Here is a 104260-nt window from a genome sequence, read left to right on the forward strand (position 1 = left end):
CCTAAGAGCATCTGCAAGACCTCCTACTGACTCAGCTCTTGTAGGAAAATATTTGTATAGTTCATTTCTTGCCCAGATTTCTCTTTTTGTAGGTATTCAATTGTTTCGGGCTCATGCACGTAAGTATAGAGTTCCATCTCTTTTTTTTTTTTTTTTTTTTGTTACAATTGTCCATCAGTCTACTCATTCTGTTGGTTCAGCTCTTTACTCAGTGATTCAGAGGCAGGTTGAAAATTGCGGGGAATCAGGAGCTGATTCACTAATAGTGTGGATTTCTCAACCCTTAAGGCAGGAAGGTAGGTACAGAGCAAGGGCTGGTAATAATTTTGAATGTCCAGTTTGAATCTGCTGTCTTATAAGCCACTAATCAGAAGGCTGAGTTGGCTCCAGAAAACTATGAAATCAAATGTTAAGTTTTAGATCACTCACTATTTTTTGGATAGCTTTGGACTTTCTATTTGATTAAAAACCTCTCTCCTTTATTTTTACTGTTACGTTCAGCCCTGGTCTGTTCTTTGCAATACCTTTCTGCAATTAATCTCCTCTTCTAAATTGGCTGAAACCTGTTAAATATGTTAAGCACATTAAACACATCTTTCTTTGAATGGGCTATATGCATATACAAACAAAGGAAAAGCACTATCATCTAAACTACTTTTCAGATGTTTTTGATTTTTCAAAGTATTTGAGCTCTGGGGTAACTTAACTGCATAGGATTTTCTGCATTTTCTTTTTCTTTTTTTAATTTCTGTTTACTTCTGATATCAGGAATTATTCTGAATTTGAAAAAAAGTCTTCACGATTCACTCATGCATTGCAACTGCCTTAGCATTTTGGAGCACAGGCCGATACAACTCTGTTCCCCAGGCTTCGTCTCTTTAAAGCTCAACTATTTAGAAGTACAGGTCCACACAAGACACGCCTCTTCTGTAACAGTCAGGCTTCTTTTTGAAACTTATACATCTCCAGATTTCAGGAATGGCAATTTCAATAGTTACTGTGTCATAAATAAGCAGAATTAAGTCTGGAACTGGAAAGCAACATGTTATTCAAACAACATGCCAACCTGTCTTACATTGGTCCTCAGCTACATCTACACAGCTCTGCTAGATTGCTCCTGAGAACGATCCCAGAAAGGATCTTGAGCTGGAGCACTTTGTCTGCATCCACATTACAAGCCCTTCAGCCATTTCTTCAGTGTCCTTTTTGCCACAACGCCTGTCACAAAAGCTGTTGCCACATCTCTGGAAAGACTCTTCCAGCATTCTTGCACCCTTGATTTGTTGGCACAGTTACACTCTGGGATCAAACACACAGCCCTGTACACTGGCTCTGGGTGACCTGGGCCGTTATCCACCACCGAGCTATAGAAAAAAGGATTTGCGGGGAGAGGAGAGGGGAGCACAGGCTGGAGAGGTAAAAATCAAGTCAAGATTTGGGTGAGCATGTCCATAGCTGGGAAGAAGGAGGTCTGGGGAGGTGGGTAGAGCTTGGCTGAAAGCGTGAAGGAGAGGAGGGAGGCTGTCAGGATGCAGTTTTACCCAGTTCTAAAGAAATTTCGTGCCCCACTGAAAGCACGGACTGCTCTGTGCTATTTCTGCTGTGAGCGCCTGGATCAGGCTGCCCTAGGCACCCACCTGGCTCAGAGCGGGGTGTGCGGAGCAACACCCCAACGTCCCCCTGCCGCATGCCAGCACCAGCACCGGGCAGCGGGAGAGAAGGAGGGAAGGACGGAGAAGGTGTGAAACCAAGGGGCAGAAGCAGACTGCACGTGGGAGGGACAGAGATGCTGGGAGGGAAGTTTTGTGTGTGGCTCATGACCCTGCCACGTGTCCGCAGCAGCTGGCTGCAGGGGCAGCAGCAGGGCGGCCGTTCAGAGGGTGTCCCTCCGCTGAGGTCTGCTCACGACAGGGTGCCCCAGGGCCTGGGCTGCATGGAGAGTGGGGGCATCTGGTCTCGAGGGCGCTGCAGAGGTAAATCACTGCACTGCTATCCTAGCCGCACTCGGAGCAGCTGCTCACGAGCCTGCAGTTTGCGGTGGAGGGGACTGGCCCCAGTGGAGGAGCCAGCAAGCCCTGCTCATGCCAGAAATCACAATTACGCGTGCACTGCTTGCACTTGTTCCCTTACACAGGTTTATCCTTAGAGGTAGCAAGAGGAAGCCTCTAAGCAGACTCCAGAATACGAATTTGTGGAAGCTGCGTGCACTGTGGACCTGACCATCATGCTTATTGCCAGAATACTTGCAGTATAACCAATCTGTGCTTTTCAAGGCCATTCTCAAGGAGTGCTTTAGTGTTGTTTTTGCCTGTCTGAGTAGAACATGCTTTTGCCATTAACTGCTTAGTGGCAGAAAAGTATTCCTTATTCTCACCAAGGATATTTCATTAGGAATTTTAGGTATCTCTTAGGAGTAAATAATTTTCATATGTAGTATTTAACTTCTGGTCTGGAAGGTATCATTCCGAATCAGTTTCATTTTGTGTTACAGAAAATACACAAAATACTCATAATTATTTTGCAATTCCTAATACTTTAAACCTGAATTTATTATATACTTTACAAATGTTAATATATATTCACTAACTCTTTCTCTCTGTAAGTTAGGTAAATGTACTGTGATATTTACTTTAATCAAAAGGAGATATCTGGGCTCAAATTTCCAGAAGCCCATACTGAATTTGCCTAATACCTAGAGTGCTAGCCACTACAGTATTAGCTGAAGCCAATAAGAGCTGATGGAATTTAGCACCTTTACATATTTTGGCTACTCAGAATGAGTGGGCACTTTTAAAAACATTGATTTTCTCTGTCTGCGGATCTGAGGTCGTAAGGTATTGTGATTAAAGCAGAAAAAAAGAATTAGAAAATTTCAGAAATATTGGAAGAACTCTTCAATGAGTGAAAACAATCACGACAATCCTATAATGTCACTCTTCAGTCAAACCCTATAATTTAACTAATTTAAAATGCAAGTATGTAAACACAGATTCCCATTTTGCATTATAATCCAGCTGGGATGATCTAAGATGAGCAAACTAGGGTAAAATAGATGGAAATTATATTAGATTCATTAAAAAGGTAATGTAATTCATCTATTAATCTGATACTCAACTTTTAGCAATGGAAAGCAAAGGAAAAGCATCTATAATTGACGTTTTATTTTGTGTGTACATTTTTATTTCTTTTGCTTGTTTTTTTAACTAGAGATAGATAATTTTATTATGCACCAAGCACATACGTATCAGGAACAATGGATAGTTTCAGGAACGAAAATAATATATTTGTCTTTGTGGTTTAGGTAGAAGAGATTTTGAGCCTGTCAGTCATTTTGTGTTGAAGAAAAAAATCAGACATGAAAGGAAAAGGGAAGAAATGTGAGAGAAATCAGCAAAGCAGGGTCAGAAAAACTGAGGTTTGTCAGCCAGATACAAAATGGCTCTAATGGATGTTTCTATGGCAACTAAAAATGAATGACTATGATGAGAAACTCCTCTAGGTTTTTTCCATCAGGGACATCGACATTGCTGTGTGTTGGCATACACTCCCAGTGATATTCTCTGCCCCAAATTTGAACATATAAGGATTAAGTATTACCATTTTATAACTCTGTAGACTTGACCTGCAACAGCTTTTAAGGGCAGGGGCTGGTCCCTGACAGAGTTTTAGCCACTCTGACCTGAGCAGCAAACCAGAGTCCTGACCCATTTCTTTTCTGAACCAAAGCCCCTGGTGTGGATCCCTCTCCTAAATACATCAAGGCCAGTTTGGTAGTTTTTAACTCCTTGGAATTGCATTCATTTTTGTTAAGATCAGAGTGGTGGTCTGGCTTGAAACTGCCGTGGTAAAAAGAATAAAGTCAACGTGAGGCCGCGTGAGCCTTTGTGCGACCAGATGGGAGAAGGGGGCTGTGCAGAGAGGGCATGGGCTGCTGGGCCGGGGACGGGCAGGGTGACCGCTTTCAGAGGCAATTCTAGTTTATGCCAGTTTAAAACAACTGTGAAACTATGACCTTGTGTAGCACCTTAGTCTGCCTTTTCGTTCACTAACGGGGTTTTTTTGAGAAGTTCTGGTGTTACACCTAGAGGAAAATAACCAGCTCTGTTCAGCTGTGTGTGCTATAAATTTATTGAACAAAGGACTTTCAGAGAAGAGCAGCTCCAAACACTGAAGTGTTTTCATGTAGTCCTATTAAAATGCCCAGTATCAAGCTGAACTGACTTATATGGAACAAAATTCTTACAAATCCCAGTCTGGGACACAATTAAGTTGCATCAGACTTTATATTAGATGACCTTTCAGTGAACTATAATATGTGTTTCTTTAAGATTTGTTTTCCATTGCTCAATAAAAATTCCAACAGGGGAATCATTCACAATGCAAGCAAAAAGGAGAAGGGCATACAATACAGTTGACTGAAAAGAGGTAATTAACCAGCCATAAATCTCCTCTATCTTTGCAGTGCGAATGTCAGCTGCAAAATGATCCCAGAAATCAGCAGAAAGAACAGGCTGTTTTAAAGAAGTAGGTGGTGAAATAAGGAAAGCGATCGAGCTCCGTCAGTCTGTGGCACAAAGCAGGATAGTCTCATGTATTGAGCTCAATGTTCAGTGATGCAACCAGGTGCATTTTAGTTGTGAATCCTCCTGACTTTACTTGTTAGCATGCACAAAGGTTTTTAGGAAGATATGAAATGCTATCTGACTATAGGTTAAGTGCAGTAGTGGATGTTGTCTGGAGTCTGAGTAGAAATTAGAGAGTACAAAGGTTCACTCACTCTTCAGGATGAAGCTTCTTTCTTTGCGTTTAGGCAACTAAAGCCTGACACAGATGTGATGTTAGCACTTTTTTCTTCATGGTGGTATGTGATGTAATTACATATTTGCATCAATGTAGAGGGTCGCTGGAACATACCTACTTTTGGGCTAATAAGCATGTAGAAGAATGAGTTGATCGTATCTCATTAACTGCTCTGCAGGGCTGTTCAGACTACAGCAGCACAATGAGCACATGGGCTACAAACTGTGTAGGGTGTTGATTGTCCCTGTCCTAAGAGCTGTTGATGTCCCAAACCAGACACCAACGTGCCAGGTCTGCGAAAGGCTCTCTGGAGGCAGTGCTGCAACTGTCTCCACGTTGCTCGAGTGAGGGGAATCCTCTCCAGCTAGCGTCAGTCCTTCCATCCTGTCGCAAATGTCTGCAGTGTGGCTAGGTTTTCACCCTCAAGTCCGTCTTTGAGATCTCAGTCAGTATGTACTGCCAATGTCTCCAGTGCTTCTGTAATACTTTACTTATGCTCATTGCATTTTGGAAGAATATATATGGAAAGGTACTAGTGTGTGTCTCTGCTCCAACAGATGTGCAAAAAATTCTACTTTGTAGCATCTTTTTGGGGGGGTTTAAGGTTAGCAGAGAACATTTTTCATAGAGCACAGAATGGAAACCCCCCTGTTGCAGTGGCTCAGAGGCGCAGTTCATCTAGTGGGGTTTCGTCGTCACCAGCAGCTGCTCAGAAGTTCCAAAACAAGCTGCGAAAACTCCAAATCTGGCATATATGGGAAAACCAGACAGCAGGAAATTTTCCTTCTTACTTCAGTATTTAAAGACTGGCTTTTTTGGCCATCCTGATCTCTGAAGCAAGAGTTACATGCTTTGAAAAAGTCTTCATGACAGTTCATAGGTTTACCTGGTTTCCTAATAGTGCAGTCGAACTGTGTTACTGTAACTCTGGATGTTCCTTCTCTTTATATTCATGTCTGACATTATTTTGAATCCTCCTAAACTCATAGCTTGATTTGATTACAACCACAGTGGGAAATAATTGGAAAATAAGATCAGAACAGAGAAATTTTATAATATATCTGGACTAATAATAATATATTTGTAGCTATTACTACAGTAGATGGCACTATAACTTAAGTTGAATGACCAAATGGATTGAATTGGGATCTTACAAATCTCTGGATCAATAGGATTCTTTGTGTGACTTTAAAGAACATTTCAATAAAGTAAGGATCAGGCCTTTGGCATGCATCTATGTTGTGGTCAAATTCCAAATTTAGATTTTTCAGGCCAAATTATTTGTTTAGGAAAACTATGAATCACGCATTTACATAATACTTTTTCCATCTGTTTGCATTTCTCCACTTCAGAGACTTTTTTTCCCCTCTTCATATTTCTTCTGAAAACACATACATCTCATTTTCTTCATTAAATTTTTTACCTGACTCTTTTCCCCAAAATACTGGAGTACCCCAAAATAATTTGCTTTTTCTAATCTCATAATATTCCAGGGGTTAAGACAATAACATTGTTCTCATTTCAAAATAGAAAGCTGAGGAACAGACAGACCAAATGACTTCCCTTCATTTACACAGCAACTGTGTTAGAATGGAGACTTACATTATATATAAAATAAATGTATGTTTCAGATATATATACAATACATTCTTCTTATATGTATCCTATTTAAACAAAATATGCCACACTCCTCTACACAGATATTTACATTGTTCTGGTGTTTTGAAAAATAAGGGCTTGGTCTGAAATGAATCGTGCTATTAAATCCAATAAACTTTGGAAAGGGCCCTAGATACTGGAGATCTGAAATAAAGAGATTTGTTTTAGACAAATATAAGACCTGTTACAAAACCTCTTTCCTGTGTATTGAAAAAAATCGCAGAGCTGCAAATAAATTAATCCTCTGAGTTGATATTGTATTTCAAAGACAAATTGGATCTCTCCAGGAAGTTTTGAATCTTGAATGTCTCCAAGGAAGTAATTCCACACATAAGCATAAGAGATGCAAACCTTCCCATGTGTGCTGTTTTATTGTCCAGTGTGTACTGAAATACAGCTGTGGCAACTACCACATTCCATGAGGGTCATAACTTTCTTCGAGATAATTTTGGACATGTATGGACTTTTGTTTCAGCAGTAATATGCAGCCAAATTAAAACCAGAACTTGAGGTGTCAAGCGTTGGATTGTGTTCAAGAAGAATACTAGTGTAATTCACAACTTCTGACATAGAAAATGTCACATTCAAAAGAAAATGAAGGAAAACACCCTGTCATTTCATCTTGCAAGCCAAAAAATTGCTTTTCTTTCTAGATCTGCCTAGACTAGAAATATTTGCACCTTTATTACATCATTGGCTTTAATAGGAAAGCAGTGCAAAAAGAACTCTGGTGTTTTTATTATATTTCACTGGCATGCATATGACTGTGTTCAGCAGGCCAGTTATGCTGCTGGTAGCACTTGCTATAATGCAAGGACATATTTTTCTAGTATAAAAATAGGATTTAAAGAGAATTTAAAGAGCTGAATCTGAAAGTCAGGGAGAAAAAGGGTACTGCTGCTTTAGGAACGTAATTAATTTGGTACAGAGCTCACAAAGCCCTTCCACAAAAGGGCTAAACTGTGATTCAACTGTATGCCAGAGTACTAGAGTAACTAGGCTGGAAAATGAAAATAGAGAAAGCACTTTTATGCAAACAACAAAGACCATCAGAAGTGTTATTCATAATGCACATTTTTCATAAGATTGAATTTTTTCTTACCTTGACACATAAACAATCATATAGGAAACCTCAAAAGAGCAACTCTTCAAGACATAACTTGAAACAGTAAACAGCTAGACCTGGGTAAGATAAATAATCAAAACAATGAACCTAAAGACATAAATACAAACTGCAGGCAGGTTTTTCTATTCCAAAAAGAGCAGTTAATAAGTACTATTTTAAAACAGAAATTTACAGAGCAAAGTTTGAAGGAAATTATATCCATTATAAAATGCAGTGCAGGTAGCTCATCTGTAGTTTCACAGATGCCTTCTTCCTATGGAACCTGTCGTAAAAACAAACATAATGAGGGTATTCATATAGCTCATGTTTAAGGCCTTTATATGATCACTGGAGAGAAGCTTCTGCGTTAGGTTCCCTGAGTCAGTCTGCAGAGGAGCCTGCAAGGGACACCTGAACTACATGCCTTAATTCAAACGTGAATGTCCTTTTCAGGCTGTCGCAGTTTTACAATGTATTTTGCTTAAACATTACATACTATTCTAATCACTTGTTTATTGAAGGTTACAATTGCATCATTAACCTACAAATGTGAAGTGAAAGGGTTGGAATCCTTCGGTCCAGGGTACTGCTTTAAGGAAAGTGTCTCTGAAAAGTTTATGATTTGATATAAGCCAATTATAAATCTAAGCGGAAGAATAGTCTTGAAAATATGTTTTCATAAAAGTAATTATATTAATAGTTTTATGAGAAGAAAGCTTCCTTTTATCTGCCCACAGGTTTGCCGCAGAGGTATTACATCTACTGCTTGAATTCTACTTTGCCAGATTTATCCATTAAATCATCCATTTCTTCCACAGGTACTGTGAAGTTATAAAAATGCTTGAAAAAAATATTCAGTAACAGTTCTGTATCAGTAGGCAATGTAGCCACTCTGATTTTGATCCACTGAACAATCTGGGATACTCCCACTAACAACCCTTACTTTGTGGGAAGCTTCATTTTAATGTGCTTTTACAGTTTTTCGAATACATTATTTGTACGTATCTTTTCTGCCCCCTCAAAATTTGCACTGCAATTCGCTTCCTGAAAAAGAAACTATTTTATCAGAAAGACAGCACCTATCCATGATCTTCAGTAGCTTCTTTTCAAGTTCTTCAGCTTTCTCAACATCCGTGGCTAGAAATTTAATACTTTATACTTCTTTTGCAGGAATGTAACACCCACACAAAATTGGTATTAAATTGAGGACTCATGATTTGAAATGTTGACTGAAAAACTGAAATTGTATTTTTTAGCCTGTAGGTGCTCTGACTCAGTTTTAAGTGACAATAGGTGATTTTTTTCACCTATATAATCAGGGAAATGTAGCCCATAGATCAAAATGAAAATGGTTATGTTTTGTATTATGGAAAGCAAACAAATTTTCTCATTCAGTCAAAGCTGTTTCTTTATCTAGAATTTTTCTTTTTAAGTAAAAGTAATTATAAATGTTTTATATTATGGTTAGCACACTTACCAGGAACAGTAAGTTTATAATAATTATCTGATTTCACCTATTGCCTGATATGTGACCATATTGACTGTGACTGACATGCAAGTTACTGGTGGGTTTTGTTTGTTTTTCTTTAATTTTTAAGGGAAATTCAACACTGAAGTCCTCAGAAAATGACTGTTTTCTTGCAGGCATATTGATACTGCACCTATTATGAAGAATTTAGCAAGCACATGACCACAAGCTGGATGAAACACACTCGTTTAACACTGCACATGAACAGCTTAAGAACTCAACGGCAGCAGAGTGAAGGCTTCAGTATGACACTTCCATTTGAAGACAGCAGGAACAGTCAATCACGTGGCTTCTCGCGCTTGTAATTTTTGGTGCCATGCCAAAATGATCAGAGCTGTCCCCTGATTTTTTTCCAGCTTCAAAGGAATCTCCTGAATCCTCAGCAACCTCTTTAGCCCTAATTGAAAACACCTCATGTCTGTTTTTTAAAAGGAAGGAAAATGTCAAAATATTTATCTTAGAGACAAATTATAGGACAAATGGTGCCCTGTGTATAATTTGCTGGGACAACATGATACTTGGTCGGGAAAAGAGGCGATTATGTAAAACAAATCTTTGACTTACACAGTTCTCTGGACTGAGGTAAAATCTTCTAGTAAATGAACACTTCTTTTAGCTTTATTCTTTTAGTTCTATTTTATGCCTTATCATTTTAATACCCTTGTAAGAATAGGGGTGAGCTTTTAATTACTATTAGTGGCTCAAAATATGCTAAGCCCAGGATAGGCACATAGAAAGGCAAAAGCCTTCTCCCTGTGAGTTATCTAGGGAAGCAAATACAATTGTTTGGGCAATTTAGCAGCAGCATTTCTAACTCCTACAAACACCAGGAAGCAAACGGGCTTCTTGCTGAGATGACAGGCACAAATGGTTGATTAAATCTAGCAGAGGAATAAAAGGTCTGCTTTTGCAGGAGGTAGCTGATGCCTCTCCCCGTTACAGCAGAGTGCCTGAGTGTCTTAAATGAGCTCTTGTTATGTTCACGCTCACAAGGAGAATGCTTAATGTGCATAATCTCTCTGATCACTGCTCAGTCCCTAAGTTTAATTTTTTCTGCAAAGGTTGCTGCTAGGACTCTTGAGAGAGAGCCCAAAAAAGGGTGTGAACTCTGAGAAGCTGTAAACTGAGAGGGGGGCAAAAATCTCAGCCTTGTAGGGCTGTGGAAAGTGACAAAAGAAGGAGGAAAGATGAACTGGAGAACAGAGGGGAGGAGGATAGCAAAAATGTCCCAGGCAGCATGAAACTTCTTCTGCAAGGGAGTCAGTGGGAGCTGCATGCTAGCAGTGTGCAAAGCTGGCAACAGGGACACTCAGGACAGCAATGAACTCTATGCGGCTGAGAAAAGACATCCCCAGATGTTGTCTCTTCTCTCTCACATTCATAGTTCTTCTGTCTGTTCTCATTTATCTCTCTCTTCAGTTTACATCCTCCACTTTTACCTTCCATGTGTAGGCAGGTACACCCCTACACTAAAAGCGTCCTTATGCATATGTAGTGTGAACTGATAATTCAGGCTGGAAGGGACCTCAGGAGGCCTTCAGCTCAACTTCCTGCTCAAAACAGGGCCAGCTGCAAGGTCAGACCAGGTTGCTCAGGACTTTATCCAGACAGGTTTTGAAAGTCTCCAAGGATGGAGACCGCACAACCTCACTGGACAACTCCATTGTGAAAAATGTGTGTATGCATACTGGTTTATGCCAGTGAGCCATATCGTTCTTCAGGAAGATATGCAGGAAGAAATACGCATATGGGGATTTCACACTGATGCTTCAAAATATTCCTACCAGTACTCCTGAATTACCTTTTTAACCAAGATATATGTGAGTAAGTGTATATATTTGTGGAAGGCCAGAGAGAATGCAGAGGACTGCTGATGAAGCAGGCAGCCTTGGCTGACACCCAAACGGGATTAATACCATAGTCTAGAATTTATATGTTCAGGTGGCTATTTTGTGATTCATAATACAAGAAACAAACCTGTGCCTCCAACTAACTTCTAATGGAAGGAAGTCCTGCCTACAAAGCCATCACAGCAATATATACTAATCTATATATGCAATGGACATTTCAAGGAGAGGAGAACACTGAACAATTCTTACTCCCTAGAGCTGGGAAGTGATGTGACTCTCAGCCCTTCAAAACACTAGAGACAGAACCAAATGAATCATTAAATTAGTTTAAAATAGAGATTTTAAAAATAGTGAATGTTCTTTTTTGTTGATGTACTGGTTTTAAATCTAAATAGTTCACATTTTCTGACTACAAGGGCCTGAAATCTATTGAAAAATACAACTATTTTAAAGGCAAACAAATAACAACTGAGTCCATTATATAAGCCCATAACCCTATGAGCTTGGCTTTATATTGATGAACACTTTGAAGTACCACACACCATTTGCTGAAGTCCCTGGCTTTAATCATCTGTTATCCATAATACTGGTCTGGGCCCTTTGCACCGCAAAAAAGCCTGGCTGTAAGTAAGAGTCAGGCCCATTACATTTCAGTCCAACTGGATCAACACTTTCTACAGTAGGATGCTAATTAAAAAAAGCTAAGGCCTGAGTTTCTGTTTTGTACTAACAGAAATTGCAGCTGGAGAGAAAAGAAAGCTGATGTAGCTTTAAACCACCACTTTGAACTCCTGATCCTACTCTATAGATCATCCCTCTTTCCTAAATAATGTAGAGAGCCTCGCATGAGAGGACAGATGGGTCTGGTGTAGCCCGTCTTCCCTGCGCTACCCCGCTCGCCTTGGTGGTTCCCTGACTTCAGTGCTGTGTGCAACAACTGTATTTTTAACATGCTGTTCTCTATTCTGTTCCTGCAATGCCCTTTGCGCTCTGCCTTGCTGGGGTTACTGGAAGACAGTTGTACAGCTGTTATCCTTGGTGCTCGCCTGCACTCCAGAAGCCACCCCAGTTAGAGAGTGTTAAGACTCTTTTAAAATGCTTCTCACTTTTTTCAGGGCTTAAAGGTTTTAGTGTACAATGAAAATCTTGTTGTGAGGGTGGTAAACCAAGTCCTAGCATCCTTACTCAGATATGATTTAAATTTTACTCAGTCAAAACTCCCACTGACTTCACTAACTCTTTTGAGATTTGGCCCTATCATATTAGCACATTGCAATCAGCTATAAAAGCAGTAACAGAACTAAATCCCAAAGAGAAACAACAAAGTAGCATACATTATTTCCATCCAAGTAAAAAGATCTTCCGGGATTTTCTTTTCTGGCCAAATCTTAAAGCTAAACACATTACTCATCTGTGCACGGGTCTGTTTGCTTTTCAAGCCAAAACTCACCAGAAAAACAGGAAATAATAAGATTGTGATATACAAAACTAGATTGCTCTGCTCTGTTAATTTGTGAAAGCCACAGAATGTGTTTTCCATTAGCTTTCAAGTACGGGGTGAAATGTTTAGCACATCTATTTATCCATCCATCCACCCATCCACCCATACATCCATCCATGTTATTTTTTCTGAGCAGAGCAAAAGTTCAGCACAACATTTTAAGCCTTATTCTTCCATTCTTCTGGTATTTCTTAGATGCTTTTGTTTTGAATAAGCAACTGACATCAAATTTAGATTGTGTTTTGCTCTTACTGGCCTGTGAAGGGGAAGTAAAACAGTGCCAAGACCATGGTATGTAAAAGCGCAATTCTGCTGGTACCAGTCTGTATGGCTGAGCCTGTGCAGCTGCACCATACTGTCCCCAGAGCAAGCAAAAGCTCACAAAAGTCATTGGAAAAAGCCCACTGATTTACAGGCGCACTGCGTTATTCCCTAAAGAGCAGCAGTCACCCTTCAGTTACCTGCTCCTGAACTTGCAACCTCTCACCAAAGCTCCATGCAATAACCAACTCCTGTGCCTCTACTTTTTGATCATATTTTCAGAATGGTATGAACTGATTTGGTGACTGATGAATTTTGAGTCTTAAATAGGTTTTAAGATTATGTACATGACATAGAAGGGTTTTTAATATTTTGGTGGCTACAGTTTTCATAGACAGACACATTTAAACTTTGGAAATGGTGGCAGCTTTGGCATCCTGTGCTGAAAATGGAACTCCAAAAATTTAACATAGCTCTTTTTTCTTTGTAGACTCCACGTATGTATATGTGACTGTAACATATATATGTGGAAAATAATGATCATCACAGAGTCTCAATACACCCAGACTCTTCAATTTTTAACAATTAATTTTTCAAGAAATACACTTTTTTTTTCACTTACAGAGCTATATTCATTGTGCTTGTAATGATTCTGTAGGAGAAATCAGATATCCCATTTACTTGTAAATATATTAATACTAAATAAAGAACCCAGAAAACTCTAGTTGAAGTCTCCTTCTTAATTTATGAAACCTTTGGACAATATTAAGCCCTGTTAATGTGTAAAAATGTTACTGGTCATACTGATATAATAGCATCTGAATAGACAAGAATATATTTAAGTTAAAACTTCAGTATGACTCAAACACATACACAGTCATTTTGGAATAAAAGTGATAGCATCAGTAGAATACCTTTATTCAGATGCATACTTTGTCTTATACTGAGTTTGACCAGGTAGATAAGCCTTCAGTGGCAATACAAGGCCTTTTTTGTCTCTGTAGTCTGATCCTATAATCTTTGGACAACACAATTTTCAGTGATTAAATTTTAAGAATCTTCTGTGCAATTAAGACTGGGTCAGACAAATGGTGAATACTGATCTAGTGGTCAAATGGTTTATAAGCTTCGCAAAATTTTTCCAGTCAGTCCTTGTCTTCTCCCTACATTCCCTCCAAAGTTCATATGTTATAAAAGAAAGGTGAAATTATATATAGAGATGATAGGGTAAAACACAAGTCTTCGTATCCTTTGTCAGCTTACCAAATTGTTACCACTACACTTGAGGAAACCACAACAATATGAGTTCACTGTTGGTAGCTTAGTGTTTCCAACAAACAAAGAGGAGATGGGAATTACAGTTAACATGCAAATGAGGTGACTGTTGCTGGCAGTCCTTATAAAGCCAGATGAAGGACCCTGGGGATGCTGAATGTGTGTTCAAACAAATTTTGTGAACATTCAGTAGAGAATACAAAGATGAGGACATTGAAATAATGTATTAGCAACTTTTTCTCTACAAAAAGCGATTTAAAGAAAAAGCAAAAGCCATAATGAACTTCAGAACTTCTGCTAAGGATGACAGTAACCATACAGCTATGACTGCAATTGGATGAAGCCAGGAAATGTCATGACAGGGGAGAGTGAATGCATAACATTAGAAGGTCTTTATGGGATGGGGAGGAGGGTCTATGGTCCTTTATCCCCCCTGATAAGGCTGATCATGGCATACATGCAAGGTATCCTTGTGTCTCTCAGGTAACCTCAAGGATTTTTAAACAAGCACACTCAGCAGCAAAGTCAAAATAGGTTCAAAATTGTGACTCATTTCTATGGCAGGAACATAGTCCATGAATGGTAACTAAGAGGGGTTCAAATGCACTATTGTACTTTGCGCTGGATTTTTCAAATCTGTAACCTCACATATTGGTGATTACATCTGCTCCTAAGGCTGAAAGACCAGATCTTGTAAATGACTTTGGTACCCAAAGTGAATCATAAACACCTGCATCCAAAATTGCTACCCTTCAAACCAGAGCTCAGATACGACCTAACCTGGGAGGCATCTATCTTCCTTGGCTTCTCAAAGGTCCTCAGAGTTCAGCCTCTGGACATGTGCAGAAGCACTTCAGTTTTGACAGGTCTTGGCAAACTGGCTTCTACTTCATGCATGTACCTAATCAGAAACTGGAAACCAAGAGTTTCTCTGCTGAAGTATGTCTGGAGGACTGCTCCAGAGGTTCTCAAAGCCTCTCTCTCATGCACCAGCAGGAACAGTCCAGGGGCTACTGATTTCATTTAAATCATGGTGTGGCTGGCGTGGTACTGTCACTGCTTTCTCACAGAGCTGCCCCAGTGTTGCGGTTCTTCTTCTGCCTCTCCTTTGCCTGGGAGCATTCATAACTCCTATTCCACATCTCTCGCCTTTTCGGAGCCTGGCTTAACCACTAATCTGAGAGTTACTCCACCTTCCAGTTTAAGCTGTGCCCCATGAAGAAATGAATTAACAATTTCTGAGGCCAGAGGGAATACCCAGACAGAGCCTGGCTTTGTGGCTGCAGCCCTCACTCTGGTGGGCAGGATATTTCTGGTCCCTTCACAGTAAATGAGCAATGCAGGAGCCATCATAAGGCCAGTATGGGAAGGGAACCTGCCCTGCAGGTTACCCCTGTGATGCTGGAGAGGGACCAGTTCCCACCAGCTGCTGTTTCTCCAGCCAGTGTCTGAGACTTGCCACTGGCAGCAGCAGGACAGCTGGGGGAAGCTGGGAGAAGCAGAGCAAGGAGGACATCGGGGTGGAGGCAACCAGGTACAGCAGCAACTGGAAGCAACCCAACATGGAAAGGCATAGCTGAGGGGCAAGTGAGACCAACTTCGTGCCCATACCCCGCTCCTTGCAGCCTCCCTTGGTGCAGGTAGCAGTGCGGACAGATGATCTGGCTGGGGGAAGGACATCAGAGGGCTTTCTGTTCAAGGGAGGCAGCATCAGTGTGAGACACTTATTATGGCACTGAATAAAAGAGAAAAGTCTATTCTGGGAAGAGATGCTGGTGCTGAGATGACTGTCCTGCCACTTGGACAGTGCTCACCCCTTCCTTGACATTTTTACTGCCCCCTGTGCATCGCCCACACTACTACGAACCAAGCACTTGAATGGTGAGCACAACTCTGCAAGCAGATTCACGCTCTGAGGGCATGTGCCTTCACTAGGGACGTGTTACACTGGCTGCATGATTTATCATTTGCCAGACTGAATACCCTCATCAGCAGCCTTGTGTTGCCAGTGAGATGTTATGTGCTGGGGGAGTGGGAGGGTTCAGCAAAATCCTCCTTCCCCATTCTTCACGAGCAGGCAGCCTGTTTCCTTCGCCCATGCAAAGTAAACATTCACCTACCAGGGGAGAAATCTAATGGCTGGCCCAAATTGTAAACTTCTGCAGCAAAAGGCACAAACAATTAAGTCCAGTGAGTGGTTCTTTATTATAGGCTTTTGTCTCCAGGTTCATGCATGGGAGGTCTGGATTCATGCGGTGAGTGAAGCTGAGCAAATGGACACAGAAAAAGAGGGATAAAATCAAAGGGAGGGTGGAGCGGAAGAAACCATGGGAGTGGAAGAACAAGTGGGCAGAAAGAAGGGAGGAGTGGAGGGGAGATAGGAAGGGTACAGGCAGTTGAAGGATGGGAACAGGCTAATGGGAGATTATACAAATGGCATAAATAATCTTGTGCCGATCTTTTCTTCCACTCTGTTGACTGCTGGAGCTATCACTTGGCATTTTTCCACGGTCTTACTGAGAGTAGAAGTAACTCTCATGTTTCTAGTGTGCAGAAGTTGAGCTATTAAAAGTTAAAACTAGAAACCAGTAGCTTTTGGAAGGGGTGCAGCTCCTGACTGATCTGGAAATAGAGCTGGACTGGAAACTTCATTAAAACCTTTAAGTCCTTGCCACCTGGCAGGTTTCCTACTTTTTTAAGGGATGATTGTAGTCCAATAATATGCTTTGCTAAACTGTGGGAAATGATTCCTTTTCCACGTGGCATCCCCAAAAGAATTATTTTCACTGAGTTGCATTTTCCTCTCTCCTAATCAATTTGAGATGTGTAAATGTAAGTATATGATATTTGCAACCAGAGTTGTGGAGATTTTTTTAGACTAAGCACACTATCTACCAGACATCGAAGCATTTCTGCAAGGAACAGGAGGACACATTTTAAGGGTTTGTTTTGCCTTATGGGCTGCAGGATTTGGCTAGTTCAGTTGTACAGAGGATACATTTTTCTTTAAGACTTTTCTGGATCTGGGCGGGGATCTCTTGTACTTCATCTTCCACCACAAATATCCCCCTTGAGGTTCATTCATCTGTCCCCATAGTGTTGCCAGGAAGAAGCAACTGAAGTAGCAACTAACAGTATTGTTGGACACTGCGATTTTGATTTCCAAAGTGACTACAGTAATTCTTTTCAGCTGGGCCTCCGCGTCCTCGTTGGCAGCCATCTTGAGGGGATGACTCGCTGCTCTTCTTGTCTGTCAGCACAGTCCGCTCTCATCAGATGCCTTCCTGAGGGTATTGTAAAAAGTTTTGAGTCACCCGCTGTTTTATTTTGGAAGGTCTAGACAGAAGTCCTGGAGGGAAGTGGATATCCAGAGACTTCTGGCCCTGACAGAGTTTGTTCCCCTGGGCTATGCGTCAACTCCAGAGTCCCACCAGCTGCACTCCCCAGGGCAAGTCGGACAGAAGGTGGCTTTATTTTGCTTTTTCTGCCAAGTGTAGCAGCAGCCTAGCTTTTACTATCTGAGTTTATAAATTCCTATAAATTATCAATTGGGGGGGTCTCTTTGCCACAGTTTTACTAATGAATCACCAGTGTCGGGCATTACAGAAGCAAAATTACTTGCTGGCAAATAGCAGCCCGTCAACAACATCATCCTGACTATATCCACAACACTATCGTATATTAGAAAAAGCCATGTACATACATTATAGGGAGATGACCTAGCAGTCAGGGTCTGGAAGAGATACAAGACCTTTAAATAAAAACAAGGAACATTAGTTCACTGTTTTCTGAGCACACCCAGAACGTGCATGGCAAAGCTCCCGTACAAACAAAAACAAGATAAGCCCACCCAGGCACTGCTGGTAAGATGCATCAGAAACAGCCTTGACAGTCTTTGGGCGCTGGATTTACCTCAGTGACTTCAGAATGAACTGCTTTGGAAACCAAAAAGATGTGTAATCACAAAAGCACAATTCATAGTTAGTGATTCATGGCATATTTTCAAATGACAGCAGAAAAATTATCATGTTAGAAAGGTTAAGATCATTTATGTTTTTTTCATCAAGTTGGTTCATCCGAGGTTGCCTTTTATCTGTATCTCATTAAAAAGAGTAAATAACCTATGGTCGTTACTGGATAATGTTGCATGGGTAGATCTTCCTGTAACTCCAACATCAACACGTGGAACTGCTATAATCCAGACCATGTCACGTGCCCTGGAACTGTTCTCTAAACAAAAATAAGCCCTCACTTTGTCTTTGGTTTTTAAACATGATTACAAATCTCATATCCTTTCTTTGTTGAAATGCTGCTCAGCTTTGCAGTAAGACTAGAAACCTTGTCAATTTATCAACCCTCCTTTATTTCCAAAGCAACGCAAGGATCGGTGCAGTCCATGCCTGCTGTCAGAACTTCTCAGACTCAAAATGCGCCAACATAAATGATATCGTATGTTCTTCATAGCTGTGAATTGTGTGCTTTATGACAACAAGATAGAAAAGGAAGATTTATCAGTAGAAGGTTGCCAGACGCTGTCAAGAGAATAGACACGGTCTCTAGCTCTGCACTAGGCTGAGGACTTGTTCCTTACCAAGCCAATAAAGTCCTGGCACTGTAGCAAACACTGCATGTGTGTTTGGAGGTTTGAGAGGGAAACAATGAATAATAAAATGCCCTAACTGAATTGGGATAGAGTTAACTCTGAAAGTCACAACACAGTTTCTTTGCAGATGTTCAAATTAAAGCACATCTCATTAAAAAAACAAACAAACAAACAAACAAAAAAAGCCTTGGGCATTCAAATTATCTGTTAAAAATGTTTTTTATAACTTGTGGAGATAGTGAGTTTCAGAAGGCCATTTCCCCCGTTTTTCCTCCATGATGATAATGAAGAAATAAACTACAAACTCTTGACTTTCAAGGTAACAGCTATGTTACAACCAGTGAAGTAATCTCAATGGTCTGATTGCTAGGAGTAGTGAAATGAAAGGAGATGAGTTCTGTTCCTGTGCTGACCAGGCTGATGTCTCCCACCAAACACCAAAAACCTTTTGAGAGGATGAAGCAAATCTGCTCCTCCTTCTACCCAGAGTAAAAGGCACAAGAGAGGAACCATGGGAGAGACTAGCAGCAAAAATGAGAAAAGCAGTATCGGTCTGGAAAAAGATGACTGAGTAAAAGAAAACCTCCAGAGAAAGGAATGATTTAAAATCTATATATAGTGTCTTTGATAATGTGACTCCCCAGTACCATTCTTTAGGAAAAATAGCACTAAAGGGAAGTGGCAAGGTAAAAGGGAATGCCAGAATGCACAACCCTTCACGCAGCCCTAGGAGATACTGCAGTAAAACCCCTGTGGGACCCTATGGGAAGCAATGTGCAGCTGATGCTTTGGACTCCTGGGGGGGGAGATAACGCTCCAGCAGCGCTTCACTACTTCTGCTACGGGAAACCCCAAAGGATGTGCAAAGAGGGGGAATGAAGTCCAGGGCCTCCACCCTCTCCAACACCACCTAGGGAGGCCCATCGCTGACCTTCCTGGTGGAAGTAAGGGGTGAACAGGTAACAAAGATGCTGGAGGCTGATGGATATTGATATATCCATCAGTATAATAAAGAAGCCTGGATACAAGATACCTATTCTGATGAGAAAAATGGATGGAGAAGTATATACATCGGCTACACAGTCAGTGGTAGGAAGAAAAAAAACAGAGGAAGTTTAAAATGAGAAACTAAGTGTTGTCAGTACTGAAGTAGTTAAGGGTTGAGAGAACTATGGGCTAAGCATGTGTATTTCAGAGGGGGAGAATGAATTATAAAATATTCTAGTTGGCTTTGAAAGCCAGAAGCCAAATGTATAATGTATATTTTTAACTGATGTGTTAAAGCCAATTTTTTTGATCATGTAAAGGCTGTTGATTTAAGTTAACCTATAAAGTTTATCTTTTGCTATAAAGAAGAGATGGAACCAATGAATAAAATACACAAACTGAAGACTGATAAACAGATCACCACAAACTCCTATGAGGGAGAGGTTGCTTAGTTTTGTTTTAACTGTTTTTGTTCTGTTTTCACTTTCATATATGTGCAAATGAAAAGGAAAGATATATTATTGTTATCAGATTTATTGCCAAAGCTGAAGTTAAAAACAAGAGAAAAATATGAACAAACTGAGATAATACGGAGAAATGGATCCAACTTAACCATGTCTCTATCTCCAAACACGTTAAACTGTTTCTCTCCATGAGGATAGATGCACCTCCTTTATTAACAGGAATTGTGACTAACAGATCACTAATACATGAATGCAATGTCTGTGCATATAACAGAGTACATATAGGTAGATGTGACTATGTCTGTAAAATATTGAGCACTATAAGAAGACAAGGTGAATCAGTTAAGTATAGAAACGATTACTATGATAAAATGTACTTTAAAAGATTGCATAGCATCAAGTGTAGTTTTGCAGTATTGAAATTAGAAAAAACTCACTTGTGCCAGGTTCTGTCAGGGATATTTTTTAAAGGTTATGTATAAATCAATGGGAGGAAAATATATGATTGAAAACAGAGGTTTTTCAGTTGTGGATATATACTGATAGTTAAAACACTCTAGATGTGTACAATATGCAAACATGCCAATTTTATGAAAAGGGGTTTTTGTTATAAAAAATCTGACCAGGTAATGCTAGAAATGTACAACAGTCTTAAAAGAAAAAGATGTTGACACTGGAATCAATAATCCCAAATCCACTGGCTCGCTCAGGATATGGTAGCCCAGAATATTTTCTGTTTTAACCTTGCCTAAATTAGGGCTATCTATCAATGAAGGTGAATCAGAGCAGAGAAAACTTTCCGGACAGTTTTACTAGCCAGATATTGTTAGCCAGAACTGCAGATCAGCCTGTGTAGAATATCTGTAAAGATCTGCATCTACAGCCATTAGATAATTGCTTATATTTTGACTTAATCACATGTGACTTGATTAGAAACAGGGCTCAGTTGTTTATGTGGGATCCAGCTGTGTTTATGTAATTTTCACACATGCACACTTCACCGGAAAACTTTTTAGTGTATAAGGTGACCAACAATACGTGTATTTGTAATGTAATTGCCATGAAAGGACATGATTACGAGTACCTGACACTCATAGCAATGACTGTCAAACTCCATCATGTAAAATAAATTGTTTGATAACTTTAAACTTGTGTCTTTAGATACATGCTAAATTACTGAAGTACATGCTCAAACCTACCTTTACCCGATTGGTTGGCTGGGTAGCTTTCCAGAGATTACAGAAACTACAGTGCCTTGGAATAAGAAGGAGATTACTCATATTGCACTCATGGTGGGAATTGCTCCTATGGTGGCCTCCCACAGCTACAGGCATTTCAATTGGGGCTTTGCCTTTTACAGTGGACATTTTAATTGTTATAGTGATTTTGTTAACTGCACAAATTGTTTTGGTTATAAAATCGAATGCTTAGCAAAATGAATAATGGCAATACACCAAAGCAATGAATTACAGACCATCTGCAGACCTGTAAAGGTCATCATGAGGACCAGGTAGGGAAGAGCAGATGACTCCTAGCCTTCCTGAACCTTTGCTCAGTCCTAATTAGGAGCCTTTAGCCACATGAGTGTTTGCAATATCCTTGCTGGACTTGTGAGTGATAGCCTGCAGTTTGCAGGCTATCAAAAGGGGGATATTTGGTTGCCCATAATAAAACTATGTATGTAACATTAGAAATAATGTCTGCTGTAGGGCTGCTGACAGTGAACCATATTTCACAGGCTGGCCCTGCGGTGGAATCAAAGAGCACTTCTCTGAGTATCTGTGCTTTTCTGGGTGAAAAGTTTGTGATGTAGCAGGACGGATTTTGTAATAATTTGCCTTCAACTGAAGAAAGAGATTCTGGGGCCAAATTCTTGTGTACCAGAATGGAAAGGGCATGCTGGTAGGAGATGGCATTACAAAGCATATAGTCAGAGAAAGGGAAACAAAACTGCAGTGTCCTAGACCTCAGAACAGCCCAGTTACCATCAGCGAAAGGACAAGATTGGCTCGGGGTGATGTGCATCCCAGAAAGGCAGCACAACAGCCCTACTGTAGCTTTCTCCTATGAATAGAGAGAACTAGCACAGTAACAGTCAGTACCAGAAGGCAATAGTGCTGTGCTAGTGGCTTAAGGACAATATTGAATCCTTCAGAGCACACAAAAACGCCACTGCAAAGCAGGCTGACAGAAAAGACTGCTGGAGAAGAGTAATGGAGCCTGACTTGTGCATTTTCTCAGGAAACTTGTCCAGAAAACTATCTAGAGAGTCCTCCTCATCAAAAAGCTATGCAATACCTAATGTCAGACTTCGTGGCAGCCCCATGAGCTGTCACAGACGGAGATGATCATCTATTGACACAGGAGCACTACTGTGTGACTCTTCACTCGCTAAATTTATTACAGAGAACTCTTCACAGCTTAGCTTGCAGGAGCCTGCTCTCCCCAAATTAGCCTCAGCAATCATCATCATGTAACAGGGGAACTAGCAGTCCATTTCCCAATGAAACTGAAGGATCACCTCAGTCTTCTGTGTCAGGGCCTGATTCTATACTCCAGTGCAAACAGTCTTCCCAGGAAATTGTAACAATTTAAATGGGTAAAATACTCCTGAATAAACTACTGTTGGTGCATTTTAAATCTCCTGCCTGCTTTTTTTCTTTCTTTCTTATCATTTTTTTTTCTTTCTAACTTACAATAGTATCAGTGGAGCTATAATATTTACCATGGGATAAACTGCAAAGTGTCTGTAAGACAAGACTAAATTGAATATATGGTGATTTAGGCAAAATAGCAGCATTTTCAGCACTGTATAATATGCTTACCTTCTTCTTCTGTGTTTGCTTACAGCCTGTAACTACAGATTCACATTATACTTTTTGCATTTTTTAATTTGGTGTCTAATTTTCCCGTAACATTGAGCAGATCATTTTGAAATGCCCATAAAACATACATTTTTAAACAAACAGGGCACCAAATTGGATTCAGTCTTTGTGTACATGTACAAATCGAAAGAGCCAAAGGTGCAACAGGTTGCTGCAAACTCCATTCTGTGCCCTGGAGCAATCTTACCCTAGAAGGATAAGCCGTTTACTTGATGTTTCAATGTAAAACCTTTCCTGACTGGAATGAAGTGATAGCATCCCTCTGTGATAGATGGAGAGGTTTGTTACAGGAAATTTTAGTGAAAGACTTCTGTTCTGCCTTTACTATTTTTAAAATCACCCTGCACTGAATGCATTTGAGAGCCCTTCTCAATTTACTTCGTCCGCAGCCTGAGAGCTCTAACTAGAGATGAAATGAAGGTTCTGATTTCTGACTCTTATCAAAGTATGAAGTGTTGGGTTGTCCTTTTTACAAAGAACAGGATGACTCAGTACAGTGAGGTCTGAGATTGGATTTAGCCCTAAGGTCTGGATTCTATGACTTTCCAAAAAATTCATTGTTTTCACCATGGATTTTAATTCCTTAATGCTTCAGTTTCAAATACATTTGAATATTTTTATTTAATGTCCAGATAACAGCATTTCTCTGTATGTCTCCCATTTATCATTCCTTATATTCTAGTATTTAATATGACATCTTTCTTTCTAATCCCTTTATCTTGTTGTTTATGAAACTCGTGTTTAATTTTAAACTATATATTTTTAGACTTAATTCAACCATTATGTAAGCAGATATATCTCCCAGGAAGTTGAAGACACTTGTGTCTATTTACACAAAACTGAATTTAGCCCGCTGTTTTCTTTGTGAATAAGGAACAAAGACAAGCAAAGAGCTTAGGTAATCAAACCATGTCATTAGTCATGCAGAAGTCAGCAGAACCCTTTCTTTACTTACATTACATAAATACGCTGAAGCCTTCACATCCAAGAATTGCTTAGCAACTCCAATTTTTCATTTTTTTTGGTAAGACTCCTGAGTGCTCAGATTCTTTGCTGGAAAAATGCTACTGAATCAGAACCTGAGATCCTTAGATTACCAAACTGATTACTATCTCCGGTCTCTCACTAATCAGAACTGTCTGTTCAAACTCCAGGTATGGATGGAAGCATAAAAAAGGTGGAAATAGTTGGATTTTGAAGGGCTGGGAGACATGCGCGCACCATGCTCAGAAAATATTCTGTGTATTGTCAGTGAACACCTCCAGGTCAAATGTTCTTCCCTCATTTTTACAAATAATTATGCTTTTAATTGAACCTATCTGCTCTCTCCCTGTTTCGTTTAGATATTTTTTGTAATTTCCTAAAACCTGTTATCACCCTCCCTTTAATAGCTCCTTCTGACTCTTTTCCTCCACTTTTCTCTCTGTCACAGAGGTAATCAAAATTGTCTGAAGCCCCAAGTACACCTTGGCAAGTCCCATCAAGTTAAGGAATGATGGATTAAAATACGAATGTCTTCTAATGTTATCCATGCCTAAAAATCCAGTCTATACAACTTCAACATTTGAGTGATACTTTTTATATTAGTTAAAGTAACATGAAAGGCTAGGAAAAAGCATGCTAATTTTAAATCCCCAAAGCACCACGGCTAATAAACACTGGAAAAGCACATATTCTCTTTAAGGATCAGCCTCATGTAACAAAGGTCATTTTTCTTTTTAACCATCCTCCTTTAGGTTGTGACTGGACATTAACACACACAAGGAAATGCTGTGATCATTACTGAATAAGCAGTTTAAAAAGGCTTTATAAGCAGTTTTGCAACTGTTAAGAATATTTAAGCTTATATGCCATGCTCATTTATCCACTTTAATTATCTGTATAGTTGTGTAATTGCTTTTATATTTTATGAACAAATATGTTAACATAAATGTTTATATATGTTAACAAGAAAAATGTCCAACAAAAGTAAACAATGAGAATGAAGACATCAGATTTGTAAGAACTCAAGTGCTGCAGTATAAAATAGCATGCAACTACTTTCAAACTAGATGTTAGAGTTGAAGTTAGCAGATGGTATGACATGAAAAATCAGTGTGATCTATTAGGTCGGCAAGCTGTGGTTCTGAAAAATCCCATTATCATTTTTGATTCTCCTTGAAAACCTTACATAGAGTGGAAATTGTATTCTTGTATTTTCCTAATTTCCTAAGCATTTTCCAAAGCAATAAAAAACACAAAGCATTTATTATGCCTTACTGCACTGTCAGAGTCCTACTAGTGGGGTAATAGTAGCTAAAATAAATGTGACAGAGCCTAAAGTCACTAATAGCTTGAGAGATTGTGGCCAGTGATGACATGAAGGCACACTGATATTAAAGAGAAGAGAATGGGCTGATCAGTGAACTGTTAGACCAGCTTGGCTTGCTGTAACCTAGACTACTTGTTATATATTTCTGAGTAGGCCATCATTTTTCCCCCAGTGTTAACAGCGAAAAAGAAAAAAAAATGTTTGCAGCCTTTGAGATCTTAAGAGTGCCTTTACAACCTGCTGGGTACCTTGTGATACTTGGTAATCAGACTGATGGGTGAAAAAAGGTCTGTTGAATACAACAGATTATTACTTAGTTTACCTTATTTTTGTCTTCACAGTGCTGTCTTTACAGGTTGTTTATTAGGCTTGTAGCAAATATGATGGATGCTAGTCATGTTACTGACGAGATTAGCAGTTCCTAAAGACTTGTGCAATAATTCACTTGAGTGAATTACATAACATAAATAAGATAAATGCAAGTAGGAGGAAACAAGCAAATGAACTAATGTCATGCACCCTGACCCTGGAAAAAAAGAGCACTTAAACACATAAGTGTTGTCCAGATTTAGCTAACATGACAGGCAAGACTTATATTCATTTCAGGGATACAGAAGTTCAACTTAGTTGAATTCCTCAAGCATCCAATTAAATAAAATACTGTGACTAGAAATGTAAGCACAGAACTTGGATAAGTCTGATGACCTTGAAAGTGAGAGGGTGTTTCTGATGCTAGTGTCCACACAGATAAGAAGTCACGGGGATACCTTTGAGGCAGATGAGCACTTTCAGCACACTTATTTCAGACCTTCCTGAAGTTTTTCTTTGTCATCTTCACTCAGAGGTAGGCAGTTTCTCCTCTATATCCAGAAAATGGCTAAAAATCAGTCATTAATACAAAAATGTATAATAAAATATTAGCTTATTTGTAATATATTAGCTTATTTTAGATAAGTCAAAGCAAATTGGACTTATACATGTTCTTGGTAAGTTTTGTGAGTCTCGTTAAGTAAAGAAAATTAAACTGGAAGAAGCAGCTCCCTGGGATGAATCAGACTGGAAAAGCAGCAGCTTGGTGCGTAGACAGCATGAGAAGTCAAGTTTGGTAGGGATAGGTTGTGTGACTCTCCGTGAGCACCCTCCTTGAGGCCCACAACAGGGCCCCGAGGTTTCTAAATCTCTGCTGGCACCAAATATCTTTGAAAGTCATTGGCAATATGTGTGTCCTGCTCCAGATTTACCTGTTGACACAGGGGATAATAACCCATTACTGATCACATTAACTCAATAGGCAGAAAGCAAACATAGCCTTGTTCATGCACCATATAGCTGATGACATATTACAGGACTGAATACCTGTTGTTTCTGTCTATTTTTGATTTTCCATAGGGGAGGTTAGATAAGAAGCCTCTTCACTATAAGAGTGTTATTAAACCCACGAAACTAAGCATCCCTGCATCCTTCTCCTGGCCCCTTGGTGTGTATTGCCCTGTGACAGGCTTACTTAAATGACACTTGAATTGGTGTTGTAAATAAGGGTCACAGCTGAGTCTAGTGTCCTAGTCTTATTTGCAGCTGAAGCTGGAAGGGACTGAGACCATGGTGCACAGGAAGAAAATGAAGAGTTATATGTTTAAGGTTGCAAATGCTGTCCAGTTAACTGGATTGTATCTCTGCCTCTACTGGGTGTTGCGACTTTGTAAAACCAGGCTTCTCAGATGTGGTGTGTTCCTTATTTTTAGGGGATGCTGGTTTGATATGGAGGGGTCAAATTTGCAGAAGTGTCTAGTATCTATAACTGTGCTGAAGTCAGTGAGAGCTGTATTTTAAGCATAAAAACAGTGATATAGTGCTAAATACCCTCAAAAATTAGGTTGCTGGTATTTCAAATTGGCTCCTAAGAATGATGAAAACTTTTGGTCCTATTTTTTCTGTGCTCCAGTGCCTCATCTGTAAAATTAGAGAGGCTTATGAATATATATTTAAGCGTGTGAAGTATTCAAATTCTGTTTTTATAAACACCAGAGAAAAACCTGAGGAAATGAACAACTTGGGCCTCCAAACAGGGTTTGAAATGCCTTTTTGTGGTTAAAATAGTGATTTACTGAAATGTACCAGTACCATGAAAATGAAATTTGTTTTAAACTTCCTCCTGAATACAAGACAGGAGAATTACAATTCTTTTTAGAGCAAGTCAGTTGCAAATATGGGTTATATGCAAAGTTGGTCAGAAGCGAGCTCTCTGTCTATATGAACTTTAGTTGGACATAAATACAAATGCAGGGACTATGTATTGTTTAATGGAGATGCCAGCAGAAGCAGGACAGAAGCTAACAGCTGAAGAATTTATGCTAGTGTCGCTTAGAAATGTAAGCAAAGAAACTGCTTCTTGTTTGACTCCTACTGAGTTCGGCAAAATATAACTTCATGACTGTCCATTCTTTGTAAATAAAAGGGATCGTATTAACAAAATGCTTGATCTCAACACTAGTCTCCCTTTTTAAAAGGAACACCCACAAGACCTCAAACGCTGACTGATCTCTCAGATGAAAAAAGGCCACCCTCTGAACAATGAATATAAACCAAAATACTAAGTGCTCATCAAGTCTGACTATTCATTGTGTACTCTGACTGAAATAGGGGTCCTAGGTACAGAAAAGAAAAAAAAGAGTTCATATAGTAAATATCATAATAAGGACACACAAAGTAGCAGAGTAAATGTTGCACCAGCAATCTTTATTCTGTCATTCCTTAACTTCTGAATGCTGGATTTTGCAACTCTACTAATATTTTTTCAATGCTATATTCAGTGTATATGTCAAAATATCAGGAAAAGGATGATGGCATAAACAGATCAACACCCTGTCAATTCTCCTGAGACACCTCAATCCCATATGTAGTAAGAAATTTTACATAAACCTCTATGAACACAAATTAATGATACTTCAAAGGGAATAACTAAAATATTGTATTCAAAACTATTCCTTTGTACTTCTAACCATATTAAAATTAGAATCATGTCTGAGATCTGCAAAACAGGGTAGTGAAGGTAATCAAAAATCTTTTATTAAAATTAGTTAAATTCAGAATTGATCAAAATATTTTTCCATAAATTCTATTTTGTTAAAGAAAAAAATGTTTAATGGAAATATATCTGTTTTCATGACACTTTTCTGTGGACATTTTTTGAGGACATTCCTGGGCACAGAGAGAGAGAGAGAGAAAGAGAGAGAGAGGGACACTGGCAGTCCAACCCTAACTGAAAACCTGAGGGTTCCTTTAATCCCCAAACAGCTCCTTTGTGGATATGTTTGAAAGGTTTTATTTTCAGTGCTGTTCAAAACAAAACAACACATTAAAACCTCAAGAATTGTTTCAAAATGGGCTTGTCTTCTGGTCAGCTTGAATAAAAACCATTGCCTTGCTTTGAAAGTCTCTACTAAGTCATTTGACAGTCTCGGAAATGACAGATCTATGCTGTGAGAACATTTCTGCATTCATCCCTGAGGTCTGCCCTTCCCACTGGCCTGAGACTCCAGTCCCTCTGGTTTCAAGCTCATTCAGACACTGGAAGTGCCCGGTGGCATCGTGGCACGTAGTAAAACCCTGGTATACTGTTGATCTCAGTATACACAGACCATATAACATGGTGGTGGTGATCTGCCAGCAGCCAAAAGCAAAGACCATTTACCAAAACCTCCCTTTTCTGTGGAAGGTCCAGCGCAGTGTAAGATGCATTTCCTAGCTCAGCATCGGTTAGTTTATACACATGAACCAGTATTCTTACCATGTTTCTGATACATGCATCATTGCCTTGTTTTAGGACTGTTTTGACTTTTAGGAAACTTTTTGAGCTAACTATGGCTACTTACATGTTCAACTAAAGTCAACTGAAATACAAGTACCAGGTATTTAACCCTATTGACATTATTCAGCAATTAAATCAATACAGCTTTTCTGCAAGCGGCACAGTTTTCATTTTACTTTCCCATAGTCTTTGCAGAATGTCAAACGATAGTAGGCCCTAATTCTCCATGACCCCGTGCCTTCTGTCATCATTTCCATCAGTACCAAATGTATTGAAAATGCTACTTCATCACTTTTGCACACACTTTGATTACTTATATCTGTAAATGACGACACAGGGCAATGCAGGACTGAGTCTAGAGAATCTAGACTCTTGAACAGAGCAGAAGGAGAAATCAATTACACTTCTTTAGTTCTGTGAAGAGAGTGAAGTAAGGATTTTTTCCATGTAAATTGGATCTGATAAGAGTATAAACACAGGAAGAAAAAGATCTTCAAACAAATATAAGCAGCAATATCATATTTAAAACAGATTTAATACACATATGGGGCAGGGGAAAGTTCATGAAATCACTATTGGCCTAGCAACTCACTAAAATTTTGCTTTAAAATAAGATAGAAGGAATTCATGATGACAAAAATAAGGAGTAAATAATGCCAACTCAGATTCTCCTTTGAGTTTGGTCCATTATTTAAAATGATTAGAGGCAAAATAAAGACAAGTATTTTCTTCAGTTCACATGAGAACTTGCTAACATTCCAGTCTTATAAAATGTTTATCTGCCACCATGAGGCTAAGAACTGTTCTCTAAGTCTGCAAGCCAGCAATCACATTAGACTTGTATTGAAATACACTTACAAATGTGATTGCCACTTTGAAATAATACCAAATGCTGGAGCACAACAGACATGATGGAATAATCTATGTTCAAAGAAAGCAGTTACAGGAAGTGGCAACTTCTGAATGATCAAATATGCAAATCCATGGCAATCTACTGGCAATTTTTGTAATATACAGTGCAAATTTGAGTATTAGCCCACAGCAAGAAAGCTTTAAGGGCCAAATAATTCCCTGAACAGTCCAATCTTTGATCAAAAATAGAGAGTTCTTCATGCAGCTGGGCTTGCACAGGAGCAGTTTGGGAAAGCCACAGAAGTTTATCAGTGTGTAATGGTAAGGGCAGGCTGAGGATCCATAATCATCCATTAAAAAAACAGTAAAAATACATACAATTTGAAAAATGCAACAGTCTTACACCAGTGGAAAGCCAGACACTGGGCAGAATGGTTCCCTCATGGGAAGAGATTTGTGGGCCATGTGAGCGCAAGCAGGCTTCAGCCATCACTGACTAACTTGAATTGTTAGTAAATCTTTAAGAGCACATCTTTGACTCTTCAGCCCTTACACATCCTCCCAAGCTAACTTTCCCAAGTCAGACTTGCCTACGAATCACGTTTCTCACTATGTGCTAGTGGAAATGGGAGTCTTCTCCTCCCTGTTCTCCTGAAGTCCTGCTGACCTATGCTGCACACAGTCAGATGATTCAGACTGTGTCCTGAGAAGTGGACTTGTGCACTAAAGGTTAAGCCAGTTTAATGCAGAGGTTCATTTGCAAGAAACAGGTGGATAGTAAAATGCTTTGGGCTTCCACACATGCTCATAATCAGAGGTGGTAAGGGAAATTTAGGTGTTAGGATATCATGGACTGTCATCCAACAGAAATACAACTTTTTAATACTCACTACCATAAGTAAGATTGTTGACATTTCTTTGCTCTAAAATATCTTTTTATGAGCTATGAAAAATAATTAAAACTAAGTGAAAAACAATGGACTACAGACATGCTTTCAGTTATGCAGTCCATCAAGCTTTGCAACGCATGCAACACTCAATCTTACCATCTATTGCGGAGATATGAAAAGCTCTCTTGAAATGAAGGCATCCTTTAAGTTATCTTAATTTTGTGACCTCCTTACCATAGGTTTTTTGGGGAAATATTTTTTTTTCTAGTGTATTTTCAGGCTTCCTGTGTGGGCGACTGCCAAAAAGTATTAGTAATGCAATTGAGATGAGGATGCTGGACCTTAAACATTTGAAAAACTCATTCCCAGTGGAGAATTTCATATGATATTTATACAGTTATATACTAACATGATAAAAATGAAGAAATCTGACCCCCAAGGTTTGTCTTGTTCTGAAGCTGGGACTGAAAATTGTTCCAATCTGAGGCTTGCTCAGATATGTTTGATTGCTGATGAGCATGCTTAAGGCTGCTGTAATGCACGTTGGTTTGAAACATCCATTCCAGTGATGCACCAGGAATGCAGGAAACCCAGCCAGGCCTCTGCTTGAACCATCTTTTCTAAGTATGGGTTTGACTGTGCAGGAAAATGTCACCCTTAGGGAAGCACTGTAGTAGCAAAGTGATTCCTCTTACACAATGTGGGTTAAGTACAAAGCACTCTAAGACAAGGAATTACTTAAAAGTCTTTTAAAATAAGTAACATTAGAAGAAGCTTAATCAAAGAAAGGTTCAATGAACGAGACAAAATTAAAGCTAGCTTGGTCTTTCTCACTTCGTATCAAAGCTTGACTATTTTTGTAGTTTTCTAATCATTCCTTGAAACATGAATTAGAAAAAAAATTCTCAGATGGTAACAACAAGTTTTTTCATCCTGATTTTTGATTTTCTGGTAGGATTATTTATGACCTCCAATAAGTGGCCTTCAAAGGTTGAGGACTGGGAGATTCTTTTTTGCAGGTTTTGTCTTGTTAAAGGCTATTCCTTAGCCAGCCTCCATATCCACCATGGGAGTAGCTTTTCTCTCTGGACTTGCATACATTTGTGAATATAAGTTATTATTTCCAGTGCTCATTTGTGCAGCCTGAGTTTGTAAGTGCTAATTGCATCAAGATGACCTTAATAAATTTGCTGTCATGACAGTTTGCCTTGGAAGGCTCATTTGGCTGAAGGAACTGTTGAAATGTTATCACTTTCCATTATAATAAGCAACAGTACTGGAGTAGGACTAAGCCTGGCAGAAATTTCTATTTTTGAAATAGCATTATCTTTCTATAATTTGTATTTAATTGACATTTACAAAAGTGCTTGACAAATGCTAATTAATCTGCAGTTAAATTCAGCATTATTATCCCCATACCACTAGTGGGAAAGAAAAGTTATAGGATGTCACATCTGGCCTGTCTCTAAGGAATGAGTCATCACCAGAACTGCGGCACAGCACAGGAATCTCTGTCTTCTGAGCACAGCTGATTCTTCTGAAGAAACTCTCTGGTGACCTGTAGTATCACATAGCTACTTCCCTCTTGCCAGCAGTTCACCATAAATGTCCCCTCTAAGTTGCAGTTGCATGATGAGTGCCGGCTGATCTAAGGTACACTCTTGCCAAAAAGCACATTCTCACCCTCCTTGGGCCATCTAGGCCTTCTGCTCCCTCAGCCAGAGCCAGTGCTTGTATGGGCTACATGGTCAGCTCAATCAGGGAGCTGAGCCAGGTGAAAATGAAGAACCTTGGGTTTTTGGGGATTTGTGTGTGTGTGTGTGTGTGTGTGTGCTTGGTTAGCTTCCAGATGTACCAGTTCCCTGATCCAACTGACCAGATGTGTTGGGTGCTCACACTGGCAGAAGGGAGGCAGCAGGGTTGGGTGCAGGGCTGCCTCTGTCAGGCACAGCTCAGTTTTAGATTGGTTTAAGCTGGCCATGAAATCATACCCTCATCTCTAGAAAAACGGAGTCTCACAGAGCCATACAGTTTCATAAATGACAGTCTAACCATTATATAGCAAGTACAGCTTAACCCAAGAAAATACTTGCCAACTGCTTTCAGTGAGGTCAAGCAAGCTGCATATTTGCTTACTGCATTGCTAAACATTCGTTTTTAAACAGCTGATTGGAAAATTCAGAGACATTTTATATCTGAAAAGCTCCTTCTCTATTTCTCTCTCAAAAGAAAAAGTTTAGTTCATAACATCACTCTAGAGCAATATGCACTTTTCACTAATAGATTTCAGTGTATACTGTTTACTTGCTTGTCTGTTTAAAGGCCCATTATGCATAAATCAATGCAGAGAAATGAGGATTTTTTTTATTACACAACTAAGTTTTCCAAAAATGCCTTAATTTCTTGTTCAGGAAATGGCACCATTGTTTACTTGAAACAGATATATTGATTAAGTGGCCTGGAGGAATTCTTATTTAAAGAGAGAGACTAGCCATCATTGTCACTAAGAGTGTTGCATTGTTCTTGACAATGGCAATTGTTTTTAAGAAGATATTTTGATCAGAAGATAATTAGCAAAAAGGACAAAAAAACTATTCCAAAAATTGACAACTTTTCCAAATGTTGGAAGCTCAAATTTCTCCAGTTTTGGGGACAAATTTCAGATTACTCAGAAGTATTGCTTAATATCCACAAGAAATCAGCTATGAAGAATCTCAGTAATTTCCATGGTATTAACTGAAATGCATTTCACAGACAAATTAGGACAACTGACAGGATGCCATGTCAACATCCCAAATTCCTCAAATTCAATTATCCTGGGATCAAATTGACAGGGTGTTAGTGAGAAGAAAGACCACTCTCAGTCGCTTTCACCGTGAAACCTCCGTTGATCCTCTCAGTTGCTTTTCTCCAACAACCGTCTCCACAACCCTTCCACCTTCTAGCCCCTTCTCTCCAGCCTCCAGTCCTCCCACTGCAGTCTCAACACTCCCATGGTCATCACTTACCCTTCCTATTTCCCATGTACTTCCCTGAAATCCATCAGTCCCCAAACCACTGAAATTCCCACCAAACCTGCCTGGATTTTCCCATTCTTAGTCCTCTGCCCTACAAACCAGGAATGCATCATGCCACTGATGCAAAATTAAGTTCTGGCATTCCAGGAGTAAAGACAAAATAATTTATCTTCAATTAAATTTAATTTTGTGTGTATTACTGAAAGGGCATTTATAAGCAAATTTAAGAGAGAAAAATAAAGATTAAAACATTTTCCAATTGTATTACAATATCCAACACACAACACTCAAAACCCTTGAACTAGTTCATGTTCCTGTGCTTTTGGTATCTAAATACAAACAAATGCTTCAACCCACTGCAGAGCAGAACTGACCTTTTCCACCACAACACATGGCAATGTGTTGTTATGCAGTAGCTCAAAATCTCTACTGTATGCAGATTTTGCTGTTTGCAAGACTGGATAAGCGAGAGGTTTGTCAGGCAGCTAGTTGCAGTTCCAGATTCTCCAGCTAATTCAGTGCTTGTCTGGACAACTCTAAACTATACCAGCTGCTAATAGTCCCCCTTGGGACATCTTCTAATTGTAGATTACCAGACTCAGCAGGGCATCCCTTTTTTCTCCTGGGGTAATCCTTGTATTGGGATGGAGGGGAGGAGACTTAAAAACCAAATATGTAAGCCTCAGCTGAGAATTGCCTGCATGGTACAGACAACTAATAAGCTGGTGAATGCTGAACCATTTCTGCCACTTTTGTGCCCTTTCAGGCAGAGACTCTAACTTTCACCATACTAAGAAACAGCCTGTTAGCTCATCACTGTGGATAGCATACACCAGAATGTCTTCACTGCATTTTATTCAGGTGATTGGTATCTGGGTTTATGCAGATGTGAAGTCTCATCAGATTCATGTGTCTGTGTCATTACTTGTGCTAAACTCACTTATCTGGTCCTTCTTACTTGAGAAAGCCTTTATCTCAAGTCTTTCCCACACGAGACTGCCAGATTCTTAGTGTTCATATAGATGCAAAGAGTTTGAAGTTGTGGTCTGTAAGCCTAGAACATTATTTCACGTGAGAAAGCTTTAATAGTAGAGATGATCCTTTGAAAATTGAACTCCTATTAGTGATATCTTTGTATTTCTCACCAAAAACAATATGAAGCTTCAACTATCATGTGGGAAGTTCATTTTTGTTACAAACCTTTGCAGAAGTCCTATATGAAAAATAACAAAATACAGGGTAAGATTTCAAATCCCACGATTGACTTTGTGAATAGCTCTCCAAAATCACAAAACTTCCAGAAAATCTCTTTATTGCTGAGACCTAGTTTAAGTGTACATCCATAAAGTGTCAGTCTTATGGTGCTAACTGTTGGGTGAAGATTTTTCATACCTGTTGCTTGTGATCAGATTTTCTTAACCTGTCAGTAGAGGGCAACACAGCTACTCACTTCATTACACTACTTTGATGCACTCCCCCACACTCTCCGCTGAAGTCCACAGGTGAAGATTTCACATCACATTTTGTATTTGCTTCCCACGAAACCCATGCTCAAGTGTCAGCTTTTATAGCTGTGGATGTATTAGACAGTTTTAAATGGAACATCCTGAATGTTACTGGAAGGAGAACAATTAACTTTGTTTACAGCAATAGGACTTCTATTTATCCTGCTTCATTATATGGGTCATTGTCCATTGCAGTGCTGAGAATGATACAGAAAACAGTTTCAGTCTTAATATCTTAATATCTTAAATTTAGTCCCTGATTCTGAATGACTGATGTCAATGGGAGATTTACCACTGACTTATTTTTATGCAAGATTTGGTCTTAAGTACTGACTTTAACCCTCAGCTGCATATACTGACTTTCTGAAAAGGGATTCGGGAATAACAGGTATCTCTGAGTTTTGTATTGTCATGTTACAATGTAAACTGAAAGAAGTTTGTTAGATTCTGTTTCATGTAACTCAAATAATGCCAAACAGGTTGACTTGTCTTAACTTGCAAGTACCTGGCACAGAAACAATCTATCATTTTGAAGTGTTTTTGTCATTCCTAAATACAGTCATGGTCTCATTTCATCTTGACTATGATGGATGCACTGAAGGGTGGTGTAATTTCAGAAGGACATAAGGCTGTATGATTGCCTATTTTCAAGGGTGATTTGGGGTATTTCACTGAGAGTAAGTTTTTAGAGCCTCTTGTCATTTTACCATGCTGCCAACACTACCCTCCTCTGGCTTAGAGTCATAGTTCTCTGATTTCTTATGATTATCATGGGACAGTTTCCAAGTATGTGCATGTTGCATTACTAGCTGAATATATTTTCTTCCCTGCTAACTCAAATGGTATCTCCAGATCATCTTTCAAGGAACCTATAGAAAAAATACATATATTCAAGTCTCACAAATTCAAATGTGTAGCTCACATACTTGACTCCTACCTTCTGTTTCTCTGCAAGACTTCTCTCCAAGTGCAAATGCAAGTAACTGTAGCCAACTAATAACATTTTTTATAAAGAAGGTATTAAACATCCATATTTAGATATTACAAGAATTTTCTTTGGTGATGGGTAAGAATGGGTCACATCAATTTATGAGAAAGACAATATGGCAGAGTCAGAGTAGGAGAGAGAGAGGCTGTGGGGCTGTCCTTTCCCCAAGAGTGCCACGATGGAAGGAACATTATTCAGCAGCATCCTAATATTATGGATGTCTGTTCAACTGAGTAGCCTTATACATTGGATATATATCCATATATATATATCCTTATCATATCTAATATGTCACATATGATATGGAAGTCCCTCCCATGAACTAAGAATACTTGAGAGGTCTGAAGGTAGATATCTTACCTCCATTTTTAGATGTACACATTTTGATACATGGGATACTATAGCTATTTGCATTAAAACAAAATTTGATTTTTTTCTTAAAGCTTTGGGGGAAAAATTGTGATAACTTTTTGCTTTACGATAACTTTTTATTTAATACAGAGTCTTCTCTTAGGAATGTATAAATTGTTATTTTAGATTGGCTCATACATTCATTTGCTTTGATATCCTTTATCTGATGTTGAGAAACTTCAGAAGATGATACAGGAAATCCTGCCACAGTTAATCATGAAAAATGCCACCTTACTTTCTCAGAAGACTTCTTCAGAACCTACAAGCCCTTCTATTCAAACATTCAAATCTATCTCCATCATATTTTAAAAGAAATGTTGGTGCTATTCTACTTTTTGTTGTTCAAGCCCAACTTCACTGACTTTCTTCTCTTAGCCCTTTTCAATCTTAAACTTACAAAAGTCAATAAAAGGTGATGAAAAAAGTCTTAGTAATGAATCCGAAGAATAGGATATCCTCAAGGCAATGTGGTTAGTGCAAAAACAAGAAAAGCATTTAATGCCGTAGATACAATCCAGGCCTTTCAATAAATGAATTCAAGCCTGTTAAAAATTCATCTAAAAATGCTCCGTGGGGATTTTGTCAGACTTGGGCAGCTAAATTCTCACCAGAGTGTCTCCACGCGGAGCACGTTTTGTCTCCGAGCAAAGAGGCTTTAAAAAAAGACTGCATTGTTTTTTGAAGAACCTTCCCTGTGAATCGAAACCATCACCAAAAGTCAAAATGGGAACTTTTGCTTCTTGTTTTCTGTGTTGTTTTTTTTTTTTCAGGTACCCCTTCCTCCTCCTCCACCCACGCCATCACCTGACGCAGAGAAAAAATGAGGCAAAACCAGCACGAATTCGGCAAACGTGGCAGCGCCGCCGCGGCCACACCGTGCCCCCCTCCCCTCCGCCCCCGGGAGCAGGGCGGCCGGCGGGGACCGGCGGGGGCCGGCTGCGCCACGGAGCCGCCGCACGCTGAAGCGCTTCATCGCCGCCCTGCGCGGAGGGGCCCGCGGGGCGGGGCGGTGGCGGGGAAAGGGGGGTCGCCCACGAGGGGCCCCGCGGGAGGGCGGCGCCGCCGCCGCGCTGACAGGACTCGCGCAGGTGAGAGCCGTTGGCGGCAGCCGGGGCGGGGGCGGGGCGGCGGCCGGGGCGGGGCGGGGCGGGGAGGCCCTCCCCCTCCGCCTGCCCGGGGCGGGCCGGGGGCACCCGAGTGGAGGAGGCCCGCGTCACTCAGCGGCGGGGCGGGGCGAGGCCGGCCGGGGGATGGCGGCCCCCGCCCGGCGCCGCCGCTCCAGTCGTGGAGCGCGGCGGCACCATGCGGGCGGCTCTCGGGGTAGGGGCGGCCGTTAGGGGGGAGGCGGGGCGGCACCTGCTCCCGCTCGCGGCGGCGGCGGGCTGAGCGGCGGGGAGGGGGGTGGTCGCTGACCCGCTGCTCCTTGTTCGCAGGACGTGGCGGGCGCCCTCTGCCTGGTCTGCCTGGCGGCCGCGCTGGACTTCAGGTACCACCACGCCGAGGAGCTGGAGGCGTTTCTGAAGGGGGTCCACGCCGCCTACCCGTCCTTCACCCACCTGCGCAGCATCGGGCGCTCAGTGGCAGGTAGCGGGCCGGGAGCGAGCGCCGGCTTCCTGGTCTGGACGGGGGTGGATTAGGGTAGCGCTGCCCCCCCGCGCCCCAGGAGAGAGCCGGGGGTGCCCTGAGCTTCGCTCGGGCCGCCGGGGTCCCGCGGCTGCCGCGCTGCTTGCCGCTCGCCCAGGCTTCCCCTCCTTGCGCCTTGGCGAGGAGCTCTGGTGTCACCCAGCAAGTCGCATCTAGGGCGCAAGTTCTCCCAGCGCCTGTTTCGGGAACCGGGAAAACTACTGGGTGGCGGTCCCGGCAACAGGACTGACTTTAAAGAGTTTTAAAATGCTGGATGATGCTCAATTTGCTGAGCGCCCGTGCTAGGTGGGGCTGTGATAGCAATGTGTGTTTTATAACTTGTGGGTATGTTGAAAATATGTCTTTTTGGGGGGGCTCTATTATTACAGCAAATCTGGACTGATTAGAAAAAGGTTTCCAAGTTCCATAACAAAATTGGGTCTTATGTTTTTAAATGAGGAATGGGACTTCAGTCTCAAACCCTACGGGAAAATATACCTCAATCAATAATCACCTTTCTGGCACTATGCAGTTGTTTTAATTAATCTCTCTGTTTGGTACATCCCTAAAATAATCTTTAAAAAATGAGCTTTTTCCTTTTGTTTAAAGAGATTGGAAAGTTTAATATTTATTAGCACTTGCATACTTTAATATACATCTGTCTAGTTTTGAAGAAAAAATAGATTTCAGTTCAGAAGAGAATTAGATTGCTTTGATATGAGGTATAAAACTAGATTGAGAAGTTCACTTCATTTGTTAGAAACATCATCGGTTCCTCTAATCCCATTTCATCTAATTTAATAAGAGTGAGGACAGTTGTATCATCTATAATGAAATTCATGCTTGTACTGTAAAAAATCTACCTCCTCCTCAGTGGAGAGTATCATGAAGAAGACTAGTAGTCTCTTTTCATTACTTCCTTCTTGTATTATTCTGTATGCGCTTTTTTTTTTTATTTAATGCAGTTGTACTTGTCTGGGACATAACTTTTAGTTGAAAAGAGTCTGTTCTGTTTCAGTTAGGTATCACACAGCTGTCATCTTGCTATGTATGTGTGCTCTTGTCTCTATGCATGTCTGCACTCACTTTAAAGAAAGTCTCATTATGTGAAGATTCAAACTAAACAAGGAATCTTAATTTTTTAAGTTACGTTCTTCTTGGTTTTATTGAAGGCAGAATCATATTGGGTTATGTTATTCATCCACATAAGAGAAGGCTACTCCTTTTGATTCTCTTAAGTACAAACTATTAGTTATCCCATATATTTCTGCCTTGAGGGGACTTAGTTGACTTTTTTTTTTTTAATGATAGGGCTAAGTTCTGTCTTCTCTGACATAAACTTTGCTGGCTTATCTTTGTGAACCTAAGGCAAAATTTTCGTCCAACCTGAGAGGCTGAAATTTTGGCTTGTACCTGTCTAGGCATCTGGAAGTGGATAACATAGTGTTGAACATGTCAGAGTTCCATTAGCTTGAAAACAAAAACGGAAAAAGCATCATCTCTTGATTGTGAATGAGCAGTGCCTTGAAACTTTATTCAGATTTTGGTGTACTACCTTCTGCTGTGCTTAACTGTGTGAGAAAATGTACTTATTTATGATGAGAAACAGAAATGAGTTTACATTGATCTCAGTTTTTAAATATTTAATGTAGTAAGTTGTCTTTTGAGCCATCGACATTCCTGATATGATAATCGTTGATAATAGAACTTCATGAATTTGAGTGGTGCTTTCCACAGATTAATTATGGAGGACTTATTTCTATAAAGTCAGTACACATAATTTTACTGTTACCATCAACATTGTTCTTATGTTATTCTTAAATCTGAGTTTTACTCTTATTTTATCCAAGAATCTAGAATGATATGCTGCCATCTAGATTTGGATTATAAATAATGTGAAATGTGGGCTTTGTTGTTGTTGGCTTGTGTATACCTGGAGTTCTTGCAAGGGTATAGGACCTGCTCTTATCAGCCTAAATGTGGAGGGCAATAGGGATCTATGTATCACCACTTCAGGAAGTGATTGCATGTGTGTGTCTTTAGGACAGATATCTAAAAGCTGCCATTCTGCAGGTCAGAAGCTTCACATGCTCCAAGTAGATCATAAAATAATTTAGGTCTGGAGGTCATCTAGTTCAAGCTCCTGTTCAAAGCAGGGCTAACTTCAAAGTTAATTTTGTTGCTCAGGACTTTCTCCACTCAAGTCTTCAATATCTGCAAGAATGGAGGTTCCACAGCATCTCTGTTTACCTCGTCCAGGGCTCAACTGTACCTTCACTGGGGAGTTTTTTTTTCCTTATATCCAGTCAGAATTTTTCTTGCTGCAAGCTGTGACCTGTCTCTTCACTGTGCACCTCTAAGAAGAGTCCAGATCCATCCTCTCTATAATCTCCCTTTTGATAATGGAAAGTTGCAGCTGAATCATCCTCTGGGCTAAATAAACCCACCTACCCCAGCCTCTCCTCAAGTGTCATATGCTTCAACCTCCTCCTCATCTCAGTGGCCCTCTGCTGGACTTTCTCCAGTGTATTGATGTGTCTCTTGTACTGAGGAGCCCAAAACTGGACACAGTTCTACAGATGTAGCTTCACTAGTGATGAGTAGAGGGGAATAATCACTTCTCTCAACCTGCTGGCTTATGTTCTTGTTGATGCAGCTCAGCATACATATTGCCTTCTCTGCTGCAAGAGTACACTGCTGACTCACATTCAGCTTGTCCATCTGAACCCTCAGCAGAGCTGCAAACTAGCCAGTCAGTCCTCAGCCTGTGGAAGGATGGGGTTATTTTCTTGGGTTGATAATCCCAGTATGGGGTTATTCTGTCCCAGGTATAGGACTTTCCATTTGCCTATGTCAAACTTCATGAGGTTTCTGTTGGGCAATTCCTACAGCTTGTCTAGGTTCCTCTGAATGGCAGCGCTGTCCCTGATGAGGATGTGGAACAGTATCAGCCCCACTCTTGACCCTTGAGGAATGTTGCTAATCTGCTGTCAGTTGGATTTTGAGTCCTTGACTGCCAATTGCTCAGTCAAACAGTCTAGCCGGTTTCTCACCTTGCTGTAGTCTGCCAGTTCAATTCATGTGTTACCAATTTGTTAACAAAGATACTGAAAGATACTGTGGAAAATAGTGCTGAAAGCCTTGCTAAGCTCAAGGTTGAAGTCATCTGCTACTCTCCTTTCAGCTGCTGAGGCAGTCAGTTCTGCATAAAAGGTAATCCGTCAAGTGTGATTGGCCATTCATAAGTCTGAGGTGAGATTTGCAAAGTCTGTTTGTTTGACATGTGTACTATAGCAGCAATGTACACAATGGAACCAGTGCCAAGGGTCTCACTGGAAAACAAACTAAGAGATGCCCAATTGGTTATATCATGATTTACATCACTGTATGGAAATTCACAATTCCTCTGTCAGATTACTGGGAAGAGTGAGTTCTAGATGGGCAACTGCCTATTCAGGCTCCAGATCTGTATACTCGTAAGCTGTGTTATTTGTGCACCTCACCTGCCAAACTATCATCATGAAACAAGGGGAGAGGGGATTCTATGAAAGATGTAGCCTGCTGAATGACAAAGCAAAGTGTTATCTGTTTGGTCTAATTTAGCAAATAAGTGCAAAACCCTCAAGAGTGAGTGAGTGCATATATGTTTGTGACAGACCATACTACCTGATGCAGTCTATAAGCAGGTGGGTAGTCTGGCAATTTTCCTAATGCTAAGAGAATAGCAGTGCTTCAATTGCTTCTGACAGGGAATGCAAACAGGATGACAGAACTTCTTGAGCAGTGGCATCAAAGGTAGTAAATAAATCCTCAGTAACTGGCAGGAATATTTGGCTCACACAGGCAGATCGTCAGACACTGTGTTCTGGGCTGTCTCCATGCATGACTAATGCTGGACTTCTCTCCACAAGTTGGAAAAAATATATATCCCCTGAAACTTGGTGTTGGCAGAACTGACTCTGCTCACAGGTTAGTTGATAACCTTGGGGAAAAAAGCAAGGCTAACAGCAGGTGATTCTCATAAATGTTTTCTGTGTGAAAAATCCATGTATTATGTGATTAAATTCTAAAAAAATACAGGTTCCTCCCTTCCCAGAGAGACCCAGCCATACAGCTATGAAGGGCATAGCCAAAAGAAACCTTCCTTAGCTCAAAAGGTTCTTTAAGGCCAGAATGCTGAGATACATTTGATAGCCCAGGAAGTACCTTGGTGCTTTTATATTGTTTCATATCTGTTGTTGCATAAGCTAGTAAAAGAACTTTGGCTGGAGCTCTTCTCTAATCTGCGCAGTACCCAATGCTGTAGATGTATTGCAACGTACAAAGTGAAGAAGAAAACACAAATGGTGTTTTGCTGTGCTCAGCCTTTTCTTAAGGCATAAACTCTTACGGTGAGAATTCAAGTGTATCTTGTTGCTGTGCAAAAGCATAGCCTGGCAAAGTAAGGACCTAATCTTTGACTAGGGCTTCTGAGTGTTACTCTGGTATAAATGCCAAAGTGTTTTATAGTAATATCTATACTAACAGTACATGTAGTAACAGCCATGTTGACTTTCATAAATACATTATAAAACAATTTCTTCATTCAAACCAAGTCTGTAGCTGAATCTGACTTTGTTCTTGGCCCAGAAGAACATCTTCTGTCTACGTACTGGTAATGCTAATTGCCTCACTAAACGGAGGGCTTGTGGAGAGATTAAATGCCAGCTCTACGTGTGCTATATCCTGCTGTGCATTATAAGTGTATAACTGCGCTGAGGAAAGGCAGGCTAAACCACTCTTGCAACAGAATACCCTCTTCACTTCAGAATAGTTGCCCTGAAATACTATTAGCATTGAAGTATTAGCAACCACTAGTAAAACTAACAGCTGGAACTCTGTGATGCAACTGAGGGTTGATGGTCCTCCCATGCAGAAGTAATCAGAAGAAGGCTGGACAAGAGCAGGGTACACTGTGTAATAAAACAGAGATACAGAGTTATGTCAATACAGAAAGTGGTTTTAGAGAACCTTGCCTGTCTAATGCTACCCCAGTGGAAAAACACAAACTGGCTCCTTAGTTAGTAAAGGTTGCCGTGTACGCCATCAGAAAGAAAATATTTCAGTAAGTGTATGATCTGAGGTTTTCATCATCAAAGATGCCATACTGTTAAACTTGAAAATAAATAAATAATAGGTAGACTTCATGACTTTATTAGGAGGGCAAAGGCAAGCAACCCTGAAACAGCTGGGTGACTTCTGTAGTAGAGCCACACTGTTTAAAAACTCCATAAAAAGTTTTTAAAAAACAAACAAAAAAAACCCTCCATACAAACCACATAAAGATACACTGTGGATTTAGGATAAAGTGATAACATGCTAATTATAGCTTGTTTTAGATCTCTTTTCCAGAGGCCAGTCTGCATTTTTAGAATTCCAGTCTAATTGGAAGAATTGTAAACATCTTAAGCCAGTTCCCACTCACTGGGCAGAGAAAGTTACATATGGTTAAAGTTCCTCTGTTTTTACCTGGTGGAGAGCTTCAAAGATGACTTAATAGGTTAACATTTCTTTGGTAGATTTGATCACTGGGGAAGCAAAAGACAAAACAGAACAGAAACTGATTCAATTTTGTTGTGGCTTCATCAGAAATTTTAAGAAATAGTTTCCTGCAACAGAGCTGTCCTGAAAACTTTTTCAGATGAGAACTATGTAGTTTAATCATCCTATTCTGCTAGTTCCTATTCAGTTGCTCTTTTGGTTGCCCATTAACTGGCACATTCCATCCATTAATCTTAAGCACTTTACTAACTTTGACTCGTCCTCCAAGTATTTACTTAGCAGTATTCTGCTACCCCTGCTCTATAAAGAGGGGCGTTGAAACATGCAGTTATTTTTATTTTTAAGTTCATGCGGGATCTCCACGTGTCTATGTGCATAGATGATACTACATACTACAGGGAAGGTGTACGCTGTAAGGCTCCCAGAGGGCTGGGTTTCTCAGTGGCCCAGACTAGAGATGCCTGTTGGAGCACATTGTGTCTCCTTCCCTGCCCATGTTCATGGATTTCCTCCTCGGAGAGCTGAAGGGAATGGCGCATGCCCAGGTCTCCATCTGATAAGCAGCTGTGACTCTGCCAAAGGGTGCACCAGGGATCAGGACTCTGCAGTGTGCTGGGAAGTGCACCTGCCTCACAGTATAGTTAATAGAGAACCCAGATGTTTAACCTGGCCCTAACATATTCTGCACAAATGTCAGTGGGAGTTGTGCCCAAGATATGCCAGGAATTATAAATCTCCTGACTGTTCTGATACAGCATGATCGCTAAATGGGCTACTTTTAAGCATTTAGGGGAGGCTGTTGAACGGAGAAGTGCTGATTTCAGGTTCTTTTCACTCCAGTGAAAGTCTTTATCTAACAATGAAAGACCAGGGTACAGTATTTGTCTAGTCTATATATTAATACTGTGTATGTGGCTGACTGATCATGTCTAATTAGGAAAAATAGAAACTTGTTTTCAGCCATTTCTTGTGATAGAGTAAAAGAGAAGCCTGGGTTACTACCATGGACAGTAAAATGCAGTGTAAATATCATGGAATTTACACCAAAAACACTTTAGATGCTGGATGCTTTTACTGTGTCTTTACTGTTGAAGAAAATTTTGGAGCTTTACTGCTGAAGAAAACCAAATTGAAATGTGTATCCATAAAATGTTTGTACGATACTGAAATAATTCTTGTCAAGTTAGTTTCTGGGGTCCTGGCATGTACAAAAATAGAATGAGAAGGTTATATCTAGTCCAATATACTCTGAGGTAAGTTTCTCACTGTCACCCATTACAAAATGTTTACGCAAACTAAATGTGAGTACAAGTGTATCTAAAGAGAAGAAAAAGATAAAGGTGATAAAGATGACTTTATTTTCAAGACAAAAAGAGGAGTCCTCTAGAGGGAAATCTGTGGGGAATGTGATGTCTGTAAAGAGAATATTGTAATTCCTTTTTTTTCCCTTAGAGTTGTAGTGTAAAGGTATGCTTGTGCACAAGAGAGAATTACCTTCAGTTTGTTTCATCTGAGTGCTGCAGATGGCTTTTCTCCTGTCTCCAGTCTTTGACAATGTCTCTGCTTCGTGTATCTCTTTTGTCCCCCAGCCCATGTGTTTCTGTGAAACACAAGTTCATCAGGCAAGCACGGCATGTGTAGATAATACAAGCATTGAGATTTTCAATGTTTGTTTTTAGAAGTCAGTATGAATGAGACATTTCCCGCTCGAAAGGGCCCATTTAGCATGCTAAATCAATTGGCTTAGGCCCAGAGTTTCATTAAAAACTGGGGTGTTCTAAAATTTATTATGCTAGTTAAACTTTTACCTGTGCTTGCCTGCTTCTTTCCCAGTTCTTTTCACTCTTTCCCTGCCACTTTTTCTTTTCTATATCTTCCTTAATAACTATCTTTGTTCTGGTTTTTGTCAGTACTTGTGGTGTGTAAATTTGGGTTAACAAGATTCTAGATAGACTTATATGTTCATTTTATTATTGAAAGGGTGTTTAGGTTCATAGCTGGGCTTGACATTAACAGCCTTGTAAACTCTATTTGCAGTGTTTTCTGTGAGTCACTATGGTGGCAAGGGAGAAAGAACAGAGGAGGAGGGCAGGCTGCTTCAGGGCTTAACTCTAGGCTAAACCATGATTTTAAAAACAAGAAAGTATTAGCCCATAGTTTTAAAATTCTTCAGCTCCCAAGTGAGCTTTGCTCTAAACCATGTACTCAAGTAGAACTTACCTTTACTACATCAGTTTTAACTTTTAAATACATTTCTCTTAACTGAAGCTAGACAAGTCCTTAATTGTTGAAATATACTTTCAAATTTCTTCTGACTATATCATGTAGCAATTTAGTTATCAGAATTAGTTTAACTATGAATACTGTGTATATCTATTTATAGGAAAAAAGCACAGTACTTCTACCTTTTTTTATTAGTAGTTTGACTATTATAATGTGACAAAGGTAGTTTGTATGCAGTCAGTCTTTGATAGTCAAGTACTAAGATTTTGTCTGATGATAACATGATTTTACATTGCTTTCTTGTTAATGGTCTGTCAGAATGCCTACCCTTTCTCACTATGCAAATAACTTATAAAGAGTGTGTAGCTTGGTCAGCGTCAGATGTCTGCCTGACAGAAGGATGAGCCATTTACAAAGTTACTTTTAGAGATGCAGTCTCTTGCAGTGAAAGTAAAATAATTTGTTTAAATCTTCCCTTCCTTCTGCTTGTTGTGAATTGGCCAGTCATCTTTGTCTGTCTTTCTGTGCTACTTCCTACACCTAAAAAAAGTGTGTGGGTGTGTGCATGTTCTTGTAGTTTTCCTTTATGCACACGCGTGCGCACACACAAAACTTAAGGACAGTTCTTGCAGAAAATCTTGTAGAAAGGTTTTTCTCTGAAATTTACCACATCCGAGATTTACTTCCCAACCAAAAAAACCCCAAACCTTTTCAATAAACTTCATTGTTACACTGACATATTAACTTAAAAATTGCAAATTCTGTGCTGTCAGCTGAAAAATAAAATGCAGCTTTTTTTTTTTATTAAATTGGTTATGCCTTGTGTCATGCAAGCCCTTTACATTTGAATAAGCCCAACATTTTGAATCAGACGGTTATTGGAAAAGAAGCAGTACTTTTGCAGCTAGGATTTGGTGGTTACAGGTTTTTTATATATATGAGAAAGCAAGAACTTTTTAAAGTTGCATCAAGGGTGTATCATTCTCCTTATGTAGTATTGGTTGGGGACATTTTAGCAGAAAGCATTTGGATGTTACCCAGAGGTGAAATCTCTAGGTCGTTATTTGTGCAAAAGTGTTTTTGAAATGAATGCAAAATATCTGCTAAATATAATTTCATTTTTGCTTCTCTTTTAAGAGATTAAGATTGGAGAGTGGTGAGCAAAGAAACTTGCATATGAGAAGTTCTGTGTTGCAACATGCCCATTGGCAATGGAAGAACATAGATTATCCTGTAGACTAGGTAATGGTTTTATCCAGAATGCCACTGTAGGAAAGTACTTTAAGTTAAACTGGCACTTAAAAAAGGCCTGCTTTCTGAATAACGAGACCAGCCAGATGCCTCTTTCATGCTTTCTTTAATGATCTGCTCTATAGGGTGGAGGAATCCCACTTGCTCCGAGTAGCCTTGCAGCCTCTGAGCTCACAACCTAAATTACAACTACCATGTTGTCATGGTGGAGATGTATGGGAGAGCAGGAGCATGCTGTAGTATTTCTAGAAAAATCATTCTACATGGTTTCCGTGTTTAAAAAAAAGATGATAACTATAGCTATACAGTAATCAGGAAGGCAGATGATGCCCACAGACTGTATTTTGGGTATAGGGGGTGGAATATAGTTTACTTCAAGGTCTCTTTTACCTAGAAAGCATATCTGACTTGGAAGCTGACAACATTTAGAGACAGAGCAAGGACTGGAGGGAAGTATCACACATGCTTGTGATGTTGTTCTTCTCTTCCCTAAATCTTGGCTGTTGACCAATGTCTGAGACAGGATGTTTGACCAAATGGTCCTTATTATGATCTCTGAGAAGGAAGAAGGAACCTTTCTTAGCAGCATAGTCCAAACACTTCAACTTATATAAAAACTGTTATCTGCTACTGGAATCTATATGTTGTAACTTAGAACTGGAAAGATCTGATCTGTTTAGAAATAGTCCACTATTCCTATGACACCATTTATCTAAAAATAACATTGTGGGAGAAATCTCCTTCTGCCTCCTCTCTAGTCCTTGCTTTGTAGTTCTTTACAAGTATGCATGTGTTTATCAAGCTTGCCTTGCTCTCTTCAGAGCAGTAAAGATTTTAAACTTACAGCCATCCTATTTTTCCTCAGCAAGATTTTGCAGCTCTCCATATTTGTTTAGAAGTAGACAGAAGTGACAATTGGATGTCATAATTCACACGAGTGAACTTAAATGAAATTTGTTCATTTAACAATGGTGGGAAGCTTGTGTAACTTAGTATTAGCGAGTGCAACTGGTGGGTTCAATTGATTTGTGTCTATCTCCATATCTTTTAATTGGTGTTGGTAGAGTACATATGTAGGAGATGTAAAAACAAATAAAAAAAAAAAAAGAGGAACACAGAACTCAGGACACTAAGTATGCTGTACAATGGACAAAGAAGTTGCTTGTTTTTCCGCTCACTTCTTGTAGGCTTCCACTTCTCAGAGCATTGTAAATAAATTTCTAGCTGTGTAAATAAATATGATCTTGAAACATGGCTTGTGATCCTTTGTATTGTTACTGGCAGTTTAACTCAAATTTATGGTCTGCTGCTCTCAAGGAGCAAATTAAACTTGTACTCCCACTTCAAACTACTTCTTATATGTAACTCAATGTTGATGTAAGCTGGTCCTAAATAAGCGTTCCCTTCCTCAGATTGCTGATTTTCAGATACTATAGAGTAGCACAGGGAGAGAATGAGATTCTCCTATAAAGAAAAAAGAAAACATATCTGTTAGTTAAGAGGCAGTCAAGGGTCTTCAGCCTTCAAATTAGTTCTCTTTATTAGTTTGTCAAAACCTACATTTATTGGTCTTAGAGGCCCTGTAGCATGACCCAATTTGCCTAGAAATAGGGGGAAATCTGGTGAATGTTGGTATTACTAGTCAGCGGTGTAACATGTTGTACTTGCAGGCCAATGTTATTTATTTTAAACACATTTTAGTCACAAATTTACTTAAAAAGAAATAAAACTGCTATTCTGTGCCTGTGTTTTAAAACAGAAGGTCAATCTGTCTGCATTTTCCCCTTTGTTGAGAGGAGCAGTGACAAGACAGTAACACATCTCCCCACCCCACTCCAGGTGATGAGGCTTTTAAGTAGAAAAGTAGTCTCTACTAGCTTTCTGATCCCTAGTCAAACCATTACAGGTGAAGAGCGATGCACCTTGCATCCCTGCAGGAGGGCCTGTCTGCCTGGGTCTTCTGGCCGTAGATCCCTGGAGCTACTGATGTTGTTGATTCTCAAGATTGCCCAATTAAAGCTTTATTGTGTGTAGTTAGGGTATGGCATATTGTGTTCAGCTAGCTTGGCAAGTACAAATGGACACCTACTCATAATGCATGTTATATATTTTTAGTTGGTAGGCAAGATGTGACTTCTTACCCTAGCGTATTGGTTCCTTAGAAAGTCATTCTAATCCAAGTTTTGCTAGAGAAGAGAGATCTAATTTTTTGTGAGTGAAAGTTGGCTTTGTACATGATTGCTAGTTCTGATTTCTGAACTTTTTATAAATTAGGCAATTATTGGAGTTGGAAACAATAATACATGGAGCAGAACATAGCTCTCTTCCCCTCCCAGCTGAGAGGCTACCCTCCCCATGAACTGCTCCACTTCTGGCACTGTAATTCTTACAATCTATGCAGTGGCTCAGATGTGACAGAAAGGTTAGAGGTTGTTTCTGAGCAGATGGTGCTGTAGTTTGGTGTCTAGGGCCTACTTAGTCAATAATTTTATTGTTATGGAAAAGGTCAGTGGCAGTAGGAGTTATTTAATGAAATGATTGTAGCTGCTGTATATCATGCTGAGCTCACAGTGGGTTTAGGACAGTTGAGTTACATTTTTCTCTTTGCTCCTAGCCAGTGTCTTCCAGGAGCCTGAAGCCTGCTGAATCCCAGGGAACTCACAGAAGGCCACATGGTCTGCGCCTGGCAATGTTAAGCAAGGAAAGCTTGAGCAGATCTCAAAAAGTAACATTTATCCTAAAGCTAAAATAAAAGCAAGCTCTGCTCTCAAAAACTGGTCCTACTGTGTCAGTTCAAAAGTCCAGTCTAGTCTTTTTCCAAGAACAGCCAGAGAAAAGTCTAGGAACAGGTGCAGAGTGATACTTCCACAGTATGTACTTCTAGCAGTCAGCAACGTGGATGTTTCTGACAAAAGGTATTTCCTAATAATGGTGGAACTAAAGTAGGTTAAAGTACAAAGCTTGCTTTGATGCACACTTGCATTAGGCTGATCTCAAAACCCAAGAGGAGACAAAGGACACCAGCAGGAGTTTCTTGATGAGACAAAGGTCTAAGTTATTCCATTTGTTGTAGCTGGTCACACTGCTTGGATTTTAGTTCCTGTAGTACTTGTTAGACAGGTTGCCTTTCCTAAAAGACTGTCACTAGTATTTCTAAGGAGACATTTTGTTATCTATTTTGAGAGAGAATCTAGAAGCAGCTGGTCAAACTAAGACAGCTTATTAACTAAACCAGAAACAGATGATGATGATATGTATTGGATTTTTTAAAAAAAATTAATTGATCTTCCTTTTTTTTTTTTTTCTTCCCTCCAGCCAGCTAAACAAGGCTGTTCGCTGTCTGAATTTGTAGGACACTGCTTGCCAGTTTTGAGATATGTATTGTTATGGGCTTCCCGTTCTTATTGCGGACATAAGGTTTTGGATCTGCCAAGGATGTTCATAGGACATGCATAGCAAGTCTCTTGACAAGGCACTTCAACGCGCTGAAATCCTCAAAGTGTATAAGCATTTCCTGAGACACATAGGAGCAATAACCTGTAGTCTCCTCCTGGTTTTCTACTCCCTCTCTTCCCTTCGAGTGCAAAGAATAGTTTTGGCCTCCTCTGCCTGTGGTGGCAAAAGGGTAGGCCAAATAAAACAGCTGGGTTTGGATAAACTGCATTTATAAACAACCATTGCCCCTTCTCACCCCAGGCTTGCAATGGATGATTATCCGGTTGTACTACTGTGAATGGGTAGTATTTTTCTTGTATGTGTACAATAGTTTTTTTTGTAATCTGGTAGGTGCATGCCAATTTCACACATTTCTCAAAAAAGAAAATAAAACATGTATTTTTAGAATGATGTTTAAAAATACAGTGCTAATTAATAGAAGCAAGAGTTGGTGAAGAGGAAAAATAGTCTGTTTGGTTTCTGGGAGTGAATATGAATCCAGTTAGCGTAAACAGCAGGGAAAGCCTGTTCAGACTAATTCTATATGTCTGTGGTGTTCTCTTCCTCTCAGTGACAACACTGAATAAGGCTAGCGTATACTACTTTAAAAATGGTATTCCTTTCTGTTTTTTTTGTTTAGATTTTTTATTTATTACTGGGTTTTCTTTGTTTTGTGTTCAAATAAACTATAAAATCCTATTGTAGAGATTGTGCTCTGCGTTGGCAGTTTTTCATGCTTGTGTATGAGTGTGCTCAGCTCGATGATGAGAACTGGAATGGTATTAGTGATGAGTCACATATGCATAGAAACAGGTTGTCATTCTCATAAAATACAAATCCTGTGGAAGTGTCTGAAGCGACTGTGGACTTCCCAAGCAACCAAAGATTTGTAAACCTTTAGAAAGTATAAGCAAGCATATGAACTGTGAACTGTTTTGACTCTCTTTCCTCCTCAAATGCTTTGGTTACAAATAAACAGTGCCTAGTTTTTAAGAGTCATTGCTCATTCCCATGGTTCTGCTCATCAGGTACTGACTCTAAATTGGATTGGCTGATATAACTTCTGAAAGTAGATAGGTGCTTATTAAATAATGAAATTGTTACTTTTGTTTGTTTGAGAGAGAGACGGCCTTAAACCATTGCCTGTAAGCAGGGATACATGGAAGGAAAGCAGAAATGTAAAGATAAGCAGTGGACCTGGTGTAGTAACTGTCTCAGTGCATCTGTTGCTGAAACATCTGGGTCTTTTGTACCTCAAGAAATAGCACAGATTGACAGAGACAGGGCTGTATTAACATTCAGGAGGTTGGCAAATGCAAATACAGAGCATAGGATAGTCCTAACACTTTAAAATAAAATTTTAAAATGCTGCCCAGATACTGTACCGTTTAGTCTCTTTTGCTATTATCCTTAAACAAGCTTTTGTTTTCTTATCAGTGATTTTAACTTCTTCCAGTAACTTATCAAGAACAGCATGGTTAGAGTAGTTTTTGCTAAGGTTTTGTGAGGTATGATCTCTTCTGCAGTCTCTCCATTAAGCAGGATGCTTAGGAAAATAAAACAAATAGTAAGACCTTTACCACTGCCCCAAATAAATGTTACCTATTTTTTTTGTTTTGGTTATTGTAGGCCTGTAATCTAGTGTTACATTAGGCTCTTCTGGTTTTGTTCTGCTTACCTATGTGCCATGCTGAATATCGTCAGATATGTCTGGTTAACATATGTGACTAATCTGTCTTTTTTTTAATCCTTCGGAATACCTTGGTGACTTTCTTGTATTAAAGTGTCCTAGCTCCTCTTGGGATACCGTGTTATTCATTACTAATGCTAATCCAGTCTGAGTCTGTAGATAATCCTTTCTGTCTCAGTAGACCATGAGAATATGATATACTCTCAGCAAAGCATAAACTTGCACAGAAGAGTCTGATGTACTACAGTTGTTCATACAGATATTTATCTGATCCCACTTTCAGATACTTACGTTATTCTAGTAAGCTATACCTCTAGAGTGTGTTTTCTGAGCAGAGACAGCTGCCTTTTTTGCTGATAATTTGTAAAGTTATGAAGGATACTCTTGTATTGCCTACTGTAATCTGGAAGGTGCTTTACTCAACAGTCTGGTTCAATTAAGCTCACGTATTTGGTCACGTCTGCAAGGCTACTTCTGCAGTGCTCTTCTGATCAATCGTTCTGCTTAAACCTTTCCAGGTACATAAATAACACGTTGGTAACTCTCAAATTCTGCTAGAATTGGAATCAAGCTGGGTGGTGCTGTTGGACAATCCTCTTGCAGGAGCCAAGTCCCGAAATAGCTTTAGATTTGCCAGCTTGAATTGGTGATGGTAAATCAGAGTACCACAGGGCAAGCATACTGCTGGTGCTCGCTTTAGCAAAAGGGAGGTGCTCCTCAAGTCTTTCATTAGCTAGAGCAGCGTTTTGTCAGAAGACAGTGTGTTGCCCTACTGTTATGGAGAAACTAACCCCTTGTTGTCTCGTTGAAATTTGCACGTACAATACTAAACTAGATAGGTATTTAATGTCTTGGTATTTCCATCGCCCTTTTCAGAAATACCTCAAGAGTGTGTGTACACAGGAGGCAACTGTAGTTCTCTGTTTTGGCTAAGAATTATACACATTGGCAGTACCAAGCTCTGCAGTAAATTCAAGTACAGATTACAAAGCTTAAAAGCCAAAGAATAGTTTATGTTAGCACAGAAGCCTGTTTGCCATGAATGTAATATAAAAGGTAAAAGTGATAAAACAGGATTGATTTCTTGATCTTCCTTCCTGCAAGATACATAACTTTGTGTAATAATAAGCATACTTTGACTCACAGGCTCCAAAAGGAAGTGTCAGAGGTGCTTTCTGGAGAGTATCCTGACATAGTTCTGCAATGAAAATAAAACTGTAAAGATCCCTTAGTATCTTTCATGGTAACAACTAACCTAGGTTTAAACTAGTGTTACAGGAAGCTGATAAGGATGTAGTATCCCAAGACATAGCAGAGTAGGTTGCCAAATACAGTTATGGAAAGGTTTCCAATGTTAATATGCCTAGTTTAAATGTATGAAAGACTGCCTGAGAGATTGTGTGGGAACTGTGGCATATCTACAGAGGAATTTATCAGTGACTCTCATGTCATCCTGTCTCCCCACAATATTTTGTATAAGTAACACAGATGCTAGTTATTTGCATTGTTTCTCTTTCTTCTGTCAAGCCAAAATTATGCAGTGGTTGGTTTTGCCGTGGAAGCTATTACAAAAATTAGCTGGCATGTTTTTCATTGCTGTTACTCGATGTTCTCACCATACAATCTAGGCTCATGCTCTTCTGCTTATACCGGAACTGAGCTTGATTGATACAAACTATGCCTAAGGACATACCGCCTATGTTCGCATTAATCAAAACCTTGTTTGTCTTGTCCACCTGCTTATTTTGCACAGCTTTGATTGTAAGCTTTGGGGGACAGAGACATACACTTGAAAAGCTTGTGCAGTGCATGATGGGATGAAGTCCTGATAGGGCAGGTTGTCAGTGCTGCTGAAATATCAGTAGTCAATAACAATCTGAATGGTGATACCGCTTTGAAGTTGTTTGTACTCTGTATTTAACTCTTCTGTCGTCTTTCGTTACTACTAAGATGGCCTTCCCTAAAGCTTGGGGCCGTGTCTTTGAGTCATTTCAAACTACCCTGATAATTTGCTGCTATAGAGCCTGTAGAGTTTGTTACCAAACATGAGATAAAACTTACTAATTTTCGCTCTCATTTGAGAAAGAGGTTATATAATACAAAGTGGAGTAAGTTGTTGTGGCTTACATCAAAACTCAAGAATATTATTTGAGGTCCTTATCTTACTGGTATAATGACTGGTATCATGTTGGGGGGGTTTTTTTTTTTTTTTCTAATCTGGCTTTGTACTTTTTATAGGCAACACAGATGGATCCAAGTAGATTCATATCTGAGGCCTGGATTTAGGGAACTAAAAATTCAGCTTTCTAACCACAATCGGAACAGGTTCTGTGTGAGCTATGTCCAATGGTGGACTGTTGAAATGGCTATTCATTCAGAGCTGGAGCAAGAGTAAATGATGCTTGAATCTTCCATTCTAATGGAAGAGCCAGTCTTTCTTTCTCTTCTTTGCTCTGTGTTTTTCTGGGTTGAGACATCCCCAACATGAGGGACATTACTGCAATTCCTAGCCATGAAGTCAGTGTGCAGCATATGGCCAGCACAGGAGAACTGTAGTGAGTGTATTGCTTCTCCTGAGCAGAAGTGGACCTCCAGGCAAACTTAAATGAGCAGCCCTAGTCTGAGGAGTACTGACAGCAGGTCTGGCACATTGCGCAATAGTCTTGCTTCATTTTTTACCCATAAAACGCATCAAAGATAAGAAAATTTTTATCCTAAATGAAACTGTAAAGCACAAAGTTAGAAAGAGTAAATTTCATAGCAAAAGAAACCAGGGAGGGTAATCCAGACTGCAGGATTTATAGATGACTGGATTTCTTTCCTGTTAGATCCAAAGATCAGTTTCACTTCTTCAGTTTAACTTCTGGTTTTGGTAGATCTGGTTAGAATACTGGTAATCTGCTATGAACTGTGGCAATGCTAGTAAACGTAAAAATCTGGTCACTCTACTGGAAGCTGTGTGATCTGGCTCTGTTCCAGTACTAACTTTAAGTCCCATTACTTGTCCTGAGACACACAGCTGCAAACACAGGTCTGTCTTGATTGCTTGAAATACAATTTGCTGATTAGCTGGAGTCAGTTCTGGTTTGGCAGTGAGAAATGACTTCTCGGTATACATTCAGTTGATTCAAAGCTTGGGAGGAGGCTTAGCTGTTCACTTCAGGTACAGAAAGAAGTTATCTAGGCCTTACTGATTAAAAGAAACTTTATCTATCTGCTGAATCTTTTTACATGCAGTAAATTACTGCTGTATGGAAAGAAACCTTATGTCATCCCTGATAGGTACACTATCCAGTAGTGCAGGCTGAGCAGACCCAGGAATTTATTTTAATTTATCTTAATGCTAGGTTTAATACCTCTGAGAAGCTGGAAATGCCAGAAAATAATTGATGTCTTTGTTCATGGGAGTGTTTATCATTTATATGGCCCTCACACAAACTATAAACAGTCTAAACACTAATGCTGGAAAGACCAGTTTAGATCTGTACTTAATGCTAGTCTATACTTAGCTCTTCCTTTTGTTTCCCATAAGTGCAATTTTACAGTGATAGCAGCAGGAATGAGTGCTGCTGATGGCAAGGCACAAGCAGTCTTTATTTATTTTCAGATCAGAATATGAGATTTACAGAAAGTCTTAAATGACAGCTTACGGCATTTTTAGCGGTACCTGGACTCTTGTTTTAGGATGTATGGTACTGAATCAGTGCTAGTGCTGCTGTGGGGAAGTGGTTAAAGAAAATGACACTGCTCTACCTCAGATTGTAGAGTGCTCCAAATAGTTTGTATGCAATGGATGTTGTCCAGTTGCTAGTAACTGGATTTGAGATAGCCCTTGTGATCTGCTTCCATTCAAATAAAGCCAGAGGCTAATCTTAATATCTGATTATTGGTGAGATAAGTTGCTTTATGTTTCAGGGACTACAATATTGTTGGGCTGCTCTGATTGGTTGGGGATTTTTATGTACTACATAGTAATTATATACAGGATGTGATATCATATATAAATATATTAGTACTGATCCTGCACTAAGCTATCTCACCTGTTAGATCACTGATTTGTGTTTTTATGGGAAATGACTAAGGATTTGAGGAAACTGATGCTGTTAACCAGCACTCGTCTCACTTGTTCTGAGAGGACTTTTGACGTGTAATTCACTTAACCTGTTGGCTTTAAGGTATTCCGAAGACAAGCCTGTGCACTTGGTACTCTCTCTGACAACAGGCAGTTCCTGGCTGAATGAATTTATAGCCTATTCTCGTAGAAAGCATGTATCTTCTCTGTAGAAAACCATGTGTTTTACAGCTGTATTCAATTCTCTGCAGAGGAGAGAGCTGAGACACCATCAGATCTACAATATATGTCCTTTGCTACCTTAATCTTACCAGCCTCATCACTGTATTTTAGATGCTGGGTACGTTCCTGGCTTTGAAGCTCTGCCGATGTATTCCTAGCTAGGGAAGCAGCACATTGCAGGCAGGCAGTAGTGAGCTTTGGTTTGGGCTATGGTGGAAATGCAAAGCAGGAGCAGGCTGCAGTCCTAAGCAGCTATGTTGCTAGCACTACGGCAGTCTGTATGGCAAATGAGGAGTAAAGCACCAAGGAGAGATGTCTGAAGCTCTCATGCAATAGAGGGAAGGAGTGCTGTACAAAAGGGCTAGAGGACACAGAGGCAGACTCATAGGAACGCTGTTGAAGGACTTGCTTGGTGCTTGGTAGCTATTGCGGGTTGTCTCTGGATACAACCAGAGAGAGGATGAGACTTTACAGAGATGGAAATTAAGCTGAGACTGTGGTCCGTGCTGGATGCTGAATAGAAGTAGTATTTTTTTTCTTGAATAGGGTTTGTTTTTTGTTTGCTTTTGTTTCTGGTTTTTTTTTTCCCCCACTTCCAAGCATCGTTACTGCAGCAAGACCTGCCCTCTGTTTTGGAAGGGAGAAAGGCTACGGTGTGGGAGGGAGGTTGGTGGTGTTTTTCCTTTCATTTTGAAGAAGGATGCGCTTTAAAAGCTAATATCTGTGGTTTCTCCACTCTGTAACTTGTCTAGATGTACATAAGTCAAACTTTTTTTTTAATGGAACAGTGTCTTTTCATAAAACAAGGCTGAATAATAGCATCCTCACCAAAGCGCTTACTATCAACTTATTTTATGAAGTGTATCTTACTTGCTCACCTTGTCCTTTGTAATGAAAGAGTCGGTGGCTGCATCTTAGCTTTGTGCATAAACTATGGCCAAAAAGATTGAACATGAATGTCTTCCAGAGTGATTGTGTACAACTAGGGGGGCCTGAGACAACTACTTGTTGAATCCGTCTGCTTTCAGTGCTGTCTTGTTGCTTCTTGAGCCTGAGCCACTCTGATTCAACCTGTTGTGTGGCAGCTTAGTCTGGCAGCTACTGACTTCAGTTTTACCTATCTGGCAGTTGTTTCAGTGCATTTTGTAATGTTTCTTCTGTTCTCTTCAACTTTTGTCTTCTCTTACACACTGCGGTTGCTGCAGCATTTTTGTTTTCCTTTCTAGAAGTGTGACTGCAGCTGTGCTGTGAGGGTCATCGCTTCCAGCTCTGGACTATGATCCAGAGTTTATTTGCTGTGGATCTGATGATCCACAAAGGTGTAAGAAATAATGTTTTTTTTTATTATTGCATATAGCAGCACCTACAGTTTTGGGTTTTTTTTTTTGCTTGTAAGTAATGATGACATCTGAACTCCTCTGAGACAGCTCCTGAGTCCTAAGGAAGACCTGTGTGAGAGCTGGAAACAGGCGACGTGCCTGCAAGGTCTGGGCATTAGCGATCTGTAGGCTGTGCCTGCTATTATCAGGGAATCAGTCCAGTTTCATTGCTGTCATCTACTGAAACCAGAGCTGTCCACCTCATTGTGCAGCCTAGTGGAAAGCATAGTTAGTTCCACACATGAGACCTGAAATGCCACATCACTAAAAATAATACCCGCCCCCCTCCCCCTTTTTTAAATTAGGACTTCCATAATGTTCTCTCTCCCTCCCTTTTTTTACTCAAATTCAGCTTCCTGTGCAACTTTAGTAGTCCTAACTAATGCTCTTCGTAGTTATTAATTCTTCCCCTGTTGATCTTTGGAAAATGTCTCTAATACAGCTATGCCCGTTATTTTTTGTTTTCTGATCAGTAATTCATGAATGTGTTTAGCTTTTCTTCTTTGTCTTTATTACATAAGATGATGCTCTTTGTGATAATGAAATATTTTGCATGTTCTTTAGAAAACACTTATCCTGATTTGATGTTTTTGGGAGAAGAGTATATTTTATTTTAAATACTTGTTAGTTGCTTGATGACTTTTTCAAAAAGATCTCGCTTGATAAGCTTGGATTTGAAAAAAATGTTAATAAAAATAAAAAATGCCCCAAACTATTTTCTAGGACTGGTTAAATGCTTTTGAAATTGCAGGGTTCACTGTGACTTTTGGTCAGAAGGCAAACATTTATTCTTATAACTAATTTAGTAAGTACTCCTAGAAAAGAAAACACAGTCTTCTCTGATATGCTGTATGTAGGACTGACTGACAGCAATGAAATGTGAGAATTTATATGGTCTTCTTGATGACCAAATTTTTTTACGTTTTTTTTCTTTAAGATTTGTTTCATTTTTTACACTTTGTTTAAAAAAATGTCTTTTCCCCTTCCCCTCTTAAAGGTAGAGACCTGTGGGTTCTTGTTCTGGGAAGGTTTCCAACCCATCATAAGATTGGCATTCCAGAGTTCAAGTATGTTGCTAATATGCATGGGGATGAGGTACGTTTCAACTTTTGCAATGTCATTTATACCAAATATACTTACTACAGATATAGAGAGAACTTCTCTCAAGCATGTGCTGCTTATTATAGAGGTGTATCATACCTCAAAGATGACCTGATATGTTTGTATTTCTTGAGGAATTTCAAGAATAAGGTTCACTTGTTTTTGTGGAAAGACTTTAGGAGACCTTACTTCACAGAGAAGAATTCTGCACCTAAGACATCTCTTAAGTAGGGAGAGCTTTGTCTTTTCCATGTGAATAAAACCAGAGGCTTTAACTTTACTGGGAATGAGTTAGATGCAATAGTTTGCTTGTACATTATTATTGACTAGGCACGAGGTATGACTGACAGAACTCTTCAGATTCATCCTTGGAGTGAATAATAATTCCTGTGACTTATGCACCAAATGATTTATTTTGGGAAGACAAATTCACTTAGGAACCTTAACCTAGGAATACCTAGATTCACCTGAGAACATAATGAGCACAAAATGAAAAACCATTTCAGACTTAATCTGCTGATGAAGGAATGCCCATTATTAATGAAAAAGGAGACAGTGCATGGCAATAATGGTGATTATTGCCTTCCTGGGATAGTACATGAATCTGGTATATAAAGACTCGGGGCTTCCCTCTTCACTCCATTCTTTTCTTGCTTTCTCTGTTTCCCTTATTCTTCAGCTTTGCCTGCTTTTGTGACATGGGCTCAGGATAACTTTGAACTGCACAGTTTCCAACATGAAGGGTAAATATTGACACTAGTTCATTACAGAAATGGCAGAATTACATATATGCTACACTGTGAATTTGCAAAATCAAGAAAAATCTATGGATTAGGAAGTGTATCCTGCATAACAAAGCACAAGCTATTGCTATTACCAATACTGTGTGTGAGCACTTGCACGCCTATAGGCACTTGTGACATTATGTGCCAAGAATTTTCCCAATTTAAACTAGTTTCACCTTGTTTGACAGTGGCTATGCTCAAAGTGCTGCTGGGAGTCTGACTGCTTTGGAATTTAACTCTGTGTGGGAGGGAGATGATTCATGGTGTTAAGTGGGTACACGTGTTACTGGATGCCCAAGATAGGGTCTGAAACTCATTAAAAAAAAAAAAAATTGTGTGTGTCAGCAAGGTAGTCCAGGATGCCTGAGGTGCTGAGGCTCCATATTACAATCCCTGCAGACTTCTGAAGAGAATTACAAAGCCTGTATGCCCTGGCTACAGAGTGACCCAGCTTCGGTGCGAAAGCGGTGGGGGACAGGACACGATCTCATCCAGAATAGCCTACCTTTTAGGCTACAAATCCAAGTACTATTGGACTGCAGAAGGCTAGATTTCTGCTGCCATGCTTCCTATTATAACTTCCAAAAATGAAGCACCATCACTACCCAACTTCATGTGCCCGAAGAACTTTGACTGTGGAGACAGATGCTATTTACATATCCATAGGGTCGGGTGTTGCTGGAGAGCAGGCAGACTGGATCACTGCCTAGGATCTAAACTTCTATATTGTCTATATGACAAATGAGGCAAAATTTTTCAGTATCTGGCCCTGTGTCGCAAGTTTGTCTGAGAGAGGGGGGTTGATCCTTGAGCTGCCTAGCTACCGTGAATTGCCCTGCTGTATTTCTCTAACAAATGATGTTCTAGCTTGTGCATCAGACCAAGCGTGCACCTAGGAGAAGTCCTGAAAATAGAGCTGTTCCTCCTTTTCAGGCCCTCATGATGACCTTAGCCTTATTTTTTTTTGTTTATGGATATAACAGAGTAGGCATTAGTTTTTTCCTATCTGACCATAAATGTATTTCAGATGGCAGGAAATTAATTCCTCGTAGAGGGAAGCATTGGAGAACTTGAATGTTTATTCCCATAATTTAAGATTCTGCTGGATTAGTCACTGAGGAAAGATTCAACTTCCCCTATAATCTATTTAATAGATAAGTGTTGCACTGAATGTATAGCAAGCTTCAACTTGCTGTTCCACAGCCTTTTGTAACTTAAAGTTGTAGGATTATAGCTTCATTGATATAATTGCCTTCTGTACTTCCCTGGTGCCTTCCATAAATGTGATATGCACAATGAGAAAAGTTCTGTTCTCTGGTGCTATTTGGTGACATGGCCCTTCTAACCTGTCATTGTCAGGCAGATTTTTTTTTTATTATTATTATTTTTTTTGACTTGGCCAGCAGCCTGCTCCTAAAACCAGAGATGAGCTGGGGGGGAACTTGAGTTGCAGGTATGCAGACTGTTCACACATGCAGCTGGAAGAAAACCTAGGATGTTTGGAGAGCTGACTAACAGGGAACTCAAAATAAAATAATGGGAATACACAACATTAGGAAAAGAGTATTTTTTTCAGGATCAGAAAGATTATTTTTAGAGTAGGTTAAAAATTTTAGTAGAGTAAGACATGACCTGCCAAAGTTTAATGATTTTAAACTTTGCCATTGCCAAATAGAGTGAACTTTTGCCTCAGGTCTCCAGAGATACAACAAAACACTTCCACTCTTCTTTCTGTGCCTGAGTGAAGCTGGACACCATTTTTAGCAGTACTTTTTGCTTAACCCAAGCTAGATTAAAACTGATGATTAGATGTAGTTCAGTCACTTTCAGCTCCATGGGACTTCAATTAAAATGGCATTGATAGGCTGTGCAATGCGCATGGCCCTGCGAAATGTTGATAAAGTTTGCACCAGGGAAGTTGGGGGAGAGGCTGCCTGCTGTTCTGGGGCCTGCTGGTCAGAGCAGTGGCTAGGGATGTTTGAGAAACAGAATCTGTGCTTTGGTCTGGGCAGCTCAAAGCAAATAAGACGTCAGTAGTTTGGTGTGGGGAGTGGTGATGCAGTTTTCCAGTTTTTTTTCTAGTCCCAGTTCATTCTGAATTAGGCAGCAGCTCTTTCGTGTCCTAGGCTTGTGTTCTCCCTGGAAGAGCTTCTCTTTCCCAATAGATATGCTCACACATTTGTTCTTGGAAAAACTCATTGCATTTCACACCGGCCAAAAACAAATCCCCAAATGCTCAAAAGTCATAAATGGAGCAGAACTGTCAGCTTCTGACCAGCTGTACCAGCGACTTGAGGCCTATCTACACAACTGAAATGGAGAATTTGTTATAAAACTGTTTCTGGACCATGTATATCACAGAAAGCCCTGTAAGGGGAAGGATGTGTAAGTAACATGTAAACTATCCCTTCACTCCCTCTATTAAGTATATGGGTTCCTTAACTTTCCGCAGCTGTAGTGTAACTGGCCCATCACAAGAAAAAAACCTTTTCGAGGATGGTAATACCATCCCTTTTTGCCTAAATCATCGCCTTCCCGATCACTTTCTTTGAGTGCAGCAGTATTTTGCCTCTCATTACATTCAGCCCATACTGGTAGGCCTGCACTGGCCTTACCTGAAAGGATGTATTTATCTTGCTGGCTTATCTTACAGTTTAACTTAAAAGTAACTAGACTCTATCTTCCATGTCATCATAGAAGTAGTCATATCTAAAAAAGGGTTTCTAGACATATGGTAATTTATTAGGATTTGGGTGACTGAGGATAGGAGTAGGTTTGTCATCAGTATAACTGGAGCTTAAAAAAAAAAGTTAGTCTTCTGTAAAATTTCTCACTCTCATTTCCAAAGGTGAATGGCAGTTGCACTTGAGCCATTCCTAGCCAATAGGATGAATTTTTTACTACCAGAGTTGCTTCCACATACTATGATACCTGCTATAAGGAGTTTCAGGAGATACTATGTCCTTTGTCCATACATAAAGCATGAAAGAGGTGTGGCAGGGAAACAAAAATATGCTCTAGAAAAGAGAATAGAAAAAGATGTTCCTTGTATAGTGAACTATTCTCCACTTGGTTCCAATATCAGTTGATGTGATGTAAAGAAAGTCAGAGACACTAGCAGGGCTGCTGCCTGGCCCGGTTACCTTCCTTACCCTTATTCCCACTGTTCTGAGTCTAAATCTAGTCTAGTCTTCCCCTTGGCCAGGTGAAGACTGTGTGGAATGGAAATGGTCCAAGTGGTAGCATCTTATACCAGTTACGAGTTCAAAAGCGGGCTCTGTCGCCATTTCCTTGGATGACAGAACGAGGAACTGCATAGCCCTGTCATGCAGGTGCTGGTTCCCATGTTTCTGTAGTGATTGCTGCTGTAGAAAGGAATGGCTACGTGCCAGGCTGTATTTGCGCAGTGGTTTTAAGACTGGTGCATGTTAGTAAAGAATCACAGAATCACAGAATCGCTGAGGTTGGAAGGGACCTCTGGAGATCATCTAGTCCAACCCCCCTGCTCAAGCAGGGTCACCTAGAGAACATTGCACAGGATCGCGTCCAGGCGCATTTTGAATATCTCCAGAGAAGGAGACTCCACTACCTCTCTGGGCAACCTATTCCAGTGCTCTGTCACCCTCGCAGTGAAGAAGTATTTCCTCATGTTCAGATGGAACTGCCTGTGTTTCAGCTTGTGCCCGTTGCCTCGTGTCCTGTCGCTGGGCACCACTGAAAAGAGTCTGGCCCCATCCTCTTGACACCCTCCCTTCAGATACTTGTACATGTTGACAAGATCCCCTCTCAGCCTTCTCTTCTCTAGGCTAAACAGGCCCAGCTCTCTCAGTCTTTCCTCATAAGAGAGATGCTCCAGTCCCCTAATCATCTTTGTAGCCCTTCGCTGGACTTGCTCCAGTAGTGCCACATCCCTCTTGTACTGGGGAGCCCAGAACTGGACGCAGTACTCCAGATGTGGCCTCACCAGGGCTGAGTAGAGGGGGAGGATCACCTCCCTCGACCTGCTGGCAACACTCTTCCTGATGCACCCCAGGATACCATTGGCCTTCTTGGCCACAAGGGCACATTGCTGCCTCATGCTTAACTTGGTGTCCACCAGCACTCCCAGGTCCTTCTCCGCAGAGCTGCTTTCCAGCAGGTCAACCCCCAACCTGTACTGGTGCATGGGGTTATTCCTCCCCAGGTGCAGGACCCTGCACTTGCCTTTGTTGAACTTCAGGAGGTTCCTCTCTGCCCACCTCTCCAGCCTGTCCAGGTCTCTCTGAATGGCAGCACAGCCCTCCGGTGTATCGGCCACTCCTCCCAGTTTTGTATCATCGGCAAACTTGCTGAGGGTGCACTCTGTCCCTTCATCCAGGTCATTGATGAAGAAGTTGAACAAGACTGGACCCAGGACTGACCCCCGGGGGACACCGCTAGCTACAGGCCTCCAACTAGACTCTGCACCGCTGATCACAACCCTCTGAGCTCTGCCATTCAGCCAGTTCTCAATCCACCTCACTGTCCACTCATCTAGCCCACACTTCCTGAGCTTGTCTGTGAGGATGTTATGGGAGACAGAAGGATAAAGATGATGGGATATATCGCAACCATGCGTAATAATTAGTGCTGTACAAGTGTTAAAAAAATGTCTTGTAAGAGTGTCATTTAAATACTAAACCAGGATGGATTATCAGTTTCTCCTCTGCTGTAACTCCGCTTCACTGTTGCACCTTGGTATGCCACACTAGGTCTGTGGAGCAGTCAGAGCTGGAGCAAGGAAGCTGGCGAGACCGTGCTGTTCTGAAACAGGTCCTTCCTGATGGTTCTGGTCTTTATTTCAACATAGCTCAGCTGAAATCCAGGCCATGTTTAAGGAAAGAATTTTAATTGTAAAAATGAGCAGAACATATCCACCCACTAGGCACCTATCACTTGATGATAAAAATATTTTGAAAATAGGGGTGCTACAGTGAGGTATTACAGTGCAGGTGCAATTGCTGCTAGCCTTAATCTTTTAACTAGCTGGAGCTAGGGCTTCCTGAGCAAGCCCTTCAGGAGCTGAGCAGTGCACTGACCCAGCTGCACTGGTAGCAATACAGTCAGCAAGTTTAAGGGGTAGGTCCATGGAAACTGCAGTCACACCCTTCTCTACGCTGTAGATCCATGCCCTGACATATGGTTCTTCATTCAAGACTTTGCCTGAGGATCGCCGAAAGCCCCTCCTTCTGACTCCGCCTTTTTGGGGTACACAGTGAAACTTTGACATCTGAAAGGGCACAGAGAAGCTGAAAACCCAACTGTGCCCCCAGAGGTGGCAGAAGGGTTTTTCCTTTGCTTTTGTGTCACTCCTCAACTGTGCTACCATAAGATAATACACCTGGGCATGAGGCCATCACCCTTGGGAGACTGCAATTAAAACCAAATACTTCATCATGTCTACTCAAAGCCCCAGAGCACATGAAGGCTGTCCTCTGCTCTCTGCCTGCTATTAGACTGCAGGCAAGGTGCCTTGTCCTTGACATACACTGGACCCAGGTTGCTGACAGTCTGTATCTAGAGGATTTATCCGAAGCTCTAAAGTAAAAACAAATGTCTGATCACTTTGCTTTGCAGGCACAATTGACCTCTTTAGTGTCAGGGTAAAGCTTGTCTGAGCAGGAGATGCCTTCTGCGGACTTGATTAAAACTTGAGTTTTGATCTTTTTGTAGCCAGAACCTAAAGCTCTCTCTTTTCCTCTCCCCAAACACCTCTGACTGTACTTTTCAAAGAGATGCAGAGCAATCTGGACCAAAACAACACCCCTCTGTAGCCTTAGCAAAACAGACTCGTAATAAACATGCTTCCCCCCGCCCCTTGGGACTGGATCAGAGTACAAACCCTCTGTGATGGATGTATGCTGAGCTGTTTAATGTACTAAAGGACTCAGATACAACAGCCAATAGCTATACAAGGAATTCTGTGAAATAGGATTCATTTCTTTGTAACCCAGACTTACATATACAATATAAGACTGTTCAATGCGAAGAATATCAGTTATGGAACACTGCTCCACTTCTGTTGTCTATAAACATTGTCCTTTTCCACCATCTCTTCTTTTTCTTTTTTTCTTCCTGAATTTTTCCCATTCCTGTTCCTGCTTCTGTACTTTTTTTTTTTCCTTTTGCGAGGGGGATCTCTGAAGAGAAGTTACAGTGGGGGCAAAGACTGTTTCCTGTACCTCCAGAGAGCAGTCCAGTCTTGTCTGTAGTTTAGCTGTCTCTGTGGTAGGGCTGTTCTTGTTGCCTCCGAGTCTGCAAGCTTTCTCTCTCCTGCCCAGGGCCATGATTTGGCTGACTTCCCTCCCTCTCTCCCTCCCTCCCTCCCTTCCTTCCCAGCTGCTCCGTGTGTTTCCCAAGATGTCTATCACCCAGAGCTGGAACTGAGCTGCCTGCATAAGGCAGGTTCTGTGGCATCTCTCCTTCAAAAATTTCGCAAAGTAAACTTGTCTAAACTGCAGAGCAGTCTGCTTGCATGTGCTCAGGTGCCATTTTGAAAGTTACTGGCAATAGAAGGTGTTAGGTACCTTTCCCTCTCTCAAAGCCCATTTGCTGTAGAGTCTAGACAAAGAACCACTTAGTTATTGGGACAGTAAATACGTTTATATAGTGCAGCTTCCCATAGCATGTTACTCGATGGTAGCTTGCATGAGACCATTAGGAACTGACGGACAAAGGCTAGGGAACTCAGGTACAAATCTGCTGGGGGGGCATCCTTTTTCCCCACACAAACAGCGTGGCAGAATTGCTCAAGCTCTAATTCAGAGACTGGGAACCTTCTTTATGTATAACACTTAAGAAGGTGTGATCTGCAGCTTAATGGAGTCATGTTTGGCACTACTTCCCCCCACCCCCCCAACCATAAACAGCAATTGCAGCTAACAGACAGGACATGGTTTGCTCCCAACCTGAACAGCGAGTGCACCCAGCCCTCCTGCCCCATCTTGTACCAACCAGCTGCTGCAGGCAGAGGTCCTGCTGGACAGAGCGTTGGTGCTTCCTGTTTGCCTCAACAGCCGGAGCAGGATTTGCCACCTACAGTGCGCTGATGAGAAAATTTAACGAGAAGATATTAGTGCAGCAAACAGCGATGAAGAAATATTCCTTTTTTTCTGCCCAATTTCACTCACCTTTTACCCTAGCTATTATCTGTTTGCAAACAGGAAGATGTTTATTTGTGACACCAGTTTCATCCAGTAAAGCTGTTCCATGTCTTCAATTTAGAAGGAAAAAAAAAAGTATTTGCAGTATTTCTGTCTTAGTGGTGCAAGACTCATTCTAAAAGATACTGAGACTCTGTAACTCTGAATTAGAGCCTGCAGTGATTTACCAGGCTTCGTTCTTGGGGGAAAAAGTAGAGATAAATTATTTCCAGAGCTCATCTAGTTGCAAGTCTTGATTTGTTCCCATCCCAGCCAAGGCACAGGAATCCTACGGCACCCTTGAGAAATGGGTCACAGTGCTCCTGGGAAGATGGTCCAGTGAACACACTGTGCTAGTGGATTCTGGGGCACAATAGGATTGGTCTTAACTCACTGTAAATGGAAGTTGCCAGTAAATTGGCTAAAATTTGCCAGAGTAGACCAAAGGAAGATGTTAGTAATGACCTGCCAACTTTCACAACTTAACAAACTTAGATGCGGAAAGAATACCGTCTTCTCCAGGACCGCTTTCCCTGAATCCAAAGGCTGCATCCAAATGGTCCTTCTCTCTGTTTCTCTAAAAAATTTTATGTACCTGTTTGAGTTCCCCAATGCCCATGTTCATGGCATTAAAATAAAGCAACATGAGAGAGCATATAACAGAAGTGCATATGGGTCACTTCTCCCCAAACTGGGAGTCAGTCTCATCTGACCGTGCATTAAAGGAGAGATCACAGAAAAGAGGATCAACAAGAAAAAATCCTGCTCCATAGCACCCTGAAAAACATGGAAGGGCTTGTCTTCCTTTCTTCTGAACCATCACTGCCCAGCGGTGGTGCACAGCACAGGCACTCTAGGTGCAGGGCCCAGAGTCCCTCAGGCATCAGCACAGAGCTGACGGTAATGAAACTAATGCAGTGTTGCGTATCCAAGCCCACGTAATCTTTAACATGCTTTTTGTACAGCAGCCTACGCAGTTTTAGTTTCTGGTGAGGCCTGCATTCAGTCTTTGTCCGTACAGTATTTAAACGGTGTAGCTGACACAGTCAGTTTCCCGTTATAGAAAAAGGCTGGGTTGATCTGGGTTTAAAACTCTTGTGAAAACCCTCTGGTGACGACTTCCATCTATTAAATTACTTTAAATATTTTTAGAGGGAAAGCACGAAACAAAACAGTTTTGGCTAGAATGCTCATGTGCCTTGTATGTTTATGTAATCCAGTTAAAAAAAAAAACAAACAACTAAGTGCAAGGTTGTGGGTCTTTTCTTCATAGTAGACTTAAAATAAAATCCATCCTTCTCTATACAGACTGTTGGGAGAGAAATTCTGCTCCATTTGATAGACTTCCTGGTGACAAACTATAGACGTGACCCAGTTGTTACCCGGTTACTTAATAACACCCGGATTCATATCATGCCAACAATGAATCCTGATGGATTTGAAGCTACAAAAGTGCCTGATTGTTATTACTCACACGGAAGGTAAGGGTGGCTCAGGGGGGTGGGAGTGGGTGAAGGAAATGGTTGGAGAGCAGTAGGTGGGAATGGCCAAATGTCTGAGTCATACTTGGTGGAGAGAGTAGCTTGGAGGATGTGTTAGGGCTAATTTTGTCCTGTGCTCTTCTGAAGATGCTCTGTTACAGCATAGAGATTTTAGAAGACTGAGTCAGACTGGTGTTTATATGTGCTGGAGCTAGAGGAAAATTGGTCAGAATGATATAATGACCTAACCTTTTAGGCAGGAGATGCACACTGTGAATAGAAACACAACAACCTATTTAGACCTTTAGGGTGCTAGAAAAAAGAAGAGAAAGTCCAGCTACAGGTATCTATTTCAGTAGGAGAACTATGTAACCCCAGTTAATGAGAAAAAAGTATGTCTAAGCTTGTCAAATGGACTTCTAAATATGTTTCTAAGGTTCATCATGTTGTTTGCAGACCTAGTAGATTTAATGATCTAAGACCTAGTAAGAGGTTGTGTAAGATTTACAGAAACAGAACTAGCTAGAATAGGTACTGTGCTAATAGCAGTGCTAGAAAAAAACTGATGCAGAAGAAAATGCTACTTTTGCATTCTTGAATGTAACTATTGGAGACACCAAAAAGGGGAGAAAAGATTAAGAAAGTAGAAGAGGAGAGAGTGAGAGAACAGGAAGAAATGCCCATGGGACAGAGCTGGAAGGTGCAAGAAAAGCAGAAGCTGCCTTAAACTCCTGAGCTAGAAGTTCTCCTGGATCTCTGACTATGGCAACTTCTGGAGCAGCGAGAAGGTAGGTTAGGTACAGACAGTATTCAGTTGTCTAGGCCCTCCTTTTGATTGGGAAAGAGATTTATTGCTCAGCACATGGCTAGGGCATTTATGGAGCATGCAATTTTTTAAATCCCCCTCAGTGGCAAATAGAGTGAATTTAACTAACTGAGTTTAAAAATTAGCACAGCTAAAGCTAAGTACCCTCTATACTCTGAGAAACTAAGTACTGTCTGTACTGACCTCTCTGAGTGAAAAAGGAAGAAAGGAATAAAGCATTTGTGTAAACAGCTAGACCTTCAAGTACAGGTAGAAGGAAATACATCCTGTTTTTGAGTAAAATTTTTTGCTCTATGCCCAGAGTGGCAGCAGTGGAAGGGATACAACTATGCACTGGTCACGTTCCGATATGAGTGGAAAAACACACTCAGAAGGACAACATCCTGACCTGGATTAGGTTTTTCTAATTCATGCGTGTGTAGGCATGTGTATGTGCAAAATAAAGTCTGTTTTTGTAATGCTTGAAAAGATACATTTGTGATGGTGTTCATGCCTGTTCCCTAAAGACACTGGCATGCCACAGATCATCATAACTTACAGGAGTCTGACAATGTGGAGGTGTCTACAGGCAAAACTGTTACGGGAATGTCTTTCCTCTTTCTAAGGTACAATAAGAATGGAGAAGATCTGAACCGGAATTTTCCTGATGTCTTTGAAAGTAACAACGTCACCATTCAGCCAGAGACTCAAGCAGTGATGAACTGGATAAAAAATGAAACATTTGTCCTTTCAGCAAACTTGCATGGGGGTGCCCTGGTTGCCAGTTACACATTTGATAATGGTAACTCAGGTAAGATAATACCAAATGTTTCTCCACATCTGATTTGTTTTAGGGGCTTTAGCTGTATCAAAGCAAAACTCACAAGTTTTCTGCAAGGTTTTTGCAGCCTTTGAGCTGGGATGGATAGGCTTTGATAAACCCCATGAAAAAGCCTGATGTGTCTGTTTGAGAGATTCTCATCCTGTATGTAAGCAGCACTGTATGTTTTACCAATAGTGGGAGTTACATGCTGGCTATCTTTATTCTGCAGTTACCGGCTCTTTAAAAGGCTATAGCAGATCTCCAGATGATGATGTTTTTATTCACCTGGCGAAAACCTATTCTTTCAACCATGCGAGCATGTACAAAGGGGCTGGGTGTGACAACAGACAACCCTTTCCAGAAGGCATTACCAATGGGTATTCGTGGTACCCACTGGAAGGTAAGAATGTCAATGATACCTTTTCAGGTGCTTCAGATACGATGTTCTCACTCGCTTTTGCCATCCTGATGATGAAACTGCTGTGGTTTTGCCCACAGTAGAGGGCTGGTTCAAGTAGCTAGTGAGCTGATTAAGCCACCACATTCCCGTAGAGTCTCTGAGCAGGACACAAGCATTCATAGACTCTCCTGGTCAGCAGGTACACAAGTGAATGAGGCAGCTTCTGCTGTCTGGCTTCTCTCCTGCCCCTTCTCAAGGCCAGAGCAGTTCTCTCATAACTATATAGAACGCACGCACACACACACACACACACACACACACACACACAGCCCTGGCATCACAGACCATTTGTTAATACTACATCGATATGTTTGCATAGCTACACGTAGCCTGGAGGCCAAAATCCTTTCTTGGAGCAAGTCAGGAATGACTCTACTGTTAACAGTGCATACAGTTCATCTGCTGTAACCGAGATCAAAACCTATTTATTTCCTCTCCTTTCAGGAAGAAAACCAAAGTCTTGTTTATATATCATCCTCTTTTCTTTTCTTTTTTCTTTTCTTCTTTTCTTTTCTTTTCTCTTTTCTTTTCTTTTCTTTTCTTTTCTTTTCTTTTCTTTTCTTTTCTTTTCTTTATCTTTGATTACAGAAGTGTTTTAATCTCTGTTTATTTGTAGCCAATAGAATCGTGGGCCTGTATACTGTGGCACTACATGTTGCTTTCACAATCCGAATTCAGATCCTTAAAAGGCTCATGGGGCAGTTGTGAGAACGTCAAACTCTATGCCAAACCATAAATTTATCTGCCTCTATTTATTTGGGAGTGTTGTAGCGTTGTATGCATGTAGCATTACTCTACATGCATCTTGTAGAGTAATTAAGCTGTTTTTCCACAGTAGACAGTAAATATAAGTGACTCTGGCACTGAAGAATAATTTGTCTGGTGTATTTTACTGATGTACCTATTTACAAATGTGATGCAAGTACCAGTTTTAAACTCTCCTACTGTTCTTCTAGCTTGAAATTGGTGCTTCCTTCCAGCTAAACACCATTTGTTTTATTTCAAATTTAAGGTGGAATGCAAGATTACAACTATGTCTGGGGACAATGTTTTGAAATTACATTGGAGCTGTCATGCTGTAAATATCCCCCTGAAGACCAGCTGGAACAGTTCTGGAGAGACAACAAAGTTGCTTTAATTGAATATATAAAACAAGTGCATCTAGGTGGGTATGCGAACAGGGCAGGGAGCTAGAGCTGCGGACAGGCTGGTGGGCAAAGTGGGGACTCCTGAAGTAGCCCAGTTCAGTGTCAGACCTCACAGGCGAGAAGCTCTGGCTCAGCCACTTCAGATATCAAAGTTTTTTCCATTCCTCAGTCGCTTTCCAGATATATCTGAGCTAGGTGCCAGTTTGGCAGCAGTTGTATTGCCAAACTTGTGAGTCAGTCACTTGCTTTTTTTTCCCTTCCCTTCCCAATCAAAAGATCAGATTCAGAACTGAATGTTTTGGTGGAGTCATTTTGGTTTTGTTTGTTTTTTAAAGCAACAAACACAAATCCCTCACAAGAGACACCTGACTTTTCTGATAATGAGGTCCCATTTTCAAGTTTTTCTTCTACATACCTTAGGGTAGGAAGCTATCTATCTGTCTGTCTTTTAAGTGAAAAGTCAGATTTTTTTCACATTTATAGCATAAACTTGGGAGCTGTGGCTTACAAGGAAAGACTTGAATTGCAAGTGCTACAAGGCCAGGCACAGGCTAGAGAGGAGAGCTTGTACGTGTGAGTATCAGGAGTGGGGCAGCTGGCATGGCTGCGATGGCACAAGGGGCTTAAAATGTGCTGGGGCAGGAGCAGGGGACAGTCCCCTGGGACCACTTTACCGTACACCCCTCTCCATGAGTCGACTTTCCTCTCCGGCTGTGGCACAGTCCTTTATTTTGGAAGTCTCAGACTTGTGTGTTTGGACATGTGCGCGTGCATATGTGCAAAATGTTTTCTGGGTCCTTGCTGGCTTTTTGTTTGTTTGTTTTAAGGCCTTTCTAGGTATGCTTTTGACTCCACAGTTGGAGGAAAGAACTTCTACTTAGTGAAGCTGTGGTATTTCATAATGAACAGAATTGAAGGGTTTGCATAAATCTGTTGCTTATCTGCCTTTTTCTTGCCCTGAATGCCTGACTGCTCTTTTATCTTTGCTTAATGCCAGTGATACCTTTAAGGCTGTGTGTGAGAAACCACTCCATAAGCAGACACTGTTGTTGTTCTGGAATTACTAGATTAGAGGCTGTTATTAAAAAAAAAAAAAAAAAAGGCATGGAGGATTTTGAGGTATTAAGCTGTTTAGTAAAGGTGCATGCAATAATATAAGTATATGTGATAATTTCAGCAAATGAGAAAGCAGAGATTAGAATGCTGTTTTCTAAATTAACATGGTGGTAAACTATTAAAAATAAAAAAAGGATTTTCTATTTTAATTTTTTTCAGTAAGATATGTGACTTACGTGACTACTTAGATGTGCTGGAAATGAAGGAAACTGGCTTTGTGTGCATCCAGCAACATTTAGTCCAGCCCTTCCAGACCAGGAGGCTGAGCATAATTACACTTTGCGATCTTTCTCTCCTCTCCCTTTTGCACAGGCATCAAAGGTCAAGTTACTGATAAGAACGGGAATCCTATTCCAAATGCAATCGTGGAAGCCAAAGGAAGACCTCATGTCTGCCCTTACCGAACAAATGAACATGGAGAGTACTTCCTTCTCCTTTTGCCTGGGGTATACGTGATCAATGTAAGTGTGCTGATTTGCTAAATTATTGTTTCTAACTGCATTGAGTTCTTGATCACAGTGAGACTGAACCCCTACAGATGAATGAGCTGAACTTGCTCAAGTCATGTATAGGACCTGAAAGGCTTTTTAGCAGATTTAAAAAACAACAACAACAACAACCAAACAAAAGAAAAACCCCACAAACTTAAAACCTTAACCAGTAGTAAGGACATTTTTTGATACAGTCCTCTGGTCCTCAAAATGCTCAGAAATAAGCACTCGTCTGAGCTAGATGGTGGAGCCAGCTGCGTGTCTGGGCCATGGTGATGCTAGCTAGAGGTGTTTGAAGCAAACCACAGAGCCCCTCGATGGTGACGAGACAGAGGCTGGGATCCAGGCCACCCCAGGCAGCAGCCTGACAAGGCCATCAGTGATGGCTGTTCCCTTGGGTGGAAATGGCTGCTTTGCGCATGCTGCCAATAGCCTGTGCTGGGGAAATCTGTCCAGCTATTTGTGTGGTCTCTGCCTGGTGCCAGCCAAGGGTTTATGCTTACCCTTAATTGCAGGATTCCCTCTCCTGTACAGCACACAGTGCTCCATGGTCCCTTGTGCCAAAAATCGCTGCTGCATTGAAAGAAGACTCCTCTGTCATCTCCCAGGGAAGGGATTTTTCTGCTGTAAAACGCCAATCATCTAGTAAATTCCTCTTTGGTCTTGAGCACCAAGGGACCACCACCTTCACATGCTCCCCCCCCCCCGCCCTCCTGCTGGAGCTAGCAAAAGGAGTAAGCCAGCACTGCCTTTAGTTTTGTCTGTGGAGGCAAGCAATTCCACTTAATGTTAACACATTAAAAAAAGGCAAGGAAAAGTCATGACCAAGAAATTATTTTACTCAGTAGAGAAACCTGCGTGGTATCCAGTACTTGTTTTTGCTGCTAGCTTCTTGCTTGTTATGACTGCACATTCTTGTTTCTGTTCACATGAAGCAGACCTCATGTATTGCTTTGCCACTGCCTAACAAGGTTAGTTACCCAACAGGCTGCATCCTTCAGGTTTTCTGGTTCTTCTTGCTAAGCAATTTAATCAATCAGTTCATTTTAAATCAATGACCCAAATAAAGCAAAGTTAGCTAAAACCCTTGTCTACTGTGAAAAAGCACCAAAAGAGACATTCTAGTATCATTTCCATCTCAGTTTACTTTGGTTTAGTCTAGTTGCTGTATGAGAGAAACTTTACGGTTTTCTCATTCTGTAGTTTAGTTTACGTTTAGAACACTTTTTTTAATAGGTCAGACACATTTAAAGCAACACATTAGACAATGCTTGTTACACAGCTGAAATTAACATTTAAAACCAAGTAAGAAAGAAATCTTTCCTGTTTGTTCCCAGGCTACTGTACCAGGATTTAAATCAATGCTGAAGACAGTGGAAGTACCCAATAATGCTGGTAACTTCAGTGCTTTGAAATGTGACTTCTCTTTCTCAGAAGTCTCTATCAGAACAAGAGCTGCTTCGTGTCCTAAAACTCCCCTCTACCAAGAGCTTGAACGCACTTCAGCAGCAGGAAAACCAACTTTACATCTCTTTGTTTTAATGACCATTATGCTTGTAATTTTTAAATAAAGACAGAGATGAATGACAAGGCAAGGCAAAAATCCATGTCTTCTTGCACAAATTTGGCTTTTAAAACAATTGTATATGCAAAATAATGTATGTTTTATAAATGAAATTCTCAGATTTAAAATCATGTTTATTGTATTTTATAAATACTGGCTAGACAATCAAATGTTTTACTTATAATAGACATATTTTTCTACATATTTTAATCTAAAGAATTATTGTACAGCCTATAGAGATAGACATTGTAGAATTTCAGTGTGGAAAGTATAGATTAATTTTGAAGAATTTGAATTCAAAAAAGTACAGGGTTGTACTGCAAATGTTTCATACAAACTCAATCGCAGCATTGAACTAACAGTTAATGATGTGCCTACACCACTGTAAACAATTAGCTTAACCCTAGTTTCGCATAATAAAGCCACTGATGTAAATGGAGAATGACATTTGTAAGCATGCTCTTTTTATCTATGCAGATGAGACTGACAGGGCTGAAATAAGGTACAAAGATCAGTAACAGTTGTAAAACAAGATGGAAATAAAGCATAAGCATGTTCCAAAGGGTGTTGCTGCTGGAAGGAGAATCCATGCCGTCAGGCACAGTAGCAGTGGACATTTCTCTGACAGCTTTGTTCCTCCAAGACAGAACTATTGAAAATACTATGGAAACCGTCATCTACAGCTTCACAAAGTTGATCTAGGCCATTATTTACTTAATCTGGCATGGAGAAGAACTGGAATTGGAATTTTTCAGTCTGATTAATGATTTTAGTGACTTCTTTGGATTCTTTGCTTTTACGTGTATTTCACAGCCCTGTTAATATACTGTTTGGACTATATGTAACAAATGATTAAAGAAGACGGCACACTTCAGCAAGGAACATAGGGGATCCTTTTACAAAGGCTGGATTCAGTAACAACTTTCTGAACAGTGCTTCGGGAGTTGCAATGTGTTGCATGTAGAATTAGCAGAAGATTCCTTTTGTCTCATCATGTGCAAGTCATTTTTAGGGCACTTTGAAATGGCCAATAACCTCAAAAAAAAATCAATAATGACAGCTGGTTAGTATGGTCCTGTGTGTTTATTTTAAAACTTTATCTGCTGGTAATTGTCTTAAACAACTTAAAAGGAAAACTTAAAAAGGTGATCTTGGGAAACGTCTGTATTTTCCTGTAGACAGCAAATCAAAAAAAAAAAAAAAAAATCCAGAGAAGCAGTTAGCAGTTGTTAGATGCAAACAGAGCCCTTTTGACAGTACCACCTTTACTGAAAGGGTACCCCTGTCTCACATGAAAGCATACTAACTAACTGGGCTATATACATTGGTCGTTAGCCACAATTCTGCCAGTTTTCTAGATTCTGTGCAGCACATGAAATTGTAAATAAAATGTAGTTCAAAAATTGAAACAGAAATGTAGGTTCAGAATGAGGCCTGCATGTACAACAAGACGCTGTTTTTGACTGATGCCCTCATCATAGCACCTTGCCCATTTGAATTGTCTGTAGTTTTTGTTCTCTTATGAAGCGCTGTGGATAGTCCACCAGTCAGAGGAATAAAGTTATCCACTGCTACCTCCACTAACACTTGGTTCCGATTCTGTCACTTAAAGCAAAAAGGATCTACAGCTCACTTCACTTTAAAATCCCCCAAAAGCATGAAAGCTGTGAGAACACAGTGGACGAGTAAGGTTAGGAAGAGCCTGCATGTTGTTTCACAGAATTAAAAAACTGTGAGAGTAAAGCAGCAGAAATTCCAAAAATGAAATCATTGACTTAAAGAAATAAAAACAAGGCGTTTATATAAAATAATCTTTATTTAAAGCTTTTAAACATAACAATGTTTAGTTTCCTCAGAAAAGGAAAAACTTAAAACCAGAAGACATAAATGCAATGCACATGAGAATTCTTCTCTTAAAGGGAACTATATTCTGTGCAATTTGAGTAGATATTTTTACTTTACCTGTAAGGGCTGTCTAGAAGGTATGCGTATGTGTATACATGTATGTGTACATGTAGTGGCAAAATTGCATAGTTATTTAAATTTATTATTAAACAGTGTTTAATAATCATTCAACAATGCATACTCAGAAAACAATGCAAGACTCTGAAAAACCATCTGATTTTAGGATTTATGTAACCATCATGTTGACTTCCATTAATTCAATGTGAAAATAAGAACTGTCCTTTAAAGCCATGCTGTTTAATTTAAAGCAATGTTTACAAAAAAGAGGTGCTAACGCATTTTAACCAACAAATTTTACATGTACAATATATACTTCAAAGATATATTTGCTTGAAGTTTGTGTTGTGCCTGTACTAATTAAAAAAAAAAGCATACATCAGCTAAAAGCAACAATTTTTCATTTTTAGTAAGTTCTGACCTTTGTTAAGATACTTAGTTTTTGTTTTGTTTTGTTTTTTATTTACACTTTGCAACACCTTTAAACTACAAAGTAACTCCAAAAAATAAGAGCGAGACTCAGACATTATGCTGGGAACCTTCACTGCGTGACAGTAGTTAACCCCGTCCCAGGACCAGCAAGATGCCTGCCAGCAGCGAAAGCTGTTCTCCTGAACTCCCGGCCTGGTGGAGCTTCGAGCTACAATAGCGTACTGAAGAGTACAACCAGCTACGCAATGTGCAACCCCCCCCACAAAGTCTGCCTCTACCTGCTCGTATTGTGAATAAGCAGGTGAGGGCAGCCGATAAAGCAGGTACGAATCATGCCTTTCTGGGAGTCATTTATGCACACTACATAGGAAAGCATCAAAACAGCAAATACCCCTTTTTGGGCTGAGTAAAGCGTTGTGTTGTGCAACAAAACACCTATCTTCCTGGGATAACTGCTGCCCAACCATAGATGTAGGCAAATTAACACTCTGAGTAAATTAACTGGTTTAAAAAGCTAAGTAAAGTTAAAAATTCAACTTATGAACATATTCAAGTTATGCCCTTTAGCAACTTTAGATTGAGAGGGAAGAAAACAGTTTTTCACCCCTGTACAATTGCTTTTTATTCATTTCAGTTTATTCACTTTCACTGTGCTTCTAGTAATTTTCTAATCTCCTTCCTGTAATAACAAGGTTTTCTGAAACAAACAATTATTCCTGTTGATGCTTTCTGCAAGAATAAGAATTGGTTTTCCTTCATATTAGACTTAAAGGGGAAAAATCTGAGTCTTTTGCATTTGGCCTCATAACCAAACAGACAGAAGTTTAAGAGACAGTGACATTTAAACAAGTTTTTACAAAAAAATGGAACTCAGTGATAAAATGGAACAAAAAAAATGGTCAGAAATAAATGCAACACCTTTCATCAACAGAACTATGTAAACTTTTAGCCTTTCTAAATCAACCTGCTAACTGATGTGGCAGCCATAGCCTCTTGTGGAATACAATACAGCACATACTTGTTCCAGTGTAATGATACTAATATGCAATATTCCACAGGTGCTGTTCAACAAAAATGTAATCCTTGCAGTGAAATATTAACTAGAATCAGTGATCCAGCTACTTACACTTCAGCTGTGCAACATTTTTAAAGGATAAAAGCAGCAGACTTTATAAACTGGAAAATTTGAAGTGAAGATTCAGTATTAAAGATTCTCAAATATTTCAGTATTCAACATTTCTAGCCTTTTTGAGAAGTGTTAGACATACTGGAACAAATTAATTTTGGCTTCTGTCTTGAGTACTCTGCACTTAGCTTTCTTGGTTCAGGAGTTGAATTTTAATATTAAAAAAATCTATATTGTGAAAAAGTCATATTTAATCAACAAGTATTTTTATTGTACTTTATAAAAGAGAATAACTGTAATTTTTGGTAATATTTGTATATGAATATTGTCTGCCTGAAGTGCATGAAGGAACAGGCTAAGACAATTACTGAAAATAATTGTATACTTTCAAATTTTGTTGATGTCTTGCCATTCCTTTAACCTTCTTGGTCACGTAGTCAAGGGCAAAAGAAATTATCACCCAATACAAATCAAACTTGAATCCTCTCCTCTTGTCACCACAGCTTCCAGATAAGGATTTACAATGTTACTAGAGCAATGAAGTAGTAAGTTAGCTTCTTGGTTATACTCGGAGATGCAAAAGCATTCCAAAAGAAAACAGCACCAAAATATTTTCACAACATTAATGTTGTATCAGCATCCATCTCTATTGTCATTTAATAAATCTTCTATGGTTATAACTCACTAGTTGTATTAAGAGAAGGAAAAAAAGAAAAGCCATAAATCTTCTTATGCCCCTCTTAGTTTGCAATATATCTGCCTTTTTATTTTTAATGCTACAATTGCTTAAATATTCTTCTTGTAACTGTGATTTACAACGTACGCACATTTATGTATATACACGTACCAATAGACTAATTCAATAAATTAAAGCTCAAAACACTAACTGTATGCACAGGAGTATGTACAAACTGCAATAAATTAAAGATTAAAATGTCTCTGGCATTAAATAACAATCTAAGAGAGCTCTCTAAGTATAAGTGTGAACTTCTGTGCTGATTTTGACAACTACTCAAGGACAGATAATTATCTATCCAAAAAAACCCAGGGTGATAAATACAAGGTTTGTTGCCATTAATCCTTTCGGCATTTCTTCTGTCTACATTTACAGAGGTCCAAGTGCAGGTCAAAGTGACTTAACAGAGCCAGATTCAAAAATTGCAATCTGTTACAATTAAGTGCCTGAACACCTGCTCTGAACCAGGGTCCTGGTCCTCAGCACTTCCGTCAGACAGATGCACGCACACCCCCTGTGCACCTAGAGCAGCTCTCATTTGCCTGCTGGCTTCTTCACAGGAACTGGGCTAGATGTCACACTACTCATCACTTCCTCATTTGTAAAGCAAGTTTTGAAAAAAGCCATCTAACCCTTACTAGAAAGTGTTAAAAATTAATAAGCCAAACAACACAATCCAGAACAAAGAGTCAGTCTGCTGCACTAGTTTATCCAAGGATGCAGAAACCTAAATTCCCATTTCCTCAATATTGTATGGAGTAGAGGGTATTTCCATGGCTATTCCCCACAGAAAAAGAAATGCTAAGGAAGTAAACTTTTAGATCCTAAAAGGGAAAATCCATTATGCTGTATGCTCTCCTTTTACCTTTTGCCAAGGCAGAAGGCTTTGGTGGGAGATATTATTGAAAGGAAATTCCAAAGCTAAGTAACTGTGAATAACAAGAATCACTACGCTGACCATACATGCTTTCTTGCGAGTGTTTTTTTGTTTGTTTCTAATGATGAAGATAACTTAAGGGGTTGTAAGAGGACACCAGGAGTGGGATGTTAAAATTTGTTCCAATAGGAACTAAGTAAGAACAGCTGCTCTCCCATGACTGCAGTTACATAGCAACTACAGTGACTGTAGAGAAGGTATCAAACTGAAAAAGCTTAAGGCATAAGAGACAGTGTAATGGATAAACTTCCTTAGCCCACTCCGCATTTTATCAATGCTCTTCCTGAACATACAGCTTTTCAATTCTCTCTCAACTACAGGTCCCAGGCAAGATATGACCACTGCTTGGTCCTGATCTGTAGATGCAGTGGAAGAGCCTTTGCAGGCTTCACCACACTTTATCAAGTAACATAAGAAAAATAAACAGGAAGCAGCCATGAATTAAGGCAAGTAACCATCTGTGAGAAGCATCACTGCCTGAAAATGTAAAGATCCGTCCTGCTGCAACAGGACAGTTTCACAGAAGTGCTGTAACCTATTTAAGCTTTAGCAAATTTTTCATCACAATTTCAATTCAGTGAGGCTATATGCAACGTTTTTTGACCAATATATCCAAAGTATGCATACCAGTGACAGCCTAAAGGATTTTTCCTATATCAGGCTAAAGGATTATCAAAACCCAGCATGAAAGGTTACTGTTGACCAAAGCCTTTAAGTTGTAACTTCAAGAACTTCCAACTATCTGCTGTCACATCACAAATTGCAAAGAGCAAGAAATTTGCATGTAAGAATTTGAAGAGACAATTACAATTGGGTTTTAAATTTTGTTAAGTTTAGTTAAAATGAATTACAATTAAACATCAGAGGTAACAGAATCTTCTTTTAGTAGTATTTTGCAAAAATAAGCTTAACTATGGAGAAAAAAAAAAAAAAGAGACCCAGGTAATTCAGTCTTTACATATCACGGAATTTCTTTGCAGGCAAATAACCAAGAGTTTAACAAGTTTGTATTGTACAGCTTTTAGTTTCTTTTATTTGTTATTTGCCTAGGTACTTCCTCATATTCAGGGTGTTTTTGCCCCTGATTTACAGATACTTTATACTAGAATAACTATTTCAGTTCTGACACTAAAGCAGTTATAACAGTAAGTCTTTGTACTAGTACACAGGTATTAACTGTTTTATACTAGTGTTTTAATTTAAGGAAGCTACTTAACCTAGGCTTGCAGGATGGTAAAAACCACCCAACTTCTGCATTTGGGTTACATCTCCATACATGGAACTCCCTTGACTCAAAAGCTACTAATCTGCCATTCTCCCTACTGGACAGACTACTAGTGACTACCTCTAAAATTAAAAACCTGCTAAAATGTGCAATTCTTTTCTTAAATTTAGTTTTCCAAAGGGGGAAAAAAATTACAACTCACGGGTGCAGAAACTATCCATCTAAAAAACAATTCAAATCTAATCTAACCACATCCTGAAGGTACTTTAGCATACAAATACATACTCACATTACCTTCTATGAATGCACCACAGAACTTAGTTAGTAAACTTCCTAATAAAGGAACAGACAAGTTTCACAAAGTTTTTGATAAGTACAGTGAGAAGAGTTAAAGCTGTAAGTGTCAGATCAAGTTGTGACAAATTTTCATATTAAGGTCTTTGAATATTTAAATTAGTCAAACACCTGGCAACAGATTTTCAAAATTCTTGTGATACAGATAAAAATAAATAAGAAAGACTACTTAACCTAAAAAATATCCACCTGAAATAGAACTACACAATTTATTTGTTTCTGCAACTAGAGGTGGATTTTTTTTTTTATTCAAGGGAATGTAGTGCTCAAGCTGTATAACATACTGCTGAAGTCAAAAACCACCGCAGAAAAAATACAAATCTCCCCCAATATTGCCTAATTTGGGCAACTTATTATATAGACAATCCTTCATTTTCCTTGCCTGTTTCAAGTTTTACACACTGTTAAAATAATCCACAGCACAGCACAGACCACCAAATCTCACAAAATATTTTCAGAGCCTATTTCTTGGGATGTTTAAGAGGTAACTGTAAGACTGAATTTAAGTCAATGACTTCTCAGGACACATTCCTACAGCACTGAAGTTTACAATGCAAGTTATAAAAATAAAAGACACTGTTTCCTATTCTATTTCCAAATCCTTAAATGATTTTCTATCACATCTTCCCTCATTTCCTGATAATCTTAAGTATCTAAAAGAGCTTCCCCATAATTTGACTACTGGGAAGAATTTAAGTTTTGGGAGCGAGGGAGACGAGATTCTATTTATTTATTTTACTGACTTATTCAGAGTTCTAATTTTTGCCCAGTGTCTTCACCAAGCAACAGATACTGGAATCTAGAGAGTCTTCTATCTTAAGAGGAGGAATCACCATCAACAAACTCTTCAAAAATGTATCTCCCCTCAAAACCACTAAATTTGTTTTTAATGTGTGTATTTAATCCAGTAATTCAAATGTTATTAACCTGTTTACAACATAAACACTTGGAAAGGCAGACCATTTACAGGAAATGGGTATTTCTATTGAGAAGGATTTAAAGTCTTCAAATTGGCTAATGAGTATTAGGCTAAACTATCAATTCCAGTGCAATATTTATTTCAGCAACCACCTTCCACATCAAATGTAAAGACACCCAAAATATTAATATTCCAATAAGTATACAAAAATAGTTTCTTACTCTCTTAATTGCTGTACCAGTCTATGAAGTTCCTTTTGCTGCTTTCCGCTCAACATCCTTCTAACTAAAGTAGGTTAGCACAATCATCTGTATGGGCTGTCTGCACACTGGACAGGGTTTGTTCCTCTTCTTAAGTTTTCTTGCGCATGTAAAACACGACATAAGATGTCCTGTTTTGCCATGTACTATGCAGCCATTTTTAGGTCTGCTTTGACATATGACACAGGGCTCTATGCTGGTGATAGGCAGACTGGATTCCTTACTTTCCTCTTTGTCCTGCACTTCTCTCTTCTCGGGTTCCTTAAAGTCCTCCTGGCTGCTACAAAACATGCTGCTAGATGTAGATGGCTGAGAATACTCTTCACTCTCCTGGGACTCGCAAATTTGTACTGCTTTATCATCACTTTCCTCCAAAGCTGGTTCTTTATCTTCAGTCATTTTCACTTTCTTACAGTCAGGAACATCAAAACCTTCTTCAGACTCCAGGTGCAAAGAACTTTCTAATTTGCTTTTTTCTGATTTATCACTCTTTTCATCCGGCAGCCAGTCCTCACGAAGGGCCCAGCATCTGTGGCAATGTCGTGGAAGTGGAGGATTCATTTCACTACATTCAGCACACTTCCAATAATCCTTTAGTGAATTAAAGGTTGAAACAGTTAAGCTACTTGGAACTCTTACAATTGAAATATTTAGAGATTACAAAGAATTTATTACTGCCAAAATAATAAGTCATCTTGAGCTATCAACTTGTTTATAGCTTAAAAATCCCATTCAGTGTTTGATCCCAGTTTGTGATTCTGGAATAGAACAGTCTAATTTTTAAAAGACTCTAATTTTCTTCCTTCTTGCAGTAGACGTGAAATAAAAATAGAGGTAGAGACTTTTTTTTTTAAATTATTTCTTAGCCAAAACTGAAGAAACTAGACCACAGAAGTCTTCGGAGAACCTCATGAAGAACTTTTCTGGCAAAAGGGCTACCATTTCCATTATTTTCAGTTATGAGCTTATGAATGAGAACTGTTTTGCAAATGACTAGCAACACCCCGACTGGAGGAACAGCCTCTAAACCGGGGGATGCTCAGCTGTTGCTGCTCGGTGCATGTTTATTTCCAGTGGAAATGGCCAGGAGGATGTTGGTCTGCCAAATGGCCGGGTGAGGGCACTCTGAGACAGCAGTATGACACAGAGTAGAAAACATCAGCCATTTTAAAGAGAGTCATGTCACTGTCTCGGAGCTTACTCCATAGGCTGCAATGAAAAGAGACCCTCTATCCCATTAAAAAATGCCTTTTTTTTTTTTTAATATGGAAAAAGATCCTCCTTAGAATTAATGCATTCTGTAGAGAAAAAAAGAACAAAATCCCTTATTTGGAAGGCTTGAAGCATTTTTTGGTTTGAGTCCTGAATAGCATCAGCAGCATCAAAAGCTTAAGACACCAATTTTAAATCCTAAAAATAATGGACAGATATATTTTTCCACACATAAGGAGCGCTATGTTTTCAAATGGTGTCTGGCCCTGTCTCCACACAGAGGAGTCCCGCAGAGCATCAAGGGACTGGAACATTTCAAATAGTTTTGCACAACAGCTTTATTCAAGCTTCAACAGTGAAAAGCAACAATTAAAATATACAATGCTTTTTAATTCTAGAGAAACTTTTAAAAATATTCAACATTACATTTAAAAAGACCCCAGCTACCCTTCAAGACACAAAATAACTTATTTTAAACTGGGGTGAGGGTATATTTTATTTATAGCTGTCTACATATTTTGCTCCAAATACCATAAGCCTGCAGTTCTTCCCACAATCAAGAACTGTCGCACAAAATTAAAAATGCCTCAAAACCTACTAATTTTACAATACTGTTCTGAAAATGCAACTTCTGAAAGGTTTGCCTTCACATCTCTATACTACTGATTCCTTCATTCAGGATGGACAATAAAATGAGATACTCTGATTTATAATGAAAGCTTTTTAAATATACACAATATTTTAAACAATATTTCCTCTGCATTTTGCACAAAAAGTCAGCCTTAGGCTCTAAATAGTTTTCTTCCACTAAGCCAGTGAAACTTTAAGTTAGTTTTTCTAAAATGAATTAGGAAACTTATTTTAAAACTTTTTTTTTTTTTTTTTTAATATTCACGTTCCTTAATACTCACATGTTGGTAATCAAAATACTAGCTTGGAATCTTCAAGCATGCAAGAAAAAGCTAATTAAAGATTTAAAAATCATGGGTAACCACAGACTTCACCTATAAGCCTTGACCTGCTCTGTCCATTCACCCAATTTACAATGCTTTGCAAATCAAGGATTTACTCACAGCGAGAGAAATCTCTGGATCTTCGTCGAATGAATCAGCATCACTTTCTTCATCTTGATAAATAGTCAACTGATATACCTGATTAAAAAAAAAAGGCACTGAAAGCTCTGAAGCACTCTTTTTTGGCATTCATTTTATAAAACCTGTTTTTTGATAACCACTTTTAATTAAATGTAGTAAGTTTGATATTAATAAAGGCTAGAAAGTAACTCCTGATAAAATCTGATAGCTAGGTTTGGAAAAAATTTCTGTTCACACTTGGGACGCACAGTTTGACAAACACAGATGAGACAGATAAAAGGGACAACTTTCTCATACAGTTCATGTCAACTGTAAGAGAGAAATGTAGCAGTAAGAAAACACTCTCTTTTAACACTACTGTTAAGGAAACAAAACCAAACCCTCAATCCTCTCCCCCTCCAAATCTGTCTTATCTCAGGGTGCAGCTCTGCGGCACTCTAAGCCACTGTAAATCAGCATAGCCAGTTCCATTCCTCCACTCCCAAGTATCATGATCATATATGTCCCTGACCGATTCTGACTTTGGTGCTTACCTCATCTTGCTGTAAGCTAATACAGCTCACTGAAACAGCAGAAAACTAATACAGAAAAAATAATTTCCCACTTCATTCCTGACATTACAGGCACCTAAATCTCTTGAAAAGATGGGAACTACAATTTTAATATGTTGTTGTCTCCTAATGGAAATTTCTAAAATTGTATTTCAGCATATCTCTATAAAACATTTAGATTCATGGAGACAAGTAATTTAGAAGTATCCCTCTGCAAAGAGTTACTAGGAAAGTTCTCATTCAGTGTCCAGAGTTAAGCTCAACGTATGTTCCAAATGAATACTTCTGTAATTAAAAATGTAAGATTAGACTCAAGCATACATAACGCTCCTGACTCCAGCTGCTAAGGAGTGACGTTTAAGACAGACAGACATCTCCGGGCTACCAGGGTCTGTCTCAAAACCTGCAGAATGCCTCAGCACAGTTCTGGATACAGGACTGATGGGTGTGTAATTGTGGCCCAACTGCACAGGCACGTAACTTGATATAATAAATGACTGGGTGCAGTTTGTTATATAGCATATGCAGTCCTGAAATAAGTCTGAAGAATTACTGCTTCTATTTGTCAGAATCTCAACACGAAGTATTCATGTAATTTTCCTTCCCCTTCTCACCCACCAATCATAAAAGGCAAATATATACCTCATCATCTTCATCTGTGAGCTCCTGTCCTTCTTCATTATGGCTATAGTCTTCTGAATAAATAGACTCAACTTCAAACTCTACACTGAACTGGTCTGAAACAGAACTGTGGTCAAACCAGTCAGAGTTTTCACTTAGTGAACTGGCATCAAGATCCTGAAAAAAGAGAAAGAAAATATACATTCAGCCTCACTAGTCCATACCTATATAACCATTTCTATTAAGATCGCTCTTAATAAGATAAAACTGAACTATACAGTTTAATTAGCTATGGAAGAAATGAAAAGAGCTGCTGTTAGATGGAACATCTTTTATGAGACAAACTGATTATACCTGGGTAAAAATAATTAAAGCTTTTAGATCTGAAAGCTTGTCAGTTTTGTGATAGAAGCAGCAGTCAACCTATATTCAGCTTAAAGACTGCTTCTTCTATTTCACAAAAGTTCTTGCATGTCATCTTATGCTTTTTGAGAGAAGATGCTGTGTTTTAGCTCTATGTCATTAAATTCTCTATTCTCATCTACTTGTCTTTTTAACTTTCATGTTCTTCTTTAATTTGAGACAGTGGTTAAACAGTTATCAAATAGCAAAAAGTGAAGTTAAAATATTAGTTCTGTCAATTCAAAATACTGTTATTTGACTAAGAATACAATTAATTTAGCTTTTCATTACTTAGCCTAACCACAGATAATCTGTCTCAGTGTTTGCTGAAAACAATAAAAAAAGTCAGTAAGGGCTACGCAAACAAATACAGCATACCATCAGGGCACTACTATGTACAGTTATCAAAGTTGTACTATAACTACCACTTGTCCAGAACTAGATATTGTTCTAAGTTATAGATTGCCTATGACTACTTTTCTTCTTCTGTCAATCTAAGAAAGTACTTATTTTAAAATACAAAATAGATTTTGCGCTTTTTTAATACTGCACCAAGAAATAAGACTCTATTTGCCTGTCTTTCTCCATGAATATTCAGAGCTCATATTTCATATTGAGTTTTGTCAAAAAAAATCCATGAAAGACCTTACTCCACACACATACACCAACTTCTCTTTCAGTCCCTTCTCTTTCCCCAGCCCCAATTCTCAGACGCCACTAAAGGCACTGCTGGTTTCAGTTACTAATACAAGGTTCTAAGATGCACATCTGCAGTTGTGGTATCTGCAAAATCTGTACCACAAAAAGCATTTTTTGACTTACAGGAATGGAAGGAGAATCTGTTGAATCACTGCTATTGCTTCTTTCACGACACAGCCCACTGACTACACACCACGAGAGACTTTCATCAAACGTCAACGAAATGCTGTCCGACTTGTGTCGTTTTCTTCTGTCACTATGCGGATCATCCGAAGAATTTTCTTCTGGGCATATTAAAGAATTTTTATTAATCCAAAAACATCTATGCAGTGTGCAGTTTTGCTTGTTCTTTATAGCAGCTTAAAATGTAATTTACTTATTTAGGAGTTCAAGAAAAATAGTTCTTCAGTATTATTTTATGGAAAAAAGTAAAGGCACCAAAAGCTAATTTTAAGAAGGCACAGTAACACTGAGAAACATGAGTAATGTGGAACACATTCAAGAAACCAGTATTTCAGGATCTGGTTCTCCCCGCTTGTCCCATCAGTACAGCTTGTAAATGGCAGCTTCCATATTTAGCAAATACAGTAATTGCAAAGCTGGAAGTGCTTTTTACTCCATTTCACACAAAGCACTTAAGTTACACCCCTCCTAACTTTAAGAAATTCAGTTTCGATCCTAATTGTCCTAGCTCCCCCTGCAGTCAGTATACAGAAAGGTACTTTCAGAGGGCTCGTTAGCCCCTTCCAGAATTTGGAGGGAGACAAGAGCAACTAGCTCTCAGGTCAAACACATACAAAGGATCTCATGCCAGGCAAGATAAATTCAAGTGCAAGTTCCAGATACTTCAACAAATCTATCAGTTAATAGTTGCAATACATGTAATAGTATTTACTCAAAAGGATTTTTCTAACAAATCCTTACATGAATGAGTTCGACCACACTCTAGCAAGAAAATCTTCAGGACTAACATACTATGTAAAAATTTAACTACAGAAGCATTGCTTTGAGCTGTGCATATTAAACAATTTTAATTTAAAGGCAGAAAAGCAATGCTTTCTAAGTATGTCACATTTTAAAACAACACTGTTTTGCAGCATAAGAAGGAGTAGGGGGACAGCATTTTAGGGGTAAAAAAGTCAAAATTCAGCTCCACTGGTATTTACAGAGTTTGATAAGAAATAAGTTTATTTAAAAAGCATTGCAAAGTCAGTACATAAGTGCAGTGGAGTGAAAATTTCCAAAGAGGACTGACAAATTGGTTCAACAGACTTTTGGTAAGAGCCTGCTGCCCCCTACAGGTGCCTTTTGCACACACCCTCTATTGCCCAACTTCTCCCTTGTCTTGTAAAAATACATCCTGACAATCCATGAGTCTCCAAGTCTTGAATCTTTCATTGCAAAAGAAAAGAGAACAAAACACTTGTACATACTTTGAGACTTCTCTTACTTTCCCTTGGTGCTTCTTGGCTCAGCCCCTCTCTTTTCTTTTTCCGCCCTGAGAGCCCCACCAAATTTGGTGCCCCCAGGCCCAACGGTTGCTCCTGTCCATCGTTGTCCTCATTAAGATGTCATGGCTCCATGCTGTACTGATAATGTATCACCACAAGGTTTCTATACACTATATAAGCGGCTCCAAAGGAGCCGCTACCATCCCAATTTAACAAGAATAGTGGTTTAAAAGGAAGATTTCCTATAAATTAGAAAAAAAGTGTATATAAAAACACTACATTAAAAGAACTTTTAAGGTTGTAACAAACTAATAAACGGATGCAAAGACAGAGTTAATAATCAAACCTACAATAAGTAAGCACAACACAGGACCTTATGTGCTCTGGGTCATGCCTAAATATTACAGGTTATGATGTTTAACTGTGAATTTCCATCCTTTCATCAGTTTTAGTTACAACATTAAAATATTCTTTTAATCTAGTGCAAACCGCTTAGCAATGCAGTACAGTTTTTTGGGCTGGCTAATATAACAACGACCCATGATGAATACAAAAAAATACTAGACAAAAACTGAGGAACTGAAAAGTGTTCCCAAACGACTTAAGAAAAAGAAAGATCTCATCATTGCCCAGGTGATTACAGGTATCAAGTCATGAGCTAATAAAGCAAGCAATGAAACAAACTGATGTGAGAAATTGCAAAGTAATAGGTAAGTTGGAATGCAGAGAACACTTGCATTGAGAAATTTAAAGTTATACAGGTTTATGCAGACCAGCTTATTTGTTAATTATCAGAATAAACACTCCACATTTTGAAAATACACTTATCAATAATAATTAATTAACCACAGCAAAGAGAAGGTGGAGAGAAGTAAGAAGTGGCCAGACTTTTTTTTTTTTTTTTAAAGTAAGTGCTTAAGGATTGTCAGGATCCCAAATACATCCAAAATTATCCAATGAAATTAAACATAACACCTTTCACTTCTGCATTGGATTTTTAGTTGGTTACACAAACTTCTTTTAGAGAGCAACAAAATTTTTAAATCTTGTGGTCTCAGAGGGAACTGAAATGAATTTGATTATATCAGTCTATTCATAAACGAAAGTGTTCTCATCATGAAGTGACACAACTGAAACTTGTTCACATCAGCAGAACTTGAACAGATCTGTGGAACAGGTTCTTCTATCACCTTACTAATAGTTCTAGAGATCTGAACTGTAAGACAATACTGGAGCAATGCAAAGAATCCTGTATTTCTATCAGATTGAACATTTTCTTTAAGATAAGCAGAGAAACAGCAATAGTATTTGTCACCATCTTTCAAAATCAGCAAGGCAACAGATTTTTTTTTCCCTAAGTGAACATGATATTGAAAGCTCTGTATCATAAATCTGCACATACCAGATTCACTGTGTGTTCTCCTCCTAGAAGATGTAGTTGGTCGGGAAGTCAAGTTTGGTGAAGTCTGCTTCTCTTCTAACTCTTGCATGGATTCCTGATTAACAGAAATACTGCATAAGCATAAGCATGAATATAAAAGATTAGAATTACTCTAACTGCATCTAAACCATTGAGACTAGAGTGTGCAACTTAACTGATTTTACATCTGAGAATATATCAAATTGAAAGATTACCTTTAAAACATTTTCTGTTTCAAGTTGAAATCTGGCGTCATCCTCAGGTGTGTCAACAAGTGTTGAGACTGAAAAAAAAATCCAAAACCATATTACAATACAGCAGAAAAAGGTAATCTCAGGTTAAAAAAAAACTATAGTAAAAGCAAGGGAGATAAGTTAACTGCACACTATTTACAAAGTAAGTTCTAATCAGAACTTACAATCCATACATTTTTTTAAACAACTGAAAAAACAACTCCACTCCTTTGCTTTTCAGGTATGTCCAATACTTTACCTGTAACATTATAAAAATGGAAAAGGAGGGAGGAAGAAGAAATCCCAACTGCAAAGTAGGTCAGAATTATATTATAAATGCCTACAGATGAAGGATATGCATTAGCTAGGGTTCTGCAGGCATGAAAGAATGTAGGTAGGAAATATTTTTACACTTCCTCCTCTCCAAAGTGTATTTTACTAGCTATCATCTTTATGGGAACACTGATTTAAAAATACATTAAATAGTGGAAGAAAAATTGGCTTTTGTTGACTTACTGCCTGCATGGATCCAGAAGTAACCAATTATCTTCCCCTCCCCAAAATAGTCAGAGCTAGTTTAAGTATTGCAAACATAACAGTAGGGGCCAATAAAGACAGTGTCTTCCCCATTGAGTATTTGAGCACTTACCTTCAAGAATCATCATAAACAAAGGGTGTCTTAATATGTATTTAGAAGGAAACTCACAAAATTACCCCCAAATTACAGCTATATTGAGCATTTTTATACTCCAGAAAAGAACGTGTGTAACAATTCTCCATTTATGGAGTGTCTATCCATGGAGTTACAATTTTTTTTTTTTTTTAAGTATACAGGCTTTTTAAAAAGGACTCAATTTAGCTAATGTAGCTGAGCTTACGACCTGTTCTAAATGTATTCCACATTCAGTTTTGAACATGAAAACAGAACACTAAAACAAAACAAAAACAAAAACACACTAGAAAAAAAAAATCAAAGGTTTACCCTGACTTCACTGTTGGCACAAGCTCAAGAAGCTCATTTTTGGTCCTAAACCCTTCAAGATCATAAAAAATTTAATTTGTAAGAAAAACAAGCAGTCAATTAAATTTTTGAATTCAGTCCCATTAGTGTTCAGTTCTGACTATGCCTGCTCTGGTTTATGTCCCACAAAATTACCCAAATGCAGTTCAGATTCAATTTTATTTCCAGAAAAAAAACAGTGGTTGGTTTGATTTGCTTTTACTTGCAGTCACTCTGGGCAGTGCTGTGTAAACTCAAATATCTCATCATGGAGAGACAGATGTTATCTGACCATTACACACAAGATGCATTATCGTAGGCATCTGTATCTTCCCTATTTCTACACCCCCCACAGAAAAGGCCCTCCAAAACTAGCTTACCTTGCTGATTGATTGCTACCAGATTTCTGGAAATCATTGAATATACTCTCCTTAGATGGGGATAAAAAAGAGATGTTGCAAGTTAGTTACTGTACAGTTCATATGTACTCTGCACATATACCTATAAAGATGTCCATGTTAGAATTAATTATTTTTAGTCTAATAATTAGAAATGGCCCCAAAAAGCAAGCTAATTTCTGCGAGGAATGCGGAAAACAGTTTTTCTGTCTTGCTTAAGTTTTTTCAGCTTCGTTATTTCACTTGTAAAAACAAAGCCCAAACAAAAAAGCCCTCTTTCTCCCTTTCTGAAGAAAGGGAAGAGAGTTTATTCACCTCAATAAATTTCAAAATGCTTTATTTTTTTAATTCACTTCAAAAGCCAGGAAATAGAAGATCATAACTCTTGTTAAAATGATTTGACAAGAAGTTCTTAACAAATCAGCAGTGATTTTGAGCTCTAGCACTGATTCAAAATTATTCTTGCTAGAATTTTTATAAATGATGCGTACAGGTCTTGTAGACAAGCAAACTTGCATTAAACCAAGATTTATGTTAAGGCTCAGAAGACCAGGCATATAAGCAGTACAGCAAGGCAACCTGTTCAAAAGGAAGGCTAAAATACTGTAGCTTTGTGCTGGAGTGACACACAATTACTGGATAGGAGAACATACTGGAAGTAAATATGACTATTCTCTGCTGTTAACTTTTAAAACCTAGATTGTCTCCTTCATACACATTGTCAAGTCAGGAGTCCAATCTTACATGTTTCTGCAATCCCTTTGTAGCTGTTACATTACAAATGAAACAGGGAAAATTCTCTTCTCAAAACTCAGTGCCTGCGGTTACTGTACTCCTTTCAAGCTTGCAGATCATCTGAAATTTGTTGGTTATGAACACAAACATCGGTTCAGTAAGTTTCCAATTAAAAAAAAAAGAAACCAGAAAAGAGATAGGAAAAAAAAGAGAAAAAGACCAGACCAGGTGATTAACTATAAAAGAGAGCTAAACATCTTGCAAGGCATAGAGAACTAAAAAATGCCATACATAATCATTATGTTCTACATTAGTTCACAATCAGACTTTCAGAAAAGCATGCCATTTTACCTGTGTTCTTTTACTGAAAAGCTTGGTACTCCAAATAAATCCCCAAGGAGATCATTTGCACAATGCACAATATGCTGCTGTTTTTCATCATATAATTGTTTAGACATAATATATTGGCCAAGATAGAATATTACCTGTAAAATAAATCAAATAGATATTAAATACATATGCTTTGCTGTTACAAGTTTAAGTGTACAAGAAAAGACATTAAATTCATTGACACATTTGCTCTTCTCATACTGATTGTCTGAAAATCCCTCTGAGTTGCAATTTTCATCTATGGTTCACCAAGTACTCTGCTGTTCTAGACAGCCAGAAATTGCAGTCTAGAGTTTGAGAAACTTGCTCAAGGCAATCTAACAAGTCAGCAGGACAACTAAAAACAACGTCCTGTCTCAGTACTTTCTACTCAAGCTGTGAACTACTCCCTCGGATTCACCCAGAACAAAAGAAGAATCCATCTGCATTTACTGTAATCTATCTTTGCTGATTAAAAGTTCTCACCTCCTTCATAGTAAAAGTGTCCTTTTCTGCGCCAGCTAACTTCAACAACTTCAGCAATAATGGTTTTGGTTTAACCTGTGGTGGGAAGAAGAGTCTGCTGCAGTTATTCAATAAATACAGTATTATTTATACAGATGAGTTTCTTCCTTCTGTTATTTATCTGATATACAAACACAACAACTCCATGAAAACCTATCCACATCCAAGCTTCTGACTTTGCAAAGTTAGAAATTAAAAAGAAAATATCACAAACCCAATCTTACTAAGTTTCTCATACAGTGTACATCCTAGCCCAAACCCTGATCTTTCTGTGGTACATACAGATTCCTTGACTTGAGCTACAAGATTCTTTTGCTGATCCACTGGAACAGGGCTGGGCCCTGGAGAATTCAGCTTCACTCCTTTAGTCACTACAGTGACTCCAGAGAGGAGGCAGGAAGGCAGATGGACCTTGGGGCTACCTGTGAGGTCCAGAGTGCAATGGACAAAGCAGAGCCATCTCTTGTCCATCTCTTCCCTATTCTCTTCCCATGACAGTTTGAGGCTGCAGTTTACATTTGTCAGACGGGTTGCTTTACTTCTTTAGGCTTTTCTTAGTGGGGATAAGCAGCCCTTGCCCTTTCCACCAACTTTCAATCACTCCTACCTTTACAATACCCTGCCCTCCCTCCCCAGGCGCTGTGCCAGCAGAGTTATTTCTGTGGCCATTCTATGAACAATTTCCAAGATAGAGGACAGAACAGTTTAAGAATTACCTTCCCCCTCTTTTTTCTCCTGGACAGAGCAGTGTCCTGGTCCCATTCACTGCACTGCTCTACAAACAGCTGTGCTAGTGTAATGCAGGAGACAAGGACAAGCTGTAGGGACTGGCACTACTGCCAAGAAAATGCCTGTGTAGCCATTGTCCGAGAGTTCCCAGCACAGTAGATTCTAGTCCTAACACTTTACCAACATCAAGAATATTCTAAGAACAGGCTAATGTTTAAACACATTCTCTAAAATAAGAAAAAGAGCCTATTACAAAAACATTTTGCAAGAAAGCCTGAATAAAATATCATGAGGCAAAGAATAAATACCTAAGGGGAGAGGAGGACTTCCCTACATTCCATTTCAAATATCTGCTAAAACCAGCATAAAGTCTTTATTAACACTGCATTAACAAGTAATTAGTTGCAAGAATCGCACATAAGGAAAAAAACTAAAACGTATTTGAACAATGATACATGTCTATTCACCCTTTCTAAATGCTAGAACTATTTAGAGAATGGAGGATATACTGCAGTTTCATAAAGGAAACAAACACTAGCTTAATAAAGTAACAAAGGCAGCTTAACATAGTAAGGCAAGTCATAGTTTCAGATGTCTGATTCCACACTAGATGCATGGGCTAAGATTCTTTTACTCCCAAGCCCTCGCTCCCCAACTCCTGCAAGCAGGAAGTTCTTCTACACAGACCTGACTGCATATCATAGCATCACATTAGGATGACTTTAAAAATATATTAAAAAAAAATTTTTTTTGAGCCACAGTCTACTATTCTGCAATTGGGCTTTTTGAAAGCTCTGCTATCAATTTACACTTTTAAGCTTACCCTTCTACAAAAAGCAATTAAGTTAAATCCTCATTGTACACCATGCCATTTTTAATAAACTGTTACATCTCAGGTATAACACATAGGCCAATTCCATTCTAAGGAAATGTTATGTACAAAGTCAGCACAGCATAACCATCGCTTTATCATGGAAAGCCTGGATGTGTAAAGCCTTAAATAGAAATGAAGACTCTTACTACAATTTGCTTACAAATTCCAAGACAGCAGAAAGTGAAAATGCCAAATTCAAAAATCTACAGTTATAATGGCAAGCAAGCAATGTATGTTTTGCCCAAAGGAGAGCTTCCACAACTCTTCAGTTATGACACCTGTTACATTTTCTACCACGAAGCATTTAGCAGGATCAGATCTGACTATGAAGCCCTTTTAATTAGAAGAAAGTAACCTGAACATCAAAGTTCTCCAGGAAACAGAGTTCGGACCTAAACCGCCACCCTCAACTCTCACCCACGAATGAGAAAGATTTACTTCACAATTACAGGACCAAAGAGAGCGCATCTTCACCGGGCTTCCTGGCTTTTCTCTAACCACCGCTCCCTGAGCAAAGCAGCCCCTCTTAATTAGCAGATAAAAACTCTGCAAAAAGCAGGAAAACCTCGCACGTCGAACAGAGCTACTGACCAGTGCCTCTTGCTCCGAAGCGGTGACAGAAGAGGCGTCCGTCAGGGAGGACATCTTGGTATTGCACATTTGCCTGCAGTTAAGGGGAAAGCGACCCGAAACATGTAACGCAGCGACACACCCCGGGCTTCCCCTCGCGCAGAGGCACCGAGGGGCGGTCGCGGCGCCCGGCAGCGCGCACGGGAAGGCGCCGCGCTCCGCCGCCCCGCAGCGCGGCCGCCACCGCGGCGGGGCCCCACTCACCTGCGTGGCCTCGTTCTACCCACACGCCGGGCTCCGGCGGCGAGTAGCTGGGCCGCGCCGGGCCGCCCCTTATATAGCGCTGCCAAGGGAAGGCAAGTCGGGGCTTAGCTCCTCCGCCGGCCGCGGCGCGACATGCCTGAGCATGACCCACAGCGGCGGCGCTGCCGAGTCACCGCGGGGGGCGGGCGGGTGGGCAGGGCGCCGCGCTGACTCACCGTGGCCGCTGCAAAGGGGGGCGGCGTGGAGAAGCGGGCCCGGTCTCCGCGCTCTCCCCCCACACCCGGGCCCGCTTCCCCCCGCCGGCGGAAGCCGCAGGGGTCGCCCCAGCGCCGCGCCCCGAGCTGCTGCTGCTGCCGCCGCCGCCGCGCTTCAGCCTCCCCTCCCCCAGCGCCGGGGCCGCCGCGCCACGAGCGAGCCCCGGGCGGCCCCTCAGCCCCTGCCCCCGAGCGAGCTGGGCCCCGCACGCACCGCCAGCCGCGCCCGCTCCGCTGCCCGGCCGGCGACGGCTGGAGGGCCGCGAGCTCTACCGCGCCGCAGCGCGGCTCGCGCCCAGCGCCGCCATTTTCCGCGCCGCGCCGCACCGTGCGGTCTGCGGGCGCCGCTAGCGCCCCCTCGCGGGCGCGGGGCTCTGCCCGGCCCCGCCGCGCGCCGCCAACGGCCCCGCCGCGCGGGCCTGAGGAGAAACCCGCTCACGCGGGGAGGCGGCGGCGGGCGGTGCCCGGGAGCCGGTGCGCGGCCCGCGGTCTGCCTGCCTGTCGCCGGGGGCGCACGGGGGAGGGACAGGGACTATGTTTTGGGTAACGGCCTCTCCCCCAAACCCTAGGGTTTTAGTGAACAAATAAAACGTTGCTGCTGACGGACGTGAAGCATTGAGACGAGCTGTAAGACCAGAGCTGCTTGGTGATAGCAAGCCTGAATGAGTCTGATCTCCCCTTACAGCACCTCACTTCTACTAAAAAATAATAATAAAAAAGCCTTGATTGCAGGCAGAAGTGCAATATCCCTCAGAATTCCCCTCGGACACATCAGCACTTTCAGGACACAGCCCTGCTCCTGCAGCGCACGGCACAAGGCCATGCCGTCCCCACCGATGGGAGGCCTCTTGCTCCTGACTTCATCAACTCCAGCTTCGAGACATCACACTGCGAGCATTTCTTTGGAAGTAAATAACCTTAAGAGCTCTGATAGCAACCCTGTCTTTCTGTAATCCAGCTTCAGCATGTGTTAACGACAGAAAGCTTGGCTATGTCAACTTTTTTCAAGGTTAATAAAGGCAGAGGCTCTTTCTTACAATCCCCATAAATTGACAGAATAATATGTGTTGCCTGCCTGAATAGACAATGATATCTTTGGATAGGAGTTCGATTTGCAAGCTTCATTTATGCTCTTTTTTTTTTAACCTATTTTTTCACTGATACTTAGGAGAGGAAGCAGTAGAAAATTTTACCCCATCCAAAGAGAACTGGACAATCTGTGAACTACGTTTCTCTCATCTCCCATTCTGTAATTTTGAGTATCTTTTAAGTGTAGTGTATTTAGAGGTATGTTATTTTGACTGTTAATTAATTAATTTCTGGAATCTACGCTTCAAGTAGAACTAGTTAGTTTTTAGTCTAACTCGGCTTTCTGATTCTTGGGTTTACTCTTTGGCCATGGCGACGTTTTAAAATATATAAAATTATATTTGAGCAATGAAAACAGTTGTTAAAGAACATGAGTGCTGCAGACAGTGTTTAAAGATACGCTGTAGTAGAGTGAGCACTATGTTCTACAACTCAAGAATGCTAATTTTCCATGACAACTAACTTGTCCAAACAAGCAATGGATAACTGCCTGGACTTGTCCATTGGCCAAATAAAGATTTTTCAAAAACAATGCGACCTTGTGAAAATTCCAGAAATAGTTTAAATCTAGACATTTTTGTGATGACAGATTTTCAGGACAAGCTTGTTATCCCTCTAAAGCATAAAGCTCAAGGTCCAGTTAGCGACATCTGAGAAGCTGTCAGAACTCTGAAAACGTGTTTACTTTCTGTTATCACCAGACTTTCAAGGCACAAAAATCTGTTTTCCCATGTAGAATGTCCTGCCATTGACAAAGTAAGATACAGCTTTCAATTTCCACCTGGCACCCAAATTTACTGAGATTCTTAGCTAGCTAGCTTGATCGCTAGGGGAAAATAACTTTTACAGAAAAATGCAATAATGTAGAACTGGATGACTACACTAAGATTTAATGCTGAACAGCAATATTATCAATGTTCAATCTTGTCCTGATATGGCATGTAAACTATTCAATTCCTATACAAAATGCATTTTACCTTAGTGAGACAAAATAAAAATTCAGAGTATCTGTGTAGCTCTTCCAAAAATATGTCACATTATTGACCCTTGTCTTAGGCATAGTAACATTTTGTTTAGGCTGTGCAGAAATTAATTCAGGTGATTTTTAAATTAGCAATAAGTTTTCTACATTAATATAGTCCAAGACCTAACAAGCTGGTAGCTATGACGTTCTTTTTCCTCTTCTCAGACAACAGCATCTTGTGACCAATGAATTTGTAGTTAAATTGTGATTCTTTCACAATTTTCCCTTACCAATTCATTAACTGCTAGGAGAAAAACAGTTTCTGTTCAGAATTTTTATTAGTCTTTGAGGACAGTCTTATCTCTTTTCTCAGACACACTAATCCCAAGTCGGGAGAGCTAAGAGTAAGTAAAATATGCTGTCTGTGCTTGGTTAAAGAGATAGGAGGGCATTTTCTGACATATGACACTGCACCACTTTTGTCCTATTTGTCACTAATACAGCATATGCTATTTCATCAACGTGCACAGTTGTTTTCTTATGCTTGATAATACTGGACAAGTATAGTTAAAATGTTTTAGTGGGAAAAAATGGTACTCATGCTGACCACCTGACCACACTGAAAATGAAGAGAGATCCAATTCTAAAAACAAGTGCGAATTGACTGAAGTCAGTATTTTTTTAGATTACGCATATCTTGTAATATACCTTCCAAAATGATCACATTTTAGCTCTGCATATTTATTTTTACCTCTATGTTGACTTTTCATAAAATACATATGGAGAGGGGTCATCATCCCTTTCCAGGGGTAGAATTCAGTGTTCTCAAATAATCTTCCAGTGCAAGTCTCTGTCTGAAACAGTGATTTGTCTTAATTAAGGGCAGATGCAACTCTGTGAACTTCCCTGAAGAACATACACTTTGGCAAAATTTCTGAGGAGAAAGCAAGTATTATATGCTATTTTTGCTACAAATAGAGAGTACCTTTCTAGAATGCTAATTCTGTACATAAAATTCTGTACTGTAGATAAAATAATAGATCTTTAAAGGGTGAATAATAAGCTTGTATAGTTTTGAGAGATGAATTCCCCTCTATTACAAGGTCCTAAAAAGAAAGGAGACATCATTACACTAAGGCCCCAGCTGCAGTGGGTTTTCAGTCTCTGCGTAATTTGTTTCTAACAATACAGAAAATATTTGGATCAGATGTAGCTGAACTGCCTTAACTGGAGATACCCATTGTATATCATGGTTAACTAACATGAGACCCTTTTTAATATAAATTCAAATTCTAACTATGGACATTTCATTGTTCAGAGTTTGTAAGCTAAATTCTTTTCTGAAATAGGTCTGGTCTAGGCACATATCCCAGAGGAAAGGCAGGTTGCTGTGCTGCAGGGCTGCCCAGCCCAAGTGAATGGATGGTCCATTAAAGACTTCAATACCAGAGTTCTGTTCCTCACCATAATTTATTTATTTTTTTCCATTCCAACATGTCCTACCTATCCTTTTCTGGCTTACTGGCTAAGTCAACACAGAGCCCATACATGAAATGGCTGGTCCAGAGTTCCCACATGCTGATGAGTGGCATAGATGGCCAGGGTTTGTCAGTTCTGATCTACAAGCTGTTTGCTGCTTCAGGGCTGTCAGACAGGTTAACCTCATATGCTGCCTATCAGCTGTTCCCAGGCCAAAAAAAAAGTACTCTGGGGCCATACATTGTGCTGATGTATTGTTTCCGAAGCCTTAGGCTATATCTCTATTAGTGTGACACAAAGCTGTGATCAGTCATGTGCTGCAGATTGTTGGGCAGAGGGGAAAGGATGCTGAAATACAGCTGGGGCATGTACAGCCTAACAGGGCTTTCTGCCAGGCTTGTCTGCTTCAGCAAAGGGCTTCAGCCTGCCATGACCCTACATGCCAGTCAGTGGGTCAGTGCACTTTGGATAAATATGAGAGAAAGAGTTTTGTTGTTTTATTGACATTCCTGTTTCATTTAAGTGTATAAGAAAAAAGCGCATTTGATAAGTAAGCCTCATTCCAGTAATACCATACCCAGCTCTGAGAATTAGTACTTACTTTTCAAGCTAAAGCCTATCCCAACAGAGAGGTATGTCAGTATGTGTAGTACCACCACCAGAAACTTCTTACCACAGATGAAGCCCAAATTGTACTAAATAACAAAGGGATGCAGCCTTCCTGGTGGCAGTTTTGAACAGACAATAATGACAAGTGGAAATCAAGAGCAAGGCCCATAGCAAGAGTAGGAACCCAAAGACCAGAGAACTGGATGGAAAGGCAGGTTTGATCTTTGATGCTATTGTAACTATTTAACAGTGAACACAAAGCTCTACAGTGCTGCTGTTTTTCCGGTGCATGGCAGTTGTGTCTTTGGCCTCACTAGGGCTGTGCTGGCTTTCCTAACAATCATAGCCATGCTTTGGCCTGGGGCCTTCTAGGAAATACTGCATGGCAGGCATTCTGCAGTTTCACCTGGGTGCACACTGGTCTCAACTACCTTCAGTATTTTATGGGTGGTTTGGATATGAGATTAGCAGTTTCTTACATTTCCACGACTCTTGATCAAGCAGCTACCAAATTCAACTTTGTTTATTTTGAAAGATGTAAAATTACATCAAGTGGACTGGCAAAGATGGTCTAAAACAAAATGTTTTTCTAATAGCTGTTCATGAGCTCTTATCTTCCTCATACAGACACTCAGTTCCAGTAAGATCTGCTCTTGCAAGCGTTAAGTACAAGCTGTTTCGAAAACACCTACAGCTGGAATAATCCCACATCAGAAGACAAAAGTTCTTTTGCTTATGTTTAGTTGACTTCCCTTCATTGGCATCTAGGAGACACAGGAAGTCTGTCAGCCCAAATCTGATTCATATTCAGTAGCAGCTTAATCAACAAGCAAAATTAACCAAAACAATAGTTTATGCCTTCTAAAGGTAGGTCAACTGGCAAAAATATAAAACTACTATCTTGAACTTCTGCTTGGAAGTGCTCAATATCTAACATGGAATTAAGATATGTTTTCTTTCCTCTAGTTTTCTGTTTAGTCCTTGCTTTTGAAAGCAGCTCACGGAGTGAAACTAAAGAACTGAAAGAGAAAACTCTCAGGAAGAAGTTCTTCTGACTCCCATTAGTTTTGTTTGGGAACATTACTGAGTGAGAAAACATGTTTTTCCCCTACTCTTGTTAAACGGGGGTGAAGTATCTGGCTAGATTGTGACAGTTGCCCACTTTACTAATCTGTAGCTGTGACAATTAAATAATCCAGTGATCTCACCTTCTGTAGGAGTACCTGATTGCATTTAATTAGATCAGAGAAAGCCTCAGTTTAAGGATGGTCATGTGCCTTGTTTAAGCAAACTAGGATGACACTATTTCAGTTGCAAACTGTTTTTTTAATTCAGTGTTCAATTGTCATTCAAATGCAGTATTCAGTCTAGCACAAAGCACATTTCTTTTCAAGGGAGTGGCCCAGGCAGGTGTGGGTGTGGTATACACAGGATAATGGGATTCATGTGAAAGACTGAGGTGTCTTTCAAAAGCTCCTAAGGAAACACTCTGAAATGTATTCAAGGACAACATAGGTCTAAGAGAGGTGTAAGCAAACAGCATGCAATCCAAATCCTGTCTGTTTGGGATGCTGTGTATGGATAGAACTACAGTTGCTGATGAGGTCAGGCCTCAGAGTACTATTAAAGTCAGGCTGCAGTTTGGATTAGAGGAGGGAAAGATAAAAAATTGATTTTAACTGTCTGGCTATTATTTGAACTGTTTGTTACTAACAACAAAACCCAGCTGGGTGTTACTTTACACAAGCTGCTTCTTAACTCAGACCCATTCTATGCATCTGACCATACTGATCTGATCATATGCACCTGACCTAGAATTGTCCCAGCCTTGCTGACTCATTTGTCCATGTCTCTCCTGCATGCTCCCATGCTTGCTTTCTTGCTGCCTTTTATACAAGGAACACTAATGCTTGTTTTGGACCATTAAGTCACTATAATGTCCTCCCTTGCAGACTTTATTGTGGTCTGCTTCACAATTTAATGTTTTGTTGATGCAGCTTTATTGACTAGAGAATAATTTTATTTCACCCAGGAAGAGCTATCCATTCCTGAAAAAAGCTTTAGCATAGGCTCTATTTTCTTACAGTCTGTTCACTAATATGATTGATTTTGCTTGTGAATTACAAAGTCACCTTTTTTGCTGGTATTAACTGGGTTTCTACTTTTTGAGAGCATAGCTTTGCCAATATACCTTTAACACAGCTTGCAGTGTACACAGTTAAACAACAATGCTAGTAGTTAGACAAATAGTTTGGATTGATTACTCAAGTCATTGTCTAGTGTCTGGGCTAGCCTGGACTTGAAATCTTGAAGGTTAGTTTGAGTAGTTTCATTCAAAGAGCCTCTTGCGATCACAAACAAGATTATGTTATGATGCTTGGATGTGTATTCCAAAGCCCAGTTTGGAAGTAGATTTGCTGAGAATATGAGTTTATCTTCTGCAAATTAGGCATGGATGCAGCTACTTCCTGAAATAAACTATTGTACCTTGCTAAGTCATACTTCTAAAGAGCAATGTTGCTTTCCTGGCTATCTAAGCTGCATTTTTCTTTATCTATATGCCCTCTCTTGGTTCAGATAGGCCCTGATAAAATATTACCTCACCATTTAATTGCTGGCATGTAGATAGCTCCTGACAAGCAAGGAGAGAAGTTTTTATAGTGTCCATTTCTCTCTCAGTAAATTCATACCTGTTTAAACACAGACATGAAAAAACATGTAAGTACACATTCATGGTGTCACCGAAACAATGACACAGAAAGACAAAGGTACCCTTGGTGGACTGAGGAAATAGTAACACCAGCGCTATGTGTGAGAAAACTGCTGCCCAGTTTTACTAGGAGGAGAGCCATATCTGTGCATGTTCTATTACCTTCCAGTGACTGCAGTGGTATGGACCTTCTGACTGATACACAAAACAGGTTTTATCAGTCCAGTGAAACCAGTAAAGTCTGAATTCATGGAGATATTGAGGCATCCTGAATTACAGTCAACCTGAACCCCAGTTGAGAACCAAACCAAGAAAAAGACCAAATCCAGAGACACTTGAGTCTGTATGTACTGCATTACTTTGTAAACAAGCAAACACTGCATAACTCTATATCCAGACAGTAGTTATTTGATCTTCCCACCCTGTCCACTCCAAAATCATGGCTAAACTTAGACTGACCGAAAGACACTCTTATGAGAAAAACACAGAAGAAAAAGGCAGGTTTTCTAGATCGAATTAGAAGGTTTAGACTTCTCAAATCTCTCAGATCTTGCATCCTCCTTTTTTTTTCATGGCTGATTATGTGTTTATTTCCTTCAGTCCCATGTGTATAGCTCTCTGTGCTTGGATTTCCACAGAGAACATAACCCTCATCTTTATAGTCATCTTGCTGTCCATTGGCAATAATCTGCCAGGATTGTCAAAGTCAATATCAATATGACATAAACATATTAACGACTGTTAAGGACGTAAGAGCTTTGATGATATTCACTGTTTATTCACTGATGTTCTTAATGGCCCTGTTTAATCTCTTCCTTCCATTGATCCTCAGGGTTTGTCCCTTGCTTTCACAGAGGTTACCTAAAACATGGCAGGAGCTATTTAGCCTCAGCTTCCAGACTCCATCTATGTATGAATTTCCTGTTCTGCAACTTATTCTAATAAGTTTAGTTACTTCTAGTAAGTTTAGTCCAGTACGGTTCACAG

At 39.8% G+C, this 104260-nt stretch overlaps 2 protein-coding genes across 9 annotated transcripts; one reads left to right on the forward strand and one right to left on the reverse strand.

Annotated features, from left to right (window-relative positions):
- Positions 1-37983: 37983 nt before the first annotated feature.
- On the forward strand, positions 37984-76219 carry CPM (carboxypeptidase M). Of its 2 annotated transcripts, XM_067313660.1 has the most exons (9): positions 37984-38020; positions 38134-38284; positions 59134-59231; positions 68491-68663; positions 70095-70279; positions 70521-70691; positions 71764-71916; positions 73328-73476; positions 74844-76219. In XM_067313660.1, the coding sequence occupies exons 1-9, from the start codon at positions 38003-38005 to the stop codon at positions 75075-75077; spliced, it is 1332 nt and encodes a 443-aa protein (XP_067169761.1). In that variant the 5' UTR covers positions 37984-38002; the 3' UTR covers positions 75078-76219. The 2 variants fall into 2 exon arrangements, with proteins under 2 accessions (XP_067169761.1, XP_067169771.1); XM_067313670.1 differs by lacking the exon at positions 37984-38020 and having other exon boundaries at positions 38166-38186.
- Position 76220: 1 nt separating this feature from the next.
- On the reverse strand, positions 76221-96708 carry MDM2 (MDM2 proto-oncogene). Of its 7 annotated transcripts, none has more exons than XR_010886650.1 (12): positions 96637-96708; positions 95926-95998; positions 93693-93767; positions 93189-93322; positions 92085-92134; positions 90687-90754; positions 90454-90547; positions 87724-87884; positions 86521-86676; positions 85307-85384; positions 82983-83612; positions 76221-76242 (listed from the first exon to the last, which is right to left on the reverse strand). XR_010886650.1 is itself a non-coding variant. In XM_067313650.1 (11 exons), exons 2-11 carry the CDS (start codon positions 95992-95994, stop codon positions 83043-83045), a joined length of 1452 nt encoding a protein of 483 aa, XP_067169751.1. In that variant the 5' UTR covers positions 95995-95998; positions 96637-96708; the 3' UTR covers positions 76868-83042. The 7 variants fall into 7 exon arrangements, 4 of the variants coding, with proteins under 4 accessions (XP_067169751.1, XP_067169717.1, XP_067169733.1 ...); XR_010886649.1 differs by lacking the exon at positions 76221-76242 and adding an exon at positions 76868-77383; XR_010886648.1 differs by lacking the exon at positions 76221-76242 and adding an exon at positions 76868-77383 and having other exon boundaries at positions 81783-83612.
- Between the last annotated feature and the right edge of the window lie 7552 nt (positions 96709-104260).

Source organism: Apteryx mantelli, chromosome 1, assembly GCF_036417845.1.
Source record: "Apteryx mantelli isolate bAptMan1 chromosome 1, bAptMan1.hap1, whole genome shotgun sequence".
NCBI lineage: Eukaryota > Metazoa > Chordata > Aves > Apterygiformes > Apterygidae > Apteryx > Apteryx mantelli.

What these genes read in the sequence shown, in the direction of transcription:
- CPM (XM_067313660.1), top strand. An exon ending in ATTTGATAATGGTAACTCAG is followed by an intron (nt 70,280 to 70,520) that starts GTAAGATAATAC and finishes TTTATTCTGCAG; the next exon opens with TTACCGGCTCTTTAAAAGGC. An exon ending in CTGGGGTATACGTGATCAAT is followed by an intron (nt 73,477 to 74,843) that starts GTAAGTGTGCTG and finishes GTTTGTTCCCAG; the next exon opens with GCTACTGTACCAGGATTTAA.
- MDM2 (XM_067313616.1), bottom strand. Translation starts at nt 95,994, where the DNA reads ATGTGCAATACCAAGATGTCCTCCCTGACGGACGCCTCTTCTGTCACC. An exon ending in GGTAGCAATCAATCAGCAAG is followed by an intron (nt 90,755 to 92,084) that starts GTAAGCTAGTTT and finishes TTTTTTTTTCAG; the next exon opens with TCTCAACACTTGTTGACACA. An exon ending in ATCCAGAGATTTCTCTCGCT is followed by an intron (nt 83,613 to 85,306) that starts GTGAGTAAATCC and finishes AATTCACTAAAG; the next exon opens with GATTATTGGAAGTGTGCTGA.